Here is a 106,739-nt window from a genome sequence, read left to right as displayed (position 1 = left end):
TGAAAGGGGTGGGGTCATTTACATTAACATTGTTATGCAAACAGTATTCCAATCTGTGCTGTAATACTTATAATAATATAATGTTAATCATGCTGTTGGATGATGGATGTTTCAGTTGGGACGAAGATCATAAGGAACAGTCCGGTAATTTCAACCATCACATCTCAAACAGAGTCTGACTATGGTGAAAGGGTACCCTGTCTGGAAGTAAATTGGACTGTGGTTGCTTGTGGAGTTTTGGCTAAGATCAGGTGTGTCCAGGCTACAGGAGTAAGTGCTGAGAGAAGGACTGAAGCTTGGTGCAGCCACCACAAGGGCTTGGTGGGGAAGGACCACAGTGTAAGGTTCTTGTGCCACTCGAGAAGGGTGTGGGGGCAGGTTGAGTGAGGAAGCCCCCAACTACTTATTTATTTAGAGAAGCAATGCAGAGCAGGTCGTTCTGGCTCAATGAGCCACATCACTCTGCAAACCCCTGACTTAACCTGAGCCTAATCTCAGGGCAATTTACAATGCCAACTTAACCTACCAACCAGTACACCTTTGGAATGTGGGAGGAAATCCAGGCATTCACAGGGAGGAGCTTACAGCCAATGTCAGAATTGCACTCCAAACTCTGATACCATAAGCTATAATAGCCCGGCACTAATTACTATGCTACATTGGCTCCCATATCTCTTATCAGAGTTTCTCTCTTCTCGTATCTCTAAACTACTGCAGTCTGTCAAGTTAATCTGCCAATAATTGTACCATTCTGGCCTTCTCTCTATCATAGAACCTCCATTTTGTTTCCTTTACTCTTCCACCCTCTGTATTTTTTTAATTACCATTAACATTTTATAGTGTTTATGAAGAGTCATCAGCCAGAAATGCTAACTCAGTTTTCTCCTTCCATTCTACGCCAGCGAGCTACACAGGCCAGCGGCTTTCAATAATCAGGTAAGACACTGCAACTTTCTACCCATCAAAAGCCACAACACTGATGCTCGGCCCAAAGGCTTGTATAACCATCGTGGGTACCTCGCTATTCTACACACAAGACATAACACAATAATACCCAAAACTAACAATCAACCAGTTACTACCCAATGACAGTAGTTCACCAGCCTCCCAGTGCTCCAAAAACCACCAACTTGCACCTAGGGAGTAGGTATGAAGCTAGACCTCTACTGTCCTGATCTTATTTACTGACTCCTGGGTTTGATCTGCCAGGTGAGTGATGTTCCCAGACTCATCTGGGATGTAGGTGCAACATTTCTGACGAATCACAGCTCAACTGCCACCTATCACTGCAAATAGGTAGTCCAAGGCCATCTGATTTTGCAAGGCTACCATCTGAACAGCCGTCAGTTCAGCTGACACTCTGCTCAGTGCACCCTCTGTATGTTTGAACACAGAGGCTGTCCCATTGGTAGCATCTCCATGAGAGAAGCCATGCGTATCGTCAGGAAGCAGCCTGGTCAAGGGAAGTGCCTGGTGTGAAAAGTGCTAGCCTTTGGCTGGAGAGTCTTCAGTGAGGAAGCCGAGGGAGGAGACTACGCCACAATTGGAGAGGGTGAAGACATGACCGCTAAGCTGATTCAGTGTGCTACGTGCATGATGTGGGAGGTCAGGGACACTGATGGTGCCACCGGCTTCTACAGCTGTGGAAAGTGTGTTCAGATTCAGCTTCTGAAGGAGCATGTTACAACACTGAAGAAAGAACTAGATGACCTCAGGTTCATCCGTGAAAACGAGAGTTTTCTGGACAGGACCTACAGTGAAGTCATTACACCAAGGATACCGGAAGAGAGAAGGTGGGTGACAATGAGGAAGGAAAGGATGCTTGAAGTACAGGAGACCCCGCGGGATGTACCTCTCGTAAACAGGTTCACCCTCTTGGAAGCTGTCAGGACAGAAGATACTGCCAGTCTGAGAGGCAGACGGGTCTGCGAGCCAAAAATTGGTGCAGAAGCAGAGCTGAGGAGTCAGACATCAGGAAGAGTCGTGGTAGTAGGGGACTCCATAGTATGAGGTACGGAAAGGGTTTTCTGCAGCAACAGGTGAGATTTAAGGATGATGTGTTGCCTCCCTGGTGCTAGGATCCAGGACATCACGGGCTGATTGCAAGGAACTCTCAAGGGTGAAAGTGAACAGCCGGAAGTGGTAGTGCATGTCGGCACAAATGACATCAGGAAAAAGAGGAAGGACATTCTGCAGCGGGACTTCAGAGTACTCAGAAGAAGGCTGAAAAACAGGACTTCCAGGGTGGTTATCTCTGGTTTGCTTCCAGTTCCTCGTGCTGGAGAGGGCAGGAACAGGGAGATAATGGATCTGAATGTGTGGCTGAGGAACTGGTGCAGGAAGCATGGATTTACATTCTTGGACCACTGGGGTTTGTTTTGGGGTAGGGATGAATTGTACAGAAGAGACGGGTTGCACTTTAATAGGCGACAGACCAGCATTCTGGCAGACAGGTTTGCCACTGCAACGCAGATGTGTTTAAACTTAGTAGTGGGGGTGGGGGAGGGGTGAACTGGAAATATAAAGATGGAGTTAAAGGGAAAGTGAAAATAGCAAAAGTTAAAAAGCACAACAGAATCAATGGAGCAGAAAGCCCAAGAAGAGATCATATAGTATGGCCAAGTGAAATAGGAAGTGATATGAAAAGTGAGTTAAAAGAATATGAATTAAAAGTATTATATATGAACGCACGAAGTATAAGGAATAAAGTAGATGAGCTTGAGGCTCAGTTGGAAATTGGCAAGTACAATGTTGTGGGGATAACAGAGACATGGCTTCAAGCGGACAGGGCCTGGGAAATGAATATTCAAGGATATACGTCTTATCTAAAGGACAGACTGACGAACAGAGGGGGTGGGGTGGCTCTGTTGGTGAGGAATGATATTCAGTCCCTTGCGAGGGGAGACATAGAATCAGGGGATGTAGAGTCAGTATGGATAGAACTGAGAAATTCTAAGGGTAGAAAGACCCTAATGGGAGTTATCTACAGGCCCCCAAACAGTAGTCTGGATTTAGGGTGTAAGTTGAATGAAGAGTTAAAATTGGCATGTCGCAAAGGTAATCATACAGTTGTCATGGGGGATTTCAACATTCAGGTAGATTGGGAGAATCAGGATGGTACTGGACCCCAAGAAAAGGAGTTTGTGGAGTGCCTCCGAGATAGATTCTTAGAACAGCTTGTACTGGAGCCTACCAGGGAGAAGGCAATCCTAGATTTTGTGTTGTGCAATGAACCGGATTTGATCAGGGACCTCAGGGTAAAGGAGCCATTAGGAGATAGTGACCATAATATGATATATTTTAACCTACATTTTGAGAAGAAGGGAAAATCAGATGTGTCAGTATTACAGTTGAACAAAGGGAACTATGGAGCTATGAGGGAGGAGCTGGCCAAAGTTCAATGGAACAATACCCTAGCAGGGAAGACAGTGGAACAAAAATGGCAGGTATTTCTGGGAATAATGCAGAAGGTGCAGGATTGGTTCATTCCAAAGAGGAAGAAAGATCCTAAGGGGAGTACAGGGCGGCCGTGGCTAATGAGGGAAGTAAAGGCCAGTATAAAAATAAAAGAGAAGAAGTATAACATAGCAAAGATGAGTGGGAAACTGGAGGACTGGGAAGCTTTTAAAGAGCAACAGAAGATAACAAGAAAGGCAATACGCCAAGAAAAAATGAGGTACGAAGATAAACTAGCCAAGAATATAAAGGAGGATAGTAAAAGCTTCTTTACGAAAGTAAGTAGCAAAAAAAATAGTTAAGACCAAAATTGGGCCATTGAAGACAGAAACGTGTGAATTTATTATGGGGAACAAGGAAATGGCAGATGAGTTGAACAGGTACTTTGGATCTGACTTCACTAGGGAAAACACAATATCCCAGATGTAATAGTGGCCAAAGGAACTAGGGTAATGGATGAACTGAAGGAAATTTATATTAGGCAAGAAACGGTGTTGGATAGACTGCTGAGTCTGAAGGCTGATAAGTCCCCGGGACCTGATAGTCTGCATTCCAGGGTACTTAAGGAGGTGGCTCTAGAAATCGTGGACGCATTGGTAATCATTTTCCAATGTTCCATAGATTCAGAAACAGTTCCTGCTGATTAGAGGGTGGCTAATGTTGTCCCAATTTCAAGAAAGGAGGGAGAGAGAAAACAGTGAATTATAGACCGGTTAGCCGGACGTCAGTGGTGGGAAAGATGCTGGAGTCAATTATAAAAGAGGAAATAACAACACATTTGGATAGCAGTAGAAGGATCAGTCTGAGTCAGCATGGATTTACAAAGGGAAAATCATGCTTGACTAATCTTCTGGAGTTTTTTGAGGATGTAGCTATGAAAATGGACAAGGGGGAGCCAGTGGATGTAGTGTACCTGGACTTTCAGAAAGCCTTTGATAAAGTCCCACATAGGAGATTAGTGGGCAAAATTAGGGCACATGGTATTGCGGGCAGAGTACTGACATGGATTGAAAATTGGCTGGCTGACAGGAAACAAAGAGTAGCGATTAACGGGTCCCTTTCGGAATGGCAGGATGAGATCAGTGGGGTACCGCAAGGTTCGGTGCTGGGACCGATTTAGATTTATGACGAATGATTTAGATGAAGAGATTAAAAGTAACATTAGCAAATTTGCCAATGACACAAAGGTGGGTGGCAGTGTGAAATGTCAGGAGGATGTTATGAGAATGCAGGGTGACTTGGATAGACTAGGTGAGTGGGCAAATGTATGGCAGGTGCAGTTTAATGTGGATAAGTGTGAGGTTATCCACTTTGGTGGAAAGAACAGGAAGGTAGATTACTATCTAAATGGAGTCGTTAGGAAAAGGGGAAGTAAAACGAGATCTAGGTGTTCTTATACATCAGTCAATGAAAACAAGCCTGCAGGTACAGCAGGCAGTGAAGAAAGCTAATGGCATGCTGGCCTTTATAACAAGAGGAATTGAGTATAGGAATAAAGAGGTCCTTTTGCAGCTGTACAGGGCCCTGATGAGACCCCACCTGGAGTATTGTGTGCAGTTTTGGTCTCCAAATTTGAGGAAGGACATTCTTGCTATTGAGGGAGTGCAGCATAGGTTCACAAGGTTAATTCCCAGAATGGCAGGACTGTCATATGTTGAAAGATTGGAGCGACTGGGCTTGTATACACTGGAATTTAGAAGGATGAGGGGGAATCTGATTGAAACATATAAGATTATTAAGGGATTGGACACGCTGAAGGCAGGAAGCATTTTCCTGCTGATGGGTGAGTCCAGAACTAGAGGCCACAGTTTAAGAATAAGGGGTAGGCCATTTACAACAGAGATGCGGAAAAACTTTTTCACCCAGAGAGTGGTGGATAAGTGGAATGCTCTGCCCCAGAAGGCAGTGGAGGGCAAGTCTCTGGATGCTTTCAAGAGAGAGTTAGATAGACCGCTTATAGATAGCAGGGTCAAGGGATATGGGGAGAGGGCAGGAACGGGATACTGATTGTTTATGATCAGCCATGATCACAGTGACTGGAGGTGCTGGCTAGAACGGCCAAATGGCCTACTCCTGCACCTACTGTCTATTGTCTATTGTATCAGTTCCTGGGACAGCCTGATTGTACCGTACAGGGGAAAGACTATCATCCAGGATCTTTCTGCTCATTCAGGTTGTTGAGGTGGCATTTGTGCAGTACCATGTGCCCCAGATAGCAGCAACCATCTTATCCTGCGAAGGTGTGGGGGGTGTTAGCCATGAGCGCTGCAATTCCAGTACCTACTGCTTAGCAGGAAGTGCCCATCTTTGTGGCATCATTTTGTCTGGACACAGTCACCCAGAATACTGCTGGGTACAGGATACAGGATAGGCTGGATAGCTTTTCTAGTGAAGGCTTATGGGTAGACCTAAAGAAGAAGAAATGTATGACCAAGTTAATGGGATTATATTGTAAACCACCCAACAGTCTGTGGGATTTAGAGGAGCAATTAGTAGAGAGACCACAGGCTGTTGCAGGAAACATAAGTGTAACTCAGGTTAATTAAGCCCAAAGATCTAATGTCAGAAAACTGTGGAGGGATGAAGACGAGATTTACTGAATTTTTAAAAAGAGAACTTGACAAAAGGGCTATGCAAGAACTAGGCATTGCTAACGAGGCTTGGACAAGTGACAGAAATGCAGCAAACTATAGAAAGTAACTAAAGATAAAAACTGTTAAAAGTGGAATTAGTAGTTAGTGTCTCTACCCTACTTATGGGAAATCATCAGTGTGAAACCCATGGGGGAGAGATGGTATTGATAAAAGATTTATTGAAGCTACAACTGCAGTGAGGTAAGTTTGGTAGAGAGTAGTGTCCACAATCTCTACAGTGTAAACAGGAATTAGGTCAGTTAAATCATACCAAGAGTTTTGGTCAGGTTTTTCACAATTCACAAGTATTGTGAATTGACATTCTGTGGATGACCCACTATTTCATCCAATGAACCAGGAAATAAGATGGCAAACCACCCAAGATCGAAGAATCAGAGCAGGCGTGAAATGTTTCAATACGTCGGGTATTTAAAACGGTTGGATGTATATGTGTATTTTTCATTCAATGGATCTGAAGTTGATTTTCTGGCAGAACTGATTATTTTTGCAAAGACTTTGATAAGTGATTGAATGAGATTTACTTTGTTTAAAAGTTGTGATTTTGGAGATTTGTCATGAAAGGAGTTAAGTTGTAATTATAGAAAAGGATTGATCTGGTCCTCAGGTTAAGGTTCAAAATCTTGATGGTATCATCTAAAGACCAATTTTGATGGTATCAGAAAGGACCTGACAAGTGTGGACTGGGACACGTTGTTTCCTGGCAAAGGTGTACTTGATAAGTGGGGGGCCTTCAAAAGTGAATTTTGAGAATATAGAGTTTGTATGTTCCTGTCAGAATAAAAAGCATGGATAACAGATTTAGGGAACCCTGTTTTGAAAGATATTAAGGTTCTGGTTAAGAAAAAGGAGGTGCATAGCAGGTATAGGCAGGTCACAACAAATGAGGTAATTCAGGACAAGAAATGCAAGACAACACATAAGAAGGAAATCAAGAGGGCTATGAAAAGGCATGGTTGCTCTAGCAGATAAAGGGAAGGAGATTCCTAAGAACATCTACAGATATTAAGAGCAAAAGGATAGCAATGGACAAAACTGGTTCTCTGGAAGACTGGAGTTGTAATCTATGTGTGAAGCCGAAAGACAGAGAGTAGATCTCAAATGGATTTTATTGCACTGTCTTTGTATTTACTTGGAAGATGGACAGAGAGTCAATAGTGAAGAAACGTGGTAGTGAAGTCATGCACCCTGTAAGGCAAATTAGGGTGGATAAATCCCCAAGGTCTGACAAAGTGTTCCCTCGAACCCTGAGGGAGACTAGTACCAAAACTGCAGGGGCCTTAACGGAGACATTGAAATCATCTTAGTGATGAGTTGGGTGGCAGAGGATTTTATAAAAGCTAATGCTGTTCCATTGTTAGGACAGGCTCTAAGCATAAGCCAGGAAATTATATGCCAGTGTGCCTGACTTCACTAGTGGTAAAGTTATGGAAAGTTATTAGAAGGGACTGGATATATAAGTATATGGATAGACAGGGATTGATTAGGGATAGTCAATATGGCTTTGTGCGTGGTATGTTGTGCTTAACCAATTATAAGGTCTGTCGAAGAAGTTACCAGGAAAGTTGATGAAGGCAAGTCAGTGGATATTGTCTACATGGATTTTAGCAAGGCCTTTGACAAGTTCCGAAATGGGAGGTTGGACAACAAGGTTCAGTCATTTTGCATTCAAGATGAGGTAGTAAATTAGATTAGACATTAACTTCATGGGGGAAGGCAGAGAGTGGTTGTGGATGGTTGCCTCTTTGACTGGAAGCCCGTGACTAGTGGTGTGTTGCAGAGATCGGTGCTGGTCCCCTTGTTGTTTGACACCTATATCAATAACCTGGATAGTAACATGGTAAGCTAGACCAGCAAATTTGTGGATGACATCAAGATTGGGAAGTGAGGAAGACTATCAAAGTTTACAGCAGGATTTGGCCCATTTGGAAAAGTGGTTGAGAAATGGCAGAAAGAATTAAAGCAAACAAGAATCAGAATCAGAATGAGGTTTATTATCACCGGCATGTGTTGTGAAATTTGTTAATGTAGCAGCAGCAGTTCAATGCAACACATAACATAGAAGAAGAAAAAAATAATAATAAATAAATAATATACAGTATACATTTATTGAATCAATTAAAAATCATGCAAAAATTCAGAAATAATATACATTTAAAAAGGGAGGTAGTTTTCAAGGGTTCAATGTCCATTTAGACATTGGATGGCAGAGGGCAAGAAGCTGATCCTGAATCACTGAATGTGTGCCTTTAGGCTTCTGTACATGATGGTAACAGAGAGAAAAATGGCATGCCCTGGGTGCTGGAGGTCCTTAATAATGGATGCTTACTTTCTGAGACATCGCTGTCCTGGGTACTTTGTAGGCTGGTACATAAGATGGAGCAGACTAAATTTACAACCCTCTGCACTTCTTTTGGTCCTGTGCAGTAGCCCCTGCCCCATACCAGACAGTGATGCAGCCTGTCAGAATGTTCTCCACAGTACATCCAAAGTGTGAGGTATATCACTTTTGAAGGAGTAGCTAGGGTAGATTTTACATGGTGAGCAGTAGGGCACTGAGGAGTACTGATCCATAATAGATAGGGTGATAAAGAAAGCTTTTGGGACTTTTACCTTCATAGATCAATGTATTTGAGTACAGGAGTTGGGATGTTATGTTGAAATTGTATAAGACACCAGATTTGGAGTATTGTGTGGAGTTTTAAGATTGAAAGAGTGTAGAGAAAATTTACAAGGATGTTCCAGGACTTGATGACCTGAGTTATACAGAGAGGTTGAATAGGCTGGAACTTTATTCCCTAGAACATAGATGATTGAAGGGAAATTTGATAGAGGTATAGAAAATTGTGAGAGGTATAATAAGGTAAATGCAAGCATACCTTTTCCACTGTGATCATGTGAGATGACAACTAGAGGTCATGTGTTAAATGTGAAAGGTTAAATATTTTAAGTGGAACATGAGGGGGAACTTCTTCACAGAAAGGATTGTACGAGTGTGGAATGAGCTGTCAGCACAAGGCGTGGATGTGGGTTTGATTTCAGCATCTAAAAGAAATTTGGATAGGTACTTGGATGATGGGTATGGAGGGCTACGGTTCAGGGACAGTTCAACGGGACTAGGTAGATTAAGGTTTTGACATAGAACCTTGGCCCATCCAGTCAGTTTCTATGCTGTAGTGTCCTATGACTCTAATGAACCATGCAATCCACATCACTATTTGGAACTTCAATATTCTCCGCTCATTCATTTAAACTTCTGAACATTTAAACGGGTCTAGTGCCAGCAAGTGCTCCACATGCGTTAATCCTTTCATTCACTCCCAGGATATTCTCATGAACCTCCTCTGGACTATCCCCAGTGCAACATATCTTTTCGTTCGCGGTCATTTAAATAAGAGACACAAAACTACTCACAAAACTCCAGATGCTGTGTGACCTGTTGTGTTTGTTATTGAGGGACAGTGCAGAGCACACCAGGACGACAGTCTGTAGAATACTCAACTGATGTTTGTTATCCAAGCTTGTTCAGTATGTGAACTCCTCTCATGTGGAAGTGGTATAGGAATACTACTATTAACTACCACTACATCTCCCCTTCTTGAAAAAAACACTACGTAGAAACATAGAAAATAGGTGCAGGAGTAGGCCATTCGGCCCTTCAAGCCTGCACCGCCATTCAGTATGATCATGGCTGATCATCCAACTCAGAACCCTGTACCTGCTTTCTCTCCATACCCCCGATCCCTTTAGCCACCAGGGCCATATCTAACTTCCTCTTAAATATAGCCAATGAACTGGCCTCAACTGTTTCCTGTGGCAGAGAATTCCACAGATTCACCACTTTCTTTGTGAAGAAGTTTTTCCTCATCTCAGTCCTTAAAGGCTTCCCCATTATCCTTAAATTGTAACCCCTCGTTCTGGGCTTCCCCAACATCGGAAACAATCTTCCTGCATCTAGCCTGTTCAATCCCTTTAGAATTTTACACATTTCAATAAGATCCCCCCTCAATCTTTGAAATTTCAGTGAGTATAAGCTTAGTCAATCCAGTGTTTCATCATATGAAAGTCCTGCCATCCCAGGAATCAATCTGGTGAACCTTCTTTGTACTTCCTCTATGGCAAGAATGTCTTTCCTCAGATTAGGGGAGCAAAACTGCACACAATACTCCAGGTGCAATCTCACTAAGGCCTTGTACAACTGCAGTAGAACCTCCCTGCTCCTGTACTCAAATCCTTTTGCTATGAATGCCAACATACCATTTGCCTTTTTCACCGCCTGCTGTACCTGCATGCCCACCTTCAATGACTGGTGTACAATGACACCCAAGTCTCGTTGCACCTCCCCTTTTCCTAATCGGCCACCGTTCAGATAATAATATGTTTTCCTGTTCTTGCAACCAAGGTGGATAACCTCACATTTATCCACCTTAAATTGCATCTGCCATGAATTTGCCCACTCACCTAACCTATCCAAGTCACCTTGCATGCTCTTAGCATCCTCCTCACAGCTAACACTGCCACCCAGCTTCGTGTCATCCATAAACTTGGAGATGCTGCATTTAATTCCCTCGTCTAAATCATTAATATATATTGTAAACAACTGGGGTCCCAGCACTGAGCTTTGCGGTACCCCACTAGTCACTGCCTGCCATTCTGAAAAGGTCCCATTTACTCCCACTCTTTGCTTCCTGTCTGCCAACCAATTCTCTATCCACATCAATACCATATCCCCAATACCATGTGCTTTAAGTTTGCACACTAATCTCCTATGTAGGACCTTGTCAAAAGCCTTTTGAAAATCTAAATATACCACATCCACTGGCTCTCCCCATCCACTCTACTAGTTACATCTTAAAAAAATTTTATAAGATTCGTAAGACATGATTTTCCTTTCACAAATCCATGCTGACTTTGTCCGATGATTTCACCTCTTTCCAAATGTGCTGTTATCACATCTTTGATAACGGACTCCAGCATTTTCCCCACCACCGATATCAGACTCACCGGTCTATAACTCCCCAGTTTTTCTCTCCCTCCTTTTTTAAAAAGTGGGGTTACATTAGCCACCCTCCAATCCTCAGGAACTAATCCAGAATCTAAGGAGTTTTGAAAAATTATCACTAGTGCATCCACTATTTTTAGGCTACTTCCTTAAGCACTCTGGGATGCAGACCATGATGTGGGGACTTATCTGCCTTTAATCCCTTCAATTTACCTAACACCACTTCCCTACTAACATGCATTCCCTCAGTTCCTCTATCTCACTAGACCCTTAGTCCCCTACTATTTTCGGAAGATTATTTATGTCCTCCTTCGTGAAGACAGAACCAAAGTAGTTATTCAACTAGTCTGCCATGTCCTTGTCCCCTATGATCAATTCACTTGTTTCTGACTGTAAGGGACCTACATTTGTCTTGACCAATCTTTTTCTTTTCACATATCTATAAAAGCATTTACAGTCAGTTTTTATGTTCCCTGCCAGCTTTCTCTCATAATATTTTTTCCATTTCCTAATTAAGCCCTTTGTCCTCCTCTGATGGTCTCTGAATTTCTCCCAGTCCTCATGTGCACTGCTTTTTTTTTGCTAATTTATATGTTTCTTCTTTGGACTTGATACTATCCCTAATTTCCCTTGTCAGCCACGGGTGCATTACCTTCCCTGGTTTATTCTTTTGCCAAACTGAGATGAACAATTGTTGTAGTTCATCCATGCGATTTTTAAATGTTTGCCATTGCATGTTCACCGTCAACCCTTTAAGTATAATTTTCCAGTCTATCTTAGCTAATTCATGTCTCATGCCTTCAAAGTTACCCTTCTTTAAGTTCAGAACCTTTGTTTCTGAATTAACTATGTCACTCTCCATCTTAATGAAGAATTCCACCATATTATGGTCACTCTTGCCCAAGGGGCCTCGCACGACAGGAGTGCTAACTAATCCTTCCTCATTGCCCAATACCCAGTCTAGAATGGCCTGCTCTCTAGTTGGTTCCTCGACATGTTGGTTCAGAAAACCATCCCGCATATATTCCAAGAAATCCTCTTCCTCAGCACCCTTACCAATTTGGTTCACCCAATCTACATGTAGATTGAAGTCACCCATTATAACTACTGTTCCTTTATTGCACGCATTTCTAATTTCCTGTTTAATGCCATCCCCAACCTCACTACTACTGTTAAGTGGCCTGTACACAACTCCCACCAGCGTTTTCTGCCCCTTAGTGTTATGCAGCTCTACCCATATCAATTCCACATCCTCCAGGCTAATGTCCTTCCTTTCTATTGCATTAATCTCCTCTCTAACCAGCAATGCTACCCCACCTCCTTTTCTTTCCTGTCTATCCCTCCTGACTATTGAATATCCCTGGATGTTGAGCTCCGATCCTTGGTCACCCTGGAGCCATGTCTCTGTGATCCGAACTATATCATATTCATTAATAACTATCTGCACATTCAATTCACCCACCTTGTTACGAATGCTCCTCGCATTGACACACAAAACCTTCAGGCTTGTTTTTACAACACTCTTAGCCCTTATACAATTATATTCAAAAGTGGCCCTTTTGCTTTTTGCCCTGGATTTGCCTGCCTGCTACTTTTACTTTTCACCTTACTACTTTTTGCTTCTACTCCCATTTTACACCCCTCTGTCTCTCTGCATTTGTTCCCATCCCCCTGCCACATTAGTATAAATCCTCCTGAACAGCAGTAGCAAACGCTCCCCCTAGGACATTGGTTCCAGTCCAGCCCAGGTGCAGACCGTCCTGTTTATACCGGTCCCACCTCCCCCAGAACTGGTTCCAATGCTCCAGAAATTTGAATCCCTCCCCCTTGCACCATTTTTCAAGCCACGTATTCATCTGAAATATCCTCCTATTTCTATTCTGACTAGCATATGGCACTGGTAGTAATCCAGAGATTATTACCTTTGTGGTCCTACTTTTTAGTTTATCTCCTAACTCCCTAAATTCACCTTGTAGGACCTCATCCCATCTTTTACCTATATCTTTGCTACCTATGTACACCATGACCACTGGCTGTTCACCCTCCCATTCCAGAATGTCCTGCAGCCGCTCAGAGACATCCTTGACCCTTGCACTGGGGAGGCACTTTTTCCCTATAGAATTGAAATTATAGTCACTGATACTGAGTAATTCAGTTCATTTCACCTATAGCACGTAACTGATGCTCCTTACATAAATATCGAAAAGAACTGCCAACATTATGACAAGCTTTTGCTTTATTTTTAACAATTTCTTTCTATCTCTGTATTCCTCCCCTTTTCACCAATTCCTTTAAGAGCAATCTGATTTTTTCCTTTTTCAATATTTTTATTAATTTTATTAATTAGAATACAGAGTACAAGATATATAAGGCAAAAAAGGTAAAATAATACCAAATACATTATATTTGCATCACACTTGCAATCTCATTACCTTATATTCATGTAAATTAAATCATACTACTGAAATGTGATAATTCTATAATACAAAAAAAGAATTTACGCCCACTACCAAGATCAAAGCTGTTTGGTAAAGAAAGAAAAAAGGAAAATAAATCCTTATCATATAGTGAAATGTGTTACTAGCCAACATCTGTACTTTAACGGCAAATCAAAGGTTTTGAATATAGTTCAAAAATGGTCCTCACAATGTTTGAAAGTCTTGACTAGATTCAGAAATTTCAACATTAGAGCTTACCAAAAAAAAACTCCACTAAATCTAATGAAGGTCAGAGTAGACTACCTGAATGCTCAGGCAAAGTGAGTGGATTATTTTGCCTCTTCAGTCACTTGCCCTAAGCTATTAGGCTATGGATATATCACCGTGGTGGGACAGATAAACAATCCAATCTAATATAGGTTCCTGGAAGTGTTGCAGCAGATGGAGATTCTTGAACAGGTGCGTCCGCCTCAGGTAAGTGGTCCTCATCATGAGGATCAAGTCACTCTATTGCTCTCTCGCCACATTGCGTAAACTATGAAGGCGCACGAGTGCACACCTGTTTTCACCTTGTGATGTTCTGATCGTAAATGGATCATGGTGCATGCTACTGGACTGTTGTTCAAGGCCTGTATATAAATAGAGACGGAGTTAGACCATAAACTGGTCACACAATCATGAGTGTACAGGGAACACAGTAGCAGGCTGTGGTGTGCGAGTGTTGAGGATGATCATGGCAGAGGCATCGCTGCCTAACCTTACCACTTGCGGTCTGTTGGTCAGGAAGTTGAGGCTTCAGTTGTTTAAGAAGGTGTTGTGTCTCTGATCTTGAAGTTTGGAGATGAGTGAGCTTGGAATTATAGTATAGAAGAAAGAATTGTAACCAATAAGCAATAGTCTAAAGTAGGTGTTTACCATTGAAATGCTCTAGTGATGTAGGGCCAAGGACATGGCATCTGGCAGTGGGTAAAGTTTATCTAGGAGGCTGCAGTTAATGCATTGCATGCCATAACCAGCCTCAGAAAGCATTTCCTAATTGTGGATCTCAGAGCCTCTGGGTTGTAAACTTGAGATCTGAAATTCTTTTCCTAAACATCTCCACCACTCTAACCTGTTTCAAACTTCCTGAATCTTGTTTATCTGATGTAATATTACTTTATGTGAAGCAGTGTCAACTTCGGGAGGTATGCTGAATGTACGACATGAATAAAGGGGCCTTGAAGTCTCTGGTAAAAGGGCCTTGAAGTAGCAAATCATTTTTGATGTACTATCAGCTCTAGCTACCACACACTGGGGGCTCAAATGCATGGGAAGCAGCAGGGAAAGTTTTTCTTGCATTGCACCTTTCAAGTATCTGGTTATCATTAAAATAAACTATGCACAAGTGTTTTCTTTTTTTAAAAAATCATACATTTTCCTTGTATTATAAACCCACTGACACCCATAACTACCTTGATTATACTTCTTCCCAACCTGCCAAATGCAAAAATTCTATTCCTATTCCCAGTTCCTCCGTCTCGGCCACATCTGCTCCAAGGCTGAGGCTTTCTGTTCCAGGATATTCCAAATGTCCTCTTTCTTTAAGAATCGTGGTTTCCCTTCTGCCGTCATTAATGATGCCCTCACCCGTATCTCCTCCATTTCCCACACTTTGGCCCTCACCCCATCCTCCCGTCACCACAACAGGGACTGTGTCCCACTTGTCCTCACCTATCATCCCACCAGTCTTCGGATCCAGCATATTATCCTCCGCAACTTCCACCACCTTCAACAGGACCCCACCACTAAGGACATTTTTCACTCTCTACCCCACTCTGCTTTTCGCAGGGAACATTCCCTCCGTGACTGCCTGGTCCACATGTCCCTCCCCACAGATCTCCCACCTGGCACTTATCCCTGCAAGCGCAAGTGATACACCTGTCCCTACACCTCATCTCTTACCACCATTCAGGGCCCCAAGCAGTCCTTCCAGATAAGGCAACACTTAACTTGTGAGTCTGTTGGGGTAACTTATTGCACCCGGTGCAGCCTCCTCTACATTGGCAAAACTCGACGCAGATTGGGGGACCGCTTCGTCGAGCACCTACGCTCCGTCCGCCACAACAGACAGGATCTCCCGGTTCCCACCCACTTCAACTCTGCTTCACATTCCCATTCGGATATGTCCATACATGGCCTCCCCTACTGCCATGATGAGGCCAAACTTCGGTTGGAGGAACAACATCTCATACACCGTCTGGGTAGTCTCCAGCCCCTTGGTATGAACATCGAATTCTCCAACTTCTGGTAATTCCCTCCCTCTCTCTTCCCCCATCCCACCTTCACTCTGTCTCCTCTTCTAGCTGCCTATCACCTCTCATGATGCTGCCTTCTTCTACTACCCATAGTGCTTTCCCCTAAGATTCCTTCTTCACTTCTCCTGCCTATCCCCTCCCTGCTTCCCCTCCCTCACCTCTCCTTCTTTAGTCCTGACCAAGGGTCTCGACTCGAAATGTTGACTTCTTCTTTCAACGGATGCTGCCCGACCTGCTGAGTTCATCCAGCTTGTTTGTACATATACATTTTCCTTACAAGTTAATGATACAATCGTTTATATCAATTTTAATTATACTTAAAATACAACATTGTTGTCAATCCAGACTTTAGCCATACTTTTAAGAAACATTTAAATTGCAAAAAAAAAGTGACACCCAGTGGCAGATTGGAAAAACAAGAGACTGCAGATGCTGGATCAGCAACAACATACAGTCTGCTGGAGGAATTCGGCACAGTGGAAGGAAGGAAATTATCTATGTTTTTTGTCAGAAACCTACACCAAGCTTCAGAATGGAGAGGTGAGATGTCCAGCATGGAGAGGGTAAGGGAGGTGGCCTGAAAGGACTCCAAAGTGATCGGTGCACCTGAGGGGTGTAAAATGACAGGCAGGTAGTGCCAGGTAGGGGAGGGAAGCAGTGGTGGAATTGAAAGACTGGGGCAGATGAATGATAAATGGAGACAGACACTGACAGATTGTCTAATGTTTGATGGTCGAAGTCAAAGACAATATTAGCCCCATTATTTCATTTTGTAAAATTTGCAGCAATAGAGTAGAATTTATCATAAAGAACCAGAGACTGGCAATTTTGAGGGAGTGGTGAATTCCCAGCCTTTGGATGCAAAATAAAGCTGCATTTCCAGCATGTACAAGCTGGCCTTAGCCATCCTTTTATTTTTAACTGGGTTTATATTTATATAATAGTTTATATTCTTCCATATGAGGAAGCCTCTATTCATCCTACGACTACCCTCAGGATTTTCTTTCTTTAAATGAAGTCCCCCATTCTTGTGTCAGCAGATACTATCTCAGATTATCTAACCCGGGGGTCGGCAACCCGCGGCTCCGGAGCCACATGTGGCTCTTTTACGTCTGTGCTGCGGCTCCCTGTTACTTTGGGAAATAATTGGTTGTGGCGACCCTTTTCCTGGCACATCCGAACCGACTCACAATTAGATAGCCTACGGGGGTTTGCGAGCACAGAGCTTTGGAGCCTCTGCGCCATGGGGGGCAGGTTGAGGGAGGCTTAAAAGTGAGGCTGAAGATTTCGAATAAGGTTTTTTCCTTTGACTGCAGTTACCGACTCCATGTCGTAATTTTAGCGCTGCGTGTAGCACACCGCTACATGGTCAGTATTTAATTAAAATGTATTTTATGTTAGTTTGTTAGTTTTTGAAATGTAAATCTAAATTTGAAGATTATGGTGATCTTGTACAATCTAAATAAGATGTTGTGGCGACCCATTTCCTGACACATCCGAACGGGCTCACAATTAGCCAGCGTTCAGGCTAAGGGAGATAGCCTACGGGGGTTTGTGAGTACGTGTCTTTTGCAGCATCCGCGCCCATGGGGGGCGGGTTGAGGGAGGCTTAAAAGCAAGGCTGTTTAGTTCGAATAAAGCTATTTTTGACTGCAGTTTACTGACTGCGTGTAGCAACCGCTACGTGTTTTTATCGCTGGCTGTCCAGAGGGGAGGTGCTGAAACGCTTTGTCGCGTGTCTGGAAGAAGTGAAAACTTTCCTGGGCAGCAAAGGACTCAACTTTCCTGAGCTGGAACAGCCAGAGTGGCTGGAAAAGCTACACTTCATGGTAGACATGACAGCGCACCTGAACACGCTAAACACAGCTCTTCAACGGGGTAAGGACGCACAGCCCTGCACATGTTGGAGGATGTTTTGGCATTCGAGCGCAAGTTGACGTTGCTTGCCAGAGATTTACAGAAAGGCACATTGTCTCACTTGCCCAATTTGAGAGAGTTCAAACAATGTCACGACATGATAAATTCGGAGTATTTACATTCTGCAATCATCGCAATGCAAACATCGTTTGGGAAACGCTTCTGTGAGTTCAGAGAGGAAAAAAACACATTATCCTTCCCGGTCACTCCCCTAAGCATCGATCCATCCCTACTGAATACGACTGCATTGTCAGGTGTGAGTCAACCTGAACAAGTATGATAAATATTTTAATTGCCTATTATTTTACGTATATTCATATGTTTTCATTGTTCAGTGAAATAGTCCTTTTATTTTTCAGGTTGACAGCCGGCTGACGTTATTTTTGGTTTGCTGCTGGCGGAAAATTTAAGTTTGGCGTTTTTCATAAATACAAGAAGGACTCAAATAGACGTTGAGTATTTTACTTAAAAGTAACCTTTAACCTAACGTCTTTTTTTCGGAGTTCAAAATGTTTCTGTTGCATGCAGAAATGTAATTTCGTTTTCTCTGCAGGAGTTCATCAATTTCATAAATGCAACATATTATAGTTTGTTTATACATAGCATAAAGGCAAAACAAAACGTTGTCTGCAGTGTTATTTCATTTTAAATGTCAAACGGGTTTTGCGGCTCCCAGTGTTTTCTTTTCTGTGGGAAACGGGTCCAAGTGGCTCTTTCAGTGGTAAAGGTTGCTGACCCCTGATCTAACCTTTCTTCAACCCTCTTATTCCAGTATCAGTTTAGTAAGTTTTGTCTGAACTGCTTCCATCAATATATTCCCCTAAGTAAGGAGACCAGTACTGTACAAGTTCTCCAGATGACTAAAGCATCATCTAGCTAAAACATAACCTCCCTACTTTGGTATGCAATTTCCTCTATTAATAAAAAATTATATTCTGTAAGCTTTCCAGAATTTGTTGCAACTGGATATGAATTGGTTGGGATTCATGCACATCCAGTATATTTATCCCTCAGCTCTGCAATCTGTCATTATGCTTATTTTCATACTGATATTTAAATATATTAACATTGTGCTCCCTTTGCCAGATTAATAATTACCACTTAATCTATCTGCATCAATTTATAGCCTCTTTTTCACCTCTTTATAATGATGTTTGTGCCTTTGTGTCAGAAGCAAATTTAGCAACCACACCTTTAGTCCCTTCATCTGTTATATGAAAAGCTGAGGCCTTAGTAAAAATACATGTAACACTCCTCTCTCTGTATCTTGCCAAACAGAAAAATACCTAGTTACATAGTCTACCCATTTTCCTGTTAGCCAGCCAATCTTCCATCCAAGTCAATATAACCACATGCATCATTATCTTTTATTTTCAACAATAACACTTCAAAAGTGTCCTGGAAAGTATAAGCACAATATTGTATATCGAGTAGCATTGCAGCTCACGGGACACTGTTACCGCTTTGAGTTGTATTCCGGTTCTGAGTTCAATTCCAGTGTCCTCTGCAAGAAACCTTGTATATTCTTCCCAAGTGCGCATGGGTTTCCTCTAGTGTTCCATTTTCCTCCTACAGCCAAAGAGTTAGTAGATTAATAGTTCATTGTAAATTGTCCCGTGATTAGGGTAGGGGTTAAATCAGTGGATTGCTGGTCAGAACAGCTCATTGGGCGGAAGGGCCAGCTCCCCACTGTATCTCGAGATAAATAAAAACATATAATTCCTCATTATCCAGAGATCAAAGAATTCCAATGAACTGGTTGAACATAATTTTCCTTTCACAGAAACATGCTGACTTTTCTTAAAATTGCTGCATTTATCTCATGGTGTGCTGGAACATTTAATAATAGTTTCTCTATTTAATAACTTCCCTGTGTCAGATGTCAAGCTAGCCCAGAGTTTCTGTCTTTGCATCTCTCTCCCTTTTGGAAATAACGAATTGGATATTTTTGTTTCTCAACCCAATGGAACTTCTCTTGATTCCAGGGAATTTGGGAAAATTAAAACCAAAATAGTTACAATCTCTGAAAATCTTAATTAAAGCAAAATTGCAGACAATGGAAAACTAAAATAAAAACAGAAAACACTGGAAATACTCAACAGGTCAGGTGACAAGAGCCTTCAAATTTAAGCTGGTATCTGCAGCTTGGTATACAGGTATTCCAGTTGGAGGAATACTGCAGATCAGGCATCATCAGCTGAGGGAAATGGACAGTCCAGATGATAGGTCTCGATCCGGAACGTCGACTGTCTGCTTTCATTTACAGATGCCAAGTGAGACGCTCAGGTTGTTTTATCTCGCACTGTTGTGATGAATTGATTTGTATGGACGGTATGCAAGACAAGTGCTTTCAGTGTACCTCAGACCATATGACAAGAAAAACAAATCTACCATTTTTTCCGGTCTCAGCATCTTACGTCACCAATCGGTTTGCTGAAAAAAAAATCAATATTTTATTAAATAACGTCATGAAGTAGAGGGGAGGCGGGAGATGACACTGAGGGGAGGGAATGGGAACAGAAAGGGAGCGGGTGAGAGTGGAGCGGCGATGGGAGACATTCCAATGAGGAGGGCACTGATCAGGAGTTGTTGCTCTTTCTGCCATGATCGGCTTTCATTGCAACACAGACAACCGTTCCGCGGCATCCCGAGTTGTAAGAGTCCTGGACCGGTGGGATGAAAGCTCGTCGACGTCCAGGTTGCCTCGGCTCTCTCGCCCGCCGACGATGAAAATGGTGGCGGAACACGACTCGGGTTGGGGGTTTCTGCCCTCAGCGAGACCGCCCAGGCGCAGCGCCAAGCCCTCGCGAAAGTGAAAGAAAGGAAGTGCGAGTCCGTCACCGCCCCGGCGTTCACACGGAGAAATGAAGAAAAGTGGAGAGGCCATGGGCTGCGCCGGGAAATTTCTGCCGCGCCTCGTACCCCGGGTGGTCGCGGTCTTGGCTCTGCTCCGACTTTCAGGTAAAACGAGGGGCGGGGGCTCGGTCTGATCCGGTGATCCAGCCTTCGGCTTTGAGGGTTATGCTGCATGGACTTCCGGGACAAAGTGAATCTCCCACTAAATCACAAATTAGTTTCTCATATCGGTTTCCATATTTCTAAGTGCATGGAAGTATTTCTATATGTTTACCCCTCCCGATTTTGGGTGCCCCCAAGGTCATTGTCTAGAGGCAGGTACCGAAGTGGGTATCGTTGTTTACATTGAATCCCCTTCCCAGGAGATCGGTAAGACATGAGGAATACAAGGTCAGTTGTAGGGTCTCAGGATTTGCTCCAATGGTGTCATCTAATTTAATATTACTTGCTTGTAAAGGTCACATGGATAATTAAGGCTTATCCGCATTTAATGTTTTATGGATGGCCTATAGATACTTGGGCTTTTCACATACATTAGGTAATTTCATATTCTCTTGTCCCTTTCTTCCACACTAAAAAGAAACGAGGACTGGATATTTTTCACGCAAAACACACAAAATGCTGGAGGAACTCAGCAGGCTAGGCAGCATCTATGGCAAAGAGTACAGTTGACGTTTTGGCCCTAGACATGTCAACAGGACTGGAGAAAAAAAGATGAGTAGTCAGTGTTAGGTGGTCAGGGGACGGACAAGTACTATATCTGTCCCTACACCTCCTCCCTCAGCACCATTCAGGGCCCCAAAAAGTCTTTCCAGATGAGACGATGCTTCGCCTGTGAGTCTGTTGGGGTGATCTACTGTGTCCGGTGCTCCTGGTGTGGCCTCCTCTATATCGGTGAGAACCAATATAGATTGGGAGACTGCTTTGCCGAGCACCTACACTCTGTCCGACAGAAAAAGCGGGAGCTCCCAGTGGCCACACAATTTAATTCCACTTCTCATTCCCATTCTAACATGTCAATCCATGGTCTCCTCTGCTGTCACTATGAGGCCAAACTCTGGTTGGAGTAGTAACACCTTAGATTCCGTCTGGGTAGCCTCCGATCTAAATGCATAAACACTGATTTCTCGAACTTCCCGTTATGGCTCCCTATCCCCTTTTCCCTCTCTCACCTTATTCCTTGCCTGCCTTTCATCTCCCTCTGGTACTTCTCTTACTTTTCTTTCTTCCATGGCCTTCTGTCCTCTCCTATTAGATTCCCCCTTCTCCAGCCCTGTATCTCTTTCACCAATCAACTTCCCAGCTCTTTATTCGCCCCTCCCCACACCTTCTGACTCCTCATCTATTTTCTCCAGTCCTGCTGAAGGGTCTCAGTCTGAAACGTCGACGGTTTACTCTTTTCTGTAAATGCTGCCTGGCCAGCTGAATTCCTCCAGCATTTAGTGTGTGTTGCTTGGATTTTCAGCATCTGCAGATTTTCACTTGTTTGTGATTGGATATCTTTTCATGCTTGTGACACCAAGGGAATGCTGATACTGTGCCATTTCTACACAGTGAAATTGATCCTTATTTGAGTTGCTCTATGCTTGTGTGAAACCCACACAATCAATTTATGTGTAATTCCTTCTCTGACAAACTTTAGTGAATCAAAAAGGGCTTTCAACAGGTTTCTGGTTACCATTAACTGAGATTTGCTATATTTTCCATTTCCAGACTTATTTATTTTCTGGAGGTCCAAGGACTATTGGTAGCAGTTCTGAAATATTCTTTACACTTCAGCTTCAATGCCTTTTTGGTGAATGGTTATTCTTCACTATACATGAGGTGTTTCCTGACATCACCTGAATGGCCAGACATTAATTTTAAAGTTATTTTCAATCTTGATTTATCTATCCCATCGAATGCTTTTTAATTATTTTAAGCAAACATCGAAGCTCAAGCCTAGCGCATCAATCATCCAAGCCCAAGCCGACTTGATACAATTTAAACTCTTAACTTTCATAGTAGTAACATTACTGAATGTGCCAGACTCAAAAGACAAACACAGGCCATTTCCAGGTTATGAATGCCTAATTTACAGGTACCCACATAGAACACAGATATTTACTGCACATTACAGGCCCTTCGGCCCACAATGTTGTGCCGACCATGTACCTACTCTAGAGACCGCCTAGAATTTCCCTGGCGCGTCGCCCTCCATTTTTCTAAGCTTGATAACCTAAGATGCTCTTAAAGGATCCTGTTGTGTCCGCTTATACCACTGCCGTGGAGATTGCATTCCATGCAGCCTCCACTCTCAGTGTGGAAAAACCTACCCTTGACATCCTCTTAGTACCTATTTCCAAGCACCTTAAAACTATACGCCCTCGTGTTAGCCATTTTAGCCCCGGGAAAAAGCCTTGGGCTATCCACATGGTCAATGCCCCTCATCATCTTTTACACCTCTATCAGGTCACCTCTCATCCTCCGTTGCTCCAAGGAGAAAAGGCCAAGTTCACTCAGACTATTCTTATAAGGCATGCCCTCCAATCCGGGCAACATCCTTGTAAATCTCCTCTGTACACTCTTTAGTATCCACATCCTTGGTGAAGTGACCAGAACTGAACATAGTACTCCAAGTGGGATCTGACCAAGCTCTTTGTATAGCTGTAACATTACCTCATGGCTCTCAAACTCAATCCCATGGTTGATGAATGCCAACTCACCATACACCTTCTTTACAACACTGTCAACCTGTGCAGCAGCTTTGAGTGTGCTATTGACACTGACCCCGAGATCTCTCAGATCCTCCACACTATGAAGAGTCTTACAATTTATATTATATTCTGTCTTCAAATTGAACATACTAAAATGAACCACTTCACACTTAACTGGATTGAAGTCCATCTGCCACTTCTCAGTCCAGTTCTGCAAAATATCAATGTCCCACTGTAACATCTGACAATCCTCCAGACTATCCACAACACCCCCAAGTATGAATGACTTCCATAATTTTAAATTCAGAAGTCTAACATATATGAATACATATTCCTATGGATGAGAAAACTGGTTTCTTCTTTCTCATCTTTTAATAATTATTCTTTCTTATCACTCTTATGTGGTTTTGATGCCATTTGTTCTGATGCTACAGATCTATGATTAGCACATCAAGTGATTTTTGTGTATTTTCTGATTTATGGACAAAGTCGACTTAAGGACATGCATAAAAATGAAACTTGTTTCTTCCCCAGGGTTGGCCTGTAGTTTTCAGAAGAATCTGTACTGCATCACTTCTGTAATGTGAGCTGGAAGCAAAACATTTGGGTTATTGGTACTATACCTCCCAAAAGGAATGTCATTTTTTTCTGGTTTTTTATTTAAAATTGAATGAGTATATCAGATGAGATTTGAGCTGGAGACTTGGAACAATATAGCAATACCAAATATTAGCAGTCTTTTTCTCCTACTCTTCCCCTCTACTTTACATAGCCAATTTTACATAACCAAAATGCTATAAAATTTAATTGCTGTCGTGCTATCAATTTTTTCTTGGATATTGAATCGCTGTAAGAACTAATATTTAGGAAAAAAGAAATTTTGAATTTGTGAGGTAAAAATATATATCATACTATATATCATTAAATTATATAACGGTTTTTGTGAAATTTGATGTCTTCACTGCAATCTGATGGCCAATATGAGGCAGTGAAGTGAAATTGCTGACAAATGGAATGTACTTGGCTCTGCAAAACTATTTCGTCAAAAGTGAAACAGTGATTGAGGTGTAGTTTAACATTTCAGCCAAATAAATTTGAAATATTTTGTTGTATCAGGTACCTGGGATATATACAAAGATTTGATCTCATGCTGATACAAATAGTCACCTGAAGTTACATAGTAGAAAACGGCACAGTAACTGGCTAAATTATTTTTTTCTTCTTCATCCCTCATTCTCATTCTTCTAGTGCAGGCCTGACCCTATAGTATAGTTAGACTTGCTGTTGAAACCAGATTTACTGTCTTGCATTGTGGGACATGGATCAACTGGAAAGTTGGGTGGAATGTGACAGATGGACTTTAATTCAGACAAGCATGAGGATCATACACTCGAAGGGGTCAACTTCAACACAGAGTAAATGAAAGGGAGTTAAGGACAGGGCCAGGTTAAGCTAGCATGGGGCCTGTAGCATTTGCTATAAATCGGCCCTAAATTTTTAAAAATGCCTTAAGTATTAAGACATAAATTATTTACTTGCATAGTAAGGTAATTCAATTTTTTCATCTGCTATGCAGCCATAATAAAATTGTGTCTGACACTTCAGTAATAGTATTACTTACATGTAGGTATCAATTTCAAATGTCAAAAGTAACAAATCTACAATTTAAAAGTTAGATTTTCTAGACTTAGCATGAGCAAATTTGTTGATGATACTGGAAATGTCTATTTCACACAGAAATTCATGTTCAATACTCATTCGAGTGAAATTGTTCAATCTGTTTTGGCCCGTGGTGCTCCTTCGTTCATTTTTAATCCTTTTCAGTTTTGGAAATGAGCGTTCTCCGCCGCAGCTGGTAACCATGAGTGACAGACCCCGGCTGCTGTAACAGCCTTTACCCGAAGTGCAACTCCCAATCTCCGGCCTTTCCCCAGATCGCTCCGGGTCCAAGCGTTCACCGTCCTGCCCACTGACACTCCGCTGCCAATGAGAACATAGTTCTCCCAGCGGTACTCACTGATTGGCTGGACGTGTGTCTGAGGACGGGCTGCTACCGGGAGCTGGGGCTGTCAGTCTCAGTTTGTTCTCAGAGTCAAAGGAAGTTCCCCGAAACTCAAAGTGCAAAGTAAATTTTATTGTCAGAATGAAACTGGGTTCATAGCTTTTAGGAAATGCATTGTTATAAACTCAATCCACAGTACTTTGTGAAAGAACGGAAGACTGATGGTTGAAGTCATTTATTTAAGTGCAAATGAATCCTTTACCCAAAACTCACTCAAACAGTCGAGAGAATACGGTGAGAATGCCGATCTCACCTGACTGCAGCATTTAGTGCGGGCGGGGCCCGTAGCCTATGCTACTTTTACGTCTAGGTTAATACGGCACTGGTTAAGGATCATTGATAGACAGAAACCTTGATGTGTAAATCCATTAGCTCCTTGAAAATGACAAAAAACGTGAAATTAAAAAGGAATTTACTACGCCTGCTTTTGTAGGCTGAGATAGACAATAGGTGCAGAAGTAGACCTTTCGGCCCTTCGAGCCTGCACCGCCATTCTGAGATCATGGCTGATCAAGTACTATCAATACCCGGTTCCTGCCTTGTCCCCATATCCCTTGATTTCCCCTATCCATAAGATGCCTATCTAGCTTCTTCTTGAAAGCATCCAGAGAATTGGCCTCCACTACCTTCCGAGGCAGTGCATTCCAGACCCCCACAACTCTCTGGGAGAAGAAGTTTTTCCTTAACTCTGTCCTAGATGACCTACCCCTTATTCTCAAACCATGCCCTCTGGTACTGGACTCTCCCAGCATCTGGAACATATTTCCTGCCTCTATCTTGTCCAATCCCTTAATAATCTTATATGTTGCAATCAGATCCCCTCTCAATCTCCTTAATTCCAGCATGTACAAGCCCAGTCTCTCTAACCTCTCTGTGTAAGACAGTCCGGACATCCCAGGAATTAACCTTGTGAATCTATGCTGCACTTCCTCTACAGCCAGGATGTCCTTCCTTAACCTTGGAGACCAAAACTGTACACAGTACTCCAGGTGTGGTCTCACCAGGGCCCTGTACAAATACAAAAGGATTTCCTTGCTCTTGTACTCAATTCCCTTTGTAATAAAGGCCAACATTCCATTAGCCTTCTTCACTGCCTGCTGTACTTGCTCATTGACCTTCAGTGACTGATGAACAAGGTCTCCTTGATCTCTTTGTATTTCTCCCTTACCTAACTCTACACCACTCAGATAATAATCTGCCTTCCTGTTCTTACTCCCAAAGTGGATAACCTCACACTTATTCACATTAAACATCATCTGCCAAGTATCTGCCCGCTCACTCAGCCTATCCAAGTCACCCTGAATTCTCCTAACATCCTCATCACATGTCACACTGCCACCCAGCTTAGTATCATCAGCAAACTTGCTGATGTTATTCTCTTTTTTCTTTTTAAATCTTTTTATTAATTTTAAGCAAACATAAATGAAACATGAATACAAGGTGTTTGAGAGTAGATGTTATTCTCAATGCCTTCATCTAAATTGTTGATGTAAATCGTAAACAGCTGTGGTCTCAATACCGAGCCCTGTGGCACCCCACTAGACACCACCTGCCATTCCGAGAAACACCCATTCACTGTTACCCTTTGCTTTCTATCTGCCAACCAGTTTTATATCCATGTCAATATCTTCCCCCCCCCCCAAATGCCATGAGCTCTGATTTTACCCACCAGTCTCTTATGTGGGACCTTATCAAATGCCTTCTGAAAATCGAGGTACACTGCATCCACTGGATCTCCCTTGTCTAACTTCCTGGTTACAACCTTGAAAAACTCCAATAGATTAGTCAAGCATGATTTGCCCTTGGTAAATCCATGCTGGCTCAGCCCAATCCTATCACTGCTATCTAGATATGCCACTATTTCATCTTTAATAATGGACTCTAGCATTTTCCCCACTACTGATGTTAGGCTGACAGGATGATAGTTCTGTTTTCTCCCTCCCTCCTTTCTTAAAAAGTGGAATGACATTAGCCACTCTCCAATCCTCAGGAACTGATCCTGAATCAAAGGAACATTGTAAAATGATTACCAATGCATCCGCAATTTCCAGGGCCACCTCCTTTAGTACCCTAGGATGCAGACCATCTGGACCTGGGGATTTGTTAGCCTTCAGTCCCATCAGTCTACTCATCACCGTTTCCTTCCTAATGTCAATTTGTTTAATTTCCTCTGTTACCCTATGTCCTTGGCCCATCTATACATCTGGGAGATTGCTTGTGTCTTCCCTAGTGAAGACAGATCTAAAGTACTTATTAAATTCTTCTGCCATTTCTCTGTTTCCCATAACAATTTCACCCAATTCATTCTTCAAGGGCCCAACATTGTTCTTAACTATCTTCTTTCTCTTCCCATACCTAAAAAAGCTTTTGCTATTCACCTTTATATTCCTGGCTAGCTTGCATTCGTACCTCATTTTTTTCTCCCCTTATTGCCTTTTTAGTTAAGTTCTGTTGTTCCTTAAAAATTTCCTAATCATCTGTCTTCCCACTCACCTTAGCTCTGTCATACTTCTATTTTTTAATGCTATGCAATCTCTGACTTCCTTTGTCAACCACTGTGGCCCCTTTCCCCCCTTTGAATCCTTCCTTTTCCGGGGGATGAACTGATTTTGCACCTTGTGCATTATTCCCAAAAATACCTGCCATTGCTGTTCCACTGTCTTTTCTGCTAGGATATCCGTCCATTTAACTTTGGCCAGCTCCTCCCTCAAGGCTCCATAGTCTCCTTTGTTCAACTGCAACACTGACACCTCCGATCTGCCCTTATCCTTCTCAAATTGCAGATAAAAACTTATCATATTATGGTCACTACCTCCTAATGGCTCCTTTACTTCAAGATCGCTTATCAAATCCTGAGCATAGAATTGGGACATTAAACTGCAGTTGTACAAAGCATTGGTTAGTTTGCACCTCAAGTAGAGTATTGTACACAGTTCTGGTTACTACATTACAGGAAGGATGGAGTAACAATCGAGTAGGTACAGAAGTGATTCACCAGATGTTCTATGGAATGGCAGGCTGTAAAAAGAAATTGGTTTATTCTCACTAAAATGTAGGAAACAGAGGTGACCTTGTAGAAAAGGGCACAGGGACTCTAGAACTACTGTCAGTTTAAGGTGGGGGGAGATTTGAGAGAGAGCACTTTCCACATGGAGACTGGTATTTATTTAAAGTAGATTACCTGAGGAGATAGTGAAGGCAGGTACAAATCCAATGTTTAAAAGTTGTTTGCATGGGTTCTTGGATAGAAAAGGCATAGAGGGGCATATGGCTATTGCAGGCAAATGAAATTAATGTATATGCGCATCATGGTTGGCATAGATGGGGATGGTTGTAAGGGCTCCTTTCTGTATTATGTCTGATTCCATGATCCATTGATATTTACAATATCCATCTGTATTTTGTCATTGTTTCTGCTGATATTCACATCCTATGTCATATCTCAGTATAGCACACGCCTGTGTAACCAATCAATTCCATTTTTAAAAACGTCTATAAGTCGATTTTTGAGGGAGGAGGGGGAGAGAAGGGGTGGGGGAGGGGATGGAAGAGGAGAGGGTCAAGGGAGAGGGAAGGGGGTCAAGGGAAAGGAGAGGGGAAATAGTTCTGCAGTTTATAGGAGGAAATGCATTGTTTAAAATAAAATTCTAATTGATTCTACAGGATTTTAAAACCATAATTAGTTAACAGTAGATGCCAGTAGTAGAAATTATTGTCTTACTAATGATAATTTTGATCTTAATTTTTACAGAATGTGACCTAATAGTGTCTATGAATTCAAGAACTGTTGAAGCCATTGTGAATAAAGATGTTCTTCTTGAATGCCGTGTGTCTGGTTACAAGGACAATGAAATTGACCTTTTAAGAATTGCAGTTTATTGGTACTTTCAAAAACCTGGCTCTTCTAACAAACAAGAAATATATCAGTTCGGTGGAGGAAAGCATACACCATACAGAAAAGGAGCTGAAATATTTGACAACGAATTGAAGAAGGGAATTGCTTCTCTTTTTCTTCCACTTGTGCAATTTAATGAAGAAGGAGATTATATCTGTTCTGTTTTTATTGGCACAGACAATGGAGAAGGAAAATCTTCCATGACTGTTTCAGGTAAAAATAATAAAGCATGAATTCTTCCCCTTCTTATGCAAACTGTCGAATTACTGCTGCAGCATATTTGATCAAAGAAGGTATTCACCAATATTTATGCACGTAATTGCAAGCACTTTTATGATACCCCTATAAATTTAAAGTAACAGTCGATTTCAAAAGTTCTGAGTTTTATTTATGGTTACATAGCTGGGGCGGCATGTTAGCATAGCAGTTAGAGCAACACTTATAAGATTAGCTATATGATCAGGGTTCAAATCCCACCACTGTTTGTAATGAGTTTGTATGGTCTCTCTAGTTTCCTCCCACATTTCTAAGACTAGCATTAGGATCAGTGAGTTATAAGCATGCTACATTGGCACAGAAATGTGGCGACACTTGCAGGCTGCCCAGCATAATCCTCGCTGATTTGATTTGATGCATTTCACTCTATGTTTCAATGTATGTACAAGTGACAAATAAAGCTAATCTTTATAATCCTTTAACTAAATCAGCAAAGTGTTGCCATAGTTGCAATTTTGGAACATTATTAATAAATATTCACACTGGTGGTGAAATTTATAATATAATATGGTGATGTACAGAGCATCTGGACAAGGTGATGACCTGTGATTTTTTTTGTGCTGATAATTAGAATTCTGTTAACAAGGTACATTTTCAAACAGTGTTTTGCCATTTATTTTACTTACAAATGTCTTAATATAGTTGCAGATTATCTCCAAAATGAGATTTTGGAAATGCTGTTGCAAGATGGACACTGGGCTTCTAAGATATAAAATGCTTTCTCTACTGCAAATAAAATAAATCTTGTCTTGCTCTATCATAATTATATGAATACCTCTATTCATGAATGTGGAAGGAATAAACCTGTCAATAGATATTGAAATCTGGTGCTCAAGAGATTGTCTCAGGTGTACTCTGTTTTAAGATGATGGTCAGACCAGTGATAAGATGATGTTTAATATTCATGCTCAACTTCCTATTACCATTTACATGTTTGGTATTTTGTGCATTAAACTACAGAATGGCAAAATCACACAAGTTTGAGTCCTGAGAGTAGCGACGTGATTAACTTAGATCTTATCACTTTAATTATCAGGAAGGGCTATCTGCAACTGTGAACATTTTAACACATGCAGTAATTGTTTGACTCAATAGATGCAAATTGTATTTGATATTAAATGATTATCTATTATACCTTTACAGCCATACCAACTGTGACATTATCTTCAACCAACATCACAATTGAGAATGGTACTGAAAAATCAGTAAACTGTGACAGTACCGGTTTTTATCCCTTGAAAATTGAGATGAGCTGGTTAAAGAAATCTAGAGGTGGAGAAGAAAAGATTCTGAAGGATATCTGCACAGGATCCCCAATTAAAAATAATGATGGAACCTACAGTGTTTCTAGTCGTATGAGGTTACAGCCATCGCTCCAAGATAATGCTAATATTTACGTATGTTTTGTGAGACACAGATCACTTCGTAATGGTGAAAGGTTGGAAACCACTCTGAGTGTAACAGGTAAGTGTTGAGTTTATTTTATGTGCACATTAAGTTTGTTTGTAATAGAAAATACAGGCATAAAGTGAAGGCTAAAGTGTTATGAGACTTTATTACTTTGCTCATGGGTTGTGGATCTTAATGATAATGTTGACCATCCCCATTTGTCCCTGGACTGAGAAGATAGTTAAGATTCTACCAGATTGCTAGATCTGGAATTATGAATAAATGAGCATGGCAGATTTCTTTACCCAAGGAATATTTACAAATGCAGTTTCATGCTTCTATTAGCAGCTTTTTTAATCATAAGGTTTTCACTAGAAATTAAAAGACATTTTAGTATAAATGTTTGGAGCACAAAAGAATAATAAAAACCTTCAAACTGGAAGTTTATAACAAAAAAAAAGCTTGTAAGGTACTAATTGTGGGGGATGTTATTTTTTTAGTTGAGGCCAGATGAACTTAGGATATGTAATTTGGGTGGCTGGGAGGTCAAGGATTAGGGGTGAAAAGTTTAAGGGGAACATGAGAACATGGGGGGAAATTTCTTCACTCAGAGTGACAGTGTGGAATGAGCTGCCAGCATGCACAAATATTGCATGCAAGCTTGATTTCACTGTTTAAGAGAAGTTTGGATAGTTACATGGATTGTACGGGTATGGAGGACTATAGTCCTGGTGCAGGTCAATGGGAGTAGGCAGCTTAAATGATTCAGCATAGACAAGATGAGAATTAGGGCCTATTTCTGTTCTGTACTTTTTCTATGGCTCTGGGAAATGTAGCTACAGACCCAATTCATCAAATGCATTTGAGAGAGTTGTCTAAATCAAGTGATCTTTGCACAAACTGGGATAGTAGTTTTTCTGGTTCTAGTCTTGTGTAGTGAGACATTGCTAGTTAATAGACTCATATTGAAGGATTCTTTAAAGGGCAGTGAACAGGATGCACCAATGGATTATGATCAAAGAATCAGGCATCTTATAATTGCATGCACATGATTATGTAAGGCTGCTTCTCAGCTAGTCTGTAGAGAAATTTCCCAGCGAGCAGATTTTTGTGTAGAGGACTTTGCAAATTTGACAAGCTGGGAGCTAGTTTGCTGCATCGGATTTTGATGCCTATGTGGATGCTGGGTGGCTCACTTGATTCATGCTTTCTATGTTTTAATATAGTGGTACTTGTTTAGAGGGCACATAAAAGAGTCAATCACATTGGAAAGTTTGGAAACTCATCTAAGCCAGACCAGGTCACGATGGCAGGTTTCTTGTTGTGAAGGGAATTTATGAACCAGATGGGTTTTGCGGTTTTGCTAGTTTTGTACATTTATGAAATTATCTTGTACTGTGATTTTAAAAATATAATGTTCTAAAGCTTATGTAAAGTCAAGAAATGCTTGTTATCAATGGCAAAGGAAGATAAATTAATATTAACACAATTCTGAAGAATCTGTAAGCCAAAATTATTGTCCAACTTTAAGATTAACCATTGTTTTTGAATAAATTAAACATGTAAATATCCATTATTAAAGCTCCATTTTTTTTACAGAGCCAGAAGTTGTTATACCAGGGAAAATAATAGCTGGCAGTGTGTTTGCTGTTCTACTAATATGTTCACTGATCATGATCATTGGATTTATGATGTATCTGCGATATTTCAGAAAAGGTAAAATATGCTTCAGTACATCTGAAACATGAATATTTAACTCTTTTCTGTGTCTCTCACACTTATTCAAATGCACTACATTGCCTTAAATGCTGCTGCGTACCCCGTAACTGGGTGTCTGACCAGCAGAGAAAGAAGAATCCGTTGGAGTCTGGTGGTGCCAAACTAAAGGTGTTCATTAATAAACTACACAATACAATATCAAAAATGCAAATATACATATAAAACAAGTTAGCAGTAATAAACTTAAAAGTGTAGGAATAATAATAATCAATAATAAACAAGCTCTATCAATGTCTAGGGGTAAATGAATTTTCATAGGGAAGTATAGAGTTCAGTTCATAAATGCTGAGATGGTTATGGTTGTTATATTGAAATCATTGGAGAGAGAGAGAGGGGGAGCGAGCGAGATGTAACAGCAACAGCTGCGGCAGGCAAACCTTCTATGGCTTTCTTAATCTGTCGTATCGTTGTGGTCATTCAGTTATGACCCCTCTGTTCTTCAGCTAGACCGTTCTTCTGTGGCAGACTCATCATTCTGGCATGAGGGGACACACACACACAAGTCCCCACCGGCCCTGCTATAACACTGTGAGCTTTACTGACCGATCTCCTGATTCGGTCTCTGAAGCCCCCACCTTTCTGTGGGTCCCCAACACCCAGTCAGTGTCCACTGGTGGGTCTGAAGGGTGTCTCTCCAGACCTGTCTTTTATCCCCACTCACGGGGGTCTCAGCTATACATCAACTCTGAATGACCGTGTCCATCAAATCAGGCCACTTCTGCTGTCTCCTGAGGAATGTTAACGAGCAAAGTAAAGTCCTTGTAGTGGAAGGTAAATAATCCAGGAAGAGTCAAAATACAGTAAATCAACAGTCTCTCTCCCCCTCTTATCTGTAGCAGATGTTCTTGCCTGGGCTTTATCTCTCTCTCTCATGAGCAGCATAGCAACAGCAATAGTTCGTAGTTCTCAGGAGGGGGGTTGGGAATGGTTAACTCTGCACCCCATTGTCCATCAGGTCTGTTCATCACTCATAACAATGCATCTTACCAATCAGGTAATTCTTAGCTGATCCCTGGGAAAGTATTTGTTTAAAATGTATTTCTTTGTGACAAGTCGTCAATTCAGCTTCTAGGCTCATTGCAGTAACTCCTTCACTATTTGCAGCATTTAAGCATGGAGGCCTGATAAGGTAGGTCTATTTGATTAAGAATCTTAAAGTTTAAATTAAACTTGATCTAAAATTTTTTACTAGAAAGCAAAATTCAGACTTTTCCATGTCAAGAAACACTACATTTGGTATTGTGCATGAGCCACGTTGTGTTTACTTAAGAATTTTTCAGTTTAAAGCTATAAAGTCTATACAACAGATACATGTGAAATAAAAAGGATACATTCCTGGCCCGCTTTCCTTATTTTACCTTTTAGAAACAAAGTTGACTAAAATCTATTATGTTTTATGCTATATAATAAGGTTTATGTGTCACTTTTAAGCTTGTTGCCTCCATTGGCTGTTGATTATGCAGTTCTGGAATTTGCTCTCTGCATTCCTTCTTTATGATACTTATTAAGAGCCATGACTTTGTCCAAGATTTAGCCACTATCCGTAAAACCACAGAACGTAAGAGCAGAATTATGGCCCATCGAGGTTGCTCTGAGATTTTATTATGGCTGATCCATTTCCCTCTCAGCCCCATTGTCCTGACTTCTCCACATAACATTTATGTCTTGACTGATCAAGAAACTATCGGCCTCTGCCTTAAATACTCCAAGTGACTTGGCCTCCATAGCCAACTGAGGCAAGGAACTCCACAGATTTACCACTCTCTGGGTAAAGAAATCCCTCCTCATCTCTGTTCTAAACAGACATCCCTCTAATCTGAGGCTGTATCTTCTGGTCCTAGACCCCCCCCCCTCCCCCAACCACAAGAAATATCATCTCCACATCCACTCTATCTAGGCCTTTCAACATTCAATGGATTAACCTTCAGGGAATCCTGCACAAGGACTCCCAAGTCCCTCTTCACCTTGGATTTTTGAATTTTCTCCCCGTTTAGAAAATAGTCTGCTCCTTTATTCCTTGATAGTGCATGAGCGTACACTTCCCTACACTATATTCCATCTGCCACTTTCTTGCCTATTCTTCTAATATGTCTGTCCATCTGCAGTCTCCCTGCTTTCTCAGCACTATCTGTCCCTCCACCTATCTTCATATCATCCACAAATTTGCTACAAAGCATCAATTCCATCTTCCGATCATTAATGTACAACATAAAAAGAAGCAGTAACAATGCCAACACTTGTGGAACACTGTTAATCACCAGCAGCCAATCAGAAAAGGCTCCCAAATAGCCAATGCTCTAACCCTATCTTCTCTGTAATACCTTGGGCTTTTATCTTGATAAGCAATGTCATTTGTGGCACCTTGTCAAAGGCAATCAGAAAACCCAAGTATACAATATTTACTGATTCTGCTTTATTTATCCTATTTGTTATTTTCTCAAAAAGTTCCTACAGATTTGTCAGGCAAGATTTTCCCTTAAAGAAAACAAGCTGACGTTGGCCTATTTTATCCTGTGCCTCAAAGTACCCCGAAACTACATCCTTAACCATCAACTCCAACATCTTCCCAACCACTGAGGTCAGGCTCACTGACCAGTAGTTTCCTTTCTTCTGCCTCTCTCCCTTCTTCGAGAGTGGAGTGACATTTACCATTTTCCAGTCCACTGGAACTATGCCATAATCTATTGCTTCTTGAAAGATCGTTACTAATGCCACAATCTTTTAAGCTACTCTTTCAGAACTTTTGGGTGTAGTGCAGGTGACTGAACTACCTTCAGACATTTCAGTTTTCCAAGCAGCTTCTCCCTAGTGATAGCAATTGCACTTCTGCCTCCTGATGATCTCAAAGTTCTGGCATAGTCTAGTGTCTTCCACAGTTAAGACTGATGCAAAATACTTATTTGGTTCATCCACCATTTGCTTGTCCCTCATTACTACCTCTCCAGCATCATTTTCCAGTGGTCTAATATCTACTCTCAGCTCTCTTTTACTCTGTATATATCTGAAAAATGTTTGGTTTTGTTTTTGCAATAGCTTATCTTAATATTTCATCTTTTTGCGCCATATGGCCTTTTCCATTGCTTTCTGTTGTTTTTTAAAAGCTTCCCAATCCTCTAACTTCCCACTAATTTTTGTTTTATTATATGCCCTTTTTTTGCTTTTTTTCTCTTTGACTCCCTTGTCAGCCGTCTTTATATTATCTTGCCATTAGAGTATAGGATGTATCTATTCCTGCACCTTCCCAATTGCTCCCAGAAACTCCAGCTATTGCCACTCTGTAGTCATCCCCGCGACTGTCCCTTTCCAGTCAACTTTGGCTCCTTGCTTATGTCTCTGTAATTCCTTTTAATCTTCTTTAATACTGATACGTCTGACTTTAACTTCTCCTTCTCAGATTGCAGGCTGAATTCTATCATATTATCACTGCCTTCCTAGGGTTCCTTTAATTTAAGCTCCCTTATCAAATCTGGTTCATTATACAACACCTAATCCAGAATAACAGACTTCCTAGTGAGCTCAACCAAAAGCTGCTTTAAAAAAACATCTTGTCAGCATTCTCTACGTTATCTCTCCTGGGATCCAGCACCAACCTGGTTTTCCCAATCTACCTTCATGTTGAGCTCCCCCATGACTATTGTAACTTTGCCCTTTTGACGTGCCTTTGCTACTCCACCTTCCATTGTAATTTGTTGCCTACAGCCCGGCTATTGTTCGAAGGTCTGTATTTACCTCCTGTCAAGGTCTTTTTACATTTGCAGTTTCTTACCTCTACCCACAAGATTCTACGCCTTCCAGTCCTGTGTTGCCCCATTCTCAGGATTATCCTCAGTTACTCCATGTGGCTCTGTGTCACATTTTATTTAATAATGCTTCTGTGAAGACTTGGAACATTTTATTGTATTAGAGATGCAATGCACATAACACATCCATATTATTGTGTCCCCACCTGCTGGTGTCACGTGGGAGTTGCTGCATTTTGATTAATTTGTATAGTTTCACACTTGCACAGATCAGAGAAAAAAAAGCATATATGCCAGATAGCTAAATCAATGCACAATGTTTATCCTGTGATTGCAAAAAGTGGAAATGTGCTGTTACACAGAGAATAAAAAGAGCTCATGTTATGCTGGACTGTGACTAATACACCCTGGGAAATACAATGCTTTGCACAAAATTGAAATTTAAGTTAAAATCCTAGATTTGGTAAAATGGGTAATTTCAAAGCTGAGGCTGAGCAAGTATATCAGGCATCATATTCAATAATTTTAATGTAAAGCATTCATGAGTATCTTTAAATAGACTATTTGTTGAATTCCTTATTTCAGTTTTTAGAAATATTAGCTCTGGAAAACAAAAAAAATTTCCGAACGTTTTATGAATAATTTGTGGGAACCTGTTTGCTAAATTTCTTCAAGTGGCTTTGTTACAGAGATAGTATTCATTGTAAATGTGGGTGTGGACATGGTAATTTGCTAAAAGTGTGATCAGATCTGATTAGTCAAACGGTGAATGAAGAAAAGTGGATTCATGTAAAGGGAAGTGGCTTTCACATGATGATGCTTGAGTGAATACCTTCCAAACTTTTGATCTCACTGGTTTGTCTATGTTGTTTGGGCTCAATCCACCAAAGCATCCCTGTTCACATGCAAACAATTTGTCTCTCTCCCCTTTTAGAAGCTTGTACTTTAAGACTTGGCTTGCATCAGCCTGATACCTTTGTCAACTGATATTTCTCACACACTGCCCGATTTAAAAAAAAAATTTTTTGTTTATGCCTACCTTTTCTTGACTCTTGTGTATTATCTTTCACTGTGCATTAATAACCTCTGGATTTCCAATTCTAATGTCTTTCCATCCTGATATTTGCTTTGGCTTCATTTTTGTCTTTGATCTAATTGTGGGTCCATTTTTATATCGTTTTTAAACTTGGAGATCACCATAATTGGGATAGACTCAATTGTTTCATACTTTTTTATTTGGTGCAATGTTAAGCTATGCATTGCCTAGTCATATTTATGTGAGCAGATGTTTGGTGTAGTTGTATGATTATTCTGATAGCTTTAAAGTAACAAAACTGTCTTGCAAAAAAGAATAACTTTTTAAAATATTTTTCTAGTACCTCCTAAAGTTTCTGATATCAGCCTGCCTCCACGCATTGTACATTTGGAAGAAACTGTTCTGACTTGTGATATATCTGGATATAAACCTTCAAATATTTATATTAAATGGTTCCTACAAAAAAAGGATGGAATACAACATATGATTCACGAGTGGACTTCTCTGTCAGAGAACTTGAAAGCACCAGAGGAGATGGATCAGCAGAAACTTATTTCAAGTTCTGAATGTCCAGTGGAAGCTTTTGCATTTGAGATGTCAGCTGTCACAAACAGTGATGGTACCTCCAGTCTGAAGTGTAAAGTTATCTTCTGCCCTAATATTGAAGAAAATAATGAAGCTGTCCTTTCCCTTCATGTTTTGCATTGTAGCAATTATAGAAAGCCTATTGTTAAGACCATCACATTGCAAGTTGAAGGAAGTAAGTAAGAAAACAATGAAAATAACTGAATATTTGTCATTAGTAAAATTAATTAATTATAGAATGGTTTCAGAAGGGTGAAAAATGAAATTATCATGACTGGATCAGTATTTTTTTCCTTTCTGTTTTGCATGACTTACAAATTTCACAATGTATAGTATGCCAGTGTAGTATAAACATGCTTCTGATTAGAAAATTACAATGAACACATGAAGTTACAAATTTCTCCATCTACTTGTTTATTCTTAACTGCTTTGTAAGCACTGCACTACCAGTGTTTAATTTCAGAATCAAGCTTATTATCTCTGGCATATTCATGAAATAAAAAATACTGCAAGTTACAAAATAAACAAACGGAGAGAAAGACGAGTAAGGAAGTAGTATTCATGAGTTCATGGTCTATTGAGAAATCTGATGACAGAGAGAAAAAGCTGTTCCTAAATCATGGAGCATGGGTCTTCAGGCTCCTTTACCTGATCCCCAATGATAGTACTGTGAAAAGGTCACATCCCAGATGGTGAGAGTCCTTAATGATTGACGCTGCCTTTTTGAAGCACTACTTCTTTTGAAGGTATCCTCAGCAATGAGGAGGGTTATCCCCGCAATGAAACTGGCTGGGTCTACAACCCTCTGTAGCCTCTTTTGGAGGCATTGGAGGCTCCATATCAGGTTGTTAGGCAACCAGTGAGAATGCTCTATACAGTACGTGTAGAAATTTGCAAGTCTTTGGTCGCATACTGAATCTTCTCAGACTCCTAATGAAAAAGAGTTACTGATATTCCTCCTTTATGGTTACAACAATGTGTTGGGTCCAAGATAGACCCTCTGACTTGTTGAAGTTGCCCACCCTTTGCAACAGTGACTGCTCAGTGAGGACTGGTGTGTGTTCCCTCGACTTCCCCTTCCTGAAGGCTACAATCAGTTCCTTTGTCTTGCTGATGTTTTGTGCAAAGTTGGTGTTGTGACTGCACTCAACAAGCCAATCCATCTCACTCATATACTTTTCAACATCTGAGATTCTGCCTTAAACAGTGGTATTAAATTTAAAGATAGCATTTGAGGGCTACCTAGTCACAGTCATATGTGTAGATGGATTAGAGCAGTAGGCTAAGCACACATAGTTGAGGTATGCCTTTGGTGGTTATCTGCAAGGAGGAAATGCTATTATAGGCTCGTCATTCCATCATGTTGTGACAATGTTTTAACTTGCTCTTAAGATCAGTCTAAGCTTTCTCTCTTATATAGCTCTCCATTTTTCTATCATCCATTTTATTACAATATGCACTCACTGGTATCCCAACAAGGACTAGTGTCACTTAATTTAAAGGACAGGTATACTTGGACTTTGAGAGGCTTTCTATAGATACTGTACTAGACAAGCAATTATTACATAAAATTACCGCACACACAATTGGAAGCAATGTTTATCTCTGAATTGTGAGTTATGTAACAGAGAGGGGAAAAAGAGTGCAGGTCATTTTTGGGCTTGGAGGCTTCGACTAGTGCGGTGCTCCAGGGATCAATTCTGTGGCATCAGATGTTTATAATTTAATATCTCCTCCTCCTGACTATCTACACAGGTGCACCTCAAGAATGTAGCTGATCCCACTGCTCGTCTCCCCCCACACTCATGGCAGCCTGGCTAGGTACAGTTCAAGTGTTATCTATAATTCACTGCTGACACCATTGTTGTGGGCAGTCTCAGATGGTGATATGAAGCATTAAGGAGCCAAGTAAATCAACTGGTCGAGTGGTGAAGCAGTAACAACCTTGCACTCAACATCAGCATGACCAGCAAATTGATTGTAGTCTTCAGGAAGCTGACATTGGGAGAACAAGGGCCATTCTGTGCTGTTGGTTCAGGGCTGGAAAGGGTGAGCAGTTTCAGCAACATCTCAGGCCCAACATCCTGGGCCCAAAATCCGGATGCAATCATAACAGAAGCACAGGAGCCTGAGGACACAGACACAGCATTTTAGGAACAGTTTTTTTTTCCCCCCTCTGCCATCAGATTTCCAAATGATCCAGGAACCATCTTGTTACTTTGATCAGCCAACGAACATTTGTTATGCCTGCACAGTACTGTGGCTACAAAGCAACGAATGCCATGACTTATATCAATGATAATAAGTCTGATTCTGATTTATATTAGTGATTTGAATGAAGGGACCTAGTGTAATATATCCATAATTAGCTGTTGAAACAAAGCTGGAGGGGGCAGTATGAGCTGTTAGGAAGATATAGAATGGCCTCTGCTAGATATAGCATAGGTTAAGTGAAAGAGATAGGACATAGCAGGTGGAGTATAATACAGAAAAATATGAAGTCATCCATTAGTAGAAAAAATAGGAATGCAGAGTTTTTAAAAGGGTGAAAGATTCAAAGGTCTAGTGCTGCTCAGTTGTTTCTAGTTCAGCAGTTATGGTGGAGATGATGGACACACATTGATATTCTGTTTTTGATGTCATTTGAATTCAGTTCTATTTTGCAAAATATTTAACTAAACCAAGTACAATTTTATGGGCCAAATTTTCTCAGTGAACTGATGAGAATGATTGTGGAAAGGTTGATAAAAAGGAGGATACAGATTTCCAGTTGCATTGTTTCCTGACTGAACTGACTTTAAATAAATCCTCATCAACTTAAATTCAGCACTTTGTAAATACTCCAGGACAGCAAGAGAGAATTAGAGGCAAAGGGAATTAAATTTCTGTATTTTGCAACTATCAATCTAACACATTGTAGACACTCAAATTGTATTGCGAACTGTAGGTAAGAATAGCATTAAATTCAGCTACTGCTATTCAGTTCATTCCAAAAAGCAACATTACCTCATTTTTAATGTCTATAAAACTGTTGCATATTTTATCCTTCTCACAACTTTTTGTGCAGGATAGTATCACACTTTTAGTTTGCAGGTAGGAGAGGGACGATGATAATTGCCATGTACTCAGATTGATCCCCAACTAAGTTCTGGTGAGACCATATTTGTATTAGATAAATTTGTTGAATGAGACCTTTTTAAGAGCGGCTGTTTCATTTGTGTACTACAATTTGATTATAGGCTCTGGAGAGTAGAAGTTTGTAAGATATATAGTAAAAGAGCTATAATATTGAATACAGGTTTTGTATAAGTAAGTTATCAGTAACTTTTTAGCCCTATATTTATGGCCATGTACAAGGAGTGATTGATAAGTTTGTGGCCTAAGGTAGGAGGGGTCAATTTTAGAAAACCTAGCAAATTTACTTTTTAACGTAGTCCCCTCCTACATTTACACACAGTCCAGCGGTCGTGGAGCATACGGATCTTGGACCTCCAGAAAGTGTCCACAGCAGGGGTGATTGATAAGTTTGTGGCCTAAGGTAGAAGGAGATGAGTTATACAGCTCTTGTTACATGCATATGCAGTTCAACTCTTGGAGTGATTATGCAGAAAGTTTGAAGTTGATAACTCATAAGTTAATAACTCATCTGGGGTGATTGTTAAGCTTGTAGCCTAAGGTAGAAGGAGATGAGTTATTAACCAAACTTTCTTTATAATCACTGAAAGAGTTGAACTGCACGTGCATGTAAGAGCTGTAGAACTCATCTCCTTTTACCTTAGCCACAAACCTATCAATCACCCATGCTGTGGATACTTTCTGCAGGTCCAAGATCCGTATGCTCCACAACCGCTGAACTAAGTGTGTAAATGTAGGAGGAGACTATATTGAAAAATAAATGTGCTAGGTTTTTTAAAAGTGATTCTGTCTACCTTAGGCCATGAACTTATCAATCACCCCTTGTACAATGTCTTAGTTTAACAGATTTTTTTGAAATTCTTGAATCTTCACTCATGTTTTCTCTTTGTCTTTTGACTTTTTTGTATTACTATATCCTTTTTAAAATTTGCAATCTTTTTGTAGTTATATCTTATAAGCCTGAAGTACTCGGCAGTAAATTTTAACAGAAAGGTGCAGCTTCTGTTAAAATTGCTGTATTTTTATTTATACTCTATTTGCAACATTTAAGAAAACTGAAGGTTTATTTATGTAATTAATAAACCCCTCAGTTTATTTTATCTTTTGCAAATTAAGACAATGTTGTGGGCTGATGACATTAAATATTATACCCTTTTCTTTCTTCTCAATAAAAAAAACAGTTGAACCAAAGATGACAGCCATTCTAGTACCTCCTTGCATCATTCATGAAGAATTGTTCGAATTGTCCTGTCCAATTGATGTATTTAAGCCAAGACCACTGGCTATCACTTGGTACCAGAAGAAGAATGACAAATTGAAAGAAATTGTGAAATATGGGCCACAATTTCAAAAATTTGCTGGGAATGAAACAAATCTTCCCAAATATTCCCATACGCTAAATGAGGTGAAATATGAAGACCATACTTACAGTATCTTAAGTGTTCTTGCGTTTATACCAACCATTCAGGAAGACCATGACACAGAGTATATTTGTGAAGCTCAACATCCGTCCACAGGTTCAAATATACAGAAGGGTGTTACGCTAAGCATAAAAGGTACAGTCATAATGTATTAGTTCATATTGTGTATCATGTTTTACTATTGTTTTAACTATGATATTTAGATTATCTTGGAATCAGCTCAGAAAAAGAACTTCTAGAAGTTTAAGCATCTTAATTTAAGCACTAACACCAAATTCCTTGTTTTACAGTCAAATAATTTATTGTTCTTGTGGTATGATTTTTTTAAAGATATTAAGGTAGAGGTCACATGCAATGACCTCTGATTTGTGCTAAAAAAAACATAAAGCTATATTTTATGATCTCGGTGAAGGTGTGGGGATAAAGTGTTGACTTGGTAATAATTAAAGTAGGAAATAATTATATCAGTAATTAATTTATTGATTATTTCTGACCAATGTTTCAATGTGCCCTCTGTTTTAATGTAAAATTCATCTTCACTTTTATTCTGCTATGTTTCTGATTTTATCGTCATTTGTCAGTCACCCTTGTTAGTACATTAACGGAACTGTTGGAATGTGTGAGTTGCAGAGAGGTGCTTCCAAATGCTCTTAATTGTTTCATAACAAGAATAAACTAAAGAATCTGATAGGTTTTGAGGTGAATTGTAAGGCACCAAGGTAGTACAGAGCCTTAGAAGCTTCTGAAGCAAGTTCCAAAACATATACAAGTTAAGTGGCTGAAGTCCTGACTGCCAGTGACACTGCTGTCTGGAAATGAAGATAAATTATTATTGGTGAAGGAAGAAGAATTAAGGTGCAGGAAATAGTTTTAAATAAGCTAACATTTACTGAATGCAGGAATTAGAGGTAGGCCACAAATTATTGCAGTGGTTGAGGCTAGAATTATTGTCTCAGTGAAAGTTTAAGCTAAAATTGGGCTGAGTCAAGGAATTGGATGATACAATGCTGAAAGAAAGCTTGTCTTTTTCATGGATCCAGGTATTTATCTTAGGTTCAGGTGGAATACTAAAGCTTTAGGACAAGGAGGGTAGGGACACCAGTGTGGAGCATGCTAATTTACTAGGGCATGTTGAGATAAAGAACAAGTGTTTATTGGTTCTCTCAAAGAACATTAAGGTGGATAAATCCTCAGGGCCTGATGGGATACGCCTCAGATTATTAAGGAAGGCAAGCAATGAGATTGTTGGGGCCTTGACCATGTCCTCTCTAGCCACAAGTGAGGTCCCGGAGGATTGTCAAGTAGCTAATGTGGTTCCATTATTTAAGAAAGGAAATGGGGATAATCCTGCTAACAATAGACGGGTGGATTTCACATCACTGATAGGGAAATTACTGATGAGGATTCTTAAGCATGAGATTTATGAGCATTTGGAAAACCATATTTAAGGATAATCAGCATAGCTTTGTGCAGTGCAAGTTGTGTCTAACTAGCTTGATTAAGTTTTTTGAGGAAATGATGAAAGTTTGATGAAGATAGAGCTGTGGATGTTATTTACATGGATTTTACTTAGACATTTGATAAGGTCCCTCGGAGGAGGTTCATTGAAAAAATATAAATACATGGGATCCATGGTGAATTGGTCATTTGGATTCAGAATTTATGTGCCCCTTGGAGAGAGAGGGTAGTGGTAGACAGGACCTATTCTTGCTGGATGTCTGTGACTTGTATTCCTATGGATCCATACTGGGACCTCTGCTAGTTGCCAAATACATAAATAACCTGGATGAAAATATAGATGGGTGGGTTAGGAAGTTTGTAGATGATATGCAGATTGGCAGTGTTTTGGTCAAAGGATGCAGTGGGATATAGATCAGTTGTAGATGGGAGTTTATCTTCGGCCAAATATGAAGTGTTTCAATTTGAAAATTCAAATGCAAAGGGACGGGGCACTGTTAATAGCAAGACCCTTCTGGAGTGGTGCTGGAGGACTGGAAAATCATAAATGTTACTCCACACTTTAAAAAGGAGAGAGGTAAAACTGTGAAATTATAGGCCAGTAAGCCTGACTTCAGTGGTTGGCATGATGTTAGAATGGATTCATTTTGTTAGGCATTTGACTATGAAATTTGATTGGCTTAAGATTGTGGAGTGAAAGGCATGTTCCTATTCTGTACTGTTTATGGTTAGTATAGATTTATTTAATTACCTGAGTTTAATTTTCCCTAGTATCGTGAAGGGTTTGTACTTGAGTCTGCAGATTTCTCCAGCTATCTATAATAATTCAGTGATCTACTGAATGTGCTACAAAAGCCCCATCAAACTGAATATCAGTATCCTCTTTTTATTGATTCCATCTGAAGCTGGTTCTTAAACAAAACCTGTAGTTTGTCTCAATCTTTTACACTTTATTTTCCCTTTCTTTGCTGCTCAGCAATCCCAAAATGTGATGATATAAAAATCGATCCTGAAGTCCCAATTGTAGAAGAATTTGGTTTCGCATCATGCCGAATATATTCCTTTTTCCCAAAAAACGTCAAAGTTATCTGGAAAATGGATAATAATATACTGGAGGAAATGAATGCTGAACCTGAAGCTATCTTGGGAAAGGATGGTCGTTATAGCTACACAAGTCGTTTGAAATTTATTCCTGAAAGAGAAGATTTGGGGAGGTTATTAACGTGTGAATTCCAGCATGAAAGTATGACAGACACCAAGAAAACTAGCTGTAAATTGGTTAAATTGAGTGAGTAAATGTTTTATTTGTTAATACTTTTTATTTTGCAAAATTCCAATAGCCATTAGAAAACAAATGTATACACGCAAGAGCGTTTGTTAAGTTATTGTTTGGTGGTTTGGATAATTTATCAGGTTCAAACAGATGTGCATTCTAGTTCCAGCTTCATGGCTGGCCAAACTGGAATAGCTAACTTTGGACAGTTTAAGACTGGCCTCTTGTTACAGTATCAGAAAATGGTCTTTTCACTCGAAGTTTTTATTTTCACAACTTGAAATCTGGTCAGATATCTCAGTGAGTTTTTTTTTTGAAGAAAGCAGAAATGTATATGGATATGGATGCAATCTTTGAGGGACAAAATCTAATCCTGGGCAGGCTGCTCAGTTGTTGGCTGGAATAAGTTTGATAATTTGATGTTACTGTAGAGACAAAGTTGGAAAAGGTATATGAGGAATTTAACTCTTCAACTTTTAAAGCCATGCAAATTTTAAAAATCACAATTATAGAAATAAACATAATAAGGTGTAGAACTTCTGCATATTAGAATTGGGGCATCAGCCCAGTGGGCCTTTGCCATTGGTAACATACCATGTGAGTGCGTGCGCACGCGCACACACACACACACACACACACACACACACACACACACACACACACACACACACACACACACACACACACACACAGTCCACCACCACCACCACCGCCCCCACTAAATCTAAAATAGTAAATCCTTCCATTTTTTCCCCTCATTTTTATCTAGCTGATCTTCAACCCTATGGATCTATCAGCTTGTTAGGGTGGCTTATAAGTCTATTGACCGTAAATGCAACTTTTGTTCTGATTTATATCCAGTATCAATAAGACCATGTGAGTTGGGTGAAGACTTGTTTGCTTCTTGAATCTTCCCTGCTGGCTTTATTTATAACTTCCCTGTCTGAAGGTGCATAGTTTTAGGAGTGAATTTCTTTTCTGTGTGATTAGGGAAAGTCATATGATGAACAGTTGGTCCACTACCTGTATAGAGTGGTATAGTGCAAAATAATGGTAATCTGCAATGTGGTAAAATTTCATTGCTTCACAAACACGTTGGTTTGTTTGTTACAAATTTTCAAAATGTTTAGTTTGCAAAATTTCAGTAACCTTTGTAGAACACAAATTAGTTAACTTTGTTAATTTAATCATTGTTAGTGGAATGGGTAACCTACTAGATTGATGCGCAGATGCGTTCTGGATTCACTGCTGGCCAAACTGGAGGAAGAATGCTCAGAGTTCTCTGTTGGTTTTATCAAACATGAAATATGTTTGGAATGTGGTTCTGCTGAGAGTTTAAGAAGTTAGCTTTAGATTTAAATCTATCAATATTAAATACTTGAGCAGAGTTCTCTTCATTATCCTTGATCATATTGATACAGGTACAAGTAAATAGCATATTAAATCTATGATTTAAGTTGTATAGGCAGCAAGGGCCTTGATTCATAAGGTTTAGCATTATTTTGAGATTGTTCTGTTGAGACATGGTACACTTAAATTGGGTGAGCAAGCACTCTACTGGCAAATGAAATATATTTATTCTAATTAAAGGAGGAAGTGGGGAAAGGAAATATTTAGCACTGGGTGAAAGTTCAGGTCTGTAGAGCAGAATGAAAGTGTACAGAGTGGTATACAAAGGGACAAGGAGATTGTCAGAAGTTATTAGTTTTTTTTAACAGATCAGAGAATAAAAGCTAAGCTTTGCGATTGAGACATTGATCAGGGCAAACTATGAGAAGAGAGTTAGGATTGAAGTGGATAGAGAAACTACGCTGGCACCTTGCCTATGAGTCAATACATTCTCAAGGATGAGAATAAGTAGAATAATCATAGTTAAAATGGATTATTATAGGAATGTATATAGATGCATTATTAGCAGCTCCATTCTGTTGGGGACACAGAGAAAACCCCTGCACCCAACCTTCACGCACCCAATTTCTGCAGTGCTTGAAATCTGTTTGAGAAACTAGACTTTTGCAGCAGCTTTAAAATAGTTGAAGTGGTCTCATAGCCACCAAGAGAGAGACACCAAGGGAATGTGCAGTAGCTGTATGATTGTCTGGCACTGAATTATGTGGCTTAAGGTTGCATTCTGAATGTTATGGTCAGTAAGAGACATTTGCTGAGGAGAAGGGGCAGCTGCCTTATGGGGTATCATTGTGCATTCTGCATCTTCTGGTGGATGTGATGGAGCTGCCATGTTCCCCATCTCTTGTCTGGCTACAGACTCATCTCAGCCCAAAGGTTTCTCAGTAGTGCAAGTCCAATACTTTTCCATGCTGAAATGCTGATCTTGGTAGCTCAAATTCAAGATAATTGTGACTGTTTTCTTGTATAATTTTGTTTGGGTTATTTAAGTAGGTTGTAAAACCACTTTATTTAACAATTTATTTTGATATTTACAGTATCTTCTCCATTAATGGACAACATGACAGTTGAACCACAATACCCAGAGCCAGGAAAAGAAGCAACGTTCCTATGCATTGCTTATGGCTTCTTTCCGGAGAATGTCATGTTTATGTGGTTCAAAAATGATAAGAGGATTGACGATCATGAAATAACTTCTACCACCCCAGAGATAGATAAAAATACCGGCTTCTACTACAGTGAGAGTCGATATAAATACATAATTTCGGTAGAAGATCGGCAGATTGATTTCAAAGTTGAGGCTCTTCATTTTCCAACTTCTCACAGACCTACAAGGATTTTTCACACGTTGCATCTTGGAGGTATGAATTCAATGCATTTTTAATTTCTGCTTTTATACTATTTTAGGGAGCTACATATTTCTATAGCTATCAACATGACAAAATTTCACACGTTTAATACTGTACCACAAAATTGGTACACTGAAATGTGTGTGTGTTTTTTTAAAGACTGCAAATACACATATAGTAAATCATGCAATACAAACTTTATGGTAAAATTCCCTACTTGTCAGTCAAATTTTGGGAAAGAAATTGCATTTAAGCTATCAGAAATTAGAATTTATTTTTAAAAAAATGTTGTAATTAAGTACAACTAAAGAGAGATGCCCAGCTCCAGCTGACTGTTTGCTGTTTTGTTTGGAAATAACAACATTCAGCATACATTGTAAAAATGGAAAATGAAGAGTCACGGGCTAATTTGAAGACCACAAGTTTAGCCAGGCTGCTGCACACCCCTTTAGAATTACTAATGAGGCCCAGTATGATACCTTAGAGTTATTCTGGGGATTTGATTTGATTTCCACTGCACTCCAAATGGAACCCAGTTATGTAACTTAGAGGTTACTGGATTTCATGGCATCTTCCTGGGGAATTGCTTCACCTTGTTGCTAGATTCTTGTGGTGGAATTCAGTGTTGCTAGGATTCCCTGGTGCTATTTTGGGGAATAGATCTGCTTGTGTCACTGGTCTCTCCATGGAGTTTGAAGAGAGACTCAAGCCACTGCTTCAGATTCGCTAGCATTATTATAGGGGATTGCCACTTGAATCCTGAGTCAGATCCAACCTGCTTCAGGATCTGAGATCACATTCTTTTTAACGTGGGTTAAAGAACAGGTAAGGAACTTCTATCAGTGATTTAGTTTTTACGTTATTGGTTGGCATCCATCTGTCTTGAAGGACAAAGAGTGATAATGATCATCATCACAAGCCTAGGCAGAAGATATGGAGATCTGAGATGCCCAGTCATCAAGGTCCCTCTCTTGGCCTCACCAGTATAGTCCAAAGGAAAGTCTATGAAACAATATATTTGGCACAAGTATGGCTACAGGAGTGGCCGGATGAATGTTGAATATCAACCTGCCACCTTAAGGGCTCCACTCCAGAATTGCTGTCTGGGTTTACTCCCATAGCCTTTGTCTCTGCTGAGGCAGCCCACAAGGCAATAGGGCTATTTACCCATAGCTGGCGATCTGGTTCACGAGCACCAGGGCGTGTCCACATGCTGCTGTGACTGTGTGCTATGTGTGCAGGGACCAGAACTCCTCCCATCCTCTGTAGTTCAGCCTGAGTCCAAAAGGAGTTCAGTTTCCATGTGTTCCCAATGAGGAGGCACTACTTGGAGCCTGCTGTTGGAGATGCCATGTACTGGCAGGGAGAGGCTTACACATTTGGGTGTCCTTTTCGCAAGACTGCTAGCCAGTGGTGGAGGCTGAAAGTGAGAGTGACAGTACTACCACACTAGATGCATCACAACAACCATTTTGACAGTATTATTTTTTAATTATTATCCATTTAAAGCTTTAAACTGTTTTATGTTAATATTCTTGACATTGTATAATTAACTCTGGGCGTTAGAAACATTAAAAAGTTTTAAAAATTTTAATTTTTTCCTGCCTGTAAAAATTCTGCCTCCGTTTGTGCCTGTCATAGATGGTTGGTGTTGCTTTGGGTTTGGGACCTCATATAGTTACCGTTTGCTGCTGGACTATTGGATGTGGAGGTAAATTGGCCTTCTACATCTGGATAAAGTAAACAAATGTGTGGGACAAGTTCAAACCATGATACTGGGTATGAAGACATCTCTGCAATATCTGGCCCTTTTATATTACACAAAGAATATTACACAGTGATGAAAATAAGTATGCATCAGTGAGGTGAACTAAATTTTGTCATGTGACATTAAGTTAGATGTTTCAGATATCTAACCCAAGTTGAATCTCAATATTGAATTGTCCAACTTTAGTTAGCACACACAAGATGGTGGAGGAACTCAGCAGGCCAGGCAGAGTTTATGGAAAAGAGTAAACAGTCAATGGGACATCAGAACTGGAAAAAAGATGAGAAGTCAGAGCAAGAAGGTGGGGGGAGAGGAGGAAGAAGTACAAGGTGATAGGTGAAACTGAGAGAGGGGGAGAGGGTAAAGTAAAGAGTTGGGAAATTGATAAAAAAGATAAAGGGCTGGAGAAGGAGGAATCTGATAAAGAATAGAAGACCATGGAAAAATAGGGAAAGGGCAGGAGCACAGAGGGAGATGATGGGCAGGTAGAGATGAGGTGGGAGAGGGAAAAGGGATTGGGGAATGGTGAAGGGGGCAACTATCATAAGTTTGAGAAATCAATTTTCATGGCATCAGGTTGGAGGCTACCCAGACGGAATATAAGATGTTGCTCCTCCAGCCTGAGTGTGGTCTAATTCTGGCAGTAGAGGAGGCCATGGTCTGACATGTGTTACGTACCCCATAACTGGGCGTCAGACCAGCAGAGAGAGAAGAATCCATTGGAGTCTGGTGGTACTATATTCAAAAGTGTTTATTAGTAAAATAAGCAAAACAATACCAATGATGCAAATATACATATAACACAGGTTAGCAATAATAAACCTAGAAGTGTGGGAATAATAATAAACAAGCTCTATCGATGTCTAAGGGTAAATAAGTTGTCATAGAAAAGTATAAAGTTCAGTTCAGTTCACAAGTGCTGAAGTAGTTATGGTTGTGTTGTAATCATTGGAGGGAGGGAGAGAGAGAGAGAGAGAGAGAGAGAGAGAGAGAGCGAGATGGAACAGCTGCAGCAGGCAAACCTTCTATTGTTTTCTTAATCCGTCGTACCGTTGTGGTGGTCATTTAGCTTTGACCCCTCCATCCTTCAGCTAGACCGTTCTTCTGTGGTGGACTCGTCACTCTGGCATGAGTGAACAGACACACAAGTCCCCACCGGCCCTGCTGTTACACTGAGAGCTATATTGACCGATCTCCTGCTTCGGTCTCCGAAACCGCCACCTTTCTTGTGGGTTCACAACCCTCAGTCAGGGTCCACTGATGTGTCTGAATGGTGTCGCTCCAGACCTATCTTTTATCCCTACTAATGGGGTCTCAGCTATCCATCAACTCTGAATGACTGTGTCCATCAAATCAGGCCACTCCTGCAATCCCTTGAGGAATGTTAATGAGCAAAATAATGTCCTTGCAGCAAAAAGGTAAATAATCCAGGAAGAGTCACAATACAATAAATCAAGTCTCTCTCTCTCTTATCTGTCGCAGATGTTCTTACCTGTGTCTCGTCTCTCTCTCTCTCATGAGCAGCACAGCAACAGTAATAGTTCATGGTTCTCAGGGAGGGGGGTGGGTAACTCTGCACCCCATTGTCCATCAAGTCTGTTCATCACTCATAACACCCCCATCCCTCCAAGAATTTTCACCAAGGTGAAAATTAACTAATAAAGCATATTACAGAATTACAAAGTTTAACAGAATACAGAAGTGTTCTTAACTACAAGAATAATACAGATACACATTCAAATTAACATCTGGATAAACAATCAGCAATTACATTGTCACTCCCCTTTACATGTTGTATTTTAATATCAAATTCCTGTAACAACAGACTCCAACTTAATAATCTCCTATTTTTATTCTTCATGTTAGCCAAAAATACCTTAGCTTAGCTTAGGTGTATATTACAAAGTGTGAACCAATACATGTGTGATTATAATGTAGTACATTACAGAAGTTTGTGTGAATACTAATCTCTATTTTACTTTTAATCTTAACATTCAAACAGTCAATCTTCCATGGTGTTTTTATCTTTCACATGCTTTACCTAAAAAGTCAAATTCCTGCAAAACCAGATCCTGTTATTCAAAGTGGCATTTGGTCAACCTTTGCCTCTTTTCCACTTAGCTCTCACGTGGTTAGTTTGCTCACCAGTGTGGAATAGGCCTTCACAGACTCCTTTCCCATGAGCTAACTTATCACTAATGTTTTCCAAACTAAGCCCTTTGGTTGAACATCCACACCACTCATTAATTTTAAGCAGGTCATTAATTTTATTTTCAGTATCTTTAATTCTATTAGTTTCCAGCTTAACATCTGCAGGTGATCCCTCTTTGTCAAAACAATACTTCAAGTTCTGCCTCTCCAAATCACATCCTTGAACAACATCACCAAGATGTTTATCCTTAAATTCCAAAACAAACTGTAGTTGATTTGCAGGCACCTTGTTAACAAGCCATTGTACAGTTAACAGTCCCTTCACTTTTGTCAACAGTTCTGAAACCAAACCCGACTTTAAATTTTCTTTACTCAAAAGTTTAGGAACAATACTTTTCCCTTTTCCTTGAATAACTTTTAGAACACCGTCTAACACAAGAGACTGAGAATTCTCACTTTCTACCATTGCCAAGGTTAACCCTTTCTTCACTGAACCAAGGCCATCTGACCCAAAAGGACTGCATTCTTTTTAACTAAATCAGATCAGGTCTGTTCATCACTCATAACACATGTAGGTATGGAATGGGAAGTAGAATTGAAATGGGTGGCCACCAACTTTTGTTAACTTGTTTTTTTCTTTCTGTGTGTATCAGGACTTGCCATTTGTAGTTTCAATTCTGCTTCATCCTCTCACCCACCTCTTTCCTTTCTTTCGATTTCTCTCCTGGCCTGCTCAGCATGAAAACCAGATGAATCAACAGGACCAAGACTGCAAAATGTTGGCAATGTGTTACACCTGTATTCATTCAATAGTAATAACATTCCTTCCTCATCTCCTCTGCTGTTTAAACTAACATCCACTTTGTTTACTTCCTTGTTCTGATGAAGGCTCGTCCATCTGCAGCGTTAACCATTTTCTCTTTCTGCATATGCTGAGTGACAACTCAGTTCTTCCTGCAGTTCCATTCTTTTTTTCAGATTCCAACATTTGCATTTTTATTTGCTTTCCAAATAGTTCTTCGGTAAGTGGGAGCCATTTCTTGATTACTAGCTAATTAAGTAAGTACAATTTAGTAAGACTGAAACACATAGAAAAACTGTTGTGAAACATTTTTATATATTGTCAGTAGCTCTGTTTTAAATTTAGTCAGTTCCTTTGGGAACTTCAGATTAACAGCCCAAAAGTGTACATAAATCAGAAATATAATAGTGTTTTTCCGTCCCTGGAATTCTGGTAATTTTATTCTTCAACTAAATTTCATCTGATTACAATAGTATTTGTATGGGAGAAGGCAGGGTTGCTTAAATGAACTCTATAATATAGAGCAAAAGCAGTAAGTAAACAGTGTCTGCTTTTTCTTCAAATAGGAATTCCAAAGATTTCTGATGTCATTCTTGAGCCAGAAAATCCATTATATGGCCAGCCTCTTGTTCTTAAATGTAATGTAACCACTTGTTCTCACAATGCAATTTCCACCCAATGGCTAATGGATGAGGAACCCATCTTAAAAGGAATCAAAAATTCAAGCCCCACAATGGAAAAAGATGGATCTTATCATTTGTGCTCCTGTCTAGAGTTTATGCCAACAGCATTGCATTATAATAAGCAATTTGCCATTGTGGTGAAAAATGGACTTTCATCTGATGGTATTAAAAAGCAGTTTCGTTTACCGCTTCCAGGTAAGTTAAACTGGTGCAAAACCCATTAATTTTAACAAACTTATTAATTTTGTTAGCAAAAACTGAATTTATCAGAGTAAAACAAAACTACAAATTATTTTTGAATAACATAATTTGTTTTCATTTATTTGTTTCCTGCATAGGCCCAGGTGAGTTTATACAGGTGTCTTCCCCCCCCCCCCCCGCCCCCACAAAGGTAGAATGTTCGTGTGAAACCTTTCTTAAGCCGAAATGGCGTAAAGCAAAGAACATTAATTTATATGGGAAAAATTTTCGTAAAAGTGAAAATCCTCTTTGCGAAAACAGGTTACTAATGTAGGTCTTTTGTAAAAGCAAAGCAGCGTAAAGTGAACATTCATAAAGCAGGGGACATCTGTAAACCTTTACTTGAGTAAAAGTATTAATAGCAGAAAAGAAAGGACTTTGAATTGAAGTACAATGGAATCCAGTTAATTGGAACACATCAGACCAGTAAATTTTGGCCCAATTAAGTGGCTGCCCAATTAGCCCAAGTTTCATGGAAATAGTTAAAAAGATAGAAAACAAATTATGTATTTAAGTGAAATACAGAACAAATTAGAACACTATCAATACTACTACAGCACTATAAAACTGTATTAGTTCCTAATAGTTCATCCAGTGTACATTTCTGCTTCTTTTGATTGACGATAAATGAACAAAATCAGTGCAGACACCTAATGTAGACAATGGGCTGCCTATTGATGACTGCATCCACCAAATCTTCATTTTCATTATAGGAATTTCAATACCTTCAAATTATTTTTCATTCTTAACTTGGTTAAGTGGTGAAATCATTTCATTTTCACTCCTGGCTGTTTCTAGTATCTCCAAACCTGAATACTTGAAACCACAGCAAGCAACAGTTCTGAATTGCCTTCCTGCTTATTTCTCACCAATGATCAGTGACAAAAATCAGTGCTCTATAAACACAAGCACATGCAACTGATGCTACTTAAAAACAGCTCTCTCCAATGCATTTGACGCTAGTTAGAAACTTCGACAACAGTCTTCTGCCCCAAATAACTGGTGTAATGTCCCCGAATAAAGGATGAAGTTCCTGGCTTTTTTCTTGATGAGTTTTGTTCTTTGAGAGTGTCCAAAATAGTTGGAAGATTTGCAAATGTTGCACGAGTTGGGGGGCATGGTTTAAGCTAGAGTTGCGGAGGCCACAGAACAGTTCATAGAGTGGTTATGGAGAAAAATGTAAAACCTACACACAAAATTGGGAATCAAAAGTTTGAACGTGGTGGGACTGATGTTCTGATTTGCATATATTTCAATGCAATGGGGTATTGTAGAAAAGTGGATGAATTAGGGCATGGATCAGCACTTGGAATTATGACATTTTAGCTCTTAGTGAGACTGTTGCAGGAGGGGCAGGACTGGGAGGTCAATGTTCTGGAGTTAAGTTGGTTCAGATATGATAGAGCAGGAGGGATTAAAGGAGGGAGGAGTGTCATAGTGCTCAGACAGGAGATCTTGTTCAGTGAGGCTTTATGAGTAGAACTGAAGATTAAGAAAGGCATGAGCACATTATTGGGATTATATTATGGATCACCCAGCATTCCATAGGATTTAAGAGGAGCGAATTTGTGGAGAGATTGCAGACTTTTACAGGAAACATGAGGTGTAACAGGTGATTTTGACTTTCCATATATTGACTGGGACTCCCATACTGTAAAAGGGCTTGATGGGATAGAATTTGTCAAATGCGTTCAGGAAAGTTTCCTTAATTAGTACATAGAAGTCCCAGTGAGAGTATGTGCAATACTTGATATGCTATTAGGGAATGAGGCAGGGCAGGTGACAGAAGTCTGTGTGTGAGAACACTTTGCATCCAGTGACCACAGTGCCATTGCTTTCAAAGTAAATATGCAAAAAGATAGATCTGGTCCATAGGTTGAGATTCTAAATTGGAGAAAGGTCTATTCTGATGCTATCAGAAAGGATCTGGCAAATGTGAATTTTGTCAGACTGTTTTCTGACTGCGGTGTACTTGGTAAGTGGGAGACTTCCAAAAGTGAAATTTTGAAAGTACAGAGTTTGTATGTTCCTGTCAGAATAAAAGGCAAGGATAACAGGTTTAGTAACCCTAAGTTTTCGAAAGGTGTTGAGGTGCTGGTTATGACAAAAATGGAAGTGCATAGCAGGTATGTTATAGACAGGCAGGAGCAAAGGAGATTCTTGAGGAGTAGGAGAAATGCAAGAGAACACTTAAGAAGAAAATCAGGAGGAAGGCATGAGGTTGCTCTAGCAGACAAGGTGAAGGAGAATCCTAAGGTCTTCTCAGATATATTAAAACCAAAAGGACAGCGAAGGACCAACATTGGTCCTCTGCAAGATGAGAGTGGTAACCTGTAAGTGAAACCAAAATAAATGGGGGAGATCTTGAATAGATTTTGCTTTTACATTTGTATTTAATTGGAAGACGGACACAAACTATAGATGTGATGCAAAGCAGCAGCGAGGTCATGGACCCTACACAGGTTACAGAGGAAGACGTATTTGCTATCTTGAGGCAAGTTAGGATGGATAAATCCCCAGGGCCTAACAAGGTATTCCCCTGGACCCTGTGGGAGGCTAGAGCAGAAATTGTAGGGACCCTAGGAGAGAGATTTAAAACATCTTTAGGTACTGATGAGGTTCCAGAGAATTGGAGGATAGTTAATGTTGTTCCACAGTTTAAGAAAAGCTCTAAGAATACACCACAAAATTATAGGCCGGTGAGCTCAATATCAGTAGTGGGAATGTTATTGGAAGGTGGTCTAAAGGTCCGGATATATAAGTATTTAGATAGATGGGGATTGATTAGGGATAGTCAACGTGGCTTTGTACATGGTAGGTCATGTCTAACCAGTTTTATAGTTTTTCAAGGAAAAGTTGATTAAGGCAAGGCAGTGGATGTTGTCCACATGGACTTTAGTGAGGCATTTGTCAAAGTGCTGCATGGGAAGTTGGCCAAAAAGGCTCAGTCACTTGGCATTCATGATGAGGTAGTAAATGGTTGCTTCTCTGACTGGAGGTCTATGACTAGTAGTGTGCCACAGGGATTAGTGCTGGATCTATTGTTTGTTATCTACATCAATGACCTGTATAATAATGTGGTAAACTAGATCAGCAATTTTGCCGATGACACCATGATTAAGGGGTGTAGTAGACAGCAAGGAAGACTATCAAAGCAGGCAGTGGGATCTGGACGAGCTGCCAAATGGAATTTAATGCAGACAAGTGTGAGTTGTTGGACTTTGGGAGCATCAGCCTGGGTAAGTCTTACATGATGAGCAGTAGGGCCCTGAAGAGTGTAGTAGAGCAGAGGAATCTGGGAATACAGATTCCTTAATCCCTGCAAATAGTATCACATCTAGATAGAGTCTTAAAGAAAGCTTTTGGAAAATTGGCCTTCATTAATCAATGTATTGAGTATAGTAATTGAGATATTATGTTGAAATTGTATAAGATGCTTGTGAGGTCTAATTTGGAGTATTGTGTGCAGTTTTGGTCACCTACCTAGAGGAAAGATGCAAATAAGATTGAAAGAGTGCAAAGAAAATTTACGACAATGCTGCCAGGACTTGAGGACCTGAGTTATAGAAGGTTAAATAGGTTAATACTTTATTCCCTCGAACATAGAAGATTGAGGGGAGATTTGATAGAGATACAGAAAAATTATGAGTAGTATTGGTAGTGTAAATACAAGCAGGCTTTTTCCAGTGAGGTTAGGTGAGACTAGAACTAGAGGTAATTGGTTAAGGGTGAAAGGTGAAATTTTTAAGGGGAACACAAGGGGAAGCTTCACTGAGAGGGTGGTGCGAATGTGGAATGAGCTGTCAGCACAAGTAGTGGATGCAGGTCTGATTTCAACATTTGGATAGGTATGTGGATGGGAGAGGTATGGAGGGTTATGGTACAGGTGCAGGTCGATTGGACTAAGCAGATCAATGGACTAGCATGGCCTAGATGAGCCGAAGGCCCTGGTTCTATGCTGTAGTGTTCTATGACTCTGTGACTCTAAATGGCTGCTCCGATTATCCGATAACTCAATTAACCAATTCAAGTCAAGTCACTTTTATTGTCATTTCGACTATAACTGCTGGTACAGTACATAGTAAAAATGAGACAACTTTTTTCAGGACCATGGTGTTACATGACACAGTACAAAAAACTAGACTACAGACCTACACAGGACTGCATAAAGTGCACAAAAACAGTGCAGGCATTACAATAAATAATAAACAGAACAATAGGGCAAGGTGTCAGTCCAGGCTCTGGGTATTGAGGAGTCTGATAGCTTGGGGGAAGAAACTGTTACATAGTCTGGTCGTGAGAGCCCGAATGCTTTGGAGGCTTTTCCCAGACGGCAGGAGGGAGAAGAGATTGTATGAGGGGTGCATGGGGTCCTTCATAATGCTGTTTCCTTTGCGGATGCAGCGTGTAGTGTAAATGTCCGTGATGATGGGAAGAGAGACCCTGATGATCTTCTCAGCAGATCTCACTATGTGCTGCAGGGTCTTGCGATCCGAGATTATGCAATTTCCGAACAAGGCAGTGATACAGTTGCTCAGGATGCTCTCAGTACAACCCCTGTAGAATGTGATGAGGATGGGGGGGTGGGAGATGGACTTTCCTCAGCCTTCGCAGAAAGTAGAGACGCTGCTGGGCTTTCTTTGCTATGGAGCTGGTGTTGAGGGACCAGGTGAGATTCTCCGGCAGGTGAACACCAAGAAATTTGATGCTCTTTATGATCTCTACCGAGGAGCCGTAGATGCTCAGCGGGGAGTGGTCGCTCCGTGCCCTCCTGAAGTCAACAATCATCTCTATTGTTTTTTTCACATTAAGAGACATGTTGTTGGCTCTGCACCAGTCCGTTAGCCGCTGGGCCTCCTCTCTGTAAGCTGACTCATCATTCTTGCTGAGGAGACCCACCACGGTCGTATCATCAGTGAACTTGATGATATAGTTCAAGCTGTGTGTTGCAGCACAGTCGTGGGTCAGCAGAATGCAACAGCAGTGGACTGAGCACGCAATCCTGGGGAGCCCCTGTGCTCAGTGTGATGGTTTTGGAGATGCTGCTGCCGATCCAGACCTACTGAGGTCTCCCAGTCAGGAAGTCTAGGATCCAGTTACAGAGGGAGGTGTTCAGGCCCAGTAAGCTCAGCTTTCTAAACAGTTTGTGAGGGATGATTGTGTTGAATGCTGAACTGAAGTCTATGAACAGCATCCTAACATCTGTGTCTTTTTTTGTCCAAGTGGATTAGGGCCAGGTGGAGGGTGGTGACAATGGCATCCATCCATGTTAAAAGCTGAGCATGTGACTGAATCAGTGTCATATTTCACTTAGTTTTTCAACATTTCAAATTTTGAACCCTCCAACATACGAATTAGATGGGACATTATTGTAGTCTTCAGAACAAAGTACATTTTAGCTATTTTAGGACTTTAAAAAATGTATAGGACCATTTTTAAACCTATTTGATTTACTAATGGACTTGGAAGTGGAAGAGTGCTATTTTGGCAAAACTGGCTTATACACACTCCAGAACCAAAGCAATATGTTAACTCCTAGCTGCCTTTTATAAATTCTCATCTATGAGATTACTGGGTATAATAGGATCAAATACTCTGAGGATTGGAGTTTATTCAATTACCCACTTTTACTCCTCTCAGTAAATGCCATTGGAAACAAAGTTCCAGATGTGATATTTAGAACCACTAATAAGAGTTGCTCAAGGCGTCTCAATGCTACATTGTAAAAGTTGTGTTTTTTAACACATGTTATTGGCTTTTCGTCAGAAGCACAACCAACCTAGTTTCCCATGTGAACTGTTAAGGTCTTTTCCAACTGCTCAGTAATTCATGTTTTTATTCACCAATCCTGAAAGTGTATAATTTTTATTAAACTCTAGAAAATATCTATCTAATAACTTTTGTTGTTTCCACTTTCTACTCCTATATTACTCCCTGATTAAAGATTTATGTAGGCCTGCTGACATTTATTTAGCCTTTAAATGGTGCCATTTTGAATGTTTGTTTGAATATATGTGATACATCGTTTTCTCAGATGCTTTAATCTATCTAATCTATCTTGTCTACTGTATAAGATTGAGTATTTGAAATTTCTACATTAAACTTGCATTTAACTTTGGAAAATTTAATTATCAGAATTTTGAGATGAACAATCAGCTTTGGTCAATGGGGCTGACTATATTTGCATATTGTGTTCCACTTTAAGGTCATTTCCCCACTGTGTCTGAAATCAAGTGCAACCCAACACATCTGGAGGAAAACAAAATGGCTACTTTCACGGTTTCACTGACCAATTATGTGCCGCTGGAAATTGAAGTGAAGTGGTTCAAAGGAGAACAACCCTTCACAGGACCTGTGAATAATAGTCAACCTCAGATTAATGCAAGTGGTCTTTTTTCTTCAACAACCAGCATAGAATTTGCTCCAGAACGATCTGATCGGAATTTGGAAGTCAGATGTGCGATATTTCACTCAGAGACAAGCAAAAGAATAGAACAAAAGTTTCATTTAACATTTTGAGGTAAATGCGATTTTGTTCCACTTGTTGCCTCTAAGAATCAAGTCCAACTTCTAAAATAGCTTCCCAAACAACAGCACATCAGTTGCATATACAGGCCATTTGGGACAAAGATGCCTCAAGGTCCTTCATAAGTGTGTTACCAAATAAAATTTTATCCAAAGCCCATTGCAAGGACAGATAACCATAAATTGAGTTAAAGCGATAGGTTTTAAGAGACATTTTGAAAAATGAAGAAGAGTTACAGAAATATAAAAACTGAATTCCAGACTTAGAAGCAGTTGATAGTCAATGTAGATTTTGAATATTAATAGTATTACTATTGAAAGAAGACCAAGAGTTCAGAGTGGAGGAACAGAACTGAAGGTGGTAGTGCTATATAATAGGAAGTTAATTTGGAGGATATAGTTATTAAACATGAGAATAGCTATTTGGAAATTTGTTTGATCGCCGAGCTTGACAAGATGTTTGCAGACGTTTCGACTCTAGTCAAGAAGCCATCATCAATGCGCAGTTTAGGGTGTTGTCTCCTCAGAATGCCAGCTTATTTACTGCTCAGGGGTCCGAATGGATATTGATTAGATGTCATGATCTGGTTGTCTGGTTCAAAACCCTGTGAACAGTTTAGCAGTGGAAGATTCTGCTTGGCTAGCTTCAAGGGAGGTCCATTGGAAGTATTTGCCTCACTGTCCAGATACCGAGATTACTGGCAATTCATTTCTCCATAAGGGTTTGTTTACTAGATCTTGACTCAAGCAAGAACAAGAAAAAAATGAGAATTTCTTGAAGCGTGGTTCTCTACAGAAGGATCTATTCACAGCTCCATTCTTTAAGAAAGGAGAGAGGCAGCAGAAAGGAAATTATAGACCATTAGCCTGACCTCAGTGGCTGGGAAGATGTTGTAGTCAGTTGCTCAAGATGACGTTATGGGGTACTTGGTGACACAGGACATGATAGGACAAAGTCAGCATGGTTTTCATAAGGGAAAATCCTGCTTGATGAACCTGTTGGAATTCTTTGAGAAGATAACAAGTAGGATGGATAAATGGGATGCTGTGGTTGTTGTATATTTGGATTTTCAGAAGGCCTTCAGCAAAGTGCCATAAGTAAGGCTGCTTACAGATTAAGAGCCCATGGTATTACAAGAAAGTTGCTAGCATGGTTAGAGCATTGGCCAGAGGCAGCAATTGGGAATAAAAGAATCCTTTTTTGGTTGAGTGCCAGTGACTTGTGGTGTTCTGCAGGAGTTGGTGTTGGGACCATTTCTTTTTATGTTGTAATCAATGATTTAGATGATGGAATAGATGGCTTTGTTGCCACATTTGCAGATGATACTAAGATTGGTGGAAGGGTTTGAAGAAACAGGAAGGCTGAAGAAGGACATAGACAGATTAGGAGAATGAGCAAGAAAGTGGCAAATAAAATACAATGTTGGAAAATGCATGGTTATGCACTTGAATAGAAGAAATAAATGTGCAGACTATTTTCTAAATACAGAGAAAATCTGAAAATCTGAGATGCAAAGGGACTTGGGAGTCCTTGTACAGAACACCCTAAAGGTTAACTTACAGGTTAAGTCAGTGGTGAGGAAGGCAAATGTAGTGTTAGCATTCATTTCATGAGGTCTAGAATACAAGAGCAGGGATGTGATGCTTAGGCTTTATAAGGCACTGCTGAGGCCTCACCTTCAGTATTGTGAACAGTTTTGGGCTCCTCATCGAAGAAAACATGTGCTGGCATTGGAGAAGGTTCAGAGGATGTTCACGAGGATAATTTCAGAAATGATAGGGTCATCATATGAGGAGTGTTTGATGGATCTGGTCCTGTACTCGCTGGAATTTAGAAGGATGGGAGGTGATCTCATTGAAACTTTTCACATATTGAAAGGCCTAGACAGAGTAGATGAGGAAAATGATGTTTCCCATGGTGGGGTAGTCTAGGACAAGAGGGCACAGCCTCAGGATAAAGGGGTGCCCATTTAAAACAGATATGGAGATTTTCTTTTTTAGCAAAAGTGTGGTGAATTTGTGTAATTTGTTACCACAGGCAGCTGTGGAGCCATGTTGTTTGGTGTAATTAAGATGGTGATTGATGGGTTTTTGATTGGCCATGGAATCAAAGGTTACGGGGAGATGGCCAGGGAGTGGGGCTGAGGAGGGGGCAAGAAAGGATCAGCAATGATTGAATGGTGGAGCAGGCTCAATTGGCCAAATGGCCTAATTCTGCTCCTATGCTGTATGGTCTAACAAAGACATCAACAATGAATGAATTGCCAGTAATCTCGAGATCTGGACAGCGAAGCAAACACTTCCAACGGACCTCCCTTGAAGCTAGCCAGCCAATCAGAATCTTCCATTGCTAAACTGTTCACTGTGTTTTGAACCAGCCAACCAGATCATGGCGTCTAATCAATATCCATTTGGACCCCCTGATGAGTATGTAAGGCGGCATTCTGAGGAGACAACACCCTCAACTGCGCACTGATGATGGTCTCTTGATCGGAGCCAAAGCATTTGCAAACATTTTGGCAAGCTCAGAGATCAACCAAACATCCAGATAGCCAACCGGAACTATCAATATTCCACAATATTTTAAATGAGAATGGCTCTACAATGGGCAAGTGTGGCAGTGCAGGGTAGACAAGAGTAAGGGCAAGGATGGCAGAGTTTTCAAAGATATGAATGTTATAAGAGCAATCAGCTAGGAATATGTTAAAATAGTCAATTCAAGTATAATGGTAACAATGATATGCTAAGTAGTTCAATAAAGAGCAGATTGGGGTGGGTCTGGTTGTAGGGAAAGGCATATATAAGTCTCTCATGATTGTCTTCCTCCTCGTGTGTAAGAATGCACCCTGCTGATTCTATACCAGTGTGATTCAAGTTAAAGATAACCACTTAGTTAATACAGCACAGACTAGGTGCCAAGCAATCCCTGAAGAATGCAACCTGGACACACAGCAATTCTGCCCTTCAGTCTGTTTTCATTAAGTTTTAATTAAAGTCAATTGTAAGCATTTTCTCAACATGAACCAAGGATTTAAATATTGGTTGAAAGTACAAGTACAGTCCAATTATTTGCAATTGTATATGTTCCTCTGACATTAAATTTGACCTTTGAACCTTTGAAATATAGCACAACTTTCCTGCTTGCCAATGAATGAGTATATGGCCAATATTACAAAGGCAAGGCTGCCTGGTGACAGTATTTGGCAGCTGAATAACCAATGATATTTAGTATTTAGGTGGTCATGAAAAAAGAGGTGGGCTGGTATTTGCGGAGGATGAAATTGGCAGTAGTGAGGATGAATATGGCTTCATAAATTAAGATGAAGATCCTGTCTGGTGGAGCTTAAAAGCTTTCAGAAGCTGAAATTATAGCTTTCCAAATGGTTAAGACAATTTAGAGTTTAGCATCAAACAGAAAAAAAGGGTAAAAGTAAGTACAGACATGTGTCTGCTTGGGTGAAAGAGGGCGGGGTGTAAGATGGAGAACAAAAGTACAATTAGACTAGTAAATTGGGAGTCTGATCATGAGCCAGCTCCTGGCGAACATCCACCTATTATACCCATACAGCACTGAATGTTTCATCCTTCTTGTTTTGGGCAGCTAGGACAACTTGGGATATAATAGATCCTCAGTTGGTCCTTTTTTTTAATATAATTGAAGTAAAACAGATAGCAGCAACTTTGCCAAAGCTGGAGGTGGGGTTGGACCCTATCAAGCTTGAATCCTAACGTCCTGAGTCCTAATGTTTTCATCTGGCTGGCTGTTTGCTGTCACTATTACCTATGGCCACTTATTTCACACATACTGTTCTAACTGTAAGAAAACTTATCAGATTTTGATCATGAATGTAATGATAACACCAAAAGCTTAGAGATAAGAAAAGTAACCTTTTGTTTTGATGCATGGCAAGCAGACAAGGAATGTTGGGAGAAACCCAGATAACAAGTGTATGATGTGAAAATCTTATTGTGTTTTGATGAAGACATATTAAATGGAAAAGTTAATACTGTTTCTCTCTCTACAGGTGCTGTCAGATCTATTGACTATTTGCAGAGACTTTATCTAATAATATGTAAATGGAAGCAATGAACCTTTTTAGGATGATTAAATAAGCCTTGAGTTAAAAAGTGGATATTCACGATGGGGCTGTGAAACTTCAGAACAGTCATGAAAACCCCACTGCTAATATCTGCTGCAACACCCACAAAATACTGGAGGAACACAGGCATGGAAAAGAGTAAACAGTCTATGTTTCGGGCTGAAATTCTTCATCAGGACTGGAAATGAAGAGGAGAAATGTGTGCTGCTCTGGATTTCCAGTATCTACAGATTTTCTCATGTTTGTGATATTAATATCTCCTGTCCCTGCTCAGCTTGGCTAGTGGCTATCTCTCAAGATCCTCAGCAATGTAGTTGTTTCTGTTGGAAGAATTCTGTAAAGCAGTAGTTAGCCTGATTGTTTAGCTTATTCAAAATACATCAGAATTGTTGAATGTTAAAGATAGTTCTGACTTTTGAACACATAGTACAGACCCCAAAGTAATTAGTCTACAAAGAGAAGAAAAAAGTTGAAAATATCATAGAAAACTTGCCCTATTTTTGTAAAGTTGGAAAAGATTAAACTATTGGAGGGGTATAAATCAAAGGAGAGGGGTAGCTAAGAAAGCCATTATACAGGTACATAATTTATTGAAAGTGGCATCACAGGTTATTAGGTCTGTAAAGAAAGCTTTGGCGCATTGGCCTTCATAAATCAAAGTACTGAGTATAGCTGATGGGATGTTATGTTGAAGTTGTTGAGGCCAAATTTGGAGTACTGTGTGCAGTTGTAAATAAGGTTGAATGAGTACAGAGAAAATTTGCAAGGACATTGCTTGATCTGGAAGACCTGAGTTATATGGAAAGATTAGTTTATGTTTTATAACTTGAGATTTAGAAAATTGAGAGGAGACTTGATTGAGCTATACCAAATTATGAGGCATATAGATAGGGTAAATGCAAGCAGGGTTTTTTTCCTACTGATGTTGAGTAGGACCTCAACTAGAGGTCATGGGTTGGGAGTGAAAGGTGAAAAGGTTAAGGTGACTATTGGGGCAACTCCTTCACCCAGAGGGTGGTGAGAGTGTGGAATAAGTTGCTAGTACAAGTGGTGCATGTGAGGTTGATTTCAACATTTAAGAGTAGTTTGGATAGTTACATGGATGGAAGGGGTATGGAAGGATATTGTCCCGATGCAGGTCGATGGCATTAGGCAGTTTAGATGGTTTAGTGTGGACTAGATGAGCCAAAGGGCCTGCTTCTGTGCTGTACTTTTCTATGGCTCTGTTTACACTACAACAGAACAGAAGAAGCTGTTTTGTAAAATTACAGGTTCCAGAGTTGAAAGAAATTGTCTAAAGAGAGATTTTTAAAAATATTTAACAAACAGTGGGTAGGTTCAAGTCACCTCTGATAATGACCTGTAAATGTTCTAGATCAGTACAGCTAATCATGTCTTACAACTAATGTGTTGGCTGCATACACTGGTCCTTCAGAAGCATTGCAAAAGGATGGAAATGACACTCAAAAGAATAAAGACTGAGGCAAAAGAATAAACAAACTGCTGGATGAATCTAGTCAATTGAGCAGCATCTGATGAGGGAAAGGAATTGTTGATATTTACTATCAAACACTCCATCAGGACTGAGAGAGGAAATAGCCAGTGTAAAAAAAAAACAAGAAGAGGGCGAGTGATTGGTTGACTGGGGAGAGGGGAGTTGAAAGATGACAGGCAGATTGAGCCAGGTAAAGAAAGGGGAATGTGGAGTGGACAGACATGATTGATGGAGGCAGAAAGCTAAGCGGGGATGGGGAGAGTGAAGGTATATACAGTTGCTGGAGGACGATATGTAGAAACACAAAGGCTACCAGTGCTTGAATCTGATAAGGAAGGAGGATGATGATGGGAGTTATTAGGGGACAGGTGAAAGGCAGAAGGAACCAGGATTGGAGGTGAGGGAGTGCAGAAATTGTGCATTTGGGCCTGATCCAATATTCAAGAAAGGAAAGGAAGTGAATCTAGTGGATATTGTGGACAGCTGCTATAACAATGACATGGTTCCTGAGAAGATAAAAGAGGAAAGACATTGCATCCATCACTCTTTTGAAATCCTGGGCCTGAGCAAAAACAGAATAGTTAAATTGTTAGGGTTCCTGAAACGAACCCTAAGGAGAAGGCTGGGGAAAAACCATGAACCTGAAATCTCTGAAAACTGTAATGTTCAAAGCCTTAAAGCAACTACTAAAATTCACTTGGGAAATCTAGATTTTCATTTGTTTGCAGCCAGAAATCAAGTTTGACTCTTTTAGGAGCAGTGCTCATCATTCATAATAATTCCAATGTAAGTCAAGCTAGTGTCCTGTCAGACATAAGAATGTAGGCACTATGATTAAGAGCTAAAGCAACTGACATAAAATGTTGGAAAAACTCAGAAGGTCAGACAGTGTCCAAGGAAATGAACAGTCAAAGTTTCGGGCCAAGACCCTTCTTCAGGACTGATGCATTTGGTGCTGAAGGATGAAGAATATTTTGAAAAAGATTGCTATTTCGTGAATTATGTGAAGAGCTGAGGATGACAGGGATTGGATGTTGTATCCTCAGGACAACAAATTGTGAAGTTATATACTTTTGATTATTTAACTTAAGTATTGCATGATCTTTGTATTATTTGAAATCTTTGCTACATATTTGGATGTTTTTGAAGTTTTAACTTGGTTCACATCAAACAATCATATGGGATGATGTCCACCCACAACCTGTTGATTGCAATATTTCTCTGATGCAGTGCATTAGCCCTCTTGGCAGTATCTAGAAGAGAGTACAGAACAAAATCAAAAATCTGCCTTGCCTTTGTCTGTAAAACAAGAGCCTTCCCTTTGTGTGTAACACAACCCATGTAAGTACTGAGAGGAAGAATAGTGCTAATTCAAAGTACTCCAGAATCTCAGTGGCTGAACCTGAGCTTTTCAGATCTATGACTAATTGTTAAATCTGTCATTGAGAGAATTTATTGGGAAATACTAATATCTATTTTTTGATGAACTGTAAATGTTTACCCCTTTTGGATTCTACATGAGTGACTGCATCAGTCTTTAATCAGATGATTGGACTAAATATAATAGGACAAATAATGGGGTGGCCAACCTTTTACATTTCTTGCGTCAGTTTTTTCACGCATGAGTTTAGATGTGCCATACAACTCTTGTACCCCCATTCAATTCTTTTTAAAATGTTTATAGACATATTTAGCATTTTACATGATATATTGATTTAATATAAAAACAAGATAACCTTAATGAAACTTTTGAGTCTGTTTTGATTTCGCCAAGCTTCTAATGTTTGGAGTTAAATTAGTTACTGAGAGCAGCAGAGATATCTTCAAATTTGAATCAGTCAATCATGACCTCGTTTTGTTTTTAATCAGTTTCATGGCTGAAAATGCTTGATCACATCAGTACATTGTTCTGAAACGACAGATATAACTCTGGGCAAATTCTCTTAGTTTTGGAAAATATTCACAGGGTAATGATTGCCAGAAATTAGTCATGTCAGAGACATTTGGGACTGAGGGAAACTCATCAAATTTCATGTTCAATAATGAATTTGTTTTCAAGTCAACAGGTTCCATTTGTATGTTACTAGGCATCTTCATGATTTTTTGTTCACTAAGTGAAAATGGGTTTATAAATGCAAGTATGCAGTCCTCTTTAGCAAAATCACAAAAATGACTTTCAAATGACTAGCAATAACCTGATTTTTTCAGTATGTTTTGTAAAATTGCCATACCTTGAGCACATTCACTCTGCTCTTTCACGTATGGAAACTGGCTCATATCCTCATTTTCTAACTGAGAGGTGAACAGCTTTAACTTCATCTTGAATGCATTGATATCATTTACTAAGCTAGGAAACAATTTGTTCGTGCCCTGGAGTTTTAAATTTAGGTCATTGAGATGGCTGGTAACATCAACTAAAAATGCAAAATCAAATAGCCAATCATTATCACATAAAAGCGCTCTCCTCGGGCAGCTCATTCATCTCTTCTAGAAAATTATGAACAGTATTTTTCAGTTTCCAAAATCTACTCAGAACCTGCCCTCAAGAAAGCCAGCATACCTCACAATGAAGGACGAGATCGCCATATTCCAAATCTAACATTTCACAGTATTCTCTGAATTCTCGTCTGTTTAATCCTCTTGCTCTAATTTTATTCACAACCAGTAATATAACGTGCTGCAAATTTAAAGTTTTCTACACAGTGACTTTTGGTGTATAATGCAGTGATATTTTAGTAGAGGATGACCTCAAAAAGTTTTCAAGCCAAGTTGTGGTTCCAGCGGCTTTACCTATCATTGACAGCGCTCCGACAGTACAAACACCGATGAGTTTACTAGAATCTAGCTGTAGATTTTCTAGCCATGGTTTTACTTTGTCAAATATGTCTGATCCTTTTGTTTTTCCATGAAGTGACTCAAGTTTTTAAGTACTTAAAAGACGCTAAAATTATCATCAATTCCTCTTATAAAAATGCTTAACTGGGCTACATCATGTATGTCGGCAGATTCGTCCAAAGCTAAAGAAAAGAAAGGACAAGCATGGACAAGGTCTTTCAAAGTTGTTCAGATACATCATGAGAGAGTTCTTTGGTGTGTCTCATAACTTTGCTTTGACAGAGCAATATCGTCTACTTTCGATACTTCTCTCACTAATAAGTCTTGCAAATATTTGGAGACAAGGCTTAACAATTTCTTCTCTATCAGAGAAAGATTTACGTTTCTTGGCCAACGCTAAAGCAATTTCGTAGGACACTTCTGTCATCGCCAAACTTTCACAACTTCCTTTAACAAATAAATTTTGTCATCTTTTGATTTCTTCCTTTTTCTTAATCACGTATTCTTTCCATAACTCAGACCCACGCACAAGCTTCAGTTTTCCTTCCATTTCAGTCGGATGTTGTGTTTTATAGTGTCTATTAAGATCATGTCTTTTATTATGTGAGAAAATGGTTTCACTTACAATGCACAACGATTTTCCTGATGGACCCGCTATAAATAAGAACTCATTTCCCCACTGTTCATTGAATTCACGCTTACTGTTACTTTCTGCTTTTGCACTGTGATGGGTAACTGAATGTAAAAACAAGGCTTAATTTTTGAGAAAGTACAAAACTGCAAATGTTCACAAGGGATGGACAAAGCACAACCCTGTAGAGCACGAGTGTCAATTGTAAACTGACTGGCAAAAACTTGGTCCATCTCGGACACTTCTGTCCCCTTTCTTGATCTCTTGGTCTCCATCTCTGGAGACAGGCTATCCACTGACATCTTCTACAAACCCATTGATACCCATAACCATCTTGACTATACCTCTTCCCACCCTACCCAATGCAAAAATGCCATTCCCTATTCCCAGTTCCTCCGTCTCCACCGCATCTGCTCCCAGGATGAGGCTTTCCATTCCAGGACTTCTCAAATGTCCTCTTTCTTTCAGGATCGTGGTTTCCCTCTTGGCATCATCAAAGATGCCCTCACCCGCATCTCCTCCACTTCCCGCACTTCAGCCCTTAACCCATCCTCCCGTTACCACAACAGGGACAGGGTTCCCCTTGTCCTCACCTGCTTCCGGATCCAGCATATTATCCTCCGCAACTTACGCCACCTTCAACAGGACCCCACCACCAAGCACACCTTTCCCTCCCACCCCTCTCAGCTTTTCGCAGGGATCGTTCCCTCTGCGACTACCTGGTCCACACGTCCCTCTCCACAGGACTCCCATCTGGCACTTATCCCTGAAAGCGCAAATGCTACACCTGTCCCCACACCATTACCACCATTCCGGGCCCCAGACAGTCCTTCCAGGTGAGGCAACACTTCATCTGCGAGTCTGTTATTGCATCTGGTGCTCCTGGTGCGACCTCCTCTACATCGGCGAGACCCGACGCAGGTTGGGGGACCGCTTCGTCGAGCACCTACGCTCCGTACGTCACAATAGACAGGACCTCCCGGTTGCCTCCCACTTCAACTCTGCCTCTCATTCCCGTCTAGATATGTCCATACATGGCCTCCTCTACTGCCATGATGAAGCCAAACTCATGTTGGAGGAGCAACACCTCATCTACCGTCTCAGTAGCCTCCAGCCTGGTGGTATGAACATTGAATTCTCCAATTTCCAGTAATTCCCTCTCCCTCCCCCTATCCCAGGTCCCTCTCTGCCTCTCTCCCCTTTCAACTTACTGCTTCTTTATCTCTACAGTTCTTTCATGCTTATCCTTTCCCCCTCCCCCCTTTATCTTTCCTCTGATTGGTTTTCCACGTGGTGTCTCTAGGCCCTACCCCCTCCCCATCTCTATTACTGGGCTTCGGCCCTTTCTCCCCCCCCCCCCCAATTCCTGATGAAGGGTCTCGGCCCGAAACGTTTTTCACGAAACTCTTTTCTCACGGATGCTGCCCGACCTGCTGAGTTCTCCCAGCGTTGTGTACGTATTCTTCAATCCACAGCATCTGCAGTTGTATTTTTGTGGCAAAAACTACGACGCATCGCCAGTGCAGACGCCTGTGGCCTCAGGATCAAACATGTATTGAACAGTTATGGAAGGACTACAGAACAAAAGTCCGTCTTTCCCAGTTTGACTCATTGAACATTTTTAACTGAAAACAAATTAATGTGTAAGAAGTTAACATGCACCAAAAAAATGTGCACTTGTGGTGAACTACATATACCTGTCTGGACATGCCCCCCCTGTTGACTCCTCCTGTGGCTCCTCCCACAGACCCCTGTATAAAGGCGATTGGAGGCACTGCTCCTCTCTCAGTCTCCAGGATGTTGTGTGGTGGTCTCTTGCTGCTGGTAGAGCTGTCTCTTCCAGCTAATTAAAGCCTATCTCTCGCTTCACGTCTCCCAGAGTTATTGATGGTGCATCAGCACTAAATAATAAAATCGCTAAAAATAATTGCTGAAGTTTTAGATTTATTCTCAGTAAAACACGTTTCTAGCTCTAAGCTACTTGAATTCCTGTTATAGATTTTTTTTCTACAAATCGGTTTTTGGTTAATACTTTTTGCATAAGTAGACTTATTTTTATCATCATCACTGGGGTGCAATGCGCCGTAGGTTGCCCATCCCTGGTGTATCATGGCTCCCTCGGCAATGGGCTGGCTGCTGCGGTTGGGAAAATGATCTACTCTGTTACAATTATAGATTTCTTTTCCAGTCTCTCAATAATGCTTGGTTCTTAGTTCTTAGCGCCGTTCTTTTATCTCGGGGAAGATGTTCCTTGTTCAGTGTTTTATTTCGCCTTCACCTTAACGGCTGTACGGGTCGTCAGCAGCAATGGGTAGGGGCCTTTCCACCTGGGAGAGAAAGAATCTTTAATCATTGATCTCACTTATATTTTATCTCCCAGCTAAAACGGATGCACGTTACCTTCAGTTAAAGGTGCCTGGATTTGCCGGACCCTCTCATTTCCCCACCTTCTGACACAACGCTTGTGCGTATTTCAGTGTCTTCTCGTTATTCCATATTAGCGCTACGTTCTCTGGGGTCATGGGAGGCTTAATTCCTGTTGTCATAGGCCACCCCGTCCAAATTTCATGAGGGGTAAGTCCTGTATCTGATTTCGCAGAGTGTACAGTGCCTTTGGCCATCCGAGACCTTTTTGCTGACAAACTTTTGTCTTAAGTCGTTTTTATTCCCCTGTTTGCTCTTTCCACCATACCTCAGGACTGAGGCTGGTAGGGGATATGCAATTTCCACTGGAACCCCAAGGCTTCCCTCAGTCCCTGTACTAATTTATTTGTAAAATGGGCCCTGTCGCTATTTATCCCTAGGGGAATTCCAAACCTAGGTATAACTTCTTTCATCAGTATGTTCACCACAGTTCTTGCATCATTCCTCCTGCTGTCTGCATACTGAATCAGGGTGGAATATTCAGACAGCAGGTATTCGGCCAAATCATTTTTAACTGCTGCAGCATAAACTGTGGGGCTTTCGGTATACCCCTAGGGCAGACGTATCCACGTATATTGCTGATTCTTATAAGTAAAGGTAAATAAATACTGGCTATCCTTGTGCAAAGGTATGGAGAAAACTGCTGAACACCTGTCGACTACAGTAAAGGTACTAGCTTCCGCAGGTATAGAAGTAAGCATATTGTTAGTGTCCAGCACAATGGCTCTTAGGTCCTGCATAAAACGCCACTCGTTTCTCCGGCCCGCTTTTGGGATAGATAATATAGAGATCTTGTATAGGCTTGGCGTCTTCACCAGCACCCCTTGCTGCAATAATGAGTCGATACTGGAACATACCCTCTTCAGCTTCAGTAGCTGTACGGTACTGTTTAATACAGGGCAGTGGCACGTTCTTTTTTGGAGTCCCGGAGCTCCGGAGCTGTTTGGGACTTTCCCACATGACAGTTATATTGGGCCCATAGGTTCCCTGTACCCGCGCTAAGGCTCTAGGGGGAAGTAGAGGGTCTTCTGCTGGTAGCTGTTGCTTTTCACAGGTTGTTTCCCAGCTCTCGGATTTTAACATAATCTTCCTCTTCTGTATTGGCGCTTATTGTCCCAGTACCGGCAGAGTTATAGTACAAATAGCCTTGGTTTCTTTCACTAATCGTTTTATCATCGTCCCGATATCTTTAGGTTTTGCTGGTGGTTTTATGGCCGCTGTCAAATAAGGAATTGAGGAGTCCCCTAGTCGGAATCTTTTTTCCTGATCTTCCAGGATCCCTCATCCCTCGGGACCAAAATACGCATACGGTGCTGCCTTCAGCTTTCCTTTACCGTTTAAATAAAGGTGTACAGCTTGATCATAGTGCGGGTCTGTTTGTAAAGTGTAATAGACCGTGCAGAGGAGCTGCTTCTTTCTCCGCTGTTGTTATCAAGTCTTGCAGATTTTCTATGCAGAGGTTGGCTCTCCCTATCAATGTGCCATACAGTCTCTGGACTGGCCAAGCATGAAGATTGCTATCCAGCTGCCAGCAGTATAGTGTGGGTTCTGAACTGTCCTTTTCCAGCCCATTCATGAATTCTAGCATTTGGGGGACCCCAATTTGAGGAAGCTCCATGTTATATACCTTCAGCCGTACAGTGCAGTGTTGCCCTAATTAACAAAGGGTCTCTTGACCCAGCAGGGGAAGCGGGGTTGCTTTAGATATAATGAAGGTGTCTGTTAAAAGCTTATCCTCCATTCTCCATTCTACCGTCCCGTTGTACTCACATCCATCATCATGAAGTGTTTCGAGAGGCTCGTCATGAGGCACATCAAGACCCTGCTACCCCCATCATTGGACTCCCTGCAGTTCGCGTATCGTCCCAACCGCTCAACAGACGACGCCATCGCCACCACCTTCCACCTGGCCCTCACACACCTGCACAAAAAAAGACCCGACCGTTCGAATGCTGTTCATAGACTTCAGCTCAGCATTCAGCACCTGATTGGAAAGCTGAAACGGCTGGACCTGCACACCGTCCTCTGCAACTGGATCCCAGACTTCCTGACTGGGAGACCTCAGTAAGTCCGGATCGGAAGCAGCATCTCCAACACCATCACACTGAGCACGGGGGCCCCCCAGGGCTGTGTGCTCGGTCCACTGAGACGGTGCAATTCCCGAACCGATGCAGCTGCTCAGAATGCTCTCGATACATCCTCTGTAGAATGTGACGAGGATGGGCGGTGGGAATGGACTTTTCTAACTTGATACTTGAGACTTCGGGGAAAACATGTCCCACGAAGAAAAGGGCTAATTCCATTGAAAATGAATAACATTTTCTTATTTAAAATAATCAGGGTTGATCATCTGAGGGTCTTTTGCACAAATGCAACATTTTTTCATACGTTTGTTTTTAGTTTTTTAAATTATATGATTATATAATAGCCCAGTACCCACAAAATCAGTTGTCCTCAGACAAGAGATTGTCATTTTGATTTGATAAAAAAGTGTGAAAAAACATTTAAAATGTATAATATATATGCCAGATGAAAGAGTGGAGTGAAAACCCTCTTTAAAACCAAAAGCAGTGAATTTTCAACAATATTTACTCTTATTTTGAGGTTGCTCAAAATGTGCCCCACGTTTTTGTCAACACAGTCAAATATTTATAAAAAATAATAGACAATAGGTGCAGAAGTAGACCATTCGGCCCTTCGAGCCTGCACTGCCATTTTGAGATCATGGATGATCAAGTACTATCAATACCCGGTTCCTGCCTTGTCCCCATTTCCCTTGATTCCCCTATCCATAAGATACCTATCTAGCTCCTTCTTGAAAACATCCAGAGAATTGGCCTCCACTGTCTTCCGAGGCAGTGCATTCCAGACCCCCACAATTCTCTGGGAGAAATTTTTCCTTAACTCTGTCCTAAATGACCTTATTCTCAAACCATGCCCTCTGGTACAGGACTCTCCCAGCATCTGGAACATATTTCCTGCCTCTATCTTGTCCAATCCCTTAATAATCTTATATGTTTCAATCAGATCGCCTCTCAATCTCCTTAATTCCAGCGTGTACAAGCCCAGTCTCTCTAACCTCTCTGCGTAAGACAGTCCAGACATCCCAGGAATTAACCTCGTGAATCTACGCTGCACTTCCTCTACAGCCAGGATGTCCTTCCTTAACGCTGGAGACCAAAACTGTACACAATACTCCAGGTGTGGCCTCACTAGGGCTCTGTACAAATGCAAGAGGATTTCCTTGCTCTTGTACTCAATTCCCTTTGTAATAAAGGCCAATATTCCATTAGCCTTCTTCACTGCCTGCTGCACTTGCTCATTCACCATCAGTGACTGATGAACAAGGACTCCTAGATCTCTTTGTATTTCTCCCTTACCTAACTCTACACTGTTCAGATAATAATCTGCCTTCCTGTTCTTACTCCCAAAGTGGAGAACCTCATACTTATTCACATTAAACGTCATCTGCCAAGTATCTGCCCACTCATCCAGCCTATCCAAGTCACCCTGAATTCTCCTAACATACTCAGCACATGTCACACTGCCACACAGCTTAGTATTATCAGAAAATTTGCTGATGTTATTTTCAATGCCTTCATCCAAATCGTTGACGTAAATTGTAAACAGCTGTGGTCCCAATACCGAGCCCAGTGGCTCCCCACTAGTCACCACCTGCCATTCCGAGAAACACCCATTCACCGCTACCCTTTGCTTTCTATCTGCCAACCAGTTTTCTATCCATGTCAATGTCTTCCTCCCGATGCCCTGAGCTTTGATTTTACCCACCAATCTCCTATGTGGGACCTTATCAAATGCCTTCTGAAAATCGAGGCACACTACATCCACTGGATCTCCCCCGTCTAACTTCCTGGTTACATCCTCGAAAAACTCCAACAGATTAGTCAAGCATTATTTACCCTTGGTAAATCCATGCTGGCTCGGCCCAACCCTATCACTGCTATCTAGATATGCCACTATTTCATCCTTAATAATGGACTCTAGCATCTTCCCCACCACCGATGTCAGGCTGACAGGTCGATAGTTCTCTGTTTTCTCCCTCCCTCCTTTCTTAAAAAGTGGGATAACATTAGCCATTCTCCAATCCTCAGGAACTGATTCTGAATTTAAGGAACATTGGAAAATGATTAGCAATGCATCCGCAACTTCCAGGGCCACCTCCTTTAGTACCCTAGGATGCAGATCATCTGGACCTTGGGGTTTGTCAGCCTTCAGTCCCGTCAGTCTTCTCATCACTGTTTCCTTCCTAATGTCAGTCCTCTAATTTCCTCTGTTACCCTATGTCCTTGGCCCATCCATACATCTGGGAGATTGCTTGTGTCTTCCTTAGTGAAAACAGAACTAAAGTACTCATTAAATTCTTCTGCCATTTCTCTGTTTCCCATAACAATTTCACCCAATTCATTCTTCAAGGGCCCAACATTGTTCTTAACTATCTTCTTTCTCTTCACATACCTAAAAAACCTTTTGCTCTCTTCCTTTATATTCCTGGCTAGCTTGCGTTAGTACCTCATTTTTTCTCCCCGTATTTGTCTTTTTAGTTAAGTTCTGTTGTTCCTTAAAAACTTCCCAACCTTCTGTCCTCCCACTCACCTTAGCTCTGTCATACTTCTTTTTTTTTAATGCTATGCAATCTCTGACTTCCTTTGTCAACCACTGTGGCCCCTTTCCCCCCTTTGAATCCTTCCTTCTCTAGGGGATGAACTGATTTTGCACCTTATGCATTATTCCCAAGAATACCTGCCATTGCTGTTCCACTGTCTTTTCTGCTAGGCTATCCATCCAGTCAACTTTGGCCAGCTCCTCCCTCATGGCTCCATAGTTTCCCCTGTTCAACTGCAACACTGACACCTCTGAGCTGCCCTTATTCTTCTCAAATTGCAGATAAAAACTTACCATATTATGATCACTACCTCCTAATGGCTCCTTTACTGCAAGTTAGCTCATCAAATCCTGTTCATTACATAACACTAAATCCAGAATAGTTTTGTCCCTTGTCAGCTCTCGTACAAGCTGTCCCAAGAATGCATCCCGTAGGCACTCTACAAACTCCCTATCCTGTGGTCCAGCACCAACCTGATTCTCCCAGTTCACCTGCATGTTGAAATCCCCCATAACTACTGCGACATTACCTTTGCCTAATGCCAATGTTAACTCCCTATTCAACTTGCACCCAATATCCATGCTACTGTTTGGTGGCCTGTAGACAACACCCATTTGGGTCCTTTTGCCCTTACTGTTCCTCAGTTCTATCCACACAGACTCTACTTCTCCTGACCCTATGTCCCCCCTTGCAAAGGACTGAATCTCATTCGTCACCAACAGGGCCACCCTACCCCCTCTGCCCACATTTCTGTCCCTACGATAGCACGTATACCCTTGTACATTCATTTCCCAGGTCTGACCTCCCTGCAGCCATGTCTCCGTAATTCCAACAACATCATAGTTACCCATTCGCACCTGGGCTTCAAGCTCATCCGCCTTATTTCTGATACTTTGTGCATTCAGATATAGAATTTTTAGCCCATTTCTCCTCTCTCTGTTTGAATCGCTGCCTATTGTGCTTAACCCAGCTCCCCGAACTCCCATCGGGCTATACGCCCCTAGAATTTTGTTGTCCTTCCTAAATTTACGTATTCTTTCAACACATTTAACTCCATGTTCTGTCAGACCATCCCTCTGTACGTGTGTCCTCCTTATCACTTGTTCCGCCTCACCTTTCTCTACTACACACTTAATATTCTGGAACCGTGTAGTCCCCACCTGTCCTTTATTCTTCCTCTCGCTATCCTCTCTCGCATTCTGGATCCCCGCCCCCTGCAAACTTAGTTTAACCCCCCCCCCCCAACAAGCATTAGCAAACTTCCCTGCAAGAATGTTAGTGCCGCTCCAGTTCAGGAGTAAACCGTCCCTTCGGAACAGATTCCACCTTCCCTGGAACAAAGCCCAATTATCTACAAACCTGAAGCTCTCCCTCCTGCACCATCCTCTCAGCCACGTATTAATCTTTATAATCTTTCTGTTCCTTGCCTCACTCGCACGTGGCACAGGTAGCAATCCTGAGATTGTTACCCTGGAGGTCCTGCTCTTCAGCTTTGCACCTAATTCCCTGAACTCCCTACGCAGGACCCCCTCACTCATCCTACCCACGTCATTGGTCCCTACATGGACCACAACATCTGGATTCTTGCCCTCCTTCTCGAGAATAACCTGCACCCAATCTGAGATGTCTCGGACCCCGGCACCAGGGAAGCAACATACCATCCAAGACTCCCGATCTTCCCCACAAAATCTCCTATCCGCCCCCCTGACTATAGAATCCCCTATCAATACCGCTGTCTTCTCTTCCCTCCTCCCCTTCCTTGTCGAGGGTCCAACCTCAGTGCCAGAGACAGGACCACTGCAGCTTGTTCCTGGTAGGTCATCCCCACCAACAGTATCCAAAACGGTATACTTAATGTTGATGGGAACGGCCACTCTTCTCTCTCTGTCTGCTCCCCCTGCCTCTCTTGACTGTCACCCATTTGCCTACCTCCTGTCTTTTCGGTGTAACTACCTCCCGATAACTTATCTATCTCTGCCTCCCGAATGATCCGTAGTTCATCCAGCTCCTGCTCCAATTCCCTAACTGGGTCTGATGGGAGCTGCAGCTGGATGCACCTTTTGCAGGTGTGGTCATCAGGAACAACTGTGTTGACCCTGACCTCCCACATACTGCATACGGTGCACACCATTGCTCTAACTGTCTCCCCATGACCTGATCCCAGATTAGTCAGAATAAATGAAAAGCAGACTTCTTGCCGAAGTCCTCTTGCGCCAAAGCCCAGCACTCTGCTCCTGCGCACTCCGCTGCCCACCCTGAAATTTAAAGCCCGCGCTCGCCGCTGACGTCACCCGCGCTTGCGCAGCTTTACCTTCCTCCTCAGGTACTCTCCAGGTAGGTCCGAGGGTCTCGGCCTTCCTACAACGGCTGATCCTCCGATCTCCAGTCGTCTGTCGATCACGAGCACTCCTTACTCCCGCTCCGGGCGACCACATGTTCAAGTATACTTCTGAGGACCCCCTTCCCACCCTCCACATTTGCTAAATGCAACAAGGTCAAACAAGCTCCTGTAAGTTTGCTATTTTTTTCTTTTTTTCTGTAATTTTTTAAATTTAAGTTCATCAAACATTTCCATCAGATGTATTTCAAACATTGTACACATATATCATATAATCATATATATCACAAAATCTCCACAAAGTATTTATCTGGGGTATACACTTATAGAAAAGAGTGGAAAGAAAAAACAAGCAAAAGGAAAGAACTATGTACAAGTAGGGAGTGATTTTTTTTACAACAGATTAAGTTTGCTATTTTTTCAATAATTTTTACATATTTATTGATGTTGCTACTGTCACAACCATGACGTGTCAACACTGTCTCTTCAGTATAAAAAGAATTATTTTAAATTATGACATAAATTTATGCATTTTAAGTAGAGGCCAGAGGCAAAAGAGGAAAAAGAAGATGGCTCCTGTATACAGCTCATGCGTGTCATGTAAAAAAGTGTGTTTTTGTCACCACCGTCAGACATTAACACCGTCAGGCTTTCTGCCTGATGGTTAGTAACACATAGTTTGATGGTGCTGACAAAAACATCCAAATCATCCTCAATGGAGGTTTGAATATAATTTATGGTCACAATAATTGGTAATATGGCTTGTAATGTTTCATTAACCTCTTTATTTATAATATACATAATTTTCCCTTTATTTCTTCCACACACAGGCCTACAATATTTCCTTACTATATGTATCCCCAATGACTAAAACCATAAATGAATTTAGTTGCACCATTTCATAATCATTTTATAAAATTTCACCAAATTGAACATAATTACATTCATAGTAATTTTGCACAATTTCATAGTAATTCCATTAAATTCTGACCTTCCTTTTATGTACTTTAGGAAGTTAGGTAGGCAGCAGCTATCAGTGGAGGAGCGAAGGTGAAGAAACAAGGAATACCAAAAGAAGTGGACAGAGAAAACATATAGTGAGGCAGAGTTAAAGAAGGAATACCTGAGAAAGAAAAAACAAAGATGGAAGAAGGGAGTAGAGGATGGAAAGATAAAAACTATCAGTGATTTGAATGAAAGGGAAGAGGAATAAGAGAAAGACGCAAAAATATAGACAGCAAGAGTCAAGAGAGCATGAGAAAGGCCCAGAATGCCCAGAAACTCCCCCAGATAGTCCATGGGATCAGACCGCACAGGAGCCAGCTCGCAGGGGAAAGGGAAAGAAAGGAAACAAGAGCAAGCTACTTGAGAGAGATGAAAGCTTTGAAAAATAAACTTCAAGGGATAATAAAATATAGGAACAAACTGAAAAAGTGTTGGCAACGAGAGCAAACTAGAAATTAAAAAAAACCAAGAATCACCTAGAAAAAAAAAAGAGCAGATGCTATAGGGAAGCAAAATCTTCCATGAGATGGCTGGGAGAAACCTTTGCTGTACTCAGCTCTATCATATTGCTGAAGGTATCATACAGACATATGATGCACTCCTTTCTCAACCACTAAAACCTGTGCCAGCAATGAGGAAAATCCACCAGGTCATACCTTAGGGAAACAGCATCTATTGTAGATCATTGTCATGTTTCTGCAGTGAGCCACTGATGTGTCAGTGTTTCAGCCCAACAACATTTCAGTTGACTGAAAATACACTTGCCAGGGTACAGGCTGAGGAGAATGATGGCCCTACCACAATGGGAAAGAGCAGAAGGCCTTTGACAATGCTGTTGGAGGAAATGGAGCAGGAACCCCAGCATGGTTCTGATGGGACTACAACAGATATATCTGCTGGTGTCATTAATTGTGGAGATTGGCTTGCAGTCATTTATGGCCAAAGTTGGTGGCTAGCAAAGGCTGTCACTGTAGATGCTCATCATCAAGATGTTACAGTGAAGTTTTTCCACCCTTATGGGCCCAACACGTGCTTCCATCCAAAACCAGGTGGAAAGGATATGTGCTTCGCACCAGTTGAAGATATTCTGGTCAAACTGATGGAGCCATCATCACTGGGTTGTGCAAGCAGGACGAGGGTGATCTACTCCCTGTCTGCTGAAGTCATGGACTTCATAGAGGAGGAGCATATTAATCGTCTCCTTCCTGATAAAGCTGACTGAATGTTTTTGAAGATTTTCTAGCCCAGAAATGGATGGAATTCTTTTTTAGTTCCTGGTGTGTTTTCTGATGTTTATGCTTAAACATTGCAGTTGTACTGTAGTTTTTATTGTGCTGTTTACCATTGTTAATATTTACAGAAGGATAAAATGTACATGACAAATTGTTATTTGTTGTACCAAATTGTTAAATAAAGTTGTTAAGCAAGGAAGCATTGACTTGAGTGGAGAAAAGGCTGGAATTGTTTGTTGTAATTAGGTTACTGCCACCACCGTCAGGTCTCAGTCACCACCATCAGATGGAACTTGCTTTATTTAAAATTAATATGCCTACAATCTGTTCCTCCAAAGCATTTGATTTATTAAAGTAATTGTCTCTTTAAAATTAAAAACATTATTTTGTGTCCAAAATTGTTATTTTGTTTATTTAATGCTAATGATAAAAGTTGCATGAGGTAAGATCTTTTAAAGTACACGTGAATTAGTATAAAAAAATGAACAAGAGTGAATATTCAACATTTAACAGTATATATGTGTACCTATGGTGCAGACACAGTGATTTAAATCTAAATCTATATAAGACTAATTAAATAGGAATAATTGGATTTTTATTGTGTCTGACTGTGTTGACAAAATCTAAGTAATGACAGGAAAAACACATATTTTATGAAAAAATTACAAAATCAGGAAGTTGCACCGAAATATTGCTTGATTGCTGAGACCTCGTTCTAATAAACATTTAAGTTTAGATTTGTTAACATTTAAATTTTTTTCTTTTCAAAATTAAAACCTGTTTTATCCAAATTCTCAAGAATCAGTGATCAGTCGCTTGAAAGCCACTGGCCAATAATTGGTCAGTTGTTCTCTCAGCATGAGTCTAACAGTCCTCTTTGTTCCCTGTTATCAGGGCTCATAATTTACCCACAGATGCATCCTCTCTCCTGGTTCCAGGGGCCTATATCTTATTAATTGGGGTTCCCGGTACTGCACTTATCATCCAAGGTTATTCTCAACACGCATCAGCAATCTTCAACCCAGCTGTTCCAGAATGGTCAAGTATCCCATCCGACACTAGTTCCAACCATTTCTACCACAGGCTGAGAAACAAATCCTTATCATACATATGGTATCGTGGATTCTTTCAGATTCAGTACACTGATTAAGCTGACAGCCTAGGTTTGTGATTTGTGACTTATCATGGAGATAGATGTAAATATAATTGTGTGCACTTAGGTATCAGCTACGAGTTGATGCTGGGTAGTTTAGTATCACTGGTATTGGTACACAGCTAGAAACCACTTAGGAAGTGCATACTTGTTCATCAGTCAGTCACAATCGAGGATGAATATCTGTATGAAAGTGCAGTGGGTGGTGTACTAAAGGAAACATGTATCCTGTTAGGGGAACATCATGACAGGATGCTTGTTGTTTGGGGAAAAGAGTTGTTCCTCCAGGGATCTATCTAAATCTCTTGCTCTGTCTATTGGCATAAAGATCAGAATCAGGGTAAATTTTTCGGTACTGTCTCTCTCTTTCTCTACAGAGCGGGGTCAGAGATGCACAGGAAAACAAAATGTATCTCTATCTCTCCCCCTCCCTCCCCTGTCCCCCTCTTCCTCCCCTGTCCCCTACTCTCCCCTTTCCCTCTCCCTCCCTCTGTCCACTGCTCTCTCTCCCCCTCTCCCTCCCCCTGTCGCCCTCTCTCCCACCCCTGTGCCCCTTCTCTCCGTTCCCCCTCTCTCCCACACCTCCCCATCCCCTGTACCCCCTCCCGCTGTCCCCCTCTCTCTCTCCCCCTGTACATCCCCATCTCTCCCGCCCCTCCTCCTGTTCCCCTCTCTCCCGCCCACTCCCTCTGTCCCCTCTCCCCCTGTCCCCGTCGCCCTCTCTCCCCCCCGACCCCCCTCCCCCCCCTCCCTGTCCCCTCTTTGGAAAAGAAAAGAGTGGTCACTCGTGTCTTTGGAGAGGGGCTGCCTCAAGTCTCTGGGATGAAGGAGGTCGCTTGTGTGTCTGAGAGAAGTTTTTTAAAAAAAATTTTTCTCCCCTCTCGGAAAGGCGACGTCTCTATCTCCCTGAGAAGGCCTGGCACCTCCCTTTAACGTAAGGCTCTGCTGTCTTCCGCCCTCTCCGCAGCGAAAGTGAAACAAACGCACAAGGGAGGTTCCAGAGGAAGAGCTGACCAGCCGGCGATGCGATGTAGAAGACGGAGGGTCATGGGCCGGATGGGGAGCTTATCGTGGCTGGTGTTGGTGATCGCGCTGATGGTCCTGGTGCCGCTTTCAGGTGAAAACCGGGTTGGGCTGGGGGTGGGTTGGGAGGAGTGCTGAAGGGAGAGAGACTACTGACGGGCCCGGCTAGGCCGAGCCGCATCGAATCGAGGCCAGGGCGTCGGGGAGCCGGAACCCAGAACCGTGTTTCGTTATGCTGCGCTTCAACCCGCGCAGTTGCCTCTCTCAGTTCATTTTATCTTATCATCAGGTGATCTATAATGCACCGAGCGATCAGCACTGCTAGGTTGTGCTTTGTAGCTTTCTTTACTTTGAGAAATTATTTATTAAAATATAGACAGGAAATATGCCATAATCAGTACATGTTTTTTCTACATATGCATTGTGTTCAACCTTAAAAGTTCCTTTTAAGGAAGTAGCAATGTCACTCATGTTTCTTAAAACAGTATACCATTTGAAGTGTTTGAAGGGCTGTTACACATAATGGTCTCAGGGGTTGGACAGTTTGTGTTTGTATTCCTCATAGTTTTGAAAAAAAGAAATGTGGCTCTTAGATTTATGAATAAAATCCTTGTGGGGGGGCTTGACAGGGTGGATGTTAAGTATTTCCACTTGTGGAAGTGCATGGACAAAGGGTTAGAAGTACAAGATACAAGAGGTCCAGTGATCACAATGCCATTAGTTTCAATATAATTATGGAGAATGATAGGTCTGGACCCAGGGTTGAGATTTGTGATTGGAGAAAGGCTAACTTTGAGGAGATGTGAAAGGATTTAGAAGGAGTGGGTTGGGACAATTTGTTTTATGGGAAGGATGTAATAGAGAAATGGAGGTGATTTAAAGGTGAAGTTTTTAGGGTACAGAATCTTTATGTTCCTGTTAGGTTGACAGGAAAGGTTAAAAGTTTGACAGAGCCATGGTTTTCAAGGGATATGGAAACTTGGTTAGGAAAAACAGAGAGGTCTACAATAAATATAGGCAGCATGGAGTAAATGAGGTGCTCGAGGAATATAAAGAATGTAAAAAGAATCTTAAGCAAGAAATTAGAAAAGCTAAAAGAAGATATGAGGTTGCTTTGGCAAGTAAGGTGAAAATAAATCCAAAGAGTTTCTACAGTTATATTAATAGCAAAAGGATAGTGAGGGATAAAATAGGGCCCTTAGAAAATCAGAGTGGACAGCTATGTGTGGAGCCAAAAGAGATGGGGGAGATTTTGAACTATTTCTTTTCTTTGGTATTCACTAAGGAGAAGGATATTGAATTGTGTAAGGTAAGGGAAACAAGTAGGGTAGTTATGGAAACTATGATGATTAAAGAAGAGGAAGTATTGGTGCTTTTAACGAATATAAAGTGGATAAGTCTCCGGGTCCTGACAGGATATTCCTTAGGACCTTGAGGGAAGTTATTGTAGAAATATCAGGGGCTCTGACAGAAATATTTCAAATGTCATTAGAAATGGGTGTGGTGCTGGAGGATTGGCATATTGCTCATGTGGTTCCATTGTTTAAAAAGGGTTCTAAGAGTAAACCTAACAATTATCGGCCTGTAAGCTTGACATCAGTGGTGGATAAATTAATGGAAAGTATTCTTTGAGATGGTATATATAATTACCTGGATAGACAGGGCCTGATTAGGAACAGTCAACATGGATTTGTGTGTGGAAGGTCATGTTTGACAAATCTTATTGAATTTTTTGAAGCGGTTACTAGGAAAGTTGCCGGGTAAAGCAGTGGATGTTGTCTATATGGACTTCAGTAAGGCCTTTGACAAGGTTCCACACGGAAGGTTAGTTAGGAAGGTTCAATTGTTAGGTATTAATATTGAAGTAGTAAAATGATTCAACAGTGGCTAGATAGGAGATGCCAGAGAGTAGTGGTGGATAACTGTTTGTCAGGTTGGAGGCCAGTGACTAGTGGTGTGCCTCAGGGATCTGTACTGGGTCCAATGTTGTTTGTCATATACATTAATGATCTGGATGATGGGGTGGTAAATTGGATTACTGAGTATGCAGATGATACTAAGATAGGTGGCGTTGTGGATAGTGAAGTAGGTTTTCAAAGCTTGCAGAGAGATTTAGGCCAGTTAGAAGAGTGGGCTGAAAGGTGGCAGATGGAGTTTAATGCTGATAAGTGCGAGGTGCTACATTTTGGTAGGACTAATCAAAATAGGACATACATGGTAAATGGTAGGGCATTGAGGAATGCAGTAGAACAGAGTGATCTAAGAATAATGTTGCATAGTTCCTTGAAGGTGGAATCTCATGTGGATAGGGTGGTGAAGAAATCTTTTGGTATGCTGGCCGTTATAAATCAGAGCATTGAGTATAGGAGTTGGGATGTAATGTTATAATTGTACAAGGCATTGGTGAGGCCAAATTTGGAGTATTGTGTACAGTTCTGGTCACTGAATTATAGGAAAGATGTCAACAAAATAGAGAGAGTACAGTACAGAGGAGATTTACTAGAATGTTACCTGGGTTTCAGCACCTAGGTTACAGAGAAAGGTTGAACAAGTTAGGTCTTTATTCTTTAGAGCATAGAAGGTTGAGGGGGGACTTGATAGAGATATTTAAAATTATGAGGGGGTAGATAGAGTTAATGTGGATAAGCTTTTTCCATTGAGGGTAGGGGAGTTTCAAACAAGAGGACATGAGTTGAGAGTTAAGGGGCAAAAGTTTAGGGGTAACACAAGGGGGAACTTCTTTACTCAGAGAGTGGTAGCTGTGTGGAACGAGTTTCCAGTAGAAGTGGTAGAGGCAGGTTCGATATTGTTGTTTAATAATAAAATTGGATAGGTATATGGACAGGAAAGGAATGGAGGGTTATGGGCTGAGTGCAGGGCAGTGGGACTAGGTGAGAGTAAGTGTTTGGCACGGACTAGAAGGGCTGAGATGGCCTGTTTCCATGCTGTAATTGTTATGTGGTTATATGGTTATAAAGGGTTGCAGACATCCCACCCTGCAATAACTCATTTCTGGGAGATAGCACCCCCGTCCCTGCAACTCCATATCACCCCTCCCTAGTTGACCTCCAAGGGTGTATGTAATACTTTGTTCAGTGATTTTGTCTAATCTGTAAACCAAGTTGAGTATATGCAGAGAATGTAACATTAGAGTATGTACTTATATTATCATGGAGTCATTTTTTATTCTATTACAACTTTAAGCAAGTCTACAGGGAGTTTGGACTCATCACATAGGACATCAATAGAGTTGCTCCTTAGCAGCTAGCCAGATATTTTAACTAACTTAGCTATGCTAATGAACGAGTGACACCTTTTAAACTCACCTCAACATGTCTTTTACATTTTAACCCACCATGGGCAATAGAAAAGTCACTGTTGTGAACAGTGCAGCGAGCATCACTGTCATTATTTTTGAGGTTGACTGTAAAGCCCGCCCACAGAGAAAGCTGATAGGTCTACTTAGCACGAAGAGAGACCAATCAGGATGGCCCCCTCTCCCCCCTCCTCTGTCCCCCCTCCCCCTCTCTCTCCCCCTCTACCTCTCGAAAAAATCGATTTCTGGGATATTGTATATAATTTGCGGGCGTCAGGGAGCCACTATCAATATGCGGGAGACTCCCGGAACTTCCGGGAGAGGTGGGATGTCTGGGGTTGGTTATTTACATTGATCCGTTGGTAAGTTGGTTTATTATTGTCATGTGTACCGAATTACAACTTTGTACACTAAAATACTTTGCTTTGCATCCCATCCAACAGATTTTGTCACATCAAATCAGCGCATGGAGAAAGTACAAGGGGAAAGCAATATCAGACTGGAGAAAATAGTGTTACAGTTACAAAAAAAGTGCAGTGTAGATAATATGGCGCAAGGCCATGGTGAGGTCAGTTGTGAGATTGAGGCTCCATCTCATTGTACTGGTCTGAAAGAAGCTGTCCTTGAACCTTTTGGTACATATTTTCAGGCTCTTGTAGCTTCTGTCAAATAGGAGGGACAAGAAGAGAAAATATCCAGAATGAGTGGGGTCTTTGGTTATATTGGTTGCTTTACCAGGGTAGCAAAAAGTGCAGGTAATGTCTGCTGAGGAGAGGTTGATATGCAGATTAAGGTGTGTAGAAATTTCTGAGTGAAGTGAATCTCTGAAAGTCAGAAGGTGGTGGAGGCCAGATCATATAAAGTGGAGATCAGTAAATGTCTGAAACATTTGAGTTTATGAGGGCTATGGAAAGCTTGCAAGGGAGCAGAGTTGAGGCCAGCATAGATTTGCCCAGATCATATTAAAAGGGGAACTTTTGGGGGGACTGGTGGCCAACTCCAACTCCTGTTTCTTGTGTTCTTGACAGGACTTTAGACTGTGGTATTTCGTCGTAATGCCTTTGTGGTGGCTGTACTGAGATGCAGTGCTCACAAATTGTGTTTCCCTCCTCTCATCTACTTCATTGACACCCTTAATGTGGAAAATAACCTGAAATGATCATTGTCATATCTCTTCTGTTTTCTTTAGTTTATGATTTGCAATGACTCTTTGGAATCTTACCTGAGTTCAGATTTGGATCAGAAACTGTGATGACCTAATTAATAGTGAAGTTATAAAAAGATAGGATCTTAAGGCACAGCACAGAAAAGTGTTAGCAAACGAAATGTGCTTTGACAAGTGCCTCAGTCTTTTTATTGTGCAACAGCCATAAGCCATTTTAAAAGGTGTCTTCAAGTAAGAAAGGAGATGTCATGTTTGGAGTTCCAAAACTTGGGTCATAGGAAGCTTAAGGTACAATTGTCAGCGGTGGAGGAATTATAATTGAGAAGTGAAAGATTCTAGAAAGTGAGGAATGCAGCAATCTTAGCTGGTTGTACAAATCAGAATTAGAATCAGGTTTATTATCACTGGGATGTGACAATGGGAAGGAACTCAGAGTTAAGGAAGTTAGGGACTGATGTATGATGTGAAAACAAGTATTTCATAACAAAAATAATAATTTTAAATATTGGAATAGTTGGATAAATGGTCTATAATGTTTTCTATATAGGCTAAGATAAATGTATGCACAATTTTGTCCAATTCACTCTGTTCTATATTTTGTCTTAAATTTATAGAAGGAAATTTGCAGCTGAAAACGAATAAAGGTCCAGTGGAAGTAATCCTTAACAAAAATGGACTTCTGCAGTGTCAAATTGCCAACCTGACTGGGATCTCATTGAATCCAGAGGATTTAGGCGTCTTATGGACTTTCGGTCAGGGTACTGAAGCAGTAAATGTCCTTATGCATTCTAATGGGCAAATAACATCTCATTGGGAAGAAGCTGAGCTGGCTGCAAACACTATTCAAAATGGAAATATGGCACTTTTGCTGAGAAACGTTACATTGAAACACAGTGGAGAGTACAAGTGTGAGGTTGTTATTCCACCAGATTATAAAGAATCTGTGAGAGTGAAGCTTGAAGTTTTAGGTAAGATGATTTACTTCATGTAACTGTAAATTATACAGTGGCATCTTATTATATGTAAGTTTGTATTTTAGTGAAAATATTTTTGGAAACAATGTTTTGTCTTAGTATGAAAGCAAAGTTCTACATTTATTGGAGATCCTAATTAAGGACAAAAATTTTTGAAAATAATGTCAGGTAGAAGCTATGAACTGAAAGACAGCTGATGTCTTAGTTTGATTTTGCAGAATAATTTATGTGTGTGTTTTCTAATCTCATTTTTCATAATGGTCTATATGTAAATGCTGTCTCACAAGCTGATGATCTTTACACAACACATTTATACAAATGATCGAGTTACTTCGAATGCAAACTTGCAGTAGTTCAAAATCTGTGCATTCAGCATTTCAAATGAATTCAAGTTTAAAATAAAATAAGGTCAATGTAGTCATGGATCTCAGTCATGGGAACACATTGATATAGATGTTGGAAATCTGACACAAAACAGCAAAGTTGAAGCAGTAAAGCAGCATTTGTAAAGAAAGAAACAACTAATGTTTTGGACTAATGCCCTTTCATCAGAATGTTCCCATTAGCAACAATATGTCAAATAATGCACTGTTCATTGTGTCAATCAATTCTGCTTTAAAAGTGTCAAATCATGGAAGGGAGCATTTCCAAAGAGATGTGCGGAATTCAGAAATTACACAACTCAAGTAAAGATAATGTAACCTATAAGTGTTAGCTGCTTTTGTACATGATATGGAATTAGGTGCTAAAAATTCCTCTTTTTGGTGTGCAACTGAAATAGATTAAAACCTGCATATTCACTGTCATGAAATTTTATATTGTCAAAGGTGCATGTATCTAGTGGAGCTGCAGTTCACAGCCTCACTGACTTGGGTTCAATCCTGTGGAATTGCATGTACTCCCTGTGACACTAAGAGATCCTTCCAAGTGCTCTTGTTTCCTCCCAAATCTTAGTCACATGCTGATAGGGAGATTAATTGGCTACTGTTAAGTGTCCAAATTATTATTGACCCAGTTATAGCTACGATGCTGGCTTTAATCTAAGCTGTCTTCTGCATTGTTCTTCTATATAACCCATTCATTCTTTTGTCCTTGTCCTATCAAGTCATTGCTCAGCTCCAGACTTATTTTAGCCTCTCAATTCTACAGTTGTCTTTGTTGGTGGCATGTATGTGTATCCAGGCATATATGTTTGATGTTCCAATATATTTCCTTACAGTTGAATGCATTTTTATTGTATACAGTAGCTTTGCTAAACTGATGCTACTTAAGTTGAAGTACCATTGTAAAATTAATGTACAATTTTTGTGTTACAGCACAACCTATGGTGACTGTTGTTTCCAAAAAGGTTGTGGAAGTTGGCAATGGTGGAGAGATGTTTTTGGGTTGTCATTTGGATGGCTATTACCCTTGTGAAAGCAATGTAGAATGGTTTAAGTTAAGTCCATCACAAAGTACAACAAAATTGTTACCAGATATATGCATTGCCCCACCAACCAAAAATCCTGATGGAACTTGCAAATTAACTGCTGAAGTTCGGTTTGAGCCTCAGAAAGAAGACATTGGCAGCAGTTTCAGATGCCGCGTGACGCATAAGACTTTTCCAGAACCATATACTGCGGATGCTGCAGTGACTTTGAAAGGTTAGTTGTAGTACACTTGTTTTTTTTCAAAAATTAAAATTTGAAGCTTGGAACTTTTAGTTAAATTCCCATTTGGAGAGCAACCTTGGTGGATTGCTGCTGTCTATTTTAGGCCATCTCTTGGGTTCCAGGAACTCTTGGATCGGCTCTGATTCTGTAGCTCATTAGACGACTTGGGATTTGTTGCCTTATTGGGATAGATAGGTAGTTTCCACTGTGGGGGAGAGAGGATATGCTTTTCCATCATTTGTATTAGATTTTCATATGATCCTCTTGTTCAAGGTTCACACTTCAACCTAGAGTGCTCTTTCTCCACTTTTGGGGAATCAGAATCATGGGCAGAGATTCCAGAAAATGCCATTGCATTTTTTTTCAAGGAGGCTTTGACAATAACCTTGGATATTTTTTGTTATCCACCCAGTAAATTTGTCTCATGATATCTTGAAATAGCATGTCTATTTCATGTGTGAGACCAGAATGGGGTTGGGGCTGGGGTTGTAGTTGTAAAATTTATTAGGAAAACAGGTCTGATTTTTTTTAAAGAAAATTTATTTTGACATAAAATTTTCAAAGGCTTTTAGAGCGTTGTTTAAACTGAATATTAACACACATTATTTTGGTGAATCTTTATGCCTATGTATCCATGAACTGTTGCGCAGGTGCAAGTAAATTTAAATACATGTGTATTGTTGATAGTTATTTTGCCAAAGTGTTGTGCCTTTAATGGGAAGTTTCTCACAGTTGCTTCTTCCATCCCATCACTTCACTGTCCTTTTTAATTAGGCATTAAGTTTTTTGACAATTGTGTAACTACAGAGTTAATTTTACTTGATTTCAAAGTACTTTCACTTTTATAAATACCGTGGAAATTGGCAATGGTGGAGAGATGTTCTTGGGTTGTCAGTTGAATCATAAGTAGAAAGTAAGAAAATTTATTTATTTCTCTTTATTAATGGACTTTAAATTATTCCATGTTTCAAAATTGTTTCTTAGTGACTTGATACTCAACAAAAGATTACAGCTCAAGACGTACAAAAAAGCTAGATGAACTCAGCAGGTCGGGCAGCATCTGTTGAAAGGAGCAGCCAACTGTTCCTTTGGCTGCTCCTTTCAATGGATGCTGCCTGACCTGCTGAGTTCATCCAGCACTTTTTGTACATCTTGATTTGACCACAGCATCTGCAGTGTACTTTGTGTTTAAAAGATTACAGCTACTCGGAAAAGACTTTGAAGTGACCATCTTGTAAATTCTTTTGCACTTCTTTTTAACAGAAGCAGAAATTCGAATATCCGAAAAATCAATAGTTGGAAGCGTCATTGCAAGTCTTATTATCTCTGTATTACTAATAGGCACAGGAATTTTTCTGTACATGCGGTACATGTACAAAGGTAATGTCTGTGTACCAGTAATTTGTCGTTACTGACTCAAAGGAAACTTAAAATTATTGGGATGGGACACAATAAAAACTTAATGCTTTTATGCTAGATTTTATAATTTTCTGGTTAACCAGTGCTGCACAAAACTTGCTACAGTTTTGAGATTTTCATTTATTTCATTTGATATTACTAAATACGAATGTTTAATCTTTGAACTGAAATTAATTGTGAAATGTTACTGTAAGTTTATTTCATAGTTTGAATAATTTTCATGCGCTTCTTGTGTAGAATCTTTTCTTGAATGCTAATAGTTTGCTTTATAAAGCTGCAAAATGTCACTGTTACTTTTGCATTTTATTGTTGGACAATTGTTTTATATCACTGATTCAGCAGGGTTACCAATAACCACCGCTTAGTTCTTTTGGAACTTAAGTGAATTGAACAACACTTACATCGGAAGGAAATTCTAAGGATCAAATTGTTAATTGAGGAAATTGCTATTTGTTAAATTAATTTGTTAACTGCTGCATTGAGGAAAATGATGTTGATTTATTATTTTTATATTTACTATTTCGTGCCTGAATTTATATTTTGCTGGTAACACAAGGAAGCCTTAGTTTCTTTAGATCTTTGAGCAGTCGTTTTGACCGGTTGGGAAAGCCACCAGTGTGTTTCAAAGTGTTTCCAATGTAAACTGGACAAAGTAGACCTTCAAAAAAAACCTTTGGACAGACTGGTGCAATGTGCTGTCTCTAAACTGTACTGCAGACTGTGAATGTACAGTAGATGTGTTATTTTTTTATTTCTCATGTATATTTTAAAACAACAGACATATTTTGGACTCCTAATATTTTGTGGTTTGTTACCTCACTTCTGTGTGGCACATTTTATGCTTTTTCCACACATTGGAACTGGCAGCAGAACTTTGAACAATGCTGGTAGGCAGCCATCGATCCCAGGGGATCACGGGTTTTTGCCTCTGCTGGACTGTGTTCTCTCCAGGGCACAATCCTGGGTGGGAAGATTTGAAGAACTGGCTGTTGCCCATGCAGTGGGTTCTCCCTCTCCGCATCACTGATGTAGTTCAAGGGAAGGGCAAATGTTGATACAGCTTGGCACCAGTGTCGTCGCAGTGGTTGCCAGAGTGAAGTTGTAAACAACATCAAACTGCCTTAGAGACCCTGGGGGTTCTTCCTCGGGGTTTACTCCCGAAGCCTTTCCCGTGGGTGGGTATGACCACAAGGCACCGGAGGTTTAAACTCAGAGCTTTCCTTCTTCTAGCGGGCTGCTGTCCAAGACTGATGAGCCCTATAGAACAGCCCTATTGTCCTACATTTGGTCCCACTTTTACAGGATATTTGTTTTTCTACGTAATTTAAATTTGCACTAAGCTTATACATTTATGTTCCTTTTACATAGCCTTGATTTGCTCATTATCTGTCAGAAATACTGATGCCACCTTAGGAATTGTCATTTATGTATTTGGTGTCATGGGAATGTAACAGTAGCTTGTGATCATTAAGCATTGTCTTTAAGTTCATCCTCGTAGAATGAATCATAATAAGGCTGCAGTTCACCTACCATTGATCTAATTTAACTAAGACCGTTAGACAGAGGTACAGAATTAAGACATTCATCCCATTGAGTCTGCTTCACCATTCCATCATGGTTGATTTATTATCTTTCTCAACCCCTTCCCCTGCCTTCTCCTCGTGACTTTTGATGCCCTTACTAGTTAAGAACCTATAATTTTTATTTTAAATATAGCCAATAACTTGGCCTTCATGGCCATCACTGGCAAAGAATTCCACAGATTCACCACCCTCTGGCTAAAGAAATTCTTTCTCATCTCTGTTCTAAGGAGATTCCTTGTATTCTGAGGCTGTGTTCTCTGGTCTTCGACTCCCCCACTACAGGAAGCATCCTCTCCATGTGCACTCTATCTAGGCTTTTCTATATTCAGTAGGTTTTAATGAGCTCTCCCTCATTCTTCTAAACTAAGTGAGTACAGACCCAGAGCCAGCAACTGCTCCTCACATGTTAGCCTTTTCATTCCAGGGATCATTCTTATAAACCTCCTCTGGACCCTCTCTAATGTCAGTAACTCCTCCTTTAGATAAGGGGCCCAAAATTTCTCACAACACTCGAAATGCACTCTGACCATTGCCATTTAAAGGCTCAGCATTACATCCTCCTTTTTATACTCTAGTCCTCTCAAAATGAATGTTAACATTGCCTTTGCCTTCCTTACTGTTGACGCAACTTGCAAGTTAACCTTTAAGGAGCCCTGCTTGAGGACTCCCAAGTCCTTTATATCTTTGATTTCTGAAATTGCTCGCCATTTAGAAAATAGTCTATGCCTTTATCCTTCTACCAAAATAGACTTCTCGACACTGTGTTCTATCTGCCACTTCTTTGCCCATTCTCCTAATCTAAGTCTTTCTGTAGACTCCCTGATTTCTTAACACTACCCCTCAATGTACCTTCATATTGTTCACAAACCTGGTTACTAAGCCATCAATCCTATCATCCAGATCATTGACATATAACATGAAAAGAAGCGGTCCAGCGGTCCCAGTATTGACCCCTGTGGAACACCACTAGTCTCCCACTGACAGCCAACCAGGAAAGGCTCCTATTCCTATATTCCTATTCTTTGCCTCCTGCCAACCAGTCAAAATTCTATCCATGCTGGCATCTTTTCTGTAATATCATGGGCTCTTATCTTGTTTAACAACCTCATATAATATTGACTTCTGGATGGCAAACAAGAAATATGATTGAAATCAAATAATAGTATTTGACAAATAAACTTGAGTCTTCACTAAGGCTTGTTCATCCTAACTGATAATAATTTTTAAGAGTAGTCAAAGATAATTTTGAGTAATCCAAGTTTATATTTCTTTTTCTTTCTTTCTCAGTTCTACCCAAGTTATCAGATATTCAGTTGCCAGCTCAAATTATACACCGAGAACTTACAGAGATCACTTGCCATGTGTCTGGATTCCGACCGAATGTGATCCATGTTGGATGGTATTTGAAGAGACCAGGTGACGCTGGAGAGGAGTTAATTGGCGAATTCAAAAGTTACCAGATAATAGAAAGTTTTAGGCCAATAATCAGGAGAGAATTAACAGAGAGAGGGAATAAAACACCGGATAATTGGAAACTCCACACACCAAGTTTCAAGGACAATAATGATGGAACATACAGCCTTTCTAGCACTGTTGAAGTTAATCCTGATGTAATAAAGGATAACAAAGTACAAGTCTTTTGTAGAGTGTGGCATCCGGCTGGAACACAGGAAAAATGGATCTGCTTATGTGTTGATGGAAGTAAGTATTTTATGAATCAATATAAAGTCATTGCTGTGTTGGGAGGCCAAGTGGGCATGCCATATTTAATTTGTTCAAATGTTAGATCTGCATCCCCATTTATGATTCAAATTAATAAGTACATGATTGCAGAGCTCGGAATTTACAATCTTGGATTTTCCAATTTATTGTGTTGATGTTCTTTACTTTTCTTTTGGAGTTCATGGTTATTCATTTTTAATTGCATACTCTGACTTTAAAAGAGTTTTGAAAAATGATATTTTTTGCTGCTGAAATTTGCTATGGTGTATGATTAAGTTATGTGAGAATAGATCTTATGTATAGCAGATTGATTAGTTTTGTGTACATCCAATATAGTAAAATAATTTCTTTAAAGGCTTTCTTACATTGTTACAGATAAATATGTGCCACCAAGAAATATAATTAAGGAAATAAATTTACTCCACTTTTTGAAATGAACAATATACGAAAATGGATCGGGAAACAGGACTATAGTCTCAATGTGCTGGAGGAGCACAACAGGTCAGGCTGCGTCTATGGATGGGAATAAACAGTTAATGTTTCAGGCTGAGATGTTGACTGTTTATTCGCAGCCATAAATGCTGTCTGGGCTGCTGACTCCACCAGCACATTGTGTGTGTTGCTCTAGATTTCTAGCATCTGCAGTATTTCTTGTGTCTAGGACTATAGGCTCAGAAGGATAATGGAAGTATTATAGCAATGCCTTAGATAGGGACTGAAATAGTACCTCTATTGAAATCCATAGGGCACTTGCACTCCAAAAATTGCTGTCAGGACTAGATCAGTTTGAAGAGTTAAACTAAAATTTAAAGAACTTTGTTAGTATTTCTGTATTTTCTGAGTGTTAGGAAACCTCATAGCATTTTACAGCCAAAGGAAAACTTTTGAAATTTAGTTAGTTACAAAATTGGGAACAGGTTGTTGAACCAAGGTAAATTATTGCAAACTAAGATAAAGTGAACTTCATGGATTAGTTGGACATCGGGACTGGTTTGTGGGCTGAACGACCAATCTTTTGCTTCATTGTCCATGATGAGATGATCATTTTGCTGATTTGCCCTGAAATGCAGAGCTACACCATTGAGTCTGAAAATCGCGGCATGTGAAAGAGAACTTAGAGATACTGCATGACACATACAGAATGTCAGAGGAACTCAGCAGGTCAGGCAGCATCTATGATGAGGAATAAACAGTCAATATTTCACACTGGGACTCTTCATCAGGACTGTAAAGGAAGGGGGGAGAAGGTTCTGATTCTGTCTTTCTTCCGCTTTCTTTCCAGTCCTGATGAAGGATCTTGGTCCAAAACGTCAACTCTTTATTCCTCTCCATAGATGCTACCTGTCCAGCTGAGTTCCTCCAGTGTTCTATGTGTGTTTCTCTGGATTTTCAGCATCTTGCACTTATAAGATACAGAATAAATTAGAATGGGAAGATCAGATGGGGACTAGACCAGTTGCAAAGAAAGTTGAAGTATTTCAAGGCTGAAGTATATGTGCAGTTTAATTTCTGTATTGTAAATGACTTTTCATTGTATTAATATCATATGAATATATAATAACATTTTCTGAAAGGGATTATATACAAGTTAAACTAACTTTATTTTCTTTTTCTCTTTAGTTGCTCCTAAATTGTCCAACATAATTATTCCTTCTGTTGTGCAGCATAACAGTTTAGTGATGCTGACATGTCCGATAAATTTTTTCAAGCCCAATCATTTAACAATCACATGGTATAGAAACAGAAAAGGGGAGAAGTCACGCTTGATGCTCTGCAACACTGGAGACGAACTAACTTCCTCTATTGGCCGGTATTCTCATGATTTGAAAGAGTTTAGTTTTCCAGGCCACATTTACAGTATCTACAGTATGTTGACCTTTAAAGCAACAGTACAAGAAGATGATGGTGATGAGCTTTTCTGTGAAGTGAATCACTTGAGTTTGAAACATCCAGCAGAAAAGCGGATTAAGCTGGATGTAAAAGGTAACTCAGATTCTAAGTTCTTGATAGTACATTTTTTGTTAAAATGCATAGTCATCTATCCTTTGTTAACATTACAATAAGATATTTCAGCCAGAGACAGTAAGTGACAGTTCACTGAGGTATTTTTTACTGACTAATAATGTCAAATTTAATCATTTATTACTTGTATCTCTGTGGCATCTGTGTAAAATTGTGTTGCTGTGAATCCAGCTTTCTTTGTATGGGATTCTTAGTATGTTTTTAAAAGGGAGAACATTAATTTAATCCTTTAGAATGTATTTAAAAGAGACAAATGGTGAAATAATAAAGTGCTAAGTTGTGATGTCAATCTAACTGAATCTTCCATGATTATGTGTGTTTTATTACACCATGTGATTCAAATTCCACTGATCCAGCCTTTATAAACAAATCACAAGCACATTTCACGTATTATAGATTTGTGATAAGGAAGATCCTTAGTTTTGTATTCTACATCTAGTGTATTCTATATCTAAAATAAGAATACTTGATACTGGTAGTGAATATACAGCAGTTTGTGAGGTAGTTCTGTTAACCAACATCTGTCTTAAGAGCAAGCTTATAGAACAGGTGAAGGTTTTGATTTCAGGAATTTTCTGCTTTAACTTCCTTCCAGTGAACTAGTTTTATTATTAAGTATGCTCTACTTTCAGTTGCATTTCCTTAGATATTAATGTGCAAAATTGACCCTGCATTTTCTACATTACAAATTATTGTAAGGTAGAAAATGCAGGAGCAATGCCAAGGATGTTTATTTCTTCCTTCTTTGTGTTTTATTTCATTATTTATTCTGATATAATTTAATGCCCCTCACTACAAGCAGATTCAGATTTGTTAATTATTGGTTGAACTATGTATAGGATATGTTAATTAGCACTTTTGAACACTATCACATTTTTTTTAAAGTTTAGGATATCCTATCTGATTGACATGTACCATTCAAATACATTATGAATACAATTGAAAGTGTCATATTTTGACTGTGCTGTTAAGCAGATTACTGATCTCAGACTTCAAGTGGATGTTATAGATTCTCTGATACAATTTTGAAAAACAAAAGACATAACTGGCACATTGTGCTTTTTAGTTAAAATGTTTTGAATTTTGAGTATGTTTATCATGAATATGAAATATACATATGAACTTAGAAAAACTTTAATTATTTCTATTTTGCAGCATTTCCTTCACTTAATCCCATCCTGTGTGACCCAGTGAACCCTAGAATAGACAAAGAGTTGACTCTTTCTTGCAAAGTGCATTCATTTTATCCTAAAGAAATTACTGTCCAGTGGTTCAAAGATAAGAAGGTGATAATGGACTTTGAGACATTTGAAATTATTGAGAATCCTGACAACAAATTGTATGAATTAACCACTACTTGCACAGTAACTCCAACGCTATTGGACATAGAGAGTAAATACCAGTGTCAGGTTAATCACAAGAGCCTTTTATTTCCAAAGTTTGTGGAATATATTCCTGAAAGTTTAGGTATGTTTATTTTCTTGTCATCAACTTAACTATATTTAAACAATATAGAGCTTTTTGTTATAAGTTATCTATGTTTTAGTTCTATACATTGCATTCACAGTTTTCAGTCCACAATGAATCTAGTCAGCAAAATAGATGCTCCATTTATAACCATATAACCATATAACAATCACAGCACGGAAACAGGCCATCTCGGCCCTCCTAGTCCGTGCCGAACTCTTAATCTCACCTAGTCCCACCTACCCGCACTCAGCCCATAACCCTCCACTCCTTTCCTGTCCATATAGCTATCCAATTTTACCTTAAATGACACAACTGAACTGGCCTCTACTACTTCTACAGGAAGCTCAATCCACACAGCTATCACTCTCTGAGTAAAGAAATACCCCCTCGTGTTTCCCTTAAACTTCTGCCCCCTAACTCTCAAATCATGTCCTCTCGTTTGAATTTCTTTCACTTGGGAACATAATAGTATTCTAAACACAGTAGGACAATAAGTAAATGTAATTAGCGGATGGAATTGTGTAGCTAGACTGCTTGCCAGGACTCTGTTTACACTTACTTGTCTTTTACATGCTTTAGAGACTCTTGAAGATTCTCGAATACCTCTGATTTTGGGTTCCTTTTGCAATGTAGGAACCTTTGGCCATGGAAAAATAATCTTGCTGTTAAATAATTAGATTATATTGAAGAGCAGTGCTTAATATTGAATGATGTTGCTGATCAATTTCAATGTGGACTGAATAATGATAAAATTACAAGGAATATTAAAAATCTTATTTCTGAAAACACGAATATTGTTATTCAGCATGTATTGCCTGACTGAGCATTAACTATTTCTGAAAATCTTAAAGATACAATGCTGGTTGATGATGTATAATGCTAGATGATGTTCCAAAGTCTTGATAACTACCCTACTGCAATACATCCATTCATTCTGGATTAATTCTTGTTATTTTTCAAAAGACCTGTAAAATGCATCTCATGGGGCTTTTGATTAGAAAGATTACATTGCTTAAAATGTAACAAGAAGGAATGAAATTACTTCTCATTTCTCGCGGAGTTAATATTAAGTGACAATTTCTGGAATATCAGGAGACCTGAGTGAACATTTAAATTGATGGCTTAATGTTGATAGTTCATGTTATGGCATTCTGTTATTTTATAAACACTAATTCTGTTCAAAATACATGTTACCAAATGTTTGTGGAGCATATACCTCAAACAAAACTTAAACTGTATTTTAGCTTTTCTTATTTCTCTTTATAGTACGTTCACCCAAAATAAATGAAATTACCTGTGATCCTGTCAACCCTGAAATTGGGGAGGAATTGACCTTGGCCTGTGAAATAAAGGAGTTTTATCCAGAGGATATTCAAATTGATTGGTTCAAGGATAATGTGAGAATAAATGGAAATACAAAATATGGAATCATTAATAAAGATTTTAAAAACGAAGATGGTTTATACAACAAAATCACCGAATTAACATTGACTTCAAGCTCTGCTGATCATCAAGCTGAATTCAGAGTTGAAGCTTATCATTCAAATTTGTCTGCAAAACCTCAGAAACAATGCTTTCAATTGTTTCTTAAAGGTGAGTTAAAATTTTCTGTATATTGAAGTATGGTATCTGAAAGAAGATTTTCATTGAGAGTAGCAGCCAGAGTTTATAGCAAGACCTGCTCTGAGAATGTTAATTGAGAACTATTTAAGTATTATAATGTCACACGTGCAACCCCCATTCTACAGGGGCTGGGGGTGGAAGAGGATGGCACAGGAGAGTCCCTTCTCCTAGGGAAGAGTTTGTATCATGTTCGTCCAGGATGCATAGCCACACTATCTGTACATGCATCAAGAAGGTTGAGTTGAAAGAAAGTACTTATTTTGTTCATATAAATTCTGAGAGCAAATTTTATTCTACATCTCGGATTTCTGTGCAGTAATTTGTGAATTCTGTAACTTGGGAGGGTCGCTTTTAATTATCCAATTTTGTACTTCCTTTACTTTCCTTTCATTCTGAAAAGGGATGGTTCAGTTTTTTTTTGTGAAGATTATAATCGAATTAGTTGTTGAAATACAGGTGTATGCTATATTCCTGCTTTCTCTTTGAGTAAATTGAATACGTATAAGCACTGACGATGAAGAAAAAGACCTAACTACTTCCTTCTGATGTTCAATGACCATTGACAACCTGCCCCACCATTCATACCCTAGAGTCACTACTGATCAGAAACAACCAAACTGGGTGTGTACATGCAATAGCATACCAGAGCAAACCAGAAGCTGGATATCTAGTGGTGATTTGTACATCTGACTCTATACGGTGTTTACATCATCGACAAGACTAGGTCTGGAGTATAATTGAATATTGTTCTCTGGATGTATTAGTGTTGAGCTAACTAGCCAGGATATTACAGGCACGGCACCCATACAAAATATCCATTGTCCACATCATTAGCCACCTGCAAATGATGCTTCCCATGTGAATAATGCACATGAAGTGTCGGTAATACTTTAGTTACATCTCTTAAACCTCCACTGCTTAGAAATGATAACACCAGGGGCATGGGACCATATTGAAGTCCTGTGACTTGAACATGTATTTCTTTCACTTGCATGGACCTTGCTGATTAAATTTGCCACCTGTAGGACCCACTTGGCTGCACCCAGTTGTTGTCCCGAGAAGGCAGTGGGTTTAATTTTGCACACGGGTCGCAGATTTTGAGTATTTGACATCTCAGGCCATTTTGGCAGCTGATGACATTTTGAATGATGTCAAATTTGTCTGAAATGGGGAACAGTTATAAATAGAATATAATTAGAAATGCAAGCCATTAAAAAAAAATCACATTAAAATACTAACAAATAATTACGCTAAAATAAAGTCTATTTTTATTTTACGGATGAGAACATAGAGACAGCAGGGCTTTTGGAGGCTTCTGCACTTGAGTGATCTATCTGTCTGTGTTTTTCCCTGTCTTGCTCTGTGCCTGTGTCTGACTCTGCCTGTCTTTCTCCTGTCTGTCCCTTTCATTCTGTTTTTCTCTCTATTTCTCTTTTGATGGGGGTGCAGTGGGGGAAGAGTCTGCTGGTTCTTAAGTTGGGTGAGCTCGAATAAGTGACACTATGGGACTGAAACAGTGAACTGTTGGTCTCCCCTCTTGCTGTGGCAGGAATGATACCTCTCCCTCCCTTGTTGGTGAGAGAGAAGAGAGAGAGCCTGTGGCATGTCAAAGTGCTGGGTAGTTTTTGATAAATTCTAGATCATGGTTGCTCTGGGGCCTTGCTGTTGCTTGCATGGTGGGTGGTGGGGCTGATGCTTCCTGCTGGAACAAGTGGGGAGGGTTGATGCTTTGCTGCTGCTATTAGGAAGGGAGGGGCTTTGTGGTTCTAACACTTCTGTCATTCATTCTTTGGCATTTTCTTCTGTTTTGTGGATGTCTGTGAAGAGTAAGAATTTCAGGTTGTATACTGTATACATTTGCTGATACTAAATGGAACGATTGAATCTTTGCCTTTTCACATTGGTTGATTCCTTTCAATTGATTCCATGGGTATGTCATTACCATGTGACATGAATTAGATCTTACCTGCCCCTCATCACTATTCCACTATTTGAGTCAGTTGTGTGCCCAGTGATGAAGCCAGCAATCATATATGTTAACATCAGGCTTCAGGATGTCTCAGAATTCTAGGATTTCCTTGTGGTCTGATAGCTGGCCTTCCCAATAGAGACACTAATTGTTGCTAGGTTTGGTTTAGACAATTGTAGTCTAGATGGTGAGAGAGCATTAATACTTTTCTTCAGTTTTACAAGGATGAGTGGAAATAGACAAAACTGCTACCATTGTCACCAACACCTAATGTCAAAGAATTGTTTAAGTAAAAGCTTGGAAATATATTATGCCCATATCAAGTCTTTTGTAGCTATTAAATCTAATTTCTTTTCATTGTAGGCTCACCGAAATTTTCAGACTTCAACATTGAGCCAAAGGTTCCATCGTATGGACATCAGTTAACCGTGTCTTATTGGGTGTATGATCTTCCAAGTAAACATTTTACTTTTGAGTGGTACAAAGGATCTGAGCCTGTGAAAACAGGAGTAACTAATTCAGATTTTGTATGTACCCCTCAGAAGACTTACAAGGTAGAGAGTTGTCTTACATTTGTAGTGACCGCAGAAGACTTTGGAAAAGAGTTAGTCTTTCTGTGTAAAGACGATTCTAAAAATGAATTCAAAAAACACACGCAACTTCCCCTGAAAGGTGAGTGAATTGCAGAAATACTGTTTTCATAATATTTAAAAAATTGCATATAACAGGCATTGAAGATAGTAAGGATTTTGCAAAAAGTTCAGAAGCATGTTTTTTTTTGTTCATCACGTTACATGGGTTTTTAGAAGAAACTTCTTGTCGTTGGCTTGTCTAATCCATTGTGAGGCTCTTCACATGGAGATCTGTGACAACCAAGAACAGGAGAACCAACAAGGAAGTTGTTTGCCTAGTCAGATGAAAGAATCTTCACACACACTCATTTGCTCAGTAAAAGTTAAAATTATATATTGTGTAGAAAGTATAATAATCATTGTCATGGCGTTGTAAGCCATGACAAGTAAGCCCATTTTCTGATCACATCCATGCAGGTTCTTTGAGTCAAAGAGCACTTTAGCACATAAACAGGCCCTTTGGCCCATTTAGTCAGTATGAACTATTATTCTGCCTAATCCCATTGACCTGTACCTGGACCATAACCCTCCTATCCATGTTTTAATCCAAACATCTTAAATAATGAAATCAATCCTGGATCCACTACTGCTGGCAGCTCATTCTGTACTCTCACCACCCTTCTGTGTGACAAAGTTCCTCCTCATGTTCCTAGTACATATTTAAACTTTCACCTTTAATGTATGACCTCTAGTTGCAGTCTCATCCAGTCAGTGGGGTTAAAAAGCCTGCCTATCTATGCCCTTCATAATTTTGTATACCTCTACCAATTCTCCCTTCTTTCTCCTGTGCTTCAAGGAATGATGTCCTAATCTATTTACCCTTTCCCTATAATTCAGGTCCTCATGTTCTAGCAAAATCCTTGTAAGTTTTCTCTGTAATCTTTCAATATTTTTGATATCTTTTCTGTAGATAGGTGACCAGAACTGCATACAATACTTCAAATTAGGCCTCACTAATGTCTTATACAACTTCATTATAACATCCCTATTCTTGTACTCAATACACTTATTTATGAAGGCCATTTCCAAATCCCTTTTGTTCTGCTGCATTCCTCAGTGCTGTACCATTCACTGTGTAAGTCCAAATCTGGTTTGCCCTCCCAGTGTGCAGCACTTCACTCTTGTCTGCATTAAAATCAGTTTTCCATTTTTCAGCCCATTTTTTCCAGCTGTTCCAAATCTCACTGATAACCTTGAGAGTCTTCCTTGCTGTCCCCTACATCCCAGTTTTGGTGTTACCTGTAAGTTTGCTGAACCAGTTTACCATATTATCATTCAAAACATTAATATAGATATCAAACAACAACAGATCCGGTGGTGCTCCATAAAGCACAGGCTTCCATTCAGAGAGGCAAACATCTACTACCAGAACCTTCTTGACCAACTTCCCATGTGGGTCCCTGTTAAAGGCCTTGCTAAAGTCTGTGTTGACAACATCCTTTGACCTTCCTTCATCAAATTTCTTGATAACTGCCTCGAAGATTTCTGTGAGACTGTTTAGACATGATCTACCATGCACAAACCATGTCAACTATTTTGCCTCTCTTTTCTGACTTTGTATGCACACATTATGACCATGTAATCCTCCTTTGCCTTGCCTATTTGATTCCACCACCACCTTTGGCAGCAGATTCCAGATATAAGACAGTCTCCATGCAGATTAATTTGTACATTTTGGAATAAGTATCTAAAAGAAGAAAAATATGAAAAAACCTGCTTTATTGATTTTTATTGGAAATTTTTAATACTTCTCAAATTAAGCTTTCAACTCCTGGTAGATAGTAGTTAGCCTGATTTTGTAGCTTGCATACAGATTCCATTGTCACAGACTATAGAAATACAAACTTTAAAGTGAAAGAGTATCATTGTATATACAGTACATTAAGAAATAAATTCAGATATATTGTGAATGCCAGAGGCTGCGGAATGACTTATTGTTCATTTCAGTAGATATTGCATACAGCTAATTTATTTTGTTTGTACAGTTTCTTAATGTAAATTAAGTACAATGGATTCCAGTTAATTGAGACACATTGGGACCAGTACATTTTGGCGCAATTAAATGGCTTCCTCAATTAGTTGAGATTTTGTGGAAATAGATACAAAGTATAAAAAGACAAACTACCATTTAACTGAGTAAAAATGTATGTATTTAAATGAAATACAGAAAAAATTAAAATACTACCAACACCTGTACAGTAATATGAATCTGTGTATCAATTCCAAATATTTATTGGAGGAATTCATTTGCCATGTTCTCGATTGTCTGTAAATGAACAAAATCAGCACTGACACCTACTGCAGATAATGGATTTGCCCTCCTACAATGTAACCAATATTTGTATCCACCACACCTTCATTTTCATTGTAACATTCAGGATGATTGTGGATACCTTTGTAACTTGTACCTTTCTGAATAAGTGAAATCATTTCATTTTCACTCCCAGCCATTTTTGGAATCTCAAAGCCTGATTACTTGAAACCACAGTGAGCCAAACAGTTCCGAGTGTTTTGCTGCTTATTTCTTGTTGACTATCAATGCCAAAAATCACTGCTTTTTGAACTCAAGAACATGAAACTGATGCTACTTAATACCTGTTTACTCTAAGCACAGTGTAATGTTTAAAACCCACTCAAGTGCATGCAACTGACACTATTTAGACACTATCCGGCAAGTCTTCTGCCCCAGTTAAGCAACGTAGTGTCCCAAGTAAATGAAGGGAATCCTGGCTATTTTCCCAATTTAGTTTTTATTCTTTAAAATTTGTCCCAAATAAGTGGCTGCCCCAATTAACTGTTGGTCCAATTAACAGGAATCCACTGAATTTAGCTGCTTATTATTGAAGCTATTGAACAGTTAATCGTATTCCATATTTGTGTCTTATTTCCATAGCTGTGCCTCCTGAAATATCAGAAATCAGCTGTACTCCTGTTCAGCCCAAAATGGGTGGAAATGCCACTCTTACTTGCAGGATTGAACATTTTTGCCCAGTGGATATAGATGTAGTGTGGACACAAGGATCGAAGAAATTGAAGGATCAGCAAGTGGTAGAACCACTGAAAATGCATGAAAATGGGCTGTACTCTACAATTACAAAACTGCCAATTGTCATAACAAGAGACTCAAAAGATTTTGTTTGTGAAATTCGACATGCACTGTCCAAAGATATTGTTGAGAAGACATTCAGATTGCAGATTTAAGTATCTTTTGTAATTTCACTACCCAGTGCAGAATTCTTAAGATAAGTGATGAGGCAATATCAAGAACATGAGATGATGAGCCCTTGAAAGTGAGTTCATAGGTTGTGGGAACTGTTAAGCGATGGTGCAAATGTAGTCCTGAGGCTCCTGTGCTTTTTTCTTTTAACCACTTACTGGTTTGCATAACTTGTTGAAGATCCAACTTGCTCCATCTATGAAATTGTATTCGTCAGTGGTACAAAACCTAGTCAGATGCTCAAGTCAGTGAGAGGCAGCACATAATGGTTACTTGGCAAATGAAACTTAAGTAAAATGTTTTTCTTTACAGGTAATTCACATGCTCATCAGAGACAGTCCTCTTTCAGTACTTGAGCACATAGTTTCTAGAAGAGAGTCAGGAAGTTATGTGAATATTATGTAAAAGGTATTGAGAAAAAAAAATGATGTGCAAATCCAGGTATCAAGAGAGCTTGAAGTGGGTGAATGCCAGATGGATGTTTGGCAACATTTCAGTTGTACAGTGGTAACCATTGATTTTTAGTGAATACAGTCAATATAGAAGCTTCTGCAAAGATCATTTACTTTGGTATCATGAAGTTGACTCATTTAGGGGTAATTTACAAGGAGAGCAGGTTATGTGTGCAGATGAAACATGGTTTTAGACTAGCTTATAAACAGGGAGAAGGCCTCGAGAATCTTTGCATGTTTAATTAATTTCACAGTAAACTTTGCAGTCACAACAACATCATTATTGCTAAGCCCTGCAGTGACTTGGTGATTTACAACTAAAGCTGGATTTGACACAAAACATAAGTCTAGTATGTTACTTTCTCTAGTAGAATGTCTA

General features: G+C 40.2%; 2 protein-coding genes and 1 long non-coding RNA gene across 4 annotated transcripts; 2 read left to right on the top strand and 1 right to left on the bottom strand.

Moving 5' to 3' along the window:
* Positions 1 to 13,465: 13,465 nt before the first annotated feature.
* Positions 13,466 to 19,995, bottom strand: LOC132397241 (uncharacterized). The gene is made up of 3 exons (XR_009513315.1): positions 19,859 to 19,995; positions 16,000 to 19,327; positions 13,466 to 14,176 (listed from the first exon to the last, which is right to left on the bottom strand). It is a non-coding gene; the product is annotated as an uncharacterized LOC132397241 (long non-coding RNA).
* On the top strand, positions 18,854 to 64,657 carry LOC132397240 (uncharacterized). Its single transcript, XM_059975715.1, has 11 exons — positions 18,854 to 20,719; positions 29,124 to 29,480; positions 30,687 to 31,007; positions 32,532 to 32,648; positions 37,828 to 38,247; positions 42,389 to 42,763; positions 45,063 to 45,374; positions 47,804 to 48,127; positions 53,403 to 53,714; positions 59,965 to 60,279; positions 64,310 to 64,657. The coding sequence occupies exons 1-10, from the start codon at positions 20,623 to 20,625 to the stop codon at positions 60,276 to 60,278; spliced, it is 2,949 nt and encodes a 982-aa protein (XP_059831698.1). The 5' UTR covers positions 18,854 to 20,622; the 3' UTR covers position 60,279; positions 64,310 to 64,657.
* A 14,042-nt stretch (positions 64,658 to 78,699) lies between these two features.
* LOC132397239 (uncharacterized) lies at positions 78,700 to 106,479 on the top strand. Of its 2 annotated transcripts, none has more exons than XM_059975712.1 (11): positions 78,700 to 78,902; positions 83,089 to 83,238; positions 88,240 to 88,593; positions 89,916 to 90,242; positions 91,515 to 91,631; positions 94,541 to 94,954; positions 96,596 to 96,958; positions 98,153 to 98,464; positions 99,734 to 100,060; positions 102,423 to 102,731; positions 105,585 to 106,479. In XM_059975712.1, the coding sequence occupies exons 1-11, from the start codon at positions 78,878 to 78,880 to the stop codon at positions 105,890 to 105,892; spliced, it is 3,006 nt and encodes a 1,001-aa protein (XP_059831695.1). In that variant the 5' UTR covers positions 78,700 to 78,877; the 3' UTR covers positions 105,893 to 106,479. The 2 variants fall into 2 exon arrangements, with proteins under 2 accessions (XP_059831695.1, XP_059831697.1); XM_059975714.1 differs by having other exon boundaries at positions 83,011 to 83,238.
* The last annotated feature ends 260 nt before the right edge of the window (positions 106,480 to 106,739 follow it).

This window comes from Hypanus sabinus, chromosome 7 (genome assembly GCF_030144855.1).
Source record: "Hypanus sabinus isolate sHypSab1 chromosome 7, sHypSab1.hap1, whole genome shotgun sequence".
In the NCBI taxonomy this organism is placed as follows: Eukaryota; Metazoa; Chordata; class Chondrichthyes; order Myliobatiformes; family Dasyatidae; genus Hypanus; species Hypanus sabinus.
The sequence above is the reverse complement of the archived record's forward strand: the minus strand, read 5'-3'. Positions and strand labels throughout refer to the sequence as shown.

Bases quoted from the DNA above. Each gene is read 5' to 3' on its own strand.
- LOC132397240 (XM_059975715.1), top strand. From the start codon at position 20,623: ATGAAGAAAAGTGGAGAGGCCATGGGCTGCGCCGGGAAATTTCTGCCG. The intron at 31,008-32,531 runs GTAAGTGTTGAG...TTTTTTTTACAG, and splicing joins AACCACTCTGAGTGTAACAG to AGCCAGAAGTTGTTATACCA. The intron at 42,764-45,062 runs GTACAGTCATAA...TTTGCTGCTCAG, and splicing joins TGTTACGCTAAGCATAAAAG to CAATCCCAAAATGTGATGAT.
- LOC132397239 (XM_059975712.1), top strand. From the start codon at position 78,878: ATGCAACAAGGTCAAACAAGCTCCT. The intron at 90,243-91,514 runs GTTAGTTGTAGT...TCTTTTTAACAG, and splicing joins TGCTGCAGTGACTTTGAAAG to AAGCAGAAATTCGAATATCC. The intron at 100,061-102,422 runs GTGAGTTAAAAT...TTTTCATTGTAG, and splicing joins CTTTCAATTGTTTCTTAAAG to GCTCACCGAAATTTTCAGAC.